General features: G+C 36.2%; 3 protein-coding genes and 1 long non-coding RNA gene across 13 annotated transcripts in view; 3 read left to right on the top strand and 1 right to left on the bottom strand.

Moving 5' to 3' along the window:
• Nucleotides 1–20,990, top strand: part of KLHL36 (kelch like family member 36) — a 63,439-nt gene extending 42,449 nt beyond the window's left edge. For 3 of the 7 annotated variants that reach the window (XM_074286325.1, XM_074286324.1, XM_074286323.1), the window contains 5 exons: nucleotides 2,267–2,348; nucleotides 6,880–6,996; nucleotides 11,904–12,977; nucleotides 15,716–15,873; nucleotides 20,160–20,990. In XM_074286325.1, the coding sequence (XP_074142426.1) occupies nucleotides 2,289–2,348; nucleotides 6,880–6,996; nucleotides 11,904–12,977; nucleotides 15,716–15,873; nucleotides 20,160–20,715 (1,965 nt within the window). In that variant the 5' untranslated portion in view covers nucleotides 2,267–2,288 and the 3' untranslated portion in view covers nucleotides 20,716–20,990. Of the gene's footprint in view, nucleotides 1–249; nucleotides 339–2,266; nucleotides 2,349–6,879; nucleotides 6,997–11,903; nucleotides 12,978–15,715; nucleotides 15,874–20,159 lie in introns of those variants that run through there. The other 4 variants (XM_074286328.1, XM_074286327.1, XM_074286326.1 and 1 more) reach the window with 3 other exon arrangements.
• An 8,912-nt stretch (nucleotides 20,991–29,902) lies between these two features.
• LOC141552634 (uncharacterized) lies at nucleotides 29,903–56,622 on the bottom strand. The gene is made up of 3 exons (XM_074284707.1): nucleotides 55,680–56,622; nucleotides 47,594–47,689; nucleotides 29,903–30,723 (listed from the first exon to the last, which is right to left on the bottom strand). Exon 1 carries the CDS (start codon nucleotides 56,620–56,622, stop codon nucleotides 55,927–55,929), a length of 696 nt encoding a protein of 231 aa, XP_074140808.1. The 3' UTR covers nucleotides 29,903–30,723; nucleotides 47,594–47,689; nucleotides 55,680–55,926.
• USP10 (ubiquitin specific peptidase 10) lies at nucleotides 56,268–129,459 on the top strand. Of its 4 annotated transcripts, XM_074286320.1 has the most exons (16): nucleotides 56,268–56,641; nucleotides 93,397–93,465; nucleotides 94,660–94,720; nucleotides 94,947–94,961; nucleotides 97,213–97,311; nucleotides 99,810–100,841; nucleotides 113,205–113,296; nucleotides 113,829–113,938; nucleotides 114,281–114,336; nucleotides 114,625–114,728; nucleotides 115,512–115,611; nucleotides 116,992–117,166; nucleotides 120,048–120,213; nucleotides 124,620–124,764; nucleotides 126,623–126,688; nucleotides 128,401–129,459. In XM_074286320.1, exons 1-16 carry the CDS (start codon nucleotides 56,621–56,623, stop codon nucleotides 128,586–128,588), a joined length of 2,499 nt encoding a protein of 832 aa, XP_074142421.1. In that variant the 5' UTR covers nucleotides 56,268–56,620; the 3' UTR covers nucleotides 128,589–129,459. The 4 variants fall into 4 exon arrangements, with proteins under 4 accessions (XP_074142421.1, XP_074142420.1, XP_074142422.1 ...); XM_074286319.1 differs by lacking the exon at nucleotides 94,947–94,961 and having other exon boundaries at nucleotides 97,195–97,311; XM_074286321.1 differs by lacking the exon at nucleotides 97,213–97,311.
• Nucleotides 58,762–77,425, top strand: LOC141554434 (uncharacterized). Its single transcript, XR_012485871.1, has 3 exons — nucleotides 58,762–64,113; nucleotides 64,750–66,527; nucleotides 67,470–77,425. It is a non-coding gene; the product is annotated as an uncharacterized LOC141554434 (long non-coding RNA).
• Nucleotides 129,460–144,179: the final 14,720 nt, after the last annotated feature.

Here is a 144,179-nt window from a genome sequence, read left to right as displayed (position 1 = left end):
TCTCACTCGCATCCCTTGTCCCAGCCGCCCCCCTCGCAAAGCATGGACGCCTCCCCCGCCCCAATTCCCTTTGCTGTCTGAGGTCCTGCTTGGACCCAGAATCTTTGTCCCTGCCTTTCAGCTGGCTGATACCCCTCCCTCCCCCTCCATCCTCTCTTACCTCTGCCTGGGTTGGCACGTCTGGAGCCCAGCCCCCTACGAGAATGTAAATCTTAGTGATCCAATTGTGTGTTTTGGGGTTAAAGTAAATCCCCCCAAATCTGTTCTGTGGGCGCCTTTTCTTCTACGTTCCATTGTGTCTCGTCCTCGGACTAGACTGCAGGCTACTCGAGAGCAGGGTGAGTGTTTTATCCAAACTTTGTCTCTCCCCCAGCCTGTACGCAGTAGCTGTTTTCATGAATGTTTAGGATCTTGGAAGGAACCTCGCTTGGTTGCTTTGGGTGGGTGGGTGGGTGGGTGTGGGTAAGTGGGTATTTTTTGGCAGAGACAAGGCTTTGGATTTGGCTGTGTGGGTGTATGTGGGGGAGGCAGAGAGAGAACTGCCAGTCCATAGTCAGAAACCGCCCCCCTCTCTTCCTCCCTCCCCCTCCCGTTACCCAGAATTGCCAGGGTAGCCCCTGAAGAAGCGATCAAGTAGCTCGGAGGAGGGCACGGAGCTTAAACGCTAGATTCCTGCACTTAGATCATAGAATTTCGGGGTAGAATTTTGGCCATCTTTTTCATTCTCCGATTTTGTAGAGCATGAACTTGGGATAGAGAGAGAGCAAGTCTTTGGCCCTGGGGAGTCACCCCGTAGTTAGCAGAGTCTGAATTTGAACTCACGTCCTCTGGATCTACAGCCATTGTCTTTTTCACTCTCCTGCGGTGGGACCTGGAGTAAAACCTTCGGGTAAAAACCTACTTGTATTTTCTTTCCTCTGGATTTACTCCGTCCAGGAAATTGAATCTTAAAGACCCTGCCGCCTTTTCCCTCCTGTTCCAAGTGTTGAGCCCATGCCCAGGTCACCCCATGCTTCCTTGCCTTGCCATCTGGATGGATCGTTCTTACTCTTCCATGGGGTGATAACCTGGACCCTTCTCCAAGTTAACATGTATTCAGGCAATTTTGCCCTCAAATAATCTGCAGCTGGGGTCAGGTAGGAGGGCCAGCTCTGTGTGTTCTCCAACTCACCTTCCCCCTGCCCACTACACTTAGGTTCCCTGTGCCTTCCCTATTTTTTCTTCCCCCCCAAACCTAACAACAGCTATCTGCCCAGTGGACTGCTGGAGATGGCAGAAACCCCAGAGATTATCAGATCTACCCGGCTCACTTTACACTTGAGGAGACTGCAGCCCATAGGGTTCAAGTGACTTCCCTAAAATTACCACTCTGGCAGAACAAGGAATTGTGACCCAGCTTAATTCAATAAACATTTGCCATTGAACTCCCCACCCCCACCCCAATGGGCAAGGTACCCCTAGAAGGCAAGAATTTTATCTTTGTACCCTGTATAGTAGCATTGTGCCTTGCATACAGTCAGCACTTAATCATTGTTGAATTTAAGTTTCCTAAACACGTCGTCCTGCCTGCACCTTGAAATTTGAGCAAAGCCATACTTTTTCTTTGAAAGCAATCCAAAGCAGCAAGCCTAGGATCACACAGCTAAGAAGTGTCTGAGCTGGATTTGAACGTGGCTTGATCCAGAGCTACTACTTTATCTACTATCCCACCTAACTGCCCCTAAAGCCACCATTTTCTAAGAAATTTTCTGAAATGTGTTTAACCATTCAATAGTATGTATGTTTTCATATGTATATATGCATGCATACAAATATAGTCATGGATATGCATATGTGTGTGTGTGTGTGTGTGTATACATGTATACGTACACACAATTTCTTCAGATGTCTGCATTGGTCTTCCTTTTAGAGGTTCTGATTCAGCCAAAGGCCAGAGCTTCATGTGTCAGTGTTTATAAATTATATTCAGAGCCAACAGGTCATGAAAGATATGGTGATGATTTACAAATGGGTTTGCTGGAAAATAGAAGATAGAGGGTATTCATTCATTGACAACATGTGACTCTTCACAATAATCAATTTAAAAGAAAGCCGATAATGGAGTGGATTAGATTCCATCTCTGTCTTAAGATCTAGTCTCCCTATTCTTTCCAGGACTTCCCATCCTCTTGGATCCAGTGACTGTAGGTCTGTGCCAGTTCTAAATGAATCTAGTAAATGACAATAATATTATATGCTCAGTGATTTTTTTTTTTAATCATTGTAGGAATACTACCAATCCTTTTATAATGGAGGGGGCCAGACAGACAAGAGTATCTCGTCCCTACAAGATCAGCGAATCTTCAAAGGTATGTGTTTGTGAATTATATGCTTCTAGATTCTTAGAGCCCCTTTTCTCTTTTTGCACCTGGACTTGTGTTATAGGATCAAAAAGTCAGCTGTGGCTCACAGACCATCTTATCTAAGCCTCTCATTTTATAAATGAGAAAATTAAGGGCTGGGGAAATCAGTGACTTAATGATTTGTCCAAGATCACAATAGACTATGAAAATTATATGTATTTTCTGACTGAAACTATTGTCAGATGTTGACATTTTTAACATTAATTGAATAAGTTCAAAACATGAATTTATCAAAGGCAAGATTTCAATCCCTGTCTTCAGAATTTATTCTGCTCAATTATGCTGATTTCATTGGCGTAGGGAGCTCTTGATCTGGCAACTTCTTCCAGAAGTTGGAAGCAAATTTGCTACTCATCCATACAGCCTTTAGAGAATTAGCTGAGATTGATTTGTCCTTGATCACATGGCTAATATGTATCAGAGGCAAGATCTGAATCCAGCTCTTCCTGGTCAGACATTTAAATCTTGTGCTTTATTGTTTCCTTTGTTGAGTATACAACATGCACAGGTCCCTAGGACCTGATTTTAGATTATTCATCTTTAAAGTGGTTACTGTAAGTGTTTTCATATCAAGCTTGGCAGAATGGAAGAAGAATAATCATAGAATGTTGAGAGAGACATCTGAGGTCATCTAAACTTACCCCTTCATTTTATACAGAGGAATCTGATGCCCAGATATGGAAAGCTCAGGGTCATAAAGCAGAGCAAAGGCTAACAATCAAACAATAAGCATTTATTAACCACCTGGTATATACTAAGAACAGTGCTTGGCAATCAGGATACAAAGACAAAAATAAATCAGTCAAGCCCTCAAGGACATTACTGTAAATGGAGAAGATAATATGTATATACTAAATACACAACAGTAATTGTACATGTATATTTTTAAGCAGATATAAAATATACAGAAGATGCCTTTCCCTAATAGCAAGAACACAATAAAGCAGTTTACCAAGCTGAGTTTGCAACAACATTAACCAAAAAATGGGACACAACTGAAATGATTCAATAAAAATAACATTGAAAAATCAGTGGCCAGTGGCTCACCTTCTCTTCAGCCAGTCAGGGCAAATAACATTTTTTCAAGTAAAACCTGACTCACTGGTCTTAGTAAAAATGGGGGGGTATTTCCAAAACCAAAAATCTGAATTTATTTCTCATCATATCAGAAAGAAATGATGGGAGCAACGTCAGATTGAAAGTGTGGGTTTCTTTTTGGAAGGGGAAGGAAATTGGGGTTAAATGACTTGCCCATAGTCACTTAGGAAAGGAAGGGGACAGGGGATTTCTCCAGCTCTCTTTCTTCTCTTTTCTTTAACTATCCATGTTCCTCTCACTCCACAACAAAATTCGGTCTCTGAGGCTCCAGAGCTTTTTGAGCATGTAAATTGAGAGCATCCTTTGGTTAGCTTGATGACAATCGGGGTGACTTCTTAGGCAACATGGGACTTAGCTATCCAGGAAGACTAGTACATACCCAGAAATGCTTCTTTGCCAGAATCTACTTAACATTTTTTCTTTTAAAAATTTTTATTAATATGTTTTACTATTCCTTATGTTTCCCCACTATGTTTTCTCCCTTTCTTTTAGAAAGTGAGCCCTTATAACAACAACAAAAACTAGGAGAAAAAATACTTCAGTAAAACTAACCACTTTATCTAAAAGATTTTTATGTCACATGCATTGATGGGGCAGCGAGATCATGCCATGGATGGAATACTGGTCCTGGAATCAGGAGGATCTGAGATTAATTCTGGACCCAGTAATTTACTAGCTATATGACTGTTCCCATCATTGCTTTCTGACACAGTGAGAAATGAATTCAGATTTTCAGTTTTAGAAGTACCCCCAATTTTTCACTAAGACCAGTGAATAAAGTTTTATTTGAAGAAATGTTATTTGCCCTTGCTGGTTGATAAAGGCGAGCCACTGGCTACTGATGTTTGGTTATTATTGAGTCATTTCGGTTGTGTCTCATTTTTTGTGGCCCCCATTTGGGCTTTTTTTTGTGGCAAAGATACAGACTATCTACGGAATAGTTTGTCATTTCCTTCTCCAGCTCATTTTATAGATAAGGAAACTGAGGCAGACAGGGTTAAATGACTTGTTCAGGGTCATACAGCTAGGAAGCATCTGTTTTAGCCCTACTCTACAGCTCAGAATTCCTAAGCTCAAGTCAGCCGCCAGCTTCAGACTCCTCAGTCGCAGGGCCTTCAGGCCCACACCACCAGGCCCAGCTCACCAAAAGACTTTTACAAAGTCTGTTGAGTTTGGATTTAAGGAGACTTGGTGTCAAATAGTAGCTCAGTTCTTTACTACCTGTAAAGGAAAATTATTGGATGTCTCTGAGACTGTTCCTCATTCATAAAAACATGGAGTTTGACTGGATTCCCTCCAATTTCCTTCAAATCAGACTTTGTTAAAAATACCACTTTGTAAGACTCATTCAATAGCATTTTAAATTACTGTTTAAAACAAATTATAGAAGATTATAAAGGATTGATTAGTCATTTAAAGGTACTTTGGCTCATTTAACTTACAATATTTCCATTTTAAAATTCTGGGAATAATTTTTCTTTAAGGAAGAACATCTGATACTATAACATATTTAATATGTATAAGACTGCTTGCCATCTAAGGTAGGGGGTGCAGGGAGGGAAGGGAACAGAAGTGAGTGCAAGGGATAATGTTGTAAAAAATTATCCATACATATGTTCTGCCAATAAAAAGTTATGATAAAATAAAAAAAGAGAAGGAAAAAAAAAGGAAGGAAGAACATCTAAATTAAAAGGTTATGCCACAAAAGAAAAAAAAAAAAAAAAAAAAAAAAAAAAGAAGGTTCTGTGATTTGGTCAACTATAGGGAACTATCATTGTGGCAAATTATTCCCTCCACTAAGCAGCTAGAGACCTGTCACTTGGCAGAGTAAACTGGATAGTGTGTTAAATGCTTTATGATTATCTCATCAGATCCTTACAGCAATACTATGAGGTAAATGCTAGTATTACTATTGCTATTGTTATGTGACATATTACATAGCAATGTATTATTACCATTACTATTACTATCCCCATCTTACAGATGACAAAATTGACACAAACAGGGTTAGTTAAGTGACTTTCCCAGAGTCACACAGCCAATAAGTATCTGGGCCAGATCCTGGGTATATAAAAGTTTACTTACCAAAGACTGGAATTTAAAGAGTCTTGGGGGAGCAAGAGAGTTCTCTCATTCCTGTCACTCAGGGACACAAGAAGGAGCAGAGCCCCAGGAAACCATCTGATTTTAGCATTGAGTTAGGTCCGCTATTTTCCTTGAACTCTGGGAACCTCCCTGGCTCACTATCAGCTCCACTCAACATAAATGTGGGGTCAGTGGAAGACTATTTTTGGTCCCTGATTCGAAGATCGAAACTTGGCAAGGTCTCCCAGAAACAATAGCTGTGCCAGCTTGGCTTTGAGCAGCACCCGGGAAGTAAATGGAACAGCCAGCCAGCCTTGCCAGAAGGGCCATCCCTGGGCATTCTGGTTCATGGGATCATAAGATTTAGAGCTTCAGGGGACTATCTAATGCATGGATCAGCAGGACTACTCTGGGCCAGATCTGACTTTCCACCTGCTTTTGTGTAGCCCAAAGACAAAATTGGTTTTTACATTTTTAAGTAAAATTCTATTGGCATAAAAAAATTAGTTTGCCAAACCCTAATCTAGTGCAGATGAAGTTCATCTGTGTAGGCAAAGTGACTTATCCAAAGTAAAACAGGTAGTAAGGCTCAGAGCCATTATTTGAAGTTAGTTCTTACAACTTCATGCTTTCCTTTTTCCTTTCTCCCTTTCCTCCTTCCTTCCTTTCTTTTTTTCCCCTTCCTTCCTTCCTTTTTTCCCTTTTCCCCTCCCTCCCCTCCTTCCTTCCTTCCCTCTTTCCTTCTTTCCCTCTCTCTTTCATTTTTCCCCTCCTGCCTTTCTTTTTTTCCCTTTCTTTCTTCCTCCCACTCTCCCTCCTTCCTTCCTTCTTTTTTTCCTTTCTTCCCTCCTTCTTTCTTTCTATCTTTCCTTCCCTCCTTCCTTTCTGCATATTTCTTCCTTCCTCAAGTCCTCTCTCTTTCCCTTCCTCCCTCTTAGTCTCCCTTCCTTCTTTCCTTTCTCTTTCCTTCCTTCCTCCTGTCCTTCTTTTTTCTTTCTTTCTTTCTTTTCGAACCAAATATAATATCTAAGTTTTCTCCAATTACGCAAAAAACAATTTTTTTACATTTGTCATTTAAAATGAGAAATTCCAAATTTTCTCCCTTCCTCCCTCCTCTTGTTGAGAAAGCAAACAACTTAATATAGGTCATATATGTGTAGTCATTTAGCTTGCTTTCCATAGCACACTGATTCCATCTTAAATGTCATTTCATATTTATCTACACATTAGAAGATCTAATATCTTATTAAGCAGAAAATTATTTCAAAATTAAACTCATTCTGCTTGGCCCAAGGGGATAGAATTTGGAGCATTGGATGAAAGTTGCGAAGAAACATGTAGGCTCAATGGAAGGAGAAGCTTCCTGAGGCCAATGAGAGCTGGGCAGAAGTGGAACGAACTGTCTCAGGAGGTAGTATTTCCCCTCCTCTTCCTCCCTTCCTTTCTTTCTTTCTTCCCCTCACAAAGAACTCCCAGCAAGGTCTGGGGACCTACTCAACAGATGTGACCTAGTAGAAATCCTATTAGACAGCTGTTGAGTTCCCAGCTTTGAAAGTTTTCATTGTGACTGTCTTCAAATTCAGCCCATTTCTGTTTTTTATGGTCTGAACAGCACAGGAGCTTGAAGATTGTTTCTAATTTTTAAGTTTCTAAAGGGCAAAGTCTGTAAGTCCTATATCTCTGGTGCCCTCAGAGTAGATAGCTGTGGACCTCTTCCATGATGAGCAGTGGGTAAATCACTTTTTCAGTTTCCTCATCTATAAAATGAAGGGGGTATTCATAATAGCCACAGATCCTTTCCATCTCCAAAATGAGGAACCTGAGGATAGAGAGACTCAAGAGTTACCTCTTAGCCAGCTCATTCACTTGCTTTCCATAGCATTTCTTTGTCTGGTGTCTGAAATCTCACAGCCCTGCACCGGATATCCCTCACTACTGTGGAACAAATCAGGAGTTTACTTTTCTCCTCATGTGTCCGGGCCGTCCAGGTCAGGTTGACCTCCTAGGCCACAGCTTTAGCCAGCTTGTTTATCTTCAGTCACCAATGACTCATAGCCAGCCTGTGGCAGGAGAGCTTTCCCGAGCCCAGTCAGGACCCTCCCCGGCTTTGTCTGAAGCTGGAATGTTGGATTTTGTTTCAGATGTTAAGAATTGCACGTTTAGATAAACAAGCCCTGAGTCACGGAAATAGTCATGGAAGAAGGGAAGGTTAAATGAAATCAACTTTTTAAATAAAGTGTTTTCAAACAGGGAGAGAAATTGTGCTATTAATGCCACGAGGAGGCAGCAGCTGCTTCAGACAGAGTGGACAGATGTGGGTCTGGCAGAGATCTGCTCTCACTTTTTAATTGCCTCCTATCAAAGGGGCTGAATGCTTAGAGAAAATACACACAAAGCTTTGGACTCAGTCATTAAAGGATCAAGAAAATCAGATTTTTTTTCATTTTCTGATTGGCAGAAAATACAAGGAAGAAAAACAGGGAGATCACGCTTGTTTTTTGTTCTCTGGACATGTTAGGAATGTGGCAGGACCACACTCCCTCTCATCTCCCGTTTTTATTGCTTTAGTTCCATCACAAGTGAAGGTGAGAAGCTGAGAGTGAGCAGCTTTTGTTGCAAGGAAACTGGCATGTAAAACCCAGGCCTTTCTTTATCCCAGAAAAGATCAGATCACTGGGCTTATTATAGAGCATCAGGGAGATTTGACTACAGCGTGGCCTTGGAGTCTGGGAGATCCTGGGGCAACAACATGACTCAGTGGACAGAGCATCAGCCCTGAAGCCAGGAGGACTTGAGTTCAAATACAGCCTGATGCTAACTAGCCATGTGAGCCTGGAAATCACTTAATTCTGATTGCCTCCCCCCCCAAATCCCAGCCGGACGGTTCCCAGCTGAATCAGATGAGATCATCTATGAAAGCACTTTGTACATTCAAAGTACTCTTTAACGTTCTAGTCCTCAGCTGGGTGATCCTGGGCAAGTGATAGGACGTTCAGTTTAATAAGGGTATTAAACCAGGGACTCCCTAGCTTCCTTCTAGCTCTTTGTCTCTGATCTTTTGATCGTAATGACAATAATAGCCAGCATTTGTAGAGTTCTTTAAGCCTACATTTCTTAATTCATTCAATCCTCACAGCAACCTTCTGAGCTAAGCGCCATATAGTTAACTGGATTGCTTACTATCTAGGGGATAGGGGGAGAAAAATTTGGAACACAAAGTTCTATAAAAGTGAATGTTGAAAACTATCTTTTCATGTATTTGGAAAAATAAAATATCATTAAAAAAATCTTTGCCAGTAAAAATAATAATAGTAAATAAATAACATCTCTCTTGAGCCTACTTTGAATTAAGTTCTTTTTTTTTTTTTTTTTTTTTTTTGGCTGAGGCAATTGGGGTTAAATGACTTGCCCAGGGTCACACAGCCAGGAAGACTTAACTGTCTGAGGCCAGATTTGAACTCAGGTGCTCCTGACTTTAGAGCCTCGCTTCCCCATGGGCTATATTCTTTACAAAGATTATTTCATTTGCTCCTTACAGCAACCCTGGGAGGGAGGTGCTATTATTATCCCCATTTTCCAGATAAGGAAACCGAAGCTGATAGTACTTAAATTGATTTGTCCAAGGTCATACAATTGGTAAGTGTCACAGATAGAATTTGAACTTGTCTTGCTGTATCTATGTCTCCATGCTACCTAGGATGCCTCAGCTGTTAAGAATTTTGTGACCTACTAGGAAAGCTCATGAGACTGGAAATCACGTATCTTGGATTTGAATCCTGACTGTGAGCAAGTCACTGAGTCACTGAAAACCTCAAGTTTTCTTTTCTGGAAAAGGGCTAAACATACATGTGCTAAGTAACTCATCTCAGGATGTTTTAAGGGTGAGGTTTTGTAAACCTTATAAAGATATATACAAATCGAAACAATTTTTTTTAAGATTATGGTTTTGTAGCCTCTTGTTGTAGAGGGAAAAAGAGATGGATTGGGAACCACAAGACCTGAGTTCATAGACTCTGATACATACTGAAGGTAATGGGCTAGCTTATTTTACTTTTGAGAGCCTCAGTTGTCTCATCTGAAACATGGGAACAACGTATGTGCTGTTTACTTTGCAGATAAGCACTTTATAAATCTAAAAGCCCCTGTCAAAATGTGACTTCTTGTTTTTGTTAAGATGTTATCATGATTTATTCTTCAGAACACTAGCCTGTAATAACACTGGCTTGCCCTGGCAGAGCAGTGCCAGTTCCAAAGAAATGTACATGTCAGTTCACGTTTATCTCAGTCAATTTGATCTTCACAATAACCCTGTGAGATAGAAAGCACAAATATGTTTTATCTCCATTTTACAGGTGAGAAAAGTAAGGCTCATAGTTGTTAGCAAGTGGTGGGGGGCCAGGGCACCTTCAGTTTAATAGTTCAGCAAGTAGGGCACTATACTAGGCTTCAGAAATAAACATTTGAAAAATAAATAATTCCTCCCTTTAAGTAGCTCAGATTCTACTGAGAAGATCCCACATGAACACAGGTAAGGGTAAACAAAGTACTTCAGAAAGTAGGAATTACAAAGGACCAAGAGGAGGGAGGAGAGCAGGAAAGGCCTCATCAAAGAGACAGCACCACATCCAGTTCTTCTGAGGGTGGGGATAGGGAGTGGCCTTTTAAATTATATTCCACATTTGTTTTCAACCATTAAACCATCAACCATTAAAATTAAAACTGTGGTTCTCAGAGTGTGGACTAGTGTCACCTGGGTTCCTGAGAGCCTTTTGTGGTTCCAGGAGTTATAAATTATTGTCATTGAAACACTAAGACATTTTTATTTCATAATAGAGTAAATATGGGTTTTTCCCCCCCATTCTCCACTCTTTTAATTTGTTAAAGAAATTTTTTTGAAAAGTAGGTTGGAGATAGAGTAAGTATTGGTAAATATAATCCATATAAGCAAAAATTCTTTAAGGCAGGGCTTTTTAAACTTTTTCCACTCACTACCCCATTTTACTTGAGACATTTTTACAGGACTCCAGGTATATAAAATATATATATATATGTATATATATATATATATATATATACATATATATATATAATATCTATATGTAAATAGGTATAAAAGTCAAATATTTACTGACAATATATCATAATTTCATCTCCCCTACATTCTGTTGAGACCTTATTTGGGATCATGAACCAGTTTAAAAATCTGGGCTTTAAGGTATCTTCAAAAACTTATAATATTGATATAATAATACAATAATTTGTTAAATATCCTAAGACCAAAAAAATTTGAGAACTTCTGAATTACAGTATGTAGACAGGAATTCAAGTTTGCCTGCAGGATTCCTTTGGAGGAGGATATATAATGCAATGTATAGAGTGACCTCAAGAAGATTCACCTTCCTGAATTAAAATCTGGCTTCAGATATTAATAACTGTATGACCGTGCCTAGTCACTTAACCCTATTTGCTTCAGTTTCCTCATCTGCAAAATAAGCTAGAGAAGGAAATGGCAAATTATTCTAGTATCTTTGCCAAGAAAACCCCAAATGGGGTCATAAAGAGTCAAACACAAATGAAAACGATTAAATAGCAACAAAAATTACCTTGGTAAGGATGATTAGAATTTCTAGAAAAAAAAAAAAAAAAAAAAAAAAAAAAAAAAAAAAAAAAAAAAAGATTTCTAGGCCCAAGTCTGCTTAGTTTGTGCATAGCTCTTCTATACACATTAGCTCCATCCAACAGCCAAATACCTTTATCACTAAATACTGAGTATTATTTTTATGTAGCACTATCTTTTGGGGAGCATAAAAAAAACGTCTTCCCCACTTTCTGTAAACTTATATCAGAAGTGAGCTGCAAGATTGAAGCATTTTTTCCACTTTATTCTTTCTAATGGTTTTTTTCCCCTTTTCATCTGTTTCCTCTTATAACTGTGATTAATATAGAAATATGTTTTACATGATAGCACATGTATAAACTATATCAAACTGCCTTTCATCTTTGGAAGAGTGGAGGAAGGGAGAAAAATTGGAAACTCAACATCTTATAAAAACGAATGCTAAAAACTAAAGGAAAAAAATAAAATACTATTTTAAAAAAAGGAAAGAAAGGAGTTACAAAGGCCATGGAGTTAGGATTTTCCATCTAAGTTTCCCAGTGCATCATTCTCTCTCTCTCTCTGGTCCCAAGTAGGGAGGAGAGCTCTGATGTGATCTTTTTATTTCAGGTGAAGGATTTTCCATTTAAGTTTCCCAGTGCATCATTCTACCCTTCTTCCCTGGCCCCAACTAGGGAGGTGATGTGATCTTTTCATTTCAGGTGTACAGATGGGTTGACCATCCCAACATGGTGCTCCAGAGGCTCAATGAGCAGAGACACCGAGGCCTTTTCTGTGACATTGTCCTGGTGGCGGACGAGCAGAGGGTCCCTGCGCATCGGAACCTCCTGGCTGTCTGCAGTGACTATTTCAACTCTATGTTCACCATCGGCATGCGAGAGGCCTACCAGAAGGAGGTGGAACTGGTGGGAGCCTCCTACATCGGCCTGCGAGCCGTCATTGACTTTCTCTATGGCAGCGAGCTTTCTCTGGACGGTGGCAACATTGACTATGTCCTGGAGACGGCTCATCTCCTGCAGATCTGGAAGGTGGTTGATTTCTGCTGTGAGTACCTGGAAAATGAGGTGAGCGAGGAGAACTATCTCTACTTGCAAGAACTAGCATCCATCTACAGTCTGAAACGCCTGGACTCTTACATCGACTCCTTCATCCTGCGGAACTTTGGGACGCTCTCCTTCACCCCTGACTTTCTGCAGAACGTCTCCCTGCAGAAACTCTGCCAGTACCTGGGGAGCAGCTTGGTGCAGCGGGAATGTGAGCATGACTTGCTGCAGGCAGCACTCCAGTGGCTGACCCAGTACCCGGAGCGAGAGGCAGATGCCTTCCAGGTGCTAGAAAACATCCATTTCCCGCTGATCCCCAAAAGTGACCTCCTGCACCGTGTCAAGCCCGCTGTGTGCTCACTGCTGCCCAAAGAGGCAAACTGTGAAGGCTTCATCGAGGAGGCCGTCGCCTACCACAACAACATCGCTGCCCAGCCGGTGCTGCAAAACAAGCGCACTTCTCTCCGTACCAACGAGGAGCGGCTGCTGTTTGTCGGCGGGGAGGTGTCTGAGCGCTGCCTGGAGCTCAGTGACGACACCTGCTTTCTGGATGCCAAAAATGAGCAGTGGGTCATGGAGACGCCCCTGCCAGCCAGGAGGAGCCATCACTGTGTGGCTGTCCTGGGAGGCTTCATTTTCATAGCGGGGGGCAGCTTCTCCAGGGACAATGGAGGGGATGCCGCTTCAAATCTTCTCTATAGGTATGATCCCCGCTGGAACCAGTGGATAAAGGTGAGCCTAAAGCCAGATTTGCCTCCTTTTTATTTTCATTGCTTTCCTTTTGTTTTTGTTGTGTCCTCATTTTCAGTCGGTGCCCCCTTTGGGGCTTTCTTAGCAAAGATCCTGAAGCAGTGAGTCATTTCTTTCTTTGACAGACAAGGAAACTGAGGTCAACAGGATTAAAAAGACTTGCCCAAATCACTTCTTTTCCTAGACTTTTATTTTCTCTCATTTTTTTCCCTTTTTGATCTAATTCTTCTTGTGCAGCAGATAATTGTATAAATACGTACCATGTTTAACATATATTGGATTACTTGCCATCTAGAATGGGGGAGGAAGGGGGAGAGAAATTGCAACACAAGGTTTTGCAAGGGTAAATGGTAAAAAATTATCCTTGTATATATTTTAAAAATAAAAAGTTTCAATGAAAAAGAAAGTAAAAAAAATAATTTCATATGATATATCCTAAATATATGTTAAATAAATAAGATATACTTATATAAAAAGGAAAGAAAATGGCAAACCAGTCCACTATCTTTGTCAAGAAAATCCTAGATGGGGTCATGAGGAGTCCAGCACAACTGAAAATGATTGCACAACAAATAACAGCACCTACTTCTATGTGTTGTAAAAATCAAGTAAGATAAGCAGGCACTGTTATTGCTATTATTATTACCTTCTACTTATGGTGCCTCTATTTTGCATATGCATAGTTATTTGTACATTGCCTCCCCAACTAAAATATGAGCTTCTTGAGGATAATGAGTATGTTTTTGCCTTTCTTTATAAATCCCGAATTGAGCATAGTACCAGGCACATAGTAAGCACTTATTAAATGCTTGCTAATGGATAATCTCTACCCTTTTGCAATTCTCCCTTTTTAGATGGTATGTCCTATGCATGTACATGTGTATTGGTTCTTTTTCCCCTGGAGATTTTACCCTTTTGAATATTGTCTTAATCTTCCTTTTTGGAGAAGGAAGATAGGAAAAATCATTTGACTAACTTTTAAACTAATCCTCCTGAATTTAAGCCTTTAAAATAGTCCCCTTGTGAGTCTAGAGTCTAGCTCCAACGATTCCTGGAGCCTCATTTCTGGAAATTGCTACCACAAGACAACTAGTAACCTCATGAGCCTCATTTTTGACTGACTACTAGCAAAAGCTCTGGACTTGGATTCTCAAGAAGTGGGTTTGAATCCTGAGTCTTATCCTTCCTAGCCATGTACTTCTGAGGAAACTGATTTTTGGTAAACAATGTAGGTACATGAGGTGGGCATGAGGACCAGTAATAATGATTCCCCTTGTTATCACACAGTAAGGTTACAAAGCACTTTCTTCAGGAACACTTTTTTGAGACGGGGAAAGAAGGCAGGATACAAAGACTGTTATACTCATTTTGCAGATGATGAAACTGTTCCCCAAAGTTGGAGTGACTTACAAAGTTGGGTCACATGAATAGACAAGCAAGGAACTGAGAATCACACCCAAGTCTCCTCTGCCACCAGAACTAACCCACTTTGTATTCCACCGTGTTACTTTATAAGCACACACTTAAAAAGTCACCTTGCTTCTCCTTCAGCACACATGGCAAAGAGTGTTTGGAAAACCAAGGGGAGGAGCCACTAGGCAATACAGTGGATAGAGTGCTGACCCTGGAGTCAGGAAGCCCTCAGTTCAAATTTGGTCTCAATCACTCCTTTAACTATTTGATTCTAAGCAAGACATCCAGCTTCTTAGTGCCCTGGCTGTTACTCCATCTGTAAAATAGGATAATAATGGCACCTACTTCCCAGGGTTATTGAGATGATGATCTCATGAAAATGAGATGAAATGAGATCATATTTATAAACACTTTGCAAACATATATATATACTAGTTTGTAACATGCCCTCCTGGCAGTTACAATTACTAGTCTACCCTATGCCCAACAGAGTACCTTTGACCACTGACCTTTGCAGTGTCAACTCTGGCTCGCCGCCTCTGAGGTCTTCAAAGGTCTCTGGCCATGATTTCTTAAATCTATAGTTTAATAACCGGTAGTGCACTCAAGAACAGCCACGTGTAATCTTAAAAGCCTTTATTATACCTACTCACATAATGCCCTGACTTGTTAGCTCCCTAGTGAACACCTGGTCTGAAGACCCACGTGTTCACTACCAAACTCCTTACCTCTCTCGGCTATCCATCAGCTTGGCTCGGCTACCCCAGACTAGGGATCCAGGTTAAAGAGAGCGACTGCTGTCTGCAGAGGGCTTATAAAGGGCCTGTGAGGTCACACACACAGCCAACCAGTGAGAGAGCCATCACCCATTACGAAGCTATCTCAATATGGCCAGGATCCTACCCACAGGGAAGTCCTATATCCACAGAGAATACTTCTGGGCCACTCAATCTCCTGTTGCACTGTGCCCGCCCATTTAAAGGACCCTTACACTAGTTGTTACTGTTATTATTATCATCATTAGGGCATCTAATGACTCAGTAGACAGAGTGAAGAGTCAGGAAATCTCATCTTCCTGAACTCAAATATGGCTTCAGACCCATATTAACTCTGTGATCCTGAGCATGTCACCCAAAAGACAAAACAACAGTAATAATTATGGGATAGTTGGAAAGTTTGCAAATCTTAATTTGCTACATAAATACACTTGTTACTGTTACTTCTCTTTACTGCTGCAGGATATCCCGAGGGGTTGAATCTCATCTGGGGTTCAGATGTTTGAGCGAGTTACTGTTGCTTTTTTGTAGGTGGCCTCCATGAATCAGCGCCGAGTGGATTTCTACCTGGCCTCCATCTCAGACATGCTGGTAGCTGTCGGTGGAAGAAATGAAAATGGGGCACTTTCTTCCGTGGAGGCATATAGTCCAAAAAATGATTCCTGGTCTTATGTAGCAGGTTTGCCAAGGTAGCTATATTCCCAATGTTAGACTTCAGTGGGAACTTTTAGAAAGGCAGCATTGCCTGTCTAAGACTAAGGGTGCTAGATTGGAAACAGGAAGGTTCAAATTTATCTTTTCATGGTTTTTAGAGGGTGATCATCTTAAGCTGGCTGAGCTCCAGCTTCTTCATCTGTAAAACCAGGAAAATTATATTCTCATGGCTAGTTCTTGAGTTATTGTGATATTTATATGTGAAATAATCTATTTGAAAACCTTTGAAAATCTGAAAATGCTTTGTAAGTGTCAGTTTTCCCTTTTTTTGCACTGGATTTCCCATTTCATTGGTAAAATAAATTCTCAATGAGGGAACCTCCTTTACCAATTAATTCTTGGATCAAATAAGATAATGTTTAAGGTTCTTTACCAACCTTAATTCTCCTCATAAATATTAGCTCTTGCTGTTGAATTAACTGGGGCACTGAGAGGATAAATTACTTGGAATCAGTCAATATGTGTTGGCAGTGGGGCTTGAATTCAGATCTTCCTGACCTTGAAATTAGTTTTCAATTTATTCTGCCCTCCTGCTTCTCTTCTATCATATAAAGTTCTTGTCCCTATAGTCCCTTGGATTATCTCTTGGGGGAAAAAAAAAAAAGAGTGGTGGTTTTTTTTGTTTTTTTTTTTTAGTTTTCCAGGGAAATTTAGTTCAGGACATCCGAAGGATATCTCTTTTTAATAGAAAAATGGAGGGGCACCTCCCCTATTGTTGATGTGGACTTCTGAATGGTCTTTATTTCATTATAAAATAATCAATAAAATCGAGCTTCATCTTGAAGCCTTTGCTGATCCCCAGTGATCCATCCATGTGTTAACCACTTTGATGTATTTTTTAAACTCCTTTTATTTATCTTTAAAAAAGAAAAAGAAAAAACCCAATGGTCAGCAAAGTGAGGTACCATGTTTGTTTATGAGACAGGTGTGTCTTAGAGCCATTTTGACCCTTCAGCCCACTCATTTTGCAGCTTCAAGGCAGGGGAAGACTGCCAGGAGATGTGAGGTAAGATGTGGAGAATGATCAGCCCACACCACAGAGAGCCCTGCCTACATCTCCTATGTCATTTGGCATTGAGACTGAGAGGTTCTGATTTGACCTTTCCCCTTTTCTTTCTTTTCTTCCAAGTAATCAAAGTTGTGTGGACTTGAGGAATCAGTTAATGTTTCTGAAGTTTATTTTCCATTTCTGCAATAATAGGAAGAGTGGTATAGATTTAAAGCTGAAAAGGATCTCCAAGGTGATCTTGTCTTTGACCCTCTTAATTTCTAATTGAGGAAACTAATGCTGAGGTAAACTGTCACCTAATTCTAAGGCCTCCTTCTCAGTATTTTCCTCCGTTCTCCAGGATCAAACAGTTGATTTGATTTTACAATTACTTATACAACTTGATCCTTTGTACTTCTCTAGTCTTATGTATTACCCTGTGGTCTGGCCATAGCAGCCTGCTGGCTGTTCTTCAGCATGATGCTTCAACTTCTGTTTCTCTGCCTTTGCCCTGCCTGTCCCTTGTGCCCTCTCTCCAATCTCCACTTCCTTGATTCTCCATCTTCCTTCAAGATTTATCTCAAATGCTATTTGTTCTCCAGTTTCTAAAGAACCCTTCCCACTCTCTCTAGCCTCTCTGTATGAATCTTATACATGTTGTCTATCCCTTTCAAATGTAAGCTCCTTGAGAGCGTGCACTGTTTTTGCTTTTTATTTGTCTAGCTGGGTATTAAGCACATAAGAAGTGCTTAATAAATACTTGCTGATTTATTAATTCATTGCCTAAGGTCACACATGATGACAGTAGCAGAGGTGAAATTCAAACCTAAGTCCACTAACTCCAAATCATTTATTCATTCTGTTATACACACTGCTCTCCATAATACCTGCCCTTAGCACTTAGCTCATCATGCTTTTGAGAGAATCAAATGAGATAATATTTATAAATACTTAACATGATAGTTGCTTAATAAATATTTGTGGACTTCTGAATGGTCTTTATCATAAGTGCTTAATAAATACTTGTTCCTTCTTATCCTCACCCCTATTGCCCCATTGCATAGGGATTTTGTGAGGATCAAATAATATCATGTATGTGCAAGCAGGCAATTTTAAAGTTACAAAGTTCGTTAAAAATATAAGTGACTATTGTGAAGGACATCTGGTACAGTAATCTTTCTTATTGTTATATAAGAAATGTTTTGGTTTAGGGTGATGCTTTGATTTTATTAAATGAATGAATGAAAAAATATATGTGACAATGACAGGAACGGCGATTATCATACCCCAAGAAAATACAAACTTTCTGGCCTGCCTTTTCCCCAGCTCCCAAATCTCAGCTCTATTGTCTCCGACTGGAAGCAATATACAAGAGACAATGTTCCATTTTTAAATGGCCAGATTAATTTAGGATAAGTAACAATCAGTTCATAAAGGATGAATGAATGAGTAGTAAAATGAAAGAAAAACCATTTATTAAGCACTAATTCTGTGCCTAGCACTGTTTTAATTACTGGGATACAAATACAAAAGTCTAACCAGTTCCTGCCCTCAAGGAGTTTACATTCTAATAGAGAGAGATGGCACATTTAAGAGTGTGGTAGCCTGGATACCCGTGATAATTCCTTAGGAAGGGCTTCCATCTGCTTGCTATCATTGGAGTTTCACAAAATCCCACACGTGGTGACGAGGAACGTCCCTCTCCACTTACAGGTGAAGAAATTGACATTCACAGAGCTGAAGGTGATTTGTCCAAAGTGACATAACCCTTAAGTAACAGAACTGACCCGGCAATCTGTTCTTTCTTCTACATCCTTTTGGCAGCTTCTCCACCAGAAAAATAAAGAAATAAAAGCACCATTCATTCCTTCTCCAATGATCCCACATGACATAAGAAGCTCAAATTGGTATTAAACATATAGGACAAGTGGTTGTTTTTAGATCATTTGACCTTTGAACTTCTTGATGGATTAAATAATTATTGAGTAGCTGCTGTGTTCACAGCACCCTTCTAGTCTCTGGGTTCATATAAAGATGCCGTGCATTCTTACTTCACTATCTCTGACTGTGGTGCCATCATTTGCTATTTCCTGTAATTGTTACCTAATAGTGGCAGCTGGGAGCTAGATGGTTCAGTGGGTAGAGCACTGGACCTGGAATCAGGAAAACTTTGGTTTAAATGTGGCCTCAAACATTGACCATGTAACCCTGGGCAAGTCCCTTAACTTTGTTTAAATCTGCTGAAGAAGGAAATGGCAAATCACTCCAATGGCTTTGCAGAAAAAACCCTATGGACAATAAGGTCATGAAAAGTCGGACCTAAGAAAATGACTCAACAACAACATTTGTTACCATGGTGTTATCTTTGACATTCTTCTCATTTCCAAACAGTTATCAAGTCCTGTCAGTTCTGTCTTCACAGAATGTATCCATCCTCTTGATTTTATAATTGCCACCACTACTTGTATAGACTCTCAATACCCTCACTTAGAATGAATGATAGAAATACCCACTAGTTCATAGACTATTGGTAAATACTAATAACCGGTAATAACTCTTAGCAATAGTGACTGACTTTATTTATAATGATTTAGGATTTACAAAGCATTTCACATCATCCTTATATTTTATATTATTTTTATTAGATCCTCATAATAACCCATGGAGGTAGATAATGCAGTTCTTATCTTTAAGCAAAAAGGAACTGAGCACAGAGTGTGGTAAGTAGAATAAGTTACAGAGTAGAGAGTGACATAATGGATTAGAGTTGGGCTTTGGGCTCAGATTTTGCTAAAAATCCTGCTATTTCCCATCTGCATGGACCTGGTGAAGTTACTCTGAGTCTTAATTCCCTCATCTATAAATTGGACTAAATTATTTCCAAGGTCCAATTTAGCTTTAAATTTCCTGACTTGTAGGGTGACTAGGTAGAACAGTGCATACAGCACCAGCCCTGAAGTCAAGAGGACCTGAATTCAAATGTGGTCTCAGACACTTAAACACTTCCCAGCTGTGAGACCCTGGGCAAGTCACTTATCCCCAGTTGCTTTAGCAAAAAACAAAAAAGAATGAATTTCCTGACTTGCTCATAGTCACTCCGATAGGTGAAAGGGACAGGATAACTGATAACTGAACATGAGAAGAAAGCATCAAAGATAACTTCAAGGTAACTAATGTAGAGATGGTAAATGATGGCCACCAAATTCTAAGTCTGGTGTGTTTTCCATTATAACCAGAAAGAAGGTATTGATCTTGGCTTCTCCCTGTTTCTAGGTTCACCTACGGTCACGCTGGTACCATTTATAAGGACTTTGTGTATATCTCTGGAGGACACGATTACCAGATCGGTCCTTATCGGAAAAATCTCCTCTGCTATGACCACCGCACGGATGTATGGGAAGAGAAGAGGCCCATGATCACGGCCCGTGGCTGGCACAGCATGTGTAGCTTGGAGGAGAGCATCTACTCTATCGGAGGCAGCGATGACAATATTGAATCCATGGAGCGCTTTGACATCCTGAGTGTGGAATCTTACAGTCCCCAGTGCAATCAGTGGACACGAGTGTCTCCATTGCTTCAGGCCAACAGTGAGTCTGGTGTGGCTGTGTGGGAAGGAAAGATATATATCCTAGGAGGCTATAGCTGGGAAAACACCACCTTCTCCAAAACGGTTCAGGTTTATGACCGTGAAAAGAACAAGTGGTTCAAAGGGACCGACCTCCCGAAAGCCATTGCTGGAGTATCTGCCTGTGTTTGCGCCCTGAAGCCCAGACCAGAAGATAAAAAAAAAAAACCCAAAACTAAAAGGCATCAGGATCGAGGACGATGACTCACCTGGGATAACCCTGCTCTTTATCCAATCATCTTCAAGAATATTTTCTTTAATGGCAAACATTATTTTTTTTTTCCTGGCACTTTGGGGACGGAAGCACAGATGCTGAGGCATCGGGAACTCGGGCAGAATCCTCTGGCACAGTTTAGTGACTCACAAGAAAGAAAAGTGCTATAACAGTTTTAAGCTAGAAATGCATATTCAGTAACATTTAGTTACAATTGATTACTTTTACGTTTCTGGATATTCTACAACAATAACAATTTCTAAAAGATCTCTGTAATGTAGCTTGTTATTTTACAGAATAGGAGCGGTAAGATCATAGATCTGGAATCCCCATTTTACCAATGAGAAAGAGGTCACAACTCCCCATTTTCACATAGCAGCTTAGTGGCCGACCCGACACTACCACTTAGGTCTGCTCTCTTTTGACCAGAATTTGTTTCTTTCTAGAGGAATTGCCCTAGAGTGAAACTTTACAGACAACAAAAGCGTTGGGGTACCATTGTTGTCAGTGATCCTACCACACTATGCCTTATAGGTTTTTAATGCAGTTAGGATAGTATCAAAAGTGTCAAGCGACCAGTATGTATTAGTAATCACAACTTTCTAACGCCATCACCTCAGACTCTGAAGTGATAATAGGTAGTTTTGAAAAGCAAGCAAACAAACAAAAAAATCCAAACAGGTGTGGTGAATAGATGAAGCCCTTTATATTTTCATGCATCAATTTCATCCCTCAGACTCCTTAAATTTCTTAGGTTTCTAATGTATTAAGTTAACATAACCTACATTCCTTTCTCTGAAAACTGATTGAAAGCAATGTTATTTTTTTCACACATAAACTGCTCTTGAAGGACAGACCAGAGATCCTGATATAAATTGCTAATGAATACTCAGCACCTCCTATAGGGAAGTGTAACTGGGCTGTGTCAGTTACTGGCTCTCACATCTTTGATCTTCATAACCATGAACCGATCATGTAGTCCTCTGGGCCCTCAGTTATTACATCTTTTAAATGAGGCGATTCGGCTAGATGATCTCCAAAGACCCCTCTAGCTACAATAAATCGAGGATTCCATATAAACTACTATGAAATGTTTAGCACATGCTTTCATGATCCATCCCTCCCTGGGTCAAAATTCATTATGTAGAGGTTAGTATAAAGTATCAAAGAATATTTGGATAACTTTTAAATCTGTCTGGAATCGGGTCAGCTAGGTGGCACAGTGGATAGAGCACCAGTCCTAAAGTCGGGAGGTCCTGAGTTCAAATCTGGCCTTAGATACTTGATGAAAAAAAAAGAAAGATAATTATTGATATTAAAACCCAGTAACAAAAGTAACTTGAGTGAAAGTCATGATGAAAAAAAGGTAATTATTGATATCAAAACACAGTAACAAAAGGCTTGAGTGACAATATAGCATAGTGGATATAGCAAAGTGGCTTGGAGGCAGGAAAATTTGGGTTCAAATCAAATCAGATCAGAAACATCGTGTGACTGGGCAGATCATAGAACTGAATAATGCCTCCAGTTGTTCTCTAAGCGTATAAATTTGACAAAGAAAATATAGAGCTTCCCATGAAATCACAAATCTGATTTTTTTTTTTTAAGAGAGAATGAAAAATTTTAAAAATGTGTTTCCTTCTATGATTTTCTGTTAGTTCCCTCCTTAGCCCTAGGAAAATACAAATTGGGGCTTGTGCTGAAACACATTTTTCAGGCCTCTGTTGAGTCCAATGGCACTGACAGAGCCTGGTACTCAATGGTAGCCTACACTGTCTGATTCTGCTGCCCTCTACTGGTAATTGTGATTAAACAAGTTTTTAAAATAGAAATGTCCTTCCTGTGAAGAGGCCTGATGGTGCTAACCTGGACTTCTAGACTACGTCAAAGTGGATCAGAGTTCTCCTGATCTTCCTCAGCAGAACAGTTATGTCGAGCACAGTGCCTGGTCTATTATAAGTGCTGTGGAAATGCTCGTCCCCTCTACTTCCCTTCCCTTCTATTCAATATTTCATCTTCAGTCACGATCAAGTACATACCATTGCTGCAGTTTTGTTGTAAAGGTTCCAGGGTGGGGAGAAAGGCCGTGATCTCAGGGTTTATAAATGATTATGGAAGCTGGGAGCTAAAGTTCTACTCCCAGTGTGAGCAGTGACAGCTATCCTTTAAAATACATGAAGGTTAAGACAGATAGACAGCAATTTCCAGATGACCCTAGAATAACTAGGTATATTATTTATAATAAAGGTGATATGCATTAGTTAGCACTGGATTCTGAACTCTCGATTTGGGGCTATTGGGACTTTGGTCTAAGATCTTGCTGCATCTCCCTTGACAGTATTAAGACTCTTATTTGTTTTGGGCTTTTGATTTTTTAAAGTTTTCTTCTATAAATCACTTGGATTGAATTTTTCCTTTAAAATACAAATTCAAAAATTACTTATGCAGCATTTCTGAAAACTGTAGCTCTGTATTAGCTAGAACAGGGTTTCTTAAACTTTTCTTCCTCACAACCGTTTTCACCCAAGAAATGTTTACGTGACCTTAGGTCACATAACCCTAGATTACACATATACCCTAGGTATATAGGTCTCTAAAATATGTATACAAATAAAACATTTACTGATAAATCATAATTTCATAACCCCCACATTCAGTAGAGGATAGTTTTAAGAAGCTGGGAAACGGCTTCAAATATATATTGGATATGGAGACTAGGTAGCATATATGCCTATGAGAAATCTCAGCCACTTCATGTTATCAGATACTCCCCACCAGACTTATCTCTTTGGAAATTGGCATCTCTAAGCAAATACAGTATTTTTCCATCACATTTTTGAAAAGTCAACTTAACACTACTTTGAAAACAAATGAGTCCTTTATAGATTTTTTAAATGATTATGTTTTATCTTATTTTATTTTCAAAAGGCCCTAGAATGTAACTCGGTGTCAGATATGCATTCAAAGTCCTTATTTATTAGGACAGGATAATATAAGTTTGAACATATTTGGGGTCAATAAATTGATATATAAAAGATTTGATTTATAATCCTCAGGGTGGGGTCTTCCTCCTCTAATGAAGATTGGACTCCATGACTTATATAGTCTTAGAGAATTGCCTGAGGCTTAAATCAATTTTGGTATATTGTGGGGAAAGCCTGGAGAGCTTTCCTGTCTTCAAGCTTTTTTTAATTACTCCATTTCATCAGTGTAAAAGGACTTTGCTACCAACAAAGTTGTTCTGAAAGCAATCATAGTATTTACAACTGGAAGGACCTTAGAGATCATTTAATCCCAAAATATTAGCTGCTATTTTGATTGCTCCACAAAGCAAAGAACCCAGTGTTGTCTGGCTCAAAAGCCATACCGAATATTCAGAATTTAGGGTGAGCCATGGGGGTTATTTTATAACCCCCAACCAAAGAGTTGATTCCAGTGCTTGAACCCTTTATGAACCTAAACAAATTTTAAAAAATAAAAATAAACAAGCATAGAAAGCAACCTTGATTCTAACATTTGGCAGGAACCCAAATCTCACAGTTGTATATTCAATTTTACAAGTTGGGACTGAGAAGTATTCTCAAGGGACAGATTTCAATTCAATTTAATTCAAGACTCATTGCAAACTCACAACTTTCTCAAAAATAAAATTTGTGAGCAGCATTACTTATGAGAACTGGGGTTAGCATGCTTGTCAAAGGAGGAAGTGTAATTACTGAGAAGCAATGCAACCTGGTTGTAGGAGCATTGTATATGACAGAAAACACCTTTGAATGTCAATTTATGCTTTGCTACATAACTACCCATGTGACTCTGGGCAACCGCTGAATACCGATGAGCATCTATTTCTTCCACGCCAAGATGGACCAAGGAGTGGAAGATTATGCCATGGACAACAACTCTTAGGATCTCTTTCATTTCTAGATCCTATGATCAGGCTAGGATGATATCTCAATGACAGTTAAAAGCTTTCTGAGAAATGACCCTTCCAAACCTGTAGGATATACTGTGGTCTTGATAGGAAGGTATGTGTATGTATATATATATATATACAGGCTTTCATTTTTCATTGTGACCATCAGTAGTGCAGGGTTTAGCCAAAACATGCTAGAGCTGCACCTTAAAAACCCTTTGCTATTCTACCTTCTCAACTCTTATTATTAGCACATGGATTTGAGCTTTGAGACACGGGCACAGCTATTAGATGCAGTGATTGGCTATTTAATAAATCTCACTAAGTTGGATCATGATGTCCATGGATAAGAGATGGTAAGAGTTGTGTTTTGTTTTTTGGTTCTTTTTGCTGGGTTGCAGGTTATCCATACAGAACACCAGCAGAAATTCCTGTGTTGTAGGAAATACTCATAATTACAAAAGTAGCTGAGATGCTGAGGCACAAATTCTGCATCTGCCCAGCAGGTTTTAGAATTTTTGAAACGTTTTTATACTTTTGTATAACATATCTTTTGCTAATACTTGCCTCTAGATTGCCTGCTGAGTTCTCCCCTGGAATGCTGCTCAGCAGTGAGGACCCTTTGATCCCTGCCTGGAGCCCATTGTCTACTGTTTGTTCCATGGCTCTAATTACTGTGGTGTGATGCAGCCTGCCCATGATATCAGATGGGGCAAAGTGCATGATTACCTGGCAATTCTGTTTTGTAGTGCCACTTACTTATAAGGCCATTGATGATTTGCTAAGAGGACTTTTTATATTACCGTAAGATATTATGTCAAAAAATGTGTTTCTTTAAATTATTTCCTCAGTATCTCCCAGCTTGAGTGCCTTGCACACCTTGGGCACCCAGTAAATATTCCTGGCTTAATTGATTGACACATCACATTTCTCATGTGTTTGCCTCTTTATGCAGGTAATGACTTTTTGTGAATGGGCATAGTCCTACACTTCTACATACATACTTTTTTTCTGGTCTCAATAATGTGAAAATAAAAGATAAATCTGGCTTGCACTTCACAAACTCATTGTCTGCATCTTTAAGTTTGAAAAAAAAGTTCATTTCTTCTTTGTTCTTTCTAGGGTTAGAATGGAGGACTTGAGGTAATTGCCACTAGGAAGGGCTGTCTTTTTTTTTTTTTTTAATGTATGTAATGTATTACATATCTTTGTATATGTAATACATTACATATGTACATACATATCTTTGTAAATTTGCAAGAACATAAAGTCTAAGGGTGGAGAGGAAGAGGGCCCTGCTCAGGATGGTCCAACTTGCTCTGTCATAGAATGAACAACAGAAAGCGACATCTTGGATCTTTGAAAGTTATTAGGAACTTAGATTCTAATTTCTGTTATATCACTCACTTCCCTAACATTTTCTAGGATATTGATTGGTTAGGTAACTGGAGTAATGTTGGCCCTAAGTAACAAATCTGGTAGAGAGAGGAGGAAGGAGAGGAGAGAAGGCTGTGATTTTAAAAATTTGTGGTTGTATTTGTACTTTTTTTTTTTTTTTCATTTAAAAACACTTGGAACTTCTCTGCATTTTCTTTTTTTTTGTTTGTTTGGATTAATTCCTGCATGTTGCTATATTTTCTTTATAGTTAATCATATAAGTATTAAATTCTTGAAACACATTAAAATCACTTGCCTGTTAGAACATGATTTTTTAAAAAACAGTATCCTTGTTTTCTGTGATGATTGTCATAATCTTTCATCCTGTTTGATGGAATATTTAAAAAGAAATACTTGTGATGAGGTCTAGAATGGAATTAGATTTTAATTGAGGTCTAGTGGCAGGTTCGGGGTACAGGGAGTCAAACAGAGCTCCCTTACAGCCCCTTCGGATTCGGGGCAAGAATACAGAGTTAAATGAGGTCTAGTGGTGGCACAGAGTCCCCTGTAAAGGAATTTACAGACCCGAAAACCTAGATTGATAAAGGAGGTTTATTATGGGGTTTGGAAGTAAAGTTAAAGTCTAGTTAGTAAAAGGTGAAAGTAGAGATTAAAAAGGCACCAGAAATATGATTCCAGTAGACAGAGATCCTTGGCATGCCAGGGATAAGGCTGCCATGTTAGAAACCTCTGCAAAGAGAGAGCTCCAGTTTGCCTCTTTTATAATGAGAGATTTAGCTAAAGGGGCCTGTGGGTGGTGTCCCAAGCTGGCTCAGATCTGGGTGGGGGTTGGGAGAGCCCTGATCTATTGGAATTCAAAAGGGTGCTTTTGACAGGATTTGTGAATCAAAGGTCCTAGCTTCTTGAATTGATAATACATCTGCTAGGAGAGGCTGGGAATCAGAAAGGAATAAATCCATCTGAAAGGATTAGTTTCTTAAAGGGAGCACAATCCACATCACTTGAATGTTTAATCAGATATATTTTCAGTATTATCTGAATGACATTGATAAAAATCTCTTATAGAGGGTAGGATTGGCCATTTTGGTGGGCCAACATTTGATCTTTTTGCTTCCTCCTTTATTCTTGAAAGAGGTGGAGTTGAATCTTTCTCAGGTCTTGCCTATCTCCTCCCGGAGGGCTGGTTTAGGATAGGTCAAGAGCCAACAACCTTCTAAAGATGTAAAAAACATTTTTAGCTCTCCAAGTCATACAAAATAGCAGTGGATTTGACTGCTGAGCTGTAGTTTGCTCATCCTTAGTTTTAGTAGGTGAATTTTCTTAGTTCAAACTCTCATCTCTCCAATTGGCTGAGGAGCAATTTAATAGCCTTCAGGCCTTTCGCCAGTTATATTCTGGAGTTTATTATCAGAAGAAAAGTTATCAACACAATTACAATAGCTCGAGGCCCCAGTTAGGAACATTCCTAACATTCACTGAAAGGTTTGGTTCTCTGTCATAATTGAAATTATGCATTTCTATTACCTGACTTCCTCTATAGCCCTTTTCTCAGCATGGGCTAAGTAAGTATACAATAAAAGCTTTCATGCTCACCCCAGGTTTCTTTATATTTGAAGCATAATAAAGATATACGGAAGGCTTAGATAAAAGAAGGGAAAAGAGTATTTAACTGTACTTGCTACTGGACAAGCACAGGGAAGAAAAAAAGGGGAAAGAATCAAACTTAATGAACTTTTCATTAGTTCCTGAAGAGGCAATTAAAGCCTTCCCTTAAGGCCAATTTCTGGATTCCAAAGTTGTCTGCAGAAACCCTTTATTTCCCACCCCACCCCCCTCTCTCTCTCGGTATCTCTGGCTATCTCTCTCCCTCCCTCTCTTTGTCTCTCCCTCTCTCTATGTCTCTGTCTGTCTCTCTGTCTCTCTCTGTCTCCCTCTCTCTGTCTCTCTCTCTCTCTGACTCTGTCTCTCTCTCTGTCTCTGTCTCTCTCTGTCTCTGTCTCTCTCTCTCTGTCTCTCTCTCTCTCTCTCTGTCTCTCTCTGTCTCTCTGTCTCTCTCTCTCTCTCTCTCTCTCTCTCTCTCTCTCTCTCTCTCTCTCTCTGTCTCTCTCTGACTCTGTCTCTCTCTCTGTCTCTCTCTCTCTCTCTCTCTCTCTCTCTCTCTCTCTCTCTCTCTCTCTCTCTCTCTGACTCTGTCTCTCTCTCTGTCTCTCTCTCTCTCTCCTTCCTCTTTCTTCTTCTGGCCCTCTTATCTTTCTCCCTCCTTTTTTCTCCCTCAGTTGCACTGCCCCATTCTACTATTGAGTCTCTAGCTCAGTTATTTAAACCTCCTCCCTCCTCCCTCCGGGTCACTACCGCTCAGGCTCAGGCTCCTAGGTGTGCCTCAATTCTGCCTTCCAGGTCAAAGATCATGATAATCTCAATCTCTTTCAGGATGAAAGAAAATGTTTGTTCCTTTGAACAACAAATCCCAGAATGGCATTCAATTCTCAACCTCCCATTATGTTGCTGTTCTATGTTCTGTTACAGTGGGACAGAGCTTCCGAATTTGTTTGCATATACATGTGTTTCTAATTCATTTTTCCTGTTAGAAATTTCACTCAAAATCTTGATTGCAGTTCTAGTGGTATGAGCCTCAAAAATGAAAGTGTGTGCTTAGATGCTTAGACAAAAGTCGTTAGATTTAAGAAGAAAAGAATTCAGCATCTAACACTGCTTATGATCTCTGATTTCTTAGGATGGTGGAGTGAAAACAGTACCAGATTTGGAGTCAGAATTAAAAATCTGACTGCCATTTTTAGCTGTGTTACCCTCAACAAGACATTTACTTCTCTGTTGATTTTTCTCTCCATAAAAGGGAGATGCACTCCTTAAAAGATTAAACACTGTGAAGGGGAAGAGTATTTATACTACCAGTTTTCTGGGCATATTTACAAGTTGTTGTAAAGGGGAAAACCCTGAGAGTGTTCTGCAATTGGAATTAGTTTTATTGTCATCAACTTTAAAACACTCTCCAGAACTTGGTTGTCTCATAATGTTTGATACAGTTCCCTTTTATTGTCCTGATTTAGTTTCCCTAAATTGTCCTGCCTAGGTTTCCCTTAATTGTTCTACTTCAGTTCCTAATTATTCTGCTCAATCCTGCAACACCACCACTCCCTCCTAATCATCATGCTCCAGATAAGGACAAAGACCTTCTATTTTAGACATCATGACCCCAACCTCTTCCCAACTTATCAGATTGTCAGTGCCTCCCCTCACCCTATCAGAACTGGATTGAAAGTCTGCTCTCAGTGCTCTGCTTCTGCCCCTGCCTCGGTCTACCCCCTCAGACTTCAGAGCCATGTGCCTTTATGCTTCATGGGAAGCACACATTAGCTGCTGGATACTTTGGACATCAGCTCTGGGGACAGCACGCCCCCAGCACAATCTCTCCCTTTCAAATAAATTATTAAAAACTCTCTAATCTCTATCTTGCCTCAGTTTCTCTGGCATTACAATTTTCGATTAATACTTTTCTTACCCCATTTATTCTCATTGATATATAATATTTTAATGCTTCAGTGAATTGTGAAGTCATCAATGTAGGTAGTCCACTCTAGGAGCAGAAATGATAATCCTTCCATGATGTGGTACACTGAGCCTGAAAAATTCATCAGCTTACAACCCATCTAGTTCAGAGTCTCTATTAACCAACCTGTCCTGGTTCTCAGTTGACATTGCTACTATCTCCTATGGTTGTGCTTTGAGCACTATGGATAAATCAATTATCATGACTGCTTGCATTCTATGATTACATAGCACCTTGCATTATCTAATTTGAGCCCCATGATGAATACCAGCATTGAATTGGAATCAGAGAAACTGAGTTTGAATTTCAAGTACTCTTTTTATATCTTTAAGTAAATCATCTCTCCTGGGCTTTACCTCCCTCATCTGTAGGCGGAGTAATGACCTCACTCATATTTTCTGGCTTTTGCTTGTCCTTTTCTTCTTTAAGAGGACCAGTGACAACACTGGTGATGTTTTGACTTGAACGGGAATGGGATTTAAGTGAAACAGAGTTGGGAAAAGTTGTCAGCCTCACACTCTCTTCCTAAGTCATGACGTCCAGTGGCAGTTCCAAATAAGCTGGCTAGTCATGGCCCATGGATGACTTTGGTGTCTTTGATGTCTGACCCAACTCAAAGTGCTTCAGAACATCTGCTTCAGCTACCTTTGATCATTAGAACTAATTGTTGCTTAAGGTAACATGCCCCCAACTCACCAGTATTAGTTGCCTTCAACCTGGTTTGGGCCACCTGTCTCCTTTCCAGCCCTGAGTATATGATCAATATCATTGTCACCATTTTGCCAATAATGAAGCTAAATTTGTAGAAGTGATTTGTCATCCAGGGAGTCTAGGAGAACTGGGTGTCATGCCATGGGAAGCAGGGAAGAAAGTGACCCTAGATTAAGCTTAGTGGGCAAGCCTGGGATGCCCCAGAATCAAGCCAGGTAAAGAAGAACTTAAGCTGCACCTTAATTCAGGCCCTTTTTACCTTTCACACAACCTCCCAATCAGTCTTCTTTGAATTCAGCCTCTCTTCTCTTTAATAAATCTTCCACTCTATGATAGTATTAGTCCAAAAGCTCAGGCGTGTCCATGATACTCCCCTGCTCAAGAAAGTTCAGTGGCTCCCTATTGCTTCTAGAAAAAAAAAAAAAAAAAAAAAAAAAAAAAAGATAAATTTCTTTAACTTGTACTTCAGGTCCTTATGAATCTGATACTCTTTCACTCCAAATTCTAATAAAAAAGGCTGCCCTCCAAATTCTGCCTCCATGGCTTTGCACAAGTTATCTTTCATGTCTGTAGTCTTCTCCTTCCTCATCTCTGTATCATGCTATGGAAAGCTACTTCAGGGCTTAGTTTAAGTACCATTTCCTAAATGAAGCCTTTCCTGGTTCTGTTAGTTGTTGAAATTGGTTTGCATTTATTTTATATACATATTCTGTATTGATTTATCTATGTAGATATTGTTTTCAGGTAGTAGAATGTAAGCTCTTTGGGGGCAAGAACTTCCATTTTTATCTTTGCATTCATCAACTAAGTTGGATTGAGGTAGGTAATATAAGCATATTTTTTCCAGTTTTCTTTTTTTTTTAATTAATTTTATAATTATAATTTTTGACAGTACATATGCATGAGTAATTTTTTTTTAAACAACATTATCCCTTGCATTCATTTTTCCAAATTTTCCCCTCCCTCCCTCTACTCCCTCCCCTAGATGACAGGCAATCCCATACATTTTACATGTGTTACAGTATAACCTAGATACAATATATGTGTGTAAATCCAATTTTCTTGTTGCACGTTAAGAATTGGATTCCGAAGGTATAACTATCCTGGGTATCAAGACAGTAGTGCAAACAGTTTACATTCAATTCCCAGTGTTCTTTCTCTGGGTGTAGCTGTTTCTGTCCATCAGTTATCAACTGGAAGTGAATCGGATCTTCTCTATGTTGAAGATATCCACTTCCATCAGAATATATCTTCATACAGTATTGTTGTTGAAGTGTACAGCGGTTCTGCTCATTTCACTCAGCATCAGTTCATGCAAGTTTCTCCAAGCTTCTCTGTATTCCTCCTGCTGGTCATTTCTTACAGATCAATAATATTCCATAGCATTCATATACCATAATTTACCCAACCATTCTCCAATTGATGGATATCCATTCATTTTCCAATTTCTAGCCACTACAAAAAGAGCTGCCACAAACTTTTGGCACACACAGGTCCCTTTCCCTTCTTTAGTATTTCTTTGAGATATAAGCCCAATAGCAGCAATGCTGGATCAAAGGGAATGCACAGTTCGATAACTTTTTGGGCATGGTTCCAAATTGCTCTGTAGAATGGCTGGGTTCTTTCACAACTCCACCAGTTTTCTAAATGAGGAAACTGAGGTTCAAAAAAGGGAAGTTACTTTTCCAAGGTCTATCCCATTGGCAAAAATACAAGATTTTCTTTGTCACCATGATGCTGAGTTCCCCATCAGTGGGAGCTAACAAAGCATAAATTTATCATTTGGAAGGAAGAATATTGTAAAGTTGATTCATTCATCACTGAATGGGACCAATTGATCTCTTGAGATACCTTCCTTATTGAGAAAAATGGAGGCATTTGCTTAAAGCCAGAGCTTATCTGTGATGCATGTAAGACTAGAACCAAGGTATTTTGAACTTCTCCAAAATAAAAACCAGTAGCAATTTATCTAGAATTCGTACATAAAAAAGTTGTATATTCCCTTTGACCCAGCAGTGTTTCTATTGGACTTATCTCCCAAAGAGATCTTAAAAGAGGGAAAGGGACCCACAAGTGCACAAATGTTTGTGGCAGCCTTTTCTGTAGTGGCCAGAAACTGGAAACTACGTGGATGCCCATCAGTTGGAGAAGGGCTGAATAAATTGTGGTATATGAATATTATGGAATATTCTTGTTCTGTAAGAAACAATCAGCAGGATGATTTCATAGAGGCCTGGAGAGACTTACATGAACTGATGCTGCATGAAATGAGCAGGACCAGGAGATCATTGTATACTTCAACAACAATACTATATGATGATCAATTCTGATGGACATGGTTCTTTTCAACAATGAGATGATTCAGGATAGTTCTAATGATCTTGTGATGAAGAGAGCATCTACGCCCAGAGAGAGGTTTGTGAGACCTGGGTGTGGATCACAACATAGCATGTTCATTTCTTTTGTTGTGGTTTGTTTGAACTTTATTTTTTCTTATTTTTCCCCTTTTTGATCTAATTTTTCTTGTGCAGCAAAATAATTATATAGATATGCATGCATATATTGGATTTAACACATTTTTACCATGTTTAACATATATTGGATTACTTGCCATCTAGGGAAGGGAGTGGGGGAAAGGAGGGGTGAATTGGAGCACAAGGTTTTGCAAGGGTCAATGGTGAAAAATTATTCTTGCATATGTTTTTAAAATAAAAAGCTTTAATAAAAAAATTGTATATTTTAGCATTCTGCATAGATGTTGACATCAGTAAGATCCATTAAGGAAAATTGCATAGCTAATAGAGCATGCAGAGATCTAAAGTAATATGATACCATTATAACATAGTCTCGAGGCACAAAGTATGTGTCTGCTAAAGATAATTTTCATGGCTGATGGGAGTCCCAGTTCTTACTGCTAAGAGCCAATAGGAAGATCTCCGAGTGGTTATTTTCTTATCTCCTGTGTTCAGTGTGGTCAGGATTAGGAGCAACAGGTGTGTGGGGAGTGTGTGTGTGTGTGAGCTAAAGCTGCTCTTGGGTCAGTTCTAATTAGCCAGAAGGTGACCAAAGTTCATATTACTTCCAGACCAAAGCATGTCCCAGCTGCTCAAAATCTGGCAATGGTTTCTGGTCCAAGTTGGCTCTGTGTATTGGCAGTGTGCAATGTAGCTGCCTAGGGAGGGGCAGAACCACCTGCCCAGAAGTATTGCTCCATCCCTCCGGTACTTCCATGTTGTCAAAAATTACCAACTTTTAAGTCATTCTTATGGATGCACTTTTCATTCCTTCCATTCATTCAAGAAATCCAAGATCCCAAAATGTTAGCGCTTGAAAGGGTCTTCATTACAAAAAGATCAGAGCTAGGAAAAACCTAAAAAATAATCTAGGCCAATTTCATTCTACCAATGAGGTCAAGAGAAACAATGTGATTGACCCAATGCCATAGAGATGAAGCTTATAGAGAATTTTTTTCCCCCTGAGGCAATTGGGGTTAACTGACTTGCTCAGGGTTACACAACTAGGAAGTGTTAAGTGTCTGAGACCACATTTGAACTCAAGTCCTCCTGACTTCAGGGCTGGTGCTCTATTCACTGCACCACCTAGCTGCCCCTAGAGAACTTATTAATCACCAATGTATGCAGAATATAGTGCTAAGTCCTTGGAATGATATTGATTTTATATAAAGCAAAGTCCCTGCTTTCATGGAGTCTCCAGGCTTTTAAGAAAGTGTAATACAAATCCAGAGATATGGATATATCTAACAGCATACTATTATGTGATATGCAATAGCACGTTATCAGTCAATTACAAAAAACAGTGATATGTGAGGTCTAAGCAGGAAGTTCATTACTGATCAGAGGAATCAAGGAAATATTCCTGGAAGAGAAAGTAGGGTATAGTAGACAAAATGCTGGACCTAAAAACAAGAAAACTAATAGTAGCTGGTGATTATATAGTACTTTAAGGCTTGCAAGGTGCTCTCTAGATGTTAGTCAACAAGAATTTACTAAGCACCTACTGTATACTAAGCAGTGGGGAGACACAGAAAGGAAAGAGATCATTTCTGCTCTCAAGGATCTCAGAAATAGGAGGAAACAATAACTCTGTACAAATTGGCTTTATACAGGATCAATTGGAGATAATCAATAGAGGGAAAGCTCCAACATTGAGGGGAAATGAAAAAGGTATCTTGTAGAAGGTAAGATTTTAGCTGGGATTTGAAGGAAGCCAGGAAGCAGAGGTGAAGGGGGAGAGCATTCCAAGCATGGGAAAGCGCCAGTGAAAATGTCTGGAATTGGGGCAGCTAGTTAGTTAGTGGATAGAGCACCAACCCTGAAGCCAGGAGGACCTGAGTTCAAATTTGACCTTGGACACTTAACATTTCCTAGCTGTGTGACTCTGGGAAAGTCACTTAATCCCAATTGCCTCAACAACAACAACAACAACAACAACAAAAAAAAAAAAAAAAAAAAAAAAAGGAAAGAAAAGAAAATGTCTGGAATCAGGAGATTTTCTTTGAAAAGAACAACAGGACTAGTGTCTGGACCTCTGAGTGTGTGTATGTGTGTAGGGGGTAGTGGTGGCAGAGAATAACTTGTAGTAAGAAGATTGGAAAAGTAGGAGGCAGCTTATGAAGGGCTTGGAACCAAAAAGAGATTTCATATTTGATTTTGGAAGTGACAGGGGATTTATACCAGGCTCAGACCTGAGCTTTAGCAAGATCAATTTGATAAGGGAATAGAAAATGGATTGAAGCGGGGAGAGATTTGAGGCAAGGAGACCAACCAGTAAGCTATGGCCACAGTCCTATTATGGATTGATGAGGGCTTGTACCAGGGTGCTTTCCATGTCAGAGGAGAGGAGAAATGTATGTGACCCCAGGTCACATAGCTGGTAAGTATTTGAATTCAGGAAAAAGTCTAGGCCTGTTGCTCTATCCGCTGTGGCACCACCTAGCTGCCCTCAATATAAACACTATATTTATTATTATTATTATAGCTTTTTAATAGACAAAACATATGCATGGGTAATTTTTCAACATTATCCCTTGCACTCACTTCTGTTTCAACTTTTCCCCTCCTTCCCCCCAATCCCTCCCCTAGATAGCAGGCAATCTCATACATGTTAAACATGTTAAATAAAAACTATTATTATTAATTCCATTCAGTGTTTTTGAGAAGAGCCTTAGATTATTTCAAAAGGCTTGAGTACTACTAGCCCTAGATTGGCCTTTCACTTGATGTGATCTTCTGGCAAAATTATTTTCCTTGTTGGGGGCTGAATTTTTTCTAGGTCTGGTTAATGTCTAAGATCCTTTCTACCCCTAACATGGTATGATTTTACTCTTCTATTTGTGGTGTTTCAGAACCCAGCTTTTTTATTTATTTATTTTTATATTTTTATTTTCCCCAGTTACATGTAAAAAAACCAAATTTTTCGCTTATCATGTACATTCTTTTTTTTTTTTTTTTTTTTTTAAATTTCCATATGAACATGTTGGGAGAGAAATATCAGTACAAAAGCGAAAAAAAATGATAAAAAAGTGAATATAGCATGTGTTAATTTACATTCAGTCTCCATAATTCTCTCTCTGGATATGGATGGTATTTTCCATCCAAAGTTTATTAGGGTTGCCTTGGGTCACTGAACTGCTGAGGAGTGCCTAGTCTATCAATGTTAGATCCCAGCTTTTTAAATTATGGGTCACAACTCCATATAGGGTCTTGTAATTGAAGGTGGGAGGTGCACAATTATGGTTTCTTATCAGTAAAGTTTTGATTTGTATATCTATTTTATATACCTATACCTGGGTTCATGTAAAAATATCTTGTGAGAGTCAACAATAGAAAAAATGTAAGAAGCCCTGTTATCTAAGTTATCTAAGGATAACTGCATGTTTGTTAAACATTACCCAAAGATCCCAATGAATCACTCCTGCTCATCTCCATGTGATTGAGGAAAATCAGAAAATTTTACTCTTTTATGCCAATCTAAGGATAAGGGTATCATAACATCACTGAAGATAATGTTTCATTTGGAGTTAGAGGAGCTGATTTCAAATCCCAGATATGCCCTCATTACTTGGATAACTTAGGTGGATCACTGACTCTAGTTTAGTTTAGGTGAGTCATTGCTCTGATTTACTATCTTTCCTCTTAGGTTGTTAAGTCCCCCAGGAGGATTGTGATGAGAGAGCCATGGCCTGCCTACCTCTGGGGTCTTATCAGATTATCCTCCTGCCCTTCCTCTTTCTAACTAGGACCAGCATTTCTGGGTTGTTACTGAAATCTTCTGGAGAGAAGGTGATATTAATCTTATACAAAGTAAAGACCCTGCTTTCCTGGAGTCTCCAGGCTTTGAAGAAAGTATAACACAAATCCAGAGATACGGATATATCTAAATAACATATCATTATGTGATATGTAATGGCCCATTATTAGTCAGTTAAAAAATAACAGTGATATGTAAGATCTAAGCAGGAAGATCATTACTGATCAGAAGAATCAAGGAAAGATTCCTGGAAGAGAAAGTAGAGTGGAGTAGACAAAATGTCAGGCCTAAAGATAAGAATACTAAAAAGTAGCTGGTGATTATATAGTACAGTAAAGCTTCAAAGGTGTTCTCCAGATGTTAGTCAACAATAATTTATTAAGCACCTACTGCTTAGTAGAGAAAGTCTGAAGGTGATTGTGACAACCTTCTAGGAGGTGTTGGAGGCAAGGGAAGTTGAGAGCCTTTGATGTGGTCAGTATTTTGTTTTTTCCATCTTTCTCATTCCTGTGAATGTCCACTAAATTTAAACTTTTTGAGGGCAGGCACTGACTTTTGCTTCTTTTTGTATCCCTAGTGCTTAACACAATGCCTGGCATACAATAGGTAATAGTAATAAATAAGTAGTAGGTAATAGTAATAAATCTTTTTTGATTGATTTTATTAATTTTAACCAGCATGTTTGGGAAATACAGCATTCTGACTAATCAACTGTTCTGGCTAGGAATTAACAAACAGCATACTATATAGAAAGATCATCTGTTTTCTAAAAAGCAGGTGTCAGAAATAATAATAGTTTACATTTGTATTAAGGGAGCTAGGTGACGAGTTAGAGCATAGAGCACTAGCCTGGTGTTAGGTAGACTTATACTCCTGAGTTCAAATCTGACCTCAGACACTTTTTTACTTACTAGCTGTGTGACTCTGGGCAAATCATTTAATTCTGTTTGCTGCAATTTCCTCATCTGTAAAATGAGCCAGAGAAGGAAATGGAAAACCACTCCAGTGTCTTTGCCAAGAAAATCCCAAATGGGATCATGAGTCAGATATAACTGGAAATAATGGAATAAAAACAACTGGAGCTCTTTACAAGTATAGAATATTTTGGTGATCCTTCCATGTATTTAAAATTAGAAAACATCTCGGAAGCCATCTACTCCAACCCTCTCATTTCACAGGTATGAAAACTCAGATTGAGAGAAGGGGAGAGAATGGCTTACTATCACATTGGGATTCAATGACTGAAGTAGAATTTGAACCTGGGTCCTCAGTGTCCAAATCCAAATTCCTTTCCCCACAGAACAATACTGTCTTATTTTTATACCCATTACCTTATTGGAACCTCACAGCAATGCTAGGAGACACATAATCCCCCGGAGAAATTGATTTCCCAAAGGTAATCTCTAATATGTGGCAAAATCAGGCCTTAAGCCTAGTTTTCTGGTCTGGAGTTGAGCGTGCCTCCTATTACTGAATACTGAAAGAGAAGGGTTGGAGAATGAAAGGGAACAGCATTCACTAAGTACCTACTATTTGCCAGGCATTGTGGTAAGTGATTTTGCTGATATTGCCTCATTTGAGATAATATTTGGGACACTAGAAACAAAACCTAAAATACCACTGATGAAGAGAGCTCCTGGTGGGAAAGCCTTCCTACCAATTCAGCACCTTTTCTACCTCTTAAAAGCATTTCATTTGATCCTCACAACAACTCTGGGAAATAGATATCTATTATTATTCCCATTATGGCCCAGAAAACTGAGACAAATAGAGTTTAATGACTTGCTCAGCATCACCCAGCTATTATTATTCCCATTCTACAGATGAAAAACTGAGGCAAGTAGAGGTTAAGCAACTTGCCCACCATCACACAGCTGTTATTATTCCCATTTTACAGATGGGGGAACTGAAGCAAATAGAGGTTAAGTGACTTTTTAAACATCATATAGCTATTATTATCCCCACTTCACAGATGAGAAAACTGAGGCAAGTAGAGAGTGAGTTGCTTAGCATTACACAGCTGTTATTATTCCCATTTCACAGATGGGGGAACTGAGGCAAATAGAAGTTAAGTAACTTGCATTAGATCACACAGCTAATATGTGACAGAGAAAGGGGTTGGACTCAGATCTTCTCAGTGCCAGTACCGTAATGAAGATAATTTAATGTTTTTCAGGATTCAGGCTCATCATCATCAAGAATAGGGGTTTCCATTTTGCCATCTGTGGAGTTGGAGATTGAAGCAAATCTGGATGGACCCTAGGAAGTCAATCCCCAGCTCCAGCTTGCTTCCTGGCTTTCTGTTGCTTTCTCATAACGGTCGTGTGCGGGATGCTATTTGAGCTCTCCGGTTGCTTAAGATTCTGCATAAAGGGCCTTTTAGTCTGCTGTGATCATGCAGACAGCTGATGCTAATTCCCTCCCTAAAAACTTCCTCTGTTCTGTGTCTGCACAGCTTGGCAGCTGGGAGCAAACATCGAGAAGCTGCTGCTGTTGCCGGGCGTCTTGTTGTCATGGTGATGTTTGTTTTACTGGATTTCATTGAAGAGTCATCGATCTTAAAGCTGAAAAGTGACTCTAGCCTTCTTCTGGGCCAGCCAACCCTTTGCCTTAAGCCATCCATTATTTTGGGGGGGTGAGTAGAGCAGGCTGACTTGTTTTGTATTCTTCCTCTTATACTTGCGATGTATATGATGCCACACAAGTCACTTCCTTCTTTTTTGAGCCTCGGTTTCCTCATCTGTAAGATGGGAATGATAAGACAGCATCTGCCACATAAGATTCTTATAAGGCTCAAATGAGACAAATGATGCATGGAAAGCAGTTGATCCATTCTACAGCTATCGAGGAATCATTGAGTGGCAGCACACCTGCCTTTGTATCAGAAAATTGAGGTTTAAGTTTTGTTTCTGACACAGGCTGGCTGTTTAACTTCCCTAAATCTACAGTGAACAGGTTCAGGAGTGTGAATTTCCATTCCTATTTCCTTATTCTGATGCAATCAGAGGAGGCCCCCCCCCCAAGTATCTTGTTTTTTTTAATTGTAAGTTTGGTCTGGGATTCTGCCCCCCCTGAAGCTGTTATTGCTAGTGAAGACATAGTGTTTCCCCTTGCCTGATAGGAAATTTGCTGAGATTTATTTGACATGAAAGATATGGAACTGTTTAACTCATTTATCAGCCATACTAACAAAAGGCAAGTGATTAGTTTTATTTAATTATAAAGCAAACACAGCATAATAATCACTCCTCAAATGGTAGTTATGTAGCATGTTACACTCCAGTTAATAGCAATCTGTGTCACAAGTTAATAAGTATTAGTGTGCCTACTGTGTGCTGGAAGATTGTATCAAACCCATGGGGTTATGCCTAAAAAGTCAGGTGGAATCAGGGGAGTTCTAGGAAATAGAAAGTCAGGAGAGTCTTCCATCCAGCTTCCAAGGGGAAGCCCCTTGTTAATGGGATGGTAAGGGAAAAGGTTTCTGTTTTAGCCCTTTCCTGAGTCTTCTTTCCCCACCCTCATTTGTCTGGATGAAGACTTCTAGCTTGAAAAGACCCAGATGATGTTAGATTTCCAATTCTCCCATCAGTATCCTAGCAGCATCGTTTAGAGTAGCCAATGGGCAATGTCTGTTGTGGAAGCAGAGGAGAGATTGGATGCAGATTCATGGAGATATGAGGAGCTTGGGGAAAAAAAAAATAAAAAAACTATACCAAGTCTGAGTGGGAGAAAAGGCAACTGCAGACCACAAATCATCAGCATGCTAGTGATAATTGAAGTTCTGGGAGCTGATTAGATCACCAACTGAAGCAGTATAGAGCAATCCAAGTTCAAATTTGGCCTCAGGTATCTGGACAAGTTATTTACCTTCTGTCTGCTTTGTTGTGTTCATCTGTAAAATGAGAATTAAAACAGCATCTACTTCTCACAGTTATTGTGAGTGCCAAATTGGACAATATCTGTAAAGCATCTTAAAGTTATTCATAAACATTAGCTATTAGTTTATATGTTAATAAAAAAGCTTCATTAGTCCTCATATCTATGTACAAAGATATAAACATTCCCTTTCCCTGTCCAAACCCTGAGAAGTTAATATCAGAAAGAAGATACTGATGTGTTTTTTTTAAGCATGTATTTTGAATTTTTCAAAAGAATTTCACTGTATTCTTTCCTACTACAAGTCTTAATGAGTGTGAAACAAAAAGTCTTTTGTGGTGTTCTAGAAATCCTTCCAGTATTACTAGAGCTTGAGGGAAACTTAGAAGTTATCCAATTCAATACTTCCATTTTACAAAGCTAGAAACTGAGTCCCAAAAAGAGATTTCTGACTTTCAAAGTCACATACCTATATGCTGGCAAAGTTGGAACAAGAAATCAGGTCTCTTGATTCCTCGTCCAGCAAGGAAACTAAGACTTAGAGAAAAGAAGCAATCAATCAGAATACTGGAGTTGGAAGAAGCATGAATCCTTCCATTCCAGAGTGATTGTAAAACTTGAAGATCTCCAGGGACAGGAAGCTCATTACCTTATTAGGCATCCCTTTTCATTATTGGATAGATCTGATAATTAGGAAAATTTTCCCTTTTATTGAGCCAAAATTCCTCTCTGGAATTTTTACTGATTAGTCAAGCCGATATTTCTTTGGCTAATACTTTTGCTTTTGTATTTAGTAGGTAAAATGACACCTATTTTCTTTGGTGCTTTTCTTGTGAAGAGGTATGCAACTTTTTACTGTTTAATTCACAGAGAATTATAAATATATATAATTATATTATATATAAATTATATATAATAAATAAATATATATATAATATAATATAAATTATAAATATAAATAATCTCCCCCTTTCTTTTGATTTAGAACATAGGACAGTCATGACCTTGAAACATAAATCCATCAATATGGGAAGTATTACAGATAATTACATAAATTACATAAGCACATAGTAACATAGTAACGTAACACATGCTAGAAGTATATAACATAATCATAAATTGAAAATTTATAAATGTCCATAAGTCCATTGTCCAATAGTCTCATCTTGTGTGAGGAAGTCCAATGATTCCTGCTGGTTTTTAAGTTCTTTAACAGTCTTTTTATTATCCATGCTCTTTCGGTGTAAGATGTTTCTTAGATCTTCTCCTTTATTTTGAGGTCTTTCTCTTTTTCTGTCTCTCTCTGGTGGACAAGGCGAATATGACTCGTTGGCACCCATCTGATTCCTTCTCCTGCTGAAGAAATACAAGCAAACCCTCTCTCCCAGGCAGTTAACCTATCTAATTTCCTTCTATTTACCACTTTCTAAATCTCTTCTCATCATCTGACAATTACATTGGAGTTGTTCGCACTGGGCACAGCCCTGTTGGTTTAAAAGGCCTGTATTCTCCCCAAGTGTAATCCATTTTTGCAATCTGATTGCCTTTTGACTGACTTATCAGGTAATCCCTTTCTGCCATGTGATTGCTTCTCTGCTGATTGATTAAATCAGAGTCCTGGCCTTCTAAAGGCTCTTTAGGTGTAACATCAGCTGCCATCATGCCCCAAGTCTTTTTTGCCTGGGGCCCTGGACCTGGGCCCCTCATCCCGTTTCCCTGAATTAGTTTACACTCTGATGCCCAATGGAGTCCTCTGTTGCATTTTGGACATGGGGTTTTAGGTCTTCTTTCACCCTGTCTTCTCACTGTATCTCCATACCTACACTGAGCTCTTAGATGCCCAATTTTTCCACATTGAAAACATCGCCGAGTTTCTCTAGAAGTCCCTTGCCAGGAGGGACCCTGCCTTTCCACATTCATCATTGTCCTGGTGTAAAAAGCATTTGTTCCCACTGTAGCACAGCGTCTTATGATCTCCTCTAAAGGAGCATCTTTGTCTAATCCCCATATAATTCTTTTGCAAATCTCATTGGCATTTTCCTTAGCCAGATGTCTGGTCATTATTTCTGTAGCTGAATTTTCTCCAATAGTTCTTTTGACAGCAGTTTGCAAACGTCCCACAAAATCTGCAAAAGGTTCATTGGGACCTTGCTGTATTTTAGTGAAAGCCTCTCCATGATCTTTCTGTCCAGGAAGGACACCCCAAGCTTTTATTGCAGCCTTAGCAATTTGTTCATATATTGTCATGGTATAATGAATCTGTTCCGAATTCTCTCCATACTGACCTTCACCAGCTAAGTGCTCAAAAGTGAATTGTGTGTTAACTCCTATTTCCAAATTGCATCTGACTTGAATTTTACATAATTCATGAAATTCCGCAAGCCATAATAAATTTTCTCCAGGTTCCAGACATGTCCTTGCTATGGATTTCCAATCATTCGGGGTTAGGACTTCATAAGACAAACCATCTAGTAACATTTTGACATAAGCTGATGTAGCCCCATAAAGGGTACAACCTTTTTTCAAATCCTTAATTTTATTCAAATCTAAAGGTGCATATCTTCTCCTTTTTTTACCTACAGAATCAATCTCTTCAATCACAGGATATGCATGTATAAAATCACTTATATCCTGTCCTTCTCTCTTAGCTTTAACCAATGCTTTTTCTAATCTTGTCATAGGCTTAGGCTGCTTCACAGGCAATTCTGTTTGTATTTCTGCCTCTTCCCCTCTTTCTTCCTCCATCTCTGAAGGTGGGGTTGATGTGGGCCTGTCAATAATCTGTTCTCTAGGCAGGGTTGAAGCTTCTTCAAGAGAATCATACCATAATTCCTCATTTAAATCCTCTTGCTCTAGGGAAAGATCTTGATCTTTCCTTTTTTCCTCACACTTCCTCCTCTGTTCATTTTTAGAACTTTTCCTTCTCCTACAACTTGCTTGATAGTTTAAGGCTAATTGAACTATGTTGTAGATATAAAATACTTCTGCAGAAATTGAACGAGGCCCATTTTTTGCTTGAAATTCTTTCATTTCATATCCCACTAGCTTCCATTTATCTACATCTATCTTTTCTTCCTCTAAGAACCAAGGGGATGTGCGTCTTAATGCAGCCAAGAGTTTAGCAATCTGTACCCAGGTTACAAGTAAACTCTGCTCCTCAATTATCTTGATTATACTCTCTATAGTACCACTCCTGAATGGGGGTGGAGCTGAGGTTTCTTCTGGGGCTGGGGATGAGTCGGCTGAGGTCCAGGGATTGAATATAGCTAACATCTGCCCCATTTCAGCTATAAGAGATTCCTGGTTTAGCCCTTAACAAGTTAAGTTCCTTATTTATCTATTAGCACGCTCACTTAATCTTTAACAAAGTTTCCTCGTTACTCACGGTTCTGGGTCAGAGAGACTGAGATCTAGATCGGAAGCTTTTCCACTGGAATCAGGACCGTGTCTGTCCCTGTTCGGGCGCCAAAATGCGAAGGTCTGGTCTAGCTCTTCTTGTCAGGATAAGCAAATGTCCTTGCCCCACGTTGGGCGCCAATTGTAACGAGCTGTCGTCTCCAGAAGCTGCTGGATCGCTCTCTGGGAAGAGATCTGCTGTGTCTTCTACTCAAATCTCTCCGACAGATTCTTCTTCCTGTAATGAACCGTTGTCTCCAGGCAGTTGCTGTTAACTCTTGTCCAAAGAAGTGACTTCCCTTCCTGCAGAGAGCCCCGTCAGGCCTGATGTAATACAGAGAGTCCTCTTTCTCTGAGAGTCCTCTTCTTTTATTCTCCCAGAGAATGGGCGTGGGATAATGCAAGGGCTTCTGGGAAGAACCACCCCAGCCAATGAGCTTGCCCCCTCTTATCAAGTCAACCTGAGTTCTCACCTTGTAATTGTCCAGAAAACCTGAATTCTCACCTTGTCACCCTCCAGACAACCTGAGTTCTCACTTAGTAATCCTAACAATGATTCCTGCTGAAATAGAATTGATTCTGCTAATTTCACCCTTGAAGTTACTTTACAAACACTTGCATGTGAAGATCTGCTAAGTGGAACAATGGCTAGAGGAACAGCTCCAGAGTTAGGACTGGACCTAAGTTCAAATCCATTCTCACACACTTACTTTTTGTGTAACTCTGGGTAAGTCATTTAACTTCAATTGCCTCAAAACAAACAGAAAAAAATACCCAAATATATGGATGTTGGATATTCCCTCCAACTGATATTCTCTCTACAGATTTCAACTTTTGCATGACTTTTCATCCAGATTCTTGTCCACATCCTCTCCTAAGTCTTCAACATGGGTACTATCTGATGTTTTGAGGTCTTCCAATCCCTTAGCACTGTATGGATGCCAATTGAGTTACTACCGTTCAAAATTCAGCCTGTATTTTAGTTTGCTGCCATATTCACCATCTCTCCACTTCTACAGCTTCTATCAGTTCCTATTCCTGATGATCTTTGAGAGGAGATTTTAAAATTCAGCATATATTTTAATTTGCCATACACTGTGTTTTAATGACACATTATGTCACATTTGTCCATCTTCTTATTTCAGCTGAACTCTCATCTCTTCCCTCTAATCTGGATGAGCTATCCAATCTTATAGATTAAACATCTTTAAATCTAATTTATGCAATTAATTTAGGACCTCTTTGTTTTCTTGTCAAATTCTCTAATACCCATTCCTCCCCCCCAAAAAAAAAGCCATAGTAAACAATCAGTTCTTAAGAAACTGTCTTGCTTCATAACCTTGGAGGTTTTTATAGGTTTTCTCTCTCCCTTATCCCCACAGCCCAGCAGTTAACAAGTATAGTCAATTCCATCTTCCTAAAATCTCTTATATTTTCTGTCTTCCTTCAAGTCAACATTATCTTTTCCTGGACTATTTTAAGACTCACCCAATTGCTTTCTGTCTCTTGCTTTTCTACACAACTGCCAAATTGATATTCCTAAAACATTGTTCTGATCATATTGTGTACCTACTCAAAAATCTTCAGCCTTCAGTTGTTCTGTTACCTCTAAAATAATATGCAGAAATTTTGACCTATTATTTAAAGCAGTGTTCTCTAATTTTTTTCTCCATATGTTTATACTATTAGAAATTATTGAAGATCTGTCCAAAGAGGTTATGTTTATGTGGCTTATACCTATTATCATATTAGAAATAAAAACTAATTTTGAATTTGTAAAACCTCTAAAAGTTTCAGAATTCTCTGGACTACACTTTGAAAACCACTAATTTAATTCACTCTGCAATCTGACTCCCAACTACTTTTCCTCCCTTGTTTTATATTCTTTCTCTTCACTATACTCCATTCTATTCCAATTGGCTTGCTGGCTATTCCTATCCACATTTTCTCTCTCATTTCCATACCTTTACATAAGAGGTTTTACATATCTGGAATATATTCTTTTCTCACTTCTTGCATTAAAGACCCTAACTTTTTTCAGCTTACATACCATATTTTTCCCAATCCCTTTTCTGATCCTTCAGGGAGCCTTTCCCAATCCTTCTTGATTCTAGTACTTTCTCTTTATTACTTATTTTTAATTTATACCGTCTTTAGCTTGTTTTACATAGTTGTTTGCATATTGTCTCCCCATTAGACTGTGAGCATCATGAGAGGAGGGATTGTGTTTTTGCTTTTCTTTATATCTAGTGCTTAGAATAGTGCCTGGCACATGATAGACACTTGATAAATGTTTATTGACTGATCCTTTCTAGATATTGATGGTTACTCTTTGTGTCTCCTTGTCTTTATCTCAGTGCCTCTCTCTTTGTTTGTCTCTGCCTCCCCCTCTTTTTCACTTCTTCCCTCTCATCTTCCCTCCTTTCCTCCCTCCATCTCTCTCTCTGTTTCTTTCTGTCTCTGTCTCTATCTGTTTTTGTTTCTCTGTGTGTGTCTGTCTCTCTCTGTCTTTTTTAATAGATGTGTTGTGAATCCACCTATGGGTATATATACTTTGCTTGTACATATTTTATTCCTCTAATAGAATGTAAGCTTCCTAAGGACAGGAAAAGTCTCATTTTTATCTGTGTCCTCAGAGCCTACCACATAATACCTTTCATGGAAAAGACTGTCAAAAAAAGTTTGTTGAATTTAACCTAATTGAATACAGTAAAAAGAATAATTCAGATTTATTAAAAATTAATATTAATTCAGATAGTGCTTTAATATTTACAACTTACTATAAAACATCTTGATTTCTTTTGACATTTCATCTCCTAAACTACCCCATTAGTTAGTTGTCTCTCTAACCTTGGTTTTCCCTCATTACAGAGCTCCCTCTACACTTTCTGCACTGCTGTTATAGACAAGCAAGGAATAGAAATTGCTATTGAATTTTGGTGTCCCATATCACAGGAACATAGTATTTATCCTTAACTTCTTGGCTCATGTGCCATATCTGGTTTTTTTTTTTTTTTTTTTTCAATAATAGCTTTTTATTTTCAAAATATATACAAAGATAATTTTCAACATTCACCCTTACAAAACCTTTTTTCCAATTTTTTTTCTTCCTCCCTTCTCCTTTCCCCCCTTCCCTAAATGGCCAGTAAGCCTATGTATGTGAAACATATGCAATTCTTCCATACATAATTCCATATTTATCATGCTGCACAAGAAAAAAAAAATCAGGTCAAAAAGGAAAAAAATAAGCAAGCAAACAATAATTTTAAAAAGGTGAAAATATTATGTTCTGATCCACATTCACTACCCACAGTCCTTTCTGGTTTTAGATGGCTCTTTTCATCACAAATCTTTTGGAACTGGCCTGAATCACCTCATTGTTGAAAAGAGACATATCCATCATAATTATCACATAATCTTGTTACTGTGTACAATGTTTTCTTGGTTGTTCTCACTTCACTTAGCATCAGTTCATGTAAGTCTCTCTAGACCTTTCTGAAAGCATCCTGCTGATCATTTCTTATAGAACAATAATATTCCATAACATTCATATATCATAACTTATTCAGCCATTCTCTAATTGATGGACATCCAATTAATTGCCAGTTCCTTGCTGCTACAAAAAAGACTGCTGCAACATTTTTGCATACCACATTTGGCTTTAAAAACTTTACCCATTTAAAAAAAAACAAAACAAACCCAACCTTTCCACCCAATTGTTCTTCAGTTTCCTTACCTGATTCTGATAGCCACTTTCTTAATTAACTAAAAGACTGAGCTTCCAGTTATACCTTCTACATCACAGGAGTTAGGGACTTGTTATCCTTATGATCTAAAAAAAAAAAAAAACATAGCTTTCACTATATGGACCTTTGTCAGCAAGGTAATACCATAGATTTCACCAAATGGCTAATGGTGTCCATGGCACAGAAAAACCTTAAGAACATATATGTCTATACATACTGCCTTTCTGCCTTTTATGCAGGTACACAGTATTTTATTCAGCCCTTTCTACCTATCCCTGCCCCTAAGTCCAGTTAGAAGTTTAGTTCTAAATGATAATTGCAAGGATTATCTTTTCTTTCATCTCAGTATCTTCCTCAACGCCTCATCACAGTGGGCAGATGATCCTGGATTTCTAAAGGTTGTGCCAGTGCTTTGACAGGATGGTCTAACCAGGGTTTCTTAAGCCTTTTCCACTTGTTACTCCTTTTCATCTAAAATTTTTTTTTTACACAACCCCGGGCATACAGGTACATAAGATAGGAATACAAATCAAATATTTACTAATAATAAATTATAGTTTTGTGATCCTGTGTGGAGTTATGACTGATAGTTTAAGAAGCTTTGGCCTAAGCCATGAGGGTTTCAAGGACAGATCCAGAGACAGCCACTGTCTGGTGTTTAAGGAGCAGACTGGTTATGTTAAAAGGCTCATCACTAGACTGATGGTGAAGTGATAAATGTTTCCTGCCATGGAAACTCTGGTGGCAGACCAGAGGAATTGTAATCTCTTTCAGTGCAGAGAATGAGAACTCAAAAAATCCTTGATGTATTGAAGTATTTTCCCCTAGTACCTCTCATGTAAGAGGCCAATAAATGTTGAATTCTACTTGTAAATTCTCTACTCATCTGGTCATGTCCTTGTTTATGCTTTTGTTCTATCCAGTTATAGATTGAACAGCTCTTAGATGCCTATAAGAAATGACCAGCAGGATGAATACAGAGAGGCTTGGAGAGACTTACATCAACTGAGGCTGAGTGAAATGAGCAGAACCAGGAGATCAATATACACTTCAACAACGATACTATATGAGGATGTATTCTGATGGAAATGGATATCTTCAACATAGAGAAGAACTAATCCAATTCCAATTGATCAATGATGGACAGAATCAGCTACACCCAGAGAAGGAACACTGGGAACTGAGTGTAAACTGTTAGCATTTTTTGTTTTTCTCCCTAGGTTATTTTTACCTTCCCAATCCAATTCTTCCTTTGCAACAACAACAACAAAATTTGGTTCTGCACATATATATTGTACCTAGGATATACTATAACATATTTAATATGTATGGGAATGTCTGCCATCTAGGGGAGGGGGTGGTGGGAAGGAGGGGAAAAATTCGGAACAGAAGGGAGTACAAGGGATAATGTAAAAAATTATCTATGCATATTGCATATGTACTGTCAAAAATGTTATAATTATAAAATTAATAAAAAAAAATTAAAAAAAAAAGAGGTGATCCCTTTCTGTTATATACTTCCATCAGTTTTCTCCATCATGGTCAATGGCACCATCATTCCTCCAATTCAAATTTGGAGATGTCATTTTTTTTTTTAACTTTTCTTTTTTTACCTTCTACATAGGAGCTATGACAAACACCTAATGATTCTTTATTCAGAAATGTCTATTGGATATGTCTGTTTCTAATAAAATCTTCTAGTTTTTACCCTGGCACTCCACTCTGGTTACTGGTAAGAGTTTAGTGCTTATTTGGCCCAGATCCACCATGCAGTTTCCTGGCCATCTTCCTGCCAAGGTGCCTCAAGACCTTGCCCCAACTTTCCATGTGAGGTTAAACTCTGAGAATAAGAATCAGATCAATACTAGCATCCCTGGAATGGTCATCTCAATTGTCCTATGACTAAATCATTAACTAATCTGTGACTTCCTAGAACAATATAGCTCCCATCTCCTACATGTGCTCTTTTCTCCTTAGAATATAAACTCCTTAAGAGCAAGGAGTGTCTTATTTTTTGTACTTGCATTCCTAGCACTTAGCAAAGGGATGGACACATAGTAAAAAGTAAATGCTTTTAAAAGTTTTAAATTTTATTTCATTCGTGTATTTAGCCAACCATTCCTTTTTAAAAAAATTTATGCCTTTTAATAATTTTTCCTAACTTTTCTTAAGTGTTTGATATTACTGACCATTTCCACAGCTCATCAGTATAATCCCCTGTTATTTAATAAGCAATTGTTATTGATAAAAAGTTAGCCAATAAGCATTTAATAAATGCCTACTATGTTCTTAGGGCAGTTAAGTGGCACAGTGCAAAATGCCAGGCCTGAAGACATGAAGATCTGAGTTCAAATCTGGCCTCAGATACTGTGAGACCCTGGACAAGTCACTTGTTTCCCTCAGTTTCTTTATCTGCCAAATGAGCTGGAGAAAGAAATGGCAAATTACTCCAGTGTCTTTGCCAAGAAAACTCTTAAGTATAGGGCAGGACTGAAAAAAAAAAAATAATAATGACTGAACAACAAATATAAACTGAACTATGTCCAGGATACTGTGCAAAGTATTAGGGATACAAAGAAAGGCAAACAGTCCCTGCACTTGAGAAGTTCACAATCTAATATGTAAACAATTATATTATAGACAAGCAATCTACAAGATAAATAGGAAATCACCATTTCATGCATGGATTGGTGCACGTCTTCTTCCTGGTGTTACTGTATCCAATTCTGTTGCTTCGTTTATCTTTCCCCCAAAGAAACATGCAATCATTATTTAATAGTGCTCAGTAGAATAGACAGAATCACCTCTTGAGATTTCATTTAGGTAGGTAAAATGTAATACCCCAAAGCAACACTTACCTAGATTCTAATCTTTTTAGAAGACACTGTTGTTCCTTTAAGAATATCAAATGCTCAGATTTTAATATTTCCAAATGGTGTCACTTTTCTTTTGTTGAACTGAGAGCTTTAAAGCTTATTAGCTTCAAATTTTCATTTAAGAAATTTTAAAAATTATTTCTTCAATGACCAGTTATTTAGTTTTCTCCTTCTCAATGCTCTCTCCCCCTCCAAAAAAAAAAAAAAAATCTAGAAAATGGTTAAAAAGCAAAACAATAACAAAAGCTCCTTGTAACAAATACTTGGTCAAATAAAATAAATTCTCATATTGATATTGTCCAAAAAATGTGTGTCTCATTCTGAATATTTAGCATATCATATCTGTGTCTGGAAGTGGGTACAGAAGATCATGTCTCCCTTAGAATAAAGTGATCACCTGAAATCTCATCACCATGCTGATTGACTCAGTTTTTGATGCTTAATCCCATCAATGCCTTTTCCCTCTAATAGGAAGACTGAAGATTGGAACAATAAATTCCTTCCAAAGTCTTATTTTATAGAGGGTTCCGAACTTTCAGAACTTTAGAGGTAACTTTCTACTTTCCATTAAAAACTTAATTTGGTTTCAACTGCATAGAACATAAAACCACTATGAAAGATATTCTCTGGTCCCACTCCCACCCCCCTTTTTTAGCTTCCTTTTGTGTGTTATTTTCACCCATTAAACTGTAAGCTCCTTGGTGGCAGAGACTGTCTTTGTCTTATTTATATCCCCAATGCTTAGAACAGAGCTTTGCTCATAGTAAGCACTTAGTAAATCTTAATTGAATTACTGGAAACAAATGGATGATCTTTGCATCAGTCAGAGTTGTGAAGTCTTTAGAAAGTGTCCATTTACTTAGAGAGACTTACCTGAATTGATGCTAAGTGAAATAAGCAGAATCAGGAGATCATTATATATAGCAACAATAAGATTATAAGATGATCAGTTCTGATGAATGATTCAAACCAGTCTCAATTGTTCAGTAAAGAAGAAAATCAGTTACACCTAGAGAGAACTATGGGAAATGAGTATGGACCACAACATAGCATTTCCATCTTTCTGTTATCCTGTGCTTGCATTTTTGTTTTCCTTCTCAGATTTTTTTCTTTCTTTCTAGACTCGATTTTTCTTGTGTAGCAAGCTAACTGTATAAATATGTATACATATATTGGATTTAACACATATTTTAACAAATTTAACATGTATTAGACTACCTGCCATCTAGGGAGAGAGGGTGGGGGGAAGAAGGAAAAAAGTTGGAACAGAAGGTTTTGCAAGAGTCAATATTGAAAAATTACCCATGCATATGTTTTGTAAATAAAAAGCTATAATAATAAAAAAAATTGTCCATTTTTACAATGTCATTGTTATGGTATAAATTGTTCTGATTCTTCTCATGCCACTCTATATTGGTTCATACAAAACTTTTCAGATTTCTTTGAAAATTACTTCTATCATTTCTTACAGCCCAATAGCATTTCAAGACATTCATGTGCCATAATTTGTTTATGTATTTTTCAATTGATGGGAATCTCCTTAATTTCCAGTTTTTTACTACTACAAATATCTTTGTACACATTGGATATTTTTCTCTTTCTTTGAACCCTTTGGCTCATGGGGTTGTAGTGGATCACTCACAGGGTATGCGCAATTTAGTAACTTTATTATCTTAAGTGAGATAATATTTGTAAAGTACTTTGTAAACCCTTAAGACTTATGAACATGGGGCAGCTTGTTGGTGTAGTGGATAGAGCACCAGTCCTAAAATCAGGAGGATCTGAGTTCAAATATGGTCTCCAGTACTTAACTAGCTGTGTGACCTTGGGCAAATCACTTAACCCCAACTGCCTCAGAAACCAAAAAAAAAAAAAAAAAGTGATGGTCATAATTTCAAATTCCTTTCCAGAAAGGTTTTTGCCAATTTGCAAATCACATCAATGTGTTTATTTTCTTACATCCCCTCTAACATTTGTCATTTTCTTTTTTGGGAAATTTTGCCAATCTGATGGATAAGAGATGGACCCTCGGAATTGCTTTAATTTGATAGGGGGCAGCTAGATGGTATTCTCACTAGGTGAGTCCAAATTGGCCTCAGACATTTCCTAGCTATCTGACCACTGGCAAATCATTTAACCTTTCTCCCTCAGTTTCTTCAAATGTGAAATGGGATTAATAATAATATTCACTTCTCAGCATTGTTATGAGGATCAAATGAGATAACATTTATAGAACGACTCTGAGTGTACAGTGCCTAGCAAATAGTAAGTGCTTAATAAATACTTCCTTTCTTTGTTTCTTTTTTTTTTTTTAATATTACATTCTAATTTATAATGGGGCAGGTATATGGCACAATGGATAAAATGCCAGGGCATGAAATCAGTAGGACTTCTTTTTCTAAATTCTAATTTGGCTTCATATTGTACATATTGAATATTTTTCTCTTTCTTTGAACTCTTTGGCTCTTGGGGTAGGAGTGGATCACTTATAGGGTATGCACAATTTAGCAACTTTATTATCTCAAGTGGGATAGTATAAATAAAAAGGTGCAAGAGTCTATGTTGAAAAATTACCCATGCATATGTTTTGTAAATAAAAAGCTATAATAATAAAAAAAATTGTCCATTTTTACAATGTTATTGTTATGGTACTTTATTATCTCAAGTGAGATAATATTTGTAAAATACTTTGTATACTCTTAAGAATTATGTTGCTTATTAGCTATAAGTTGTAAGTGACTAGTTGGGCAAATAACTTCTCTCTGCTTGGCATCAGTTTCCTTATCTGTACAATGGGTTGGAAAAGGAAATGGCAAACTATTCCAGCACCTTTGCCAAGAAAACCCCATGTGGGGTCACCAAGAGTTGGACACAACTAAACATTTTTAGTGCTTTGGAGCATATTTCCATAAAATGGAAATGCTAACTTGGACATCTTCGTTTGAAAATTGCTCATATATATCCTTTGACCATCAATTGGGGAATTTAGTTCAATAATATATTTTTTATCCTATTAGTTTCAAACTTCTAGAATACAAGAATCATAACCCAGAAAGAGTTCTGGATCATCTAACCCAATTTGCTAATTTTCTAGATGAGGAAACTGAGGCCTAATGAGAGATTTAGTGAAAATAATGGAACTCTGAGAATCAGAGGAATTTCAGGGTGACTTTTGAGATCTTGGAATTATTATTATTACTTATTTATTTATTTTTTCTAAGGCTGGGGTTAAGTGACTTGCCCAGGGTCACACAGCTAGGAAGTGTTAAGTGTCTGAGATCAGATTTGAACTCGGGTCCTGAATTCAGGGCTGGTGCTCTATCCACTGTGCCATCTAGCTGCCCCGATCTTGGAATTATTTTGCTCCCTCAAATTCATTTTATAATAGGACTTTCCAGCAAGTGATATCCCCAAATACTTGCTATTAAGTAGCCATCATCATCAATGTCTAGGAATAATCAAGAGATTCTCCATTGCTACTGACTCAACTCTGTGTGACCTGGGGAACATGATTTAATTTCTGCCTTTATTTTTATATATCTAGATGGGCACCTTTATTAGTTGCTCATTTGCCTATATGGAAAGCATACTGTGATCCAAAGAATAAAGGATTCTAGGTCATCATACCAAATTATTACTTACTTAATAATATGATTTTTAAAAACTAAAGGAGAAAAAAATTAAGAAACAAATACTAGGTAAAAGTTTCTTGTTGTTAAGTCATTTTTCAATTGTGTCTGATTCTTTCCTGACCCCTTTGGGATTTTCTTGGCAAAGATATGGAGTGTTTGCCATTTCTTTCTCCAGCTCATTTTATAGATGAGGAAACTGAGGCCAATAGGTTTAAGTGACTTTCCCAAGGTCACATAGCTGTCAGAGGCCAGATTTGAATTGGGGATGAGTCAGGGAGACTCTAAGGCTCGGGTTCTGTCCACTTCAACACTTAGATAAAAACCTTCAGTCAATTAAGGATACTTCCTTGTTTTCTTTAAATAGCACACTGATGTCAAAGAGATGATTGATGATAGAAGCAACATATAATAAACAATAATAATATTAATAAAAATTAGTAAAAAGTAATAGTAAAATTAGTAAAAAATAAACAATAGTAATAATAGTAAACAAAATAAGCAGGAAAAGTTTGGGTGACTCACTAATAAGAAATTGTAACATAACTGCTTTTATATAAATTATAATTTCCAACACATATAAACTTAAAAAAAAACTCTACTCTTCAATATACATGCTTATGCTTATTTGATCTTCACAACATCTCTGATATAGGTAGAAAAGGTATTATTGCCATTTTATAGATGAAAACACGGGCCTGGAGAGATTGAGGACTTTGTACTGGGTCCATCAGCAAATCAATGGCAGACAGAACTAGACATCTGGTATTTAGCACATTTCTCTAGGTAGTTCCCCCCTCCCCCAAAGGAATATAAAGTGCCAAGTCAGTCCCGTTAAAAGAATTTTAAGTGCTTACTATGTGCCTTGTGTTGCCAAGGCATTTCCTGCCATCTCTGAAAGTCTTCCTCTCCAGTTTAAGAGAACAAGGTACAATTTTTAATTCAGACAATATAATTTCTCCCAACTTTCTTCCTTTAAAAAACCCCAGTGAGAAGCACGCACACACCCACTAAACATATCTGCTCAAAGTTCCTTCATGTAATTTTGAGCTGGGAAAGGGACATTGACAGTCATGCAATCCAGTCCTTTCATTTTATAGAGGAAATTGGCCTATGGAGATATTAATAGGTCCTAGGAAGTGCCAGGTACATAGCAAAATAATTATTTCTCTCTTTTTAAAATTTTATAATTATAACTTTTTTTTTTGACAGTACACACGCCTGGGTGATTTTTTACACCATCATCCCTTGCACTCACTTCTGACTTTTCCCCTCCCTCCCTCCGACCCCTCCCCTAGAACAGGCAGCCCCTTGTTATAGCATGTCCTAGGGACAGTATATGTGTGCAGAACCGGTTTTTTTTTTTTTTTTTTTTGGTTGCACAGGAAGAATTGGATTCAGAAGGTAAAAGTAACCTGGGAAGAAAAACAAAAATAGCAGAAGATTAATGCTCGGTCAATCCGTCGCTATGTCTATCCGTTCTAAGGTCACACAGCGGCCAGGCAGGAGTGGCAGGACTCCAGCCCAACCCAATCCGAATCCCACTCTCTCGGCCGCCCCTCTACACTCACAGCGGTGCCCGGGACTCCTAAGAGTGGCAGAATAAAGGCGCGCGGATCGGCCTTCCCCGGCGCTAGCCCATCGGCCCCTTCCCCCTTTCAGTCTGAGTCCCCACTACTCGGGATCTTTTTTTCCTGGGCCAGGACTTTCCCCTTTGACTTCTCGGCCTTTTCCTGCCCTTTGGGAGTTTGGGCACCGGCCCCCACGTTCGTTGCCCCGTTTCCCGCCCCCACGCCCGTGCGCCCCGGCGGCCCACGCTCAGTTTCGGCCGCGTCCGAGTTGCGCTGGCTCGCTGGGGAGCCTTTCGGGAGGGACGACTGCTAGTTCCCTTTTTGGAGGCGGCAGAAGCTCTGAGGGGAGAAGTGGGACTGGGGGAGGCGAGGCGTTCGGGCCGCGCTGCGGGACTAACTCCTCCAGCCGCGCTGGGCGGCCACAGGTGGCTCCGACCGAGCACGTGGGGCCGCCCTGAGGAGGCCGGCGATTTACCGGGCGGGTCACTTTATCGATCTGATTCAGTCTCTGTATTGGGCCGGGGAAGGAGCTGGGGCGCAGGGAGGCGCGGCCCGGAGGAGAGTCGCACCCAGGCGCGGGACCGCAAAGTGCTGCGCTCCGGGAACAGACTGCTTCCTCTTCTCCTTCCGGCGCGGGGCTGGGGACCGAGCGGGCCCGCAGTCCGCAACGCCCGACACTCGCCAAAGGGTAGCTCTGACGGCAACCTTTCTTCCTCACAGAGTGCGGGGCAAACCCGGGAGCGCGCTCCCCGCCCCTCGCCCCCCGCCCCCCGCCGGCGCGCTTGCGCACCGGCTCTCCTCTCCCCCGCCTCGCCGATGCGCAGGCGCGGCGGCTCATGCGAGTGTGCCTGCATGAGAGCGAGAGGAGAAGATGGCGGCGGCGGGGGAAGCGGCGTGAGGAGCCCGGGCGGCGAGCGGGGTCTCCCTGAGGCGGGGGCGACATGGCCCTCCGCGGCCCCCAGGTGATTCAGGGCGCCCGCCGGGCCGGGGGCGGAGGGCGGGCGGCGGCGGGGGCGGACCGGGGGCCGGGGGCGCGGGCCCGGCCAGGAAGGCGGGCGGCGTGTGAGGAGCGTGTGAGGGAGCGGGCGGACGGAGCGAGCCGCAGCCGGGCCGCGGGGAGACAGACGGACCCGGGGGTGGGGGGCGCGTCCTTTTACCCCCCGAAGGAGGCCCGGCCTAGGCCCCGCGGACTCTGACCCGCCGCCGCAGGCCCGGACCCCCGGTCTCGGGCCGGCCACGCTCCGGGCGGCCCAGCCGGCCGAGGGGGAGGAGGGACGAGGGAGGAGCCCCCGGAGCCGGGTCGAGGGGGGGGTCGGGGAGGAGGAGGGGGCCGGGAGGACGGCGGGGAAGTCTGGTGCGTCCTCCGGGAAATGGCATTCCTCCCCCCTTGGTGACCGGGAGCTGGGCAAGAGAGAGAGGGGGGGGAGGGGAGGGTCTCATCCCACCCCCTACCCGGACCCCTGTGCACGTTTATCTTTTGGGGCACCCGGAGGATGCATGAAAGCCCTGGAGATTGGGGCGACCCGGGGATCCATCTCCCTGGGAGCAGCCGCCGCCGCCAGACCAGCCTAGGGAAGGGAGGGGGCGTGGAGAGCGTCTGGGATCTGGCCTGGGGGCTGCGGATTATTCTCGAGACGGGAGCCCTCCAGCTATGGGGGCACGGCTCCCCGGGGGGCTGCTCCCCCCACTTTTTCTTTGCTAATTTTTGTAAACTAAGTTTATATTTTTGCGTCTCCTTTAAGGGCACTATTAGAAGTCCCCAGCACTAATTGAATTGTGAGTGACATCCTTTAGGCAAATGCTCCCCGACCCGAGTTTACAGGTTGAGGACCCTCACTGAAAGAATGCACAGGTCCTGCAGTGCCACTTGGGCGTCAGTGTTCCTCTTTTGCCCCCAGCCCCCCTTATTAAGCTTATTCGTGACTTCTGGGCCGCCCTTAATAACCAGCTGTTGACTGAGTAATGGGAGAGAGCCCACTGTATTTGTTGTGGGGAAGGGGGCTTCAAATCTTTAGACGGGTGACCTTAGAGGAGTCCCTGACGCCTTGTTTTCTCAACTGGGCTTTGCACCGAATGATCTTTGGTCCCTTCCAACTCATTCTATGAATAAACCTACCTGTAACAGTACTTTGCTAAGTTTTAGAAGCTTAATTACATAGTTAAGTGATACAATGAAAAATAAATAGTGGAAAGACTAAAATGTTATTTATTCTTCCTGATAAGTTTAGAAGGCTGTTTTGTCGTAAAAGAAAAGTGTTAACTTGAGGGTTTGTATTTTAGAAAATTAAAATTACACTGGATAACAAAAAGTATGGAGTAGGTATTACTTTTGGAGCTGATTTACACCGATTTATTGACATTCATCCTTGAAGAAATTGCAGTTTCTATAAAGGTTTAATTTAATTTTATATGAAATATTAAAGCCAATTATGGTGGAATAATTTTTATTAATAAAATGACCTCTTTTTCTAAAAAAAAAAAAAAAGTTTGAAGTTAACCCAGAATGTTTATATGTTTTTCTTTTATAATAATGTTAGTACCTGTTGGCAGTAATGAAGTATGTAGTATGAAATTGGAAAACATCTTTCGATTGTTATAGCAAGTAGCACTTCTAGGATTCCTTGAAATTGGTGGCATAGTCTCTTTCAATAAGTCCTTTTTGCTTTCATTTAAATTAAGTATACATTTGTTTTCTCTACAATTTTTACAAAAATATTAGTTTATTCTTCCCAATGAATGTTCTCTTATAGGGTACTATTAGTATATTTCACATTTTTGTTAGCCTAGCATAATGGGAAAGTGTTACAAGGTATAGATTGGTCCTGACTATATTCTGTGCTAAGCATAATTAGGATCATAGTTTTAGAATTGGAATGTATCTTAGAGGTTATCTCCCATTTACAGGCCCAAAGAGTTTGTGGCTTGTTTTAAGATTAACCCAAGGAGTAAACCGAGGCCTTCTATTCCAAGTACAGCTTTTTTTTTTTTTTTTTTTTTTTTAATACTACATCAGTAAGTTTGTGCTGATTAATTATTTTTGTCATTTCACTTGAATATACTATCTCATCTTTGGTACTATAATTATATCATTTACAAAGGAAACATTTGCTAAAATATTTACAAAATTTTGCTTTAAGAATAGTTGAATCAAAGAATATTAAGCTTTTAGAAAATTCAGTAAAAAGAAATGTTTAGTATATTCCTAATAATCTTACTTTTTTAATGTTAACCAAAATTTTACTAGATAACCTGTTTTGTTAAGAGAAAGCTACTTATTAAGCAGTAATTTAAACACTTAAGACCTGAATTCAGGATTCTGTCAAAAGTAACTACCATTTGCAAATCAAAGTGTGTGGGTGTTTTTTTTTCTTCTTAAGGATCTAATAAATAATAATCTAATAAATTAATAGGGGCTTAATATTAAGTTATTCGGAGATTAAAAAACAAATATTCTATTTATACTTCACCTTTTAAGACTAACACGGTCATAATTAATGATAAAAGTACATAAGGATTGTCTTATTATCATTGCCTATGATCTTTACACACAAATTTATAAAAGCATCACAGTCCCTGCCCTTAAGAAACTTTCATTCTAATTGGAGAAAACCAACATTAATAAGGTTTTGGGACAGAAGTGAGCTTTCTTGAGTAGATTGGAGACATGGTAAATAGGGTCATAGGTAATTGATTGACATATCTTTATCACAGATGGTAGTCTTGATTTGATTATTATTCTCAGAGTTACAGGTGGAAAGCTGTGAGTAGAGGTGGAAGGGCAAGTCATAATATGAAGATATCCAGAGAACACCATGTTAAGGCCTGGGGAGGGTTAAATATGGAAAATTCCTACCAACCTGGAACCTGTGACTCCAGGTTGAGGCATTAGAGTTCTGTTTCAATGTGAGGCTGAGGCAGAAGATGGAACCAGGGGATATGGCATGAAGATGGCTAGAGAGCTGGTTGAATTTAAACCTGTGCTTTGTTAATAGGAAAGTGTTTACCTGAGCTGAGGTCCAAACTACAAAATGAATTCTAATATGTAATTTTAAAACACTTTAAATTTACTTCTGGATACTGATATGAAGGTGCACAAAATGATTAGCTTCAACAGTTGAAAATGTAAATTAACCAATAATTTAAAATATTGGGGTTTTTGCTCTCTATTCTGACATAAGTTGGGAAAGCTTCCCTCCCCTCTCTTCCCATCCCCCCAGTTGTATATTTGTACAGTGTGAAGATTTTATAAATCATAGGGACTAAACTTGTGATTGGTCAGTATCTTCTCTACTTCTAAAATCAGTTTCCTAATGTGTTAAAAGGTTAAATGACTGTCAGTTGGGGGTGATTTGTAGATCACTACAGTCAAACATTAGTTAGTCTTTGATTTATGATGGCAACTGTCTATTGATATATTCTTTATATGTATCACTCATAAACCTTAGTTGGTTTCTCAGACAAAATGAACAGTTCAAGTAAAATTGCCATGTTTTTAGTATATGTTTTCTTTTAATGTTGAACAGATAATTTAGTCATATTCTTAAAAAAGACAGATAATAAATTTATGAAGTTGGCCACTTTTATTGCTTTAAAATTAGTTTTTCTGAAGTTTGACAATAAACTGAATCTTTATTATAAGTATAATTTTTGTGTCTACCGTATGAGATCCCTTCTTTAAGTAATTGAAACACCTTGGAATGGGGTCCAGCATTAACCTACCTCTATTCTAAATTCTACTTTGCTGCATGTAATCTTATAGTGGGTTTCCTAGGTACTTCTTTGAATTTGATGTAGTTTTGGACATTTTTTACTTAAAATTATTGAATTTTAAATGTTTCATATGAAGGACCTCAGAAGGATTTAGAGGAATATTGATTAGTTCACTTAGTCAAGAAGTGCTTACTACATGCCAAGCAGTGTTGAGAATACAAGTACAAAAAAGGAGACAATTGCTATTCTCAAGGAGTTTACTTTTGAATGGGGAGACAAGTACATAGAAATATTATACAGATATAAAGTCGATAAATACAATTATGTGCAGAGTAATTTGGGAGGGTGGGAAACTAGACATTGCTTGAGTTTACTCTTAAAAGATGGAGACTGTGTAGCTGAGGTAAAGAGAGGCGATGCATTTCAGCTGTATTGGATGGCCAGCTCAGTCATGAAGATAGAGATCCCCTATGAGGAACAGAATGAAGGCCACTTTGGCTAGTTAGATCACAGAGTGTGAGAAGAGAAGGCTGGATGCCAGATTAGGCTGGAAAGATAGGTTGGGGCCAGGTTATGTAGAACTTTAAAAGCTACAGAGAGGAGTTTATATTTCATCTTAAAGACATTATGAAGCCATTTGAATTGATTAAACAGAATTCAAATGATGAAGGGCCTTGAGTCCAAAGAAAAAAAGACTTGAGATATGCTAGTTCTTTTCAGGTATTTGAAATGCTGTCATAGAAGGAGGGATTTGGATTTGTTTTATTTGGACACGGAGGGCAGAACCAGGAGCAAAGAGTAGGAATTTAAAGGCAAATTTAGTGTTGATTTTAGGAATTATTTCCTAAATGGCTTTAATTAAAGCCATCCAAAAATAAAATTGTTTGCCTCAGAAGGTAGTGGATTTATCCTAGAGGTTTTCAAGTAGAGACTGCATGACCATTTATCACCAGTAGTGTAGTGAAGATTCCTTTTGGACTAGACTACTGCTAAATCCTTTTTACTCTGTAAATTCTCTGATTTATAGTTGAGGAAAGTTGTCAGTTGTCTTTGGATTTGATTCATTATTCAGTTGTATGTGGTGAGGATTTTGTCATGCATGAGCTTTTATAGTTGATGTTAAATATTTTGCCAAATTATTTCTTACATTAGCATTAATGAATTGAAAAGGAACCAGGGAGATTTTAGTTATAAGTTTAACTTTGTTACATTTTTGTTGGCTATCGTATATGCAACATTCTGTTTTGTGAAAAACAGATAAATCTATAATAGAATTTGCTGGCCCTGGACCATTGGATTACAGTCTTTTGTCACTTTAGTGCTACTTCAGCAGTGTAGATGTTAGTTTCCAAAGAATTACATATGCTTGTATAGCAGTTTTCCTTTTTATTGGGACTTGTGTGAACATACACATGGAGTGGATGGATCATTACTAAATAGTATATGAAGCACAACATAGGAATGGAGAACTTTATAAACTTCTGGAAGGAATTTTTTTCATGTGGTAATAATGTTATAAAGATTACTAGAAAAGTAAGTTAGGGAACACAAATATATATTTTTGTATCATATGCATATAGCATATATCCCCTTTTAGGACTTATAGGTTGTAGCATTGGGGTGCCTTTGACACTCAATGAATGTTATAGTAAGATCTTGTATTCTTTATACCTTACAATCAGTATGATTTTAAAGATGTGGTTTATGGACTGTCTTTTGTGATAGTCTTGCCTTTTTATTACCTCACGAAGGGTACCCTCAGTATATATAGATAATTCTTTATAAGACTTTTGTGTAGCTGGGATGGGAAAGATTTATGAGCTAATAGTTGATATTTTCTTGTTTGTGCTTTTTTTTTGAGGTTATAATTTCCCATGATTTAGATATTCTCTCCTTTTTAAAGAAGGGTACAATCCATCCTTGCGGAATTGATCCCTCATAATGTATTTTGAACACTCTCAAAACTCCATTGTATCCATCTTGAACTTCTGTGTTTTAATCTGAATCAGAAAGGGATTTCATATAGTCAAGCCATTTTAATGCTGTAGGCATGACATTATGGTGTTTACCTCAAGCCTGAAACACTGAAGAACTTTCTAACCATCGTTAAAAACAAATGGGTGAAAAAATGTATCAAACTCATATAGAAATGGGGCACAATAATCCTGAACCTAAGATACTTATGGGCCTTTTGTGTTTTAAGATGTTTTTATTTATGTTGTATTTTTATTTGTCAAATATTTCTTAATTATATTTTAATTTGATTAATGATGTACTTAAGTGTTCTGAGAACATTGTGGGCATGTCTTGAGAAGTGGTGGCAGATTCAAATAGAAATGGACTATTAAACTGTACATAAGTATCTCTGAAGGCCACATGTTGACTTAGAAAAATCACACATATTTTTACACACAACATACAAATATATATACATATATACATTTTTTTTTTCTTAACACATTAAAATGAGGTAGGAATTAATAGGGTTTGACTCTTGGGATCTAGAGCAAATTTTCTTAAAATGTAAGTCACATAGCTGAATGTGAGGGTCACAAAATTATGATTTATTGTAGTAAATGTTTGATTTGTATACCTGTTTTATGTACTTATATAGCCAGGGTCACATAAAATTTCTTTGGTGAAAAGGGGTCATGAATGGAAAAAATTTAAGAAGTCCTGGTCTAGAGAAGGCTATTCATTTGGATGGGTTGATAACCTGTAGGGCATGATCTTAGTATAGTATACATATGTTAGACAGATAGTACAGGTAGACTATGAGCTGAATTCAGAATTAGATAGGAATTAGATAGGAGGACAGAGTGAGTTGGGAAAAGAACCTTTGGCAAAAGACCTAAAGCTTTCCCCTGAAACAAAGATCCATCTTTTCAACACTGGTATTTTTCTAGTGATATTGTATGGCAATAATTCATGTAATATAAGTCTCAAAAGGGGTTATCTAAAAGGTAATCAATGAAGCAATCATTTAGCATTTATTAAATTGCTAGTGTGGGCTAGGCATTGCCCTAAGAGCTGGTGGCATGAAGAAAGGTAAAAGCCAGTCCAGTCCATATTCTTTTTTTTTTTTCCCCTGAGGCTGGAGTTAAGTGACTTGCCCAGGGTCACACAGCTAGGAAATGTTAAGTTTCTGAGACCAGATTTGAACTCTGGTCCTCCTGAATTCAGGACTGGTGCTCTACCCATTGCACCACCTAGCTGCCCCTGGTCCAGTCCATATTCTAAAGGAACTTATTGATTAATGGGGGAAGATGACATACAAATAACTGTGTACAAACAAAATAGATACAGGTTTACTTGGAAGTGATCTAAGAGGGAAGTAGTTAAAATTAAGATCTGCTTGCTTCTGGGAATTGAAGGAAACTAGGAAAATTAGGAAGTAGAAGGGAGGAGAGAGTTTTGGGCAAAGTGGACAACCTGTTAAAGTGCAGATTCAGGAGTAGAGTGTTTCTATGCAAGGAACTATAAGAATCACAGGGCATGTGAAGAGAAGTAAGGTGGAAACAGACTGAAAAGGTATGATGAAGTTTAAGAAGCCAAACAGAAGATTTTGTTTGTTTTTGGAGGTAATAGAAAGTTGTGCAATCCCTCTTTCCTTCCCAGACAAGGCAATATGGTCTGACCTACAGATTAAGAAGATCAGTTTGGCAGATGAATGGAGGCTGGACTATAGTGAGGAGCCAGCCATCAGGCTGTTGAAATAGTTCAGGTATGAACTAGTAGTATCAGTAGAGAAGGGGACCTATGCAAAATATGTTATGAAGTTAGATTGACAAGATTTGACAACTGATTGGTTTTGGTGGGGATGGAATGAGACAGTGAGGAGGTGAGAATGACATCTAGGTTTTTAGTCTAGTTTTTAAGTAGGACGATGATAGTACTCTGGACAGTAATAGGAAAAAAGAAGAGAGAGTTTGGGGAGAAAGACAATAAGTTCTGTTTTGGATATTTTATGTATACAGCTCATCCAATTTGAAATACATGATAGACAGTTAGATAGGTGAGACTAGAGATCAGATCTGAACAACTAGATTTGAGAGTCATCTGCATAGATGATGAAACTTTGGGAACATGAAGTAAAATATTTAGTACATAAAGAGAAGAGGGCCCCATTCAGCCCTGAGGAATGCCCACTACTAGTGAGTGTGATTTAGATGAAGATTCAGCAAAAGATCCAGAGAAGTAGTGATCAGATAGGATAGAGGGAAAACCAAAAGGGAGAACTGTGAAGGAAATCTAAGAAGAGATTTTTTTCAGAGGTATAGATGGTTGATAATGTCACAGGCTACAGAGAGGTGAAGTAGGAGCCATAATAAAAGTCTTTTTTTTTTTTTTTTTTTTTAAGAGATCATGATAACTCTGAAGAGAGAAGAGAATGGTGAATGTAAATCAACTAAAACAATTACAGAAAAAGTGGTGTAAAGCACATAGCCCATGACATTTCCCCAAATTAGGTTAAAATATAATTGGGAAATATTTAGCAAAATAAATAAAAATACAGAATATGGTGTTAATATGTGGTTTTCTAAGTCAGTCAGTATGTCAGCCCTCAGTTCCTCCTGTGTATAGTTTATGACCTTTCTATTTGAATTTGCCACTTTTGGTGTAAAGAATATCATCAGGTCACAGTTTTGTGTGTGTGTGTGTGTGTGTGTGTGTGTGTGTGTGTACACACAAACACAAGATTATAAAAATAATGGGTCAGTCAGCTGAGAAAACAGGCCTGTTTATTCCTTTGACATCTATGAGATGGGAAGAGATAGTGGAAAAAATCCCTATCATATTGAATGGACCCACTTGCTTGTATTGGAGGACATGGATGAATATGGATGAGCATTGGATTGTGTTATATATTGTTGGTGGAGATACTGAGAGTGGAACATTTAGATGAAGAAAGGAATGGTACTATATGTAATAGCCCACAATTACACAAGGAGTACCAAAACTCTTAGTGTAGTTTTAAACTCTGACCAATATTGGAGCTATTCAATTCAAAAGCTGTTTAGCTCTAATAACATGTTTAAGTAGCCCCAATGTTGATTTAGAGCTGCAATAAAACTTTTGGGACACCATATGTAATAGCATGTTTTATATAGTATTTTTATTTTTTTAATTGAGATGTAGAGAGAGTGAGTTATACAGTTTGTGAGCTGTGTCCTTTGTGCTACTTTCTCAAAAATCACCCAGCCTCCATAGATGAGTATGGTTACTCGAGGGATATGAATGGGTAAAGTATTTCCACGCTTTTCTCTTGGGACCAGTTCAGTTCATTCAGTCCAGTAAAAATGGAGTCCCCAGGATTGCAGCTCCTGGGAAATAGGTGGGCAACCAGTTCTTCAAATGTAAACTGTACTTAACACTTCCTGGCTGTGTGACCCTGGGCAAGTCACTTAATCCCAGCCTCAGTTGGGGGGGGGGGGAAGAAATGTAAACTGTAGGAGTTATTTACTCTGCCCTCTAGATGTACAAAGTGACTTAAGCTACTTGGGGTACAGAGAAATTATGAGTAGCAAAATTGATGTAACCTCAGAGATGATCACTTTCTTGGTGTTGAGCTTTTCCTGGGAATGTGAAGATAGTGGAGTCAAATCCAAGGAATAAAATTACCTGGATGAATGGTTTGGGAGTTTTTCTTCTGTGTTTTTTTCTAATTTTTATATGAATATTCCTGGGGCTCTCTATTTTTTGGTGGTTACTGCTACTGATTTCATTTCAGGTTTTCTTCAGCCTAGTCTGTGTCTAGTTCTTCTATGCCAGCCTTATGTCACCTACTTCCCTAGGGTTACGGCATGTCAACAACCATTTAGTACTTATGCTTGGCATAGTACTGTCTACTGTCAAAGAAAGGCAGAAAGTTTGTATGTCATTGATTACATGATAATCAATATATAAATAAGAAAAGAGAGGAATGGAACAAGCATTATTTAAATACATACTAGATAGTATGTGCTATCTAAACACTTTATAACTATTAATCTTATTTGATCTACATAACAATGCTGGGAAGTATAGCCTAATATTTTTGTAAGAACATTTGAAGAAACTGAGGTAGACAAGTTGAATTTCTTACCCAGGATCACACAGCTAATGATTGTGTGAGACCATATTATTATTTTTTAAATAGTATTTTATTTTCTTTTTTTTTTTTTTTTTTTTTTTTAATTTTATTTTATAATTATAACATTTTTTGACAGTACATATGCATGGGTAATTTTTTACAACATTATCCCTTGCACTTACTTCTATTCAGATTTTTTCCCTTCCTCCCCCAACCCCCTCCCCCAGATGGCAAGCAGTCTTATATATGTTAAATATATTACAGTATAATTTAGATACAATATATGTGTGTAGAACTGAATTTTTTGTTGCACAGGAAGAATTGGATTCAGAAGGTAAAAATAACAGTTTACATTCATTTCCCATTGTTCCTTTTCTGGATGTAGCTGGTTCTTTCCATCATTAATCAATTGGAATTGGATTAGCTCTTCTCTATGTTGAAGAAATCCACTTCCATCAGCATACATCCTCGTACAGTATCATTGTTGAAGTGTATAATGATCTTCTGGTTCTGCTCGTTTCACTCAGCATCAGTTGATGTAAGTCTCTCCAAGCCTCTCTATATTTCTCCTGTTGGTCATTTCTTATAGAACAATAATATTCCATAACATTCATATACCATAGTTTACCCAACCATTCTCCAATTGATGGACATCCATTCATCTTCCAGCTTCTAGCCACTATGAAAAGGGCTGCCACAAACATTTTGGCACAAACAGGACCCTTTCCCTTCTCTAGTAGTTCCTTGGGGTATAAGCCCAGTAGTAGTATGGCTGGGTCAAAGGGTATGCACATTTTGATAACTTTTTGGGCATAATTCCAGATTGCTCTCCAGAATGGTTGGATTCTTTCACAACTCCACCAACAATGCATCAGTGTCCCAGTTTTCCCACAGCCCCTCCAACATTCATCGTTATTTGTTCCTGTCATCTTAGCCAATCTGACAGGTGTGTAATGATACCTCAGAGTTGTCTTAATTTGCATTTCTCTGATCAATAGTGATTTGAGTATTTTATTTTCTAAATACTTGCAAAGATAGTTTTAGGCATTCACCTTTGTAAAACCTTATGTTTGAAATTTTTCTCTCCCTTCCCTTAATCCGCAAGCAGTCTGGTATGTTAGATATGTACAGTTCTTCTAAACATATTTACATATTCATATTGCTGAACAAGAAAAATCAGATCAAAGGAGAAAAAATGAGAAAAGAAAAAATAACAGAAAAGGTGAAAATGCTATGTTTTAATCTACATTCAGTCTCCATAGTTCTCTATCTGGATGCAGATGGCTCTTCCTATCTCAATTCTATTAGAATTGCCTCATTTTTTAAAAAGATCCAAGACCATCCATAATTGATTGTCATAGTCTTGTTGCTATGTGTAATATTCTCTTGGTTCTGCTCGCTTCACTAAGCATCAGTTCTTGTTAATCGTTCCAGGCTTTTCTAAAATCATCCTGTTCATCATGTCTTATAGAATAGCATTCCATTCATATCTGTAATTTATTCAACCATTGCCCAGCTGATGGGCATTCACTCAATTTCCAATTTCTTGCCACTACAAAATATGCTGCTACAAACATTTTTGCATATGTGGGTCTTTTTCCTTTATTAATATTTTCTTTGGGATATAGACCTACAAAGATACTGCTGGATCAAAGGATATGCACAATTTTATAGCCCTTTGGGCACGAACTGAATTATTCTCAAAGCCAAGCCTATGCCACATAACTAGGTATATACTGAACAATATTCTGAGAGGGAAAGGCATTCACACCTGTTGTAATCTGGAAAGGCCTCCTGGAATAGGTGAAATTTGAGTGCAGTCTTGAAGTCAAAGAAAGTAAGAGGCTGAGATGAAGGGGCAGAGTATTTCAGGCATGTGGAACAGTTTATATAAAGACACAATATCTGAGGGACTACAAGTAGGCCAATTGTAGAATGTAGAGGAGAAAAAGTTGTAAGTTGATTGGAAAAATAAGAAGGGCTAGCTTAGAAAGAGTTTAAAATACCAACAAAGAAGTCTGTTCTATCCTGGAGGTAATGGGAGCCCCTGGAGCTTATTAGGTATAGGAATAAGAGTGGTATAAGGTCAGACCTATGAAAGACCTTTTGAAAGTTCATTTTGGCAGCTGAGTGGAGGGAAGATTAAAGAGGATAAAGACTTCAGTCGGGTAGAATCAGTGAGGTGAGAGGTGAGAAGAACCTGAACTAGGGTGGTTGTATTATGAAGAGAGGGGAACTTGTGTGAAAAATGTTGTAATAATAGAAGTGATAAAGATTTGATGATAGATTGTATATTGAGTGAAGTAACAATGAAGAATTAACGATAACACTAAGATTTTGAGCATGAGTGACTAGGATGATTGGTGGTACTTTTAACATTTTTTAAAGAATAGGTTTTGGGGGATAGTTAATGATTGAGTTCCATTTTAGCCAGGTTGAGTTTGAGATACCTACAGGACATTCAGTTCTAGATGCCCCAAAATAGGTTGCTTTGTGATATGGGAGTGGGATGTAGAAGAGAGATTAGGACTAGATTTATAGATCTGAAAATTATCTATAGAAGTGATAATTAAACCAGTGGAAGTTAATGAGATCAACCAGTGACTTTATAGAGGGAGAAGACAAAAGGGCCCAAAACAGATGAGGCAGCAAAGGATAGAGAACCAAGAGAAAGCAGTGTCATGAAAACTGACTGAGGAGAAAGTATCCAAAAAAGAGGTGATCAGCAGTTAGGTTTGAGTAATTTTATTTCAGTTTTCTACTTACCTCTCAAGTAGAGTGCCCAACTGGTCTCTACATTTATTTGGCTCTGTTCTTCCTTGACCAGTGGTAGCTGATTCTGGTGTGCCCTTGCTTAGTTAAGGAGCAAGTATTGCTTTGCTTCTTATATTATGTGGAGACAAATGGATTGACGTAATGTCTCATAGGTTAGCATTGCATTAAAAAAAAATAATATATGCATGTTAATGACAATTATGTTCTCCAAGTCATAATGCTCCAAAAAGGCCAATTTTAACTTACTCTCATAAGTTCATGAAGTAGGAGTGAATGAAAATTAAGATATAATTCTTTTCCCCACCCAACTTCATGGAATCACTGAAATCTATATATTTGAAGACACCTTGGGGGGGGTTATAGATCTGTGAATCCCAAAGATAAGAATCCCTCAGCACTTCTGAGATTAAAAAAAAAACAAAAATAGGCAGGAGGTGATACAATTAGCAAAAAAAATCATTTAGTGATAAAACTGAGATACAAGTGGGGTTTTGTGTACTACCTTTCCTAAAGTAAAAGAAAAAAAAGGATTTAATAAGAAAAATGACTATTATGATAATATTAACATTTTGGGAGCATATTTTGAGAAGAAAATTCAACCATATAGCTAACTTAGATGTTATCTAATCAGCTGTGGGGTCCTGCCAATTCTACCTTTGTAACATGTCTTACACCACTTGTTTTCTCTTTTGACACTGCTATACCTTTGTTCGGACCCTCATCACTCATCACCCCATGCTTGTATTGCCATAGTATATTGGCTTTCTTCCCACATGGCCCCCACTGGAGTCCATTTTACACTAAGCAGGCAATGTGGTCTTCCTAAAAAGTATAGGTCTTCCCATAATATCCCTATTCCTCCTTTAGTAAACTCTCCATATTTTCAGGACCAGGATTGTCTATTTGGGCTTCAAAGCTTTTCATAAGCTGGTCCCCTTCTTTCTACTTTTTCAGTCTTTTCCATGTCCTGGCCTCCTTGCTTTCTATGTCCTATAGGGCTCTGGCCAGGACATTGTCATTGGTCATGGCCCACATTTGAAACTCCTGCCTTATTCCTGCCTCTTAACTTTCTTCAGGTTTCCAAGTCTCATTTTTCTACAGAAAATCTCTTTGGTTGGCTGTTACACATTTTAAAGAGCCATGTTTTTTCTTCATTCTTCTCTGCACTGCACTCCTTACTTTCACAGATATTCTTACAATTACACTTTTTCCATCTTCATCCCTCTTCTCCTTTTCATTCCCTGTGTGTTGTAGTTCCCTTATTTCTAGTAAGCTCTTTGATGGTTAAGACTATCTTTCTGCTTATTTGCATTCTAAGTATTTAGGACTTTATCTGACACCTGGTAAGCACTTAAGAAATGCCTGTTTACCATTTCAGACTAATTTCAACTTCTGCCTCCTCCCTACCCCTCCTTTTTTTGGGGGGGGGTAGTGTTGTAGCTTTCATTTTGCATCATCTTATTGACCTACAGTGTAGCCTTATTTGTACAGCTTTTTCACACATACATCTGTTCTTAAGTGAAATAAACCTTTAATAAAACCTTTAATAAAACTTTCAAGTTGTCAATGCTGTGCATTATATAGCTTGTTTTAGTTTTTTTTTGTATAAAACTATAGTATTATCTTTTGCACTACTTAAATAGCATATTTTTATTTTCACTTTGTCCATTTAAAATTTGTCCAGATATGAGTTAGAGAGTTTTTCAATGACTTTTCATTTCTAAAAGTTTCAAGTAGTTATTACTTTCTTTAAAGAAATAGTAGGTAGAGAGAATTCTTTTAGAAAACATCTTAATTGATGTCTCTCCACTTACTCCTTACTGCTGCTGTGATTTCCATTTCCAGTATCTACTCTGTAATTTGCCAGTATCAACTCTGTTATCTATCAATTCAGCTACACACTGCCCTCTACTTCAGAATTTTGCCTTGTCCAAGATTTGTCCCATTCCATCCCTGGACTACTCCCATATACTGCCTCTTTTCCAATTCATGCTTTAATGGAATTGGAGGAACTCAAGATACTGAGCTGACTTGGGTCTGCCACAAATTTTTTATTGATTCTCAATTTAAACTTCACTGAAATAAGGCTGTTCCTTTACTCTGCCATAGATTATTTATCCCACTCTCCACAGAGGCTATTCTCTATATCTAATTTTTCTTTAACCTTTTTCTTTGGTTTTCTCAGCTCAGGACTTAGGTCTAATACTGAAAAAATAGAGGATGTTTGCCTTTAGATCTTATTTGTCTTAATTTTTCAAAATCCATTGACTTGGTTTACTCACTCTCTCCTGTACTTCTCTATGATAATCATTTGCTAAGTCCAACTCTTCTACATATGTCTTTGCCTTTAACAAGATTCCCCACTTAATAATCTTCTCTTTCATATTCACTTTCTGGTGAATAGCCATACTGTTTTCTTCTATATTTATTATCGTTCATTTCTTTCAGTCTTGTTCAACTCTTCCTCACCCCATTTGAGGTTTTCTTGGAAAAATATTGCAGTGCCTTTCCACTCTCTTCTCCAGCTCATTTTACAGATGGGAAAACTAGGATAAATAGGGTGAAGTGACTATTTAGTCACATAACTAGTGTCTCATATTAGATTTAAATTCATGAAGATGAGCCTTCCCGATTTCAAGGCCAGCACTGTCTCATCTAGCTGTTCCCTTTTCTATATTGTCTAAAAGCAAATAATTCCGAGTCTTCATCATTACTACAAAAGTTTCACTAGTCAGTAATATCCTTCAAGCTGTTGCCTGAAACCCCTCTTCCCTTTCTCAGCCATATTCATTTAAAAAGCTGTCTAATTGCCTATTGCCTCTGCTTCATTAACTTCTTTTTTATTAAGATATGTTTTTGTCCATTAGCAAAAATTCAGTACTTCTTTCTCCCTATCCTTCTTCCACCAAGATTAAGAATGAAAGGAAGATTAGAAACATGTATAATTAAGCAAAACAAATTTCCGCACTATGTCCAGAAATACATGTTTTATTCTTTACTCAGTCGTTCATTTTTCTATCAGGAGGTAGGGGTAGCATGTTCATTATAAGTTCCTAAAGTTTTGGTCTTTATCGTGCTGCCTACTTTACTCTACCTCAGTTCATATAAGTCATTCCAGGTTTCTCCGAAACTATTCCCTTTATAAATTTTTTTTTACAGGTATCCCCGTACCCTATTATCAAATCCTGTCCCACATCCTTATTAGCTATTTCATCTTTGGCAAGTTATTAAATCCTTGCTTTATCCTGTAAAATGAGGATAACATCTTTCCCAATGTTTTTATGAGGATCAAATGAGAGATACTATTTGCAAAGCACCTACTATAGAGCCTGGTTCACAGTTGGTACTACATAAATGCCAACTATTATTTTTATAAACCCCCTTCCAGAAAGTTGTAAATGTTTTTGTATGTCCTTAGTTATGAGTTTGTTTTAGACTAAGTCTCTATTTTGAGACTTTGTCTACCTCCTAATTCTTCCTTCTCTCCTTTCTCTACTATTTCCATAAGATCTAGGAATAATACCACAAATACGCAAAGAAAACAGCCACAAGATCAGTGCAGATCTTCTCTCCTAAAATATACAGAGCGTGGACTTAAAATCAGATGTGAAATTAGTAGACTGAAAGAATAGGCAATCAAAAATAAGTTCAATAAGAAGATGGAGACAGGGGTGTTTAAGGCAAAAACTTGGGAGAGAACTCTAAAGCTATAAAGAAAGCATCAAAGAAAAATACAGCTTGAGTCCAGATTCAACCAGAATTTCTGAAAGAGATAAAGTAGTTTGAATTAAAATTTTTTTAGCCAACAAAATAAGAACACACACACACACACCAAAAAAAAAAAAAAAAAAAAAAAAAAGAGCTGTGGAAGAAAGTGAAATGTACCCAAAATCTTTATGTGTATATGTGTATATGCTTTCCTCCTTTGACCAATTCATATGAGAGAGGTTTATAAGTTGCATGTGCTCTATGGTATCTTCCTTGTTTGCATAGATGTCTTTTTGCCTACCTCAATTGTGTGAAACAGTTTTCTCTAAACTTTTTTTTCCTTTCCTCCACTCCCAGTGAAGCTTTAGCATCATCAAGACATTATGACTACTCCTAGGCTTTGTCTAATCAGAACACTCTATGATCCCTGATGATGATAGTCATGAGGAGATACATGTATCATCTCATTTTAATTACATAGCTTGTCCTTGTTCATTCTCTTACAATCATTCATTTGTGTTTATCTTTTGTATGTTCTTAATTTCCTTGTGTTTGAACTTGAGAATTTTTATACAACTGGTGTTTTTATCAAGAGTACTTGGAAGTACTTTCATTAAAGATCATCTTGCCTGCTATAGGATTACATTCCCTTTTTTGGTGTAATTTCTTTTTGGCTCGAAGCCATATCTTTTACTTTCTGGAATATCATATATTCTCTGCTGCTTTATGATGGTAGCTGTTAAGTCTGACAATACTCCTGATTATTTGAATTCTTCTAGTCGCTTGTAGTATTTTTCCTTTGACCTGGAAACTGAATTTTTATTACATTGTTACTACAAAGGTTTCATTTTAAGGTTTCTTCCAGATGGTGATTTTTCTCTACTATCTATCCAAGGGTGTGATAACCTTATCTGACTGTTCTGCCCAAAGGAATGTAAATTTTGATCTGTAAAACCTCTTAAGATATCCTTTCTTAAGGGAAATCCATTAAATCTAAATCACTGGGGCCAACAATCATTCTTGTTGTATAATAATTGTATATTACCTCAGTCAAACTTAAGATCTCCCCTGCATCCAGGACAAGGTAGCTTCTGAGAAAGTGAGGCTGGTAACTTTGCACACAGGTGTAATGACTGAGAAACTGAGCAAAACAGCGATTAGAGAACAATTTAATAATTTATTAAATGGAGAGATTTACTGGGACCAAATGGATCCATGGTTTGGTTCCAGGGCTGAAGAATCCAGCAGTGAATGTCCCATACAAGATTTTTTTATAGGGTAACTAGAACAATGACATAATGGGGGAAGTACCTAGGATGAGGATGATATAATGGAGGCAGGCATAAAGGAGGGAGGTACTGGAGAGGCTCCTGATATTCTAATGATGTCTAAAATGGATAAAGACCTTTATCCCATCAAACATTGCGGGAATGATTATAGCCTAAGGTCTAAGATATAAGACATTTATCCTAACAGTAAGAGGGAAAGGTTAACCTGAGGCAGAGTAACTGAATAGGACAATTGGGGAAACTGGGTCAGGACATTAAAAGAGGACTGTGGCTCTGGGCTTTCTTCACTTAAATTCAGTTCACTTGCATGTCATAGACTCACCTCCTGATGTCATGGTCTTTGAGAAATAGACAGCAGCAGCAATATACCAATATCAGCTCCTCCTAGATGTGGGTATAGTCCAGAATTCTTACTGGGCTGGACTCCCTTTCTCCCTTTTCTCTCTCCTCTTCTTCCCTTCTTGTCTTTCTCTTTCCTTCCTTCTTTACTCCCTCCTTCTTCTCTCCTTCTTTCCTCCCTCCCTCTTTCCTCCCTCCCTCTTTCCTCTCTCTTTTCCTCCCTCCCTCTTTCCTCTCTCTTTTCCTCCCTTTCTCTCTCCCTCCCTCCATTCTTTCTTCCCTTCCTTCCTTCCTTCCTTCCTCTCTGCCTCCCTCCCTTATTTATTTTATATTTTATTTATTTATTTTTATATTATCTTATTGATTATATCTAAGGTTTGTCATCTGAACCAATTATTTTATTTAAAATTTAAAAATTGATATCTTTTGATTTTACATCATTTTCATTTTTCAGCATCTCATTTCTCATGGTTTTCTGGGTAAAGGAAAAGTAAAGATTCTCCTAAGGAAGGAGAGAAAAAAATGCTTAGGAAAACTAACCAAATCACCTGGGTCTGACTGTTGGTGAGCAGTTTTCCACACCCACAGTTTCTCACCTCTGCAGAAAAAGGCAGGAACAGTTTATATCTCTTATTGTATCTGTATTTGGTTAGTATAATTATAAAGCTGAATCCATGCCTTTTTATGAATCATAAATCTAGAGCTGAAAGATTCTTAGCCTTAGATCCATGGGAACTTCAGGAGGTCTCTGAACTTGAATTGGGGGGAAATAACTATTGTATTTCAATATAATTGATTTCCTTTGCCATCTCAGATGCTTATTTTATACATTAAAAATATTATGAAAAGTAGGTCGATATGCCTTACCAGAATGCTATGAGGTCCACAAAGAAAAAAAGATCTAGTTCAATACCATCATTTTACAAATGAAGACATTAAGGGCCTCAAATGAAGTGACATTAGTTACTCTGGCATTGGAACCTGATCTTTTCACTGTAAAATGCCATATTCATTCTACTCCAACTATTATTGCTGCATTTATATTTACCTGTAACTCTCAGAAAAGGGCTTTGTTAAAAAAATGCTTAATAAATATTTACTAAATGTTGAATTCATAGCCATTAAAGTGTTATAGGTGAAAGAATATTAAGATATTGCTCTGATATTTAGAGGAAAAATTATTTTTTTTTAACATGCAGCTTGATTAACACTGATGTTCCTAGTATTTTTTGAAAAGTTACAGAAATCTCCTATAGTAGATATGAAAGTTGGAGAAGGGAGAATAAAGTTACCTCAAGAAAATGGAAATACTCTTTCTATTCCTGTCTGATTTTTGCATTTTTGGGGAAGGGAGAGAGGCTGGGTCTGAAGTGAAAGAGAACATTGGGCTCATTTTAATAGCTAATTTGGCAAGGGAGCTTTAACCTGTTTACTTGTCCTTTGGCATCTGGGTTTTTCTTCCACCATTGTCATTTTAATATACTGCAAGCACAGTGTAGTTCTAGAACTCCCAAACTCAAGCATTTCACTAGCTGCAGCCTCTGGTTTGAATAAAGTATGTGCCACTGCTACTTGGTGATTTTTGCATTCTTAAATTGCTTCAAGATATTCCCCAGTATTGTTTTTTATGCTCTTGCATATAGTAGGTACTTAATGTTTGTTTTTAGATAATTACAGTTATGAGTTTGATATTATTGCAAAAAGTATTATGATAAATTGGGAATGACCTGCTTTTAGAACTTTTTAAAGAAAATGTTGGACAAACACTAATTACATGGCAACATTAGCATCTTTTCAATGTGTAGTGAAGTCTTCTTTTAACTATTTTTATTTAAACATTTACCTTGCTCCAGGAAAAATTACCTAGAAAAACTTAGCTGTCAAAGAGAGACTTGCTTTTCAAAAAAATTGTAGATAAACTTTTTTCAGTGCTTCTTACCCTCATCTCATATTTAAATTGAATTCTTTCTGGTGTGTTATTTGTTACCGAGTTAGTAAAACTAATTAGAGAGTGATTGCTCTTGATGGAAATAGAAAGTTTTAAGGTTTTCAGAATGTTCTATGTACATTATCTCATTTGATCCTTATAACAGCTCTGTGAAAGTTTTTAATCACTCTTAATTACCTGGGAAGCTGAGGTTTCAAGGTTAGGTGACTTTTCACTAAGTTCCCAATGTAAGTAAGATTAGAACTTTTTTTTTTTTTTTTTTTTAAAGGACGTGTTCCTGATTCCAGTTTCAGCTTTATATACCACCTTACAGCTTAGTAATTTTTCCTTTTGTAAAAGATAGGAAGGTATTTATGATTATAAGCTTTTTTTTTTTTTTTTTTTTTTTTTCTGAGGCAATTGGGGTTAAGTGACTTGCCCAGGATTACAGCCAGGAAATGTTAAGTGTCTGAGGTCACATTTGAACTCAGGTCCTCCTGACTTCAGGGCTGGTCCTCTTTATCCACTGCACCACCTAGCTGCCCCTAATATAAATTTCTTTTAATTGGAATTTTTTTCCTTAAAACTTTAAAGTTGTCTTTTATAAAAGTATAATTGTGTTTTCTTTGCAATGTGTAGCACTTTATCAAAATCTCTTTGTGTTTTATTTTATTTTTAATATTGGTCATTCCTTTATAGTGTAATAATATTTTGTCATTTTACCACAATTCAGATATTTCTCATTTGTGGGGCACACAGTTTTGTTCTCTCTTCGATCCACACTCCTCCCCCATTACAATTAGTGATGCAAGTAAATAGTAGTTTCATAACATACTTGGGTTATAAATCCTTTTGTGGGATTTCTTAGTCAAAGGGTATGAAGCATTTTAAAACTTTTAAATTGAATTTTTAAACCAAATTTTTTTTATTGCCAGTTCGTTTGAAGTGATAATCTAAAAATTTTAATTATCCTCATTTGTAAGTATGATTATTATAAAATGTTGATAGTTTGCTTATCTTTTAAAAGCTGTTCATTTTCTTTGTTATTTATTAAAATAGCTTTTAATTTTGTTGTAGGAATTTCTTAATGATTTTTGGATGTCATACTTGTATGCAAAGATTTTTCCCATGTTACATTTTAAAGAAATTCTAGCTGTAAAATATGTGCAATCTTTTTGATTTTATAAAAGTGAAATAATCCATTCATGTTATAAGTGAAATGTCTTTTACAATATAATTGTGGTAGAGAAAATAATTTTCTTCAGAATTTTAATATTTAATTCATTTTGAATTTCTTGTTGGATATGTTTTGTAAGATACCGGTATAGACCATTTTCCCATCAGCCTCCTTTCTGATTTTCCCAGAAATTCTTGTTTGAATAAATGTGTCCTTTCCCTAGTACTTTATATTCTTGGGGTTATTGAAGACTAAACTACTACAATCATTTCTTTTTAGGTGTTTCTTATATAACCTCTTTTGCTAATCAACATTTCTGTTTTTTAATCTTTAATAGATTTTTTTGGACAAGTTTTTGATAATTGTTGCAATGTAATTTGAATTATACTAATGCCAGATCCTTTTCTTTTGTACTTTCTCTTCCCTATATTCTTGACCTATCCAGGCAATTCTGTTATTTCATCTTGATTTTCTGAAAAGCTCCCCTTCAGTTATCTGATAAGTTAGTAAGTTTGTATATTTAATTGAGTAATATTTTCATTCTTACTGTATTGCTGCATTCTTGTCATTATCATTGAACATCTCTATTTGCTATATTGCTGCACTCTTTCATTATATTGAACATCTCTATTTGCTTTGCTCCTTTATATTTTTGTAAAAATTGCTTTGGAATTAACAGCTATATAAATTCTCTGGCTTGATATGTTGATACCTAGACATACTCACTGGAAGACTTTTTTGGTCATTAATTTTTTTTTTATATCTATTCTTTCTGATTTTTGTTGGTAATTACAGAAAGCCTAATGATTTGTAGAAATTTTTTGGGGGGGGTATCTCCAACTTTATTGAAGCTATTAGTTACCTTGATTCTTTTGATTGTTTCTTTATCAGTCTTTATTCATTGCTTTTTCCTTTTCACTGTCTTAATGCAATAAATTGCAGTCATCATTATTTAACATAATAGAAATACTACTGTCTGCTTGACTTTTGATCTTATTTGGATAATTTTTAGTATTTTTCTATTACAAATAATGCAAGTTCTTGGTTTGAGATAATTTAAAATTATATTATGCAAAGGTATTTTTTGGTATGCTTTTAATTTAAATGAATGCTATATTTCATAAACTTTTTAGCTTTTTATGCATTTGTTAATCATAGGTATTTTTTTTTTTTGCATGTTTTCCTGAGGAATAATTTTTTTGGTACATTATATTTTGCCATTATTTTCTTCAATAGTTTTGCATCAAGATTTGTTAGTAATCTTGATTGATAGTTTTATTTGCTTCATTCCTTTTTGGCTTAGGAATTGCAAAGAATTTGGTACAGTATGTTATTTTTATATGTTATATATGTATATATTTAGAGGTGACAGGAATCTCATGGATCACTTAGATCAAAGCTGCTTAAATTGTGGGTCATAACTCCATATTGTGTAACTGAATGTTGGGGTCTTGAAATATTTAAATATCTGTATCCTTGGGAATACCTAAAAATTTCTTGAGTAAAAATGGGTCACAAGTGGAAAAAATTTAAGAAGCCCTGACTTAAACCAAAACCAAGTACTTAATTTTTCTTGAGAGGAGGGTTATAACTTGCCTAAGGTCTCAGAGAGATCTTGTCAGTTTTGACAAAAACTGAAATTTAAATCTAGGTTTTTTGGCACCAAATTTAGTGTTTTTTTCTATGGTTCCAGATTGAGTTTTAGGATTACTCATTTGTTAATTTTTTGATAGAATGTATAAATATCTCTATCTTCTTAAATACACATTTTATATACACAATTGGTATGTACCATGTGTACAATACACATTACAAATACATAAAGACATTTTTTCTCTGGAGTAGTTCACTTATGATTTACTTAATATCTCTTTGTAAAATTGGGTTAATTAGATTTTGTATGATTAGTTCTGGTACTTTATTTTTGTGAATATTCATTTTGTTTGTTTTTAGTTTTGTTGCCATCAGTTTTGATTCTATTAATTTTCATTCTTCTAAAAAATTAACCAATTTGTTCAGTATTTGGAACTTGATAGCTTTTAGAATGTCATTCATCTTATCTTTGCATCAATTTTAAAAGTTCCTTCTTGTACTTGCTTAGAAATTTAGAATTTTTTTTTCTTTTTTTTTTTTTTTTTTTAATTGTCCATGTAATTCAGGAGCCACCTTTCTTTTGAAGAAATATATATTTTTTATATATTCAAAAATACACACACTTTTTTTCCCTTCCTTTGGATTTCTTTGGAATTTTGATTAGTTCTTGAGGTAGTATTACTCTTTCTATGATTTGATCCTTGATCTGTCTTTATAGGTGTTAGTTTTTAGATTATTTAGCTCTTTTCAAATTTCATTTGAATTATATTTTTTATTGCATTATATTCAATAAAGTATATTTAACATTTCTGCTTTTGAAGTTTTTTTCTTTCTTTGAAATGTGATGTTTTTGTGTAAGTTCCAGAAGAATTTGAGAAATACATGTGTTCTACATGACTTTTAGAGGTTATCCTCTCTGTTTAGAGGTCTTTTGTAACAAAATAATACCATTAAGCAAGAAAACTAGAATTAATAATACAATGACCTTAATTTGAAAGAACATGCAATCTTCATAACAACCTGCCATCTTCATTATTCAAAAAATTTTTAAAAAGTAACACCAATTATTTTCTTTCCCTTTGGTTAAATGCTTATTGAGTGACTGAACCATAAGCAGTGACCAGTGAGCAAGAACTCAGCTTTCTTTTCATTTCTGTGAGTACTACAAGTTGAGACACATGAGTATGTTGCGGTCTTCATCACAGATATTTACTATCTTTACCTCCAAAACCACCCTTCTTCCAAATTTCCTTGTTACTGTCAAGGACACCAGTCAGTCATCCTGCTTCACAGTTTCATCTCACTTATTTTCATTACAGTTATTATTTTCATTCAGTTGCCCAATCTTGTTTCTCTTTCACATTTCTCATATCTGTTATTATTATTTAGCCTTGTTCATACCCTATCACCTCTCAAATAGATTATTGCAATGGCTTTCTAATCAGTTTTTTTTTTGCCTCAAGTTCCCTTCCCTTCTCCTTCTCTCCCCCTCTCCCCCAATACTGGCCATACTCCACACAGCTGATAGTAATTTTCCTAAAAATAGGTCTGACCATATTCAGTAAACTCTAATGACCTCCTTTTATAGTTCAACTATTATTTCTGTATCTCATTCTTTTAAAATATCTCTAAGATTTGTAATCTAATCGTTTGGTAATACATTGTCTTTTAATAAATATTTGTATGTAGATATGTGTATATGTGTTGAGGGCTCATGGTCTTCAAGAATTTTTTACTGATTGAGTAATAATGATCAAAAAATTAAGAGACTATTGCTTTAGATGGTGATAATGTCATTTTCCATTTATATAAGATTATTGGTCATGGATTACACTTTTTATTTATCTTATTTATTATCTTATTTTCATGTTCATATATGAAACATACATATAACACTGAATTAGGTACAAGTGGTATTGCTATCTCCATTTTATAAAGGAGAAAATTGAGAAAAGAGAAAATATGTATACACATTTATACAGTTATCTTGTTGTGCAAGAAAAATCAGATCAAGAAGGAAGAAAAGGAAAAATTAAGAAAACAAAATGCAAGCAAATAACAATAGAGAAAGTGAGAATGCTATGTTGTGGTCCACACTCAGTTCCCACAGTTCTCTCTCTGGATGTACATGGCTTTCTTCATCGCTGCACAAGTAGAACTGGTTTGAATCATTTCAGTATTGAAGAGAGCCACATCCATCAGAATGGATTATCCTAGATCTTTCTGCAGGTTTTTCACAAGTTGAGCAGCCCCTTGTCATTGTTCCCTCTTTCCTTACTTCCCATTGCACTGTACTCTTTTGCTTTTCTTTTAACTTTATTACCATCTCTGAGATCTTTGTTGAATCATTTTCCATTTCCTCTGCCTGCTTAATGTATGTTTCTACAAGACTGAAATTTCTTCTTTTCTACATTTTTCTCTTAGTGTTTTCATAAACTCAGGTCATTTGTGAATTCTCTTCAAATAATTATAACGAATCGCCTCTACTTCAGGCTTTCTCAGTGCATTCTCTTCATATTCAATACGTCTGTCTAATATATAATGAATATAAACATTTAACTTTTAAGTCCTTCATGATTTTTCCTTCCTATTTATCTTCTTATACCTCTCTTGAATGTTGTATTTGAAAGTTAAATTTTCTAGTCACCTCTGGTTTTTTAATTTTTTTTTTAACCACAAAATGCTTGAAAGTCTTCTATTTCATTGAAGATTTATTTCCCATGAGAGATTATACTCAGTTTTGTTGGGTAAGGTAATTCTTGATTGTAATCCTAACTCCTTCCCCATGGAATATCATACTACAAGCCCTTTAATGTAGAAGCTATTAAAACTTGTATTAACTTGACTGTGGCTCTACTTCAGCCTTTACAAACATCCAGTCTGGGCAGGAGATCTGAGGATGGGGGTGCGTGTGGAAGGAGTTGTCCTTCCTAGCTCCTTTCGGCCTGCGCACTTTCCCCTTCCTAGAACCCTCATTTAGATATCCACCCTTCAATACTTAAATTGTTTTTTTCTGGCAATATTTTCTCCTTGACCTGAGAGCTCTAGAATTTTTTCTATTCCAAAGAGATTTTGTTTATGATCTTTTTCCAAAGATGATTGGTGGTTACTTTAAATTTTTTATTTTACCTTCTGCTTCTGGAAAATCAGGGCAGCTTTCTTTGATAATTTCTTGAAAGATGCTGTTAGAAGCCGGGGTTTTTGATTGTGATTTTCAGTTCAATTTTAAAATTATATCTCGTGGATCAATTTTCCAGGTTAGTTTTTTTTTTTCCTCCACCACTTTGTTTTCTAATTTTTCATTCTTTAGGTTTTGTTTGATGGTTGCTTGATTTCTCACAAAGTCATTAATTTCCATTTGCTCAATTCTAATTATGTAATTATTCATTGAACTTTTGTACTTCCATTTTTATATGACTAGTTTTATCTTTTTTGTATCATAGACTCCTTTGGCAATTTGGTGAAGCCTCTTGATCCCTTCTTAGAATGTTTCTAAATATATAAAAAGAAATAAGATTATAAAGAAAACTAACTATTTTGAAATGGAATTATCAGGATAATTTTAAATAAATGTTCAGGGATCCTACCCAGATTAAGAAACCTATTTCAAATAAAGTTGTTTTTTTCTCTTTTGATGAGGCCTTTGATGTTAGGTGTGGTTAGTGGAAGAATTGATAAAAATTAATCTTAGAGGCAGGCAAAGGAGATGGCTCTGTTAGAGGTCTGTTTAGCGACATGGTCTCATTTTCTGAGGAGGTCATCTAATTATGTGAGACTCCACCCTCTGCAGTCTCCAGCAGTCTCCCTTTGCCATGTCCTGTCAGAAATTCCAGTCCTGTCCCTATGGTTAAATTTTCCCTATATAATCTACTTATGGGCCAATCCATAACCAGTCTGCTATAGAACTCCACGTCATGGTTACTTTCCCTCATGCCACATGGTGTCTCCCCTAACTCCACTATGCTTTCCAACACTACTCCTCCTTACAGTTAACTAATTCTTTTAGGATGTTATGTCCCTTTCAGGATTTAGCTGCCAGGGCATGCTCCAATCTCATGAGGTGCTCCCTTTCTACTGGGTAATTGTGAGTTCCACTGAGGAACTTATCTTTCATATGCTTCTTCATATTTAACTCTTCTTCATATTTAACCATTCCGGGAATCTACTATATGCCCTAATTTTGTTTGTTATCTCTTCCCTATATAAATCTACCTTTTGCCAAAGAGAATGGTCATTGTGAATTCTTCACATGACTGAACCCCAACTTTTGATGCCTACCATCATCTGCTTCCACATCACTGACATCATTTTGCTAAGAAACTATATCACTTTCATATACTAGGAATTCTCTTACTCCTGATTAATTCTATTCTCTCATTTGGGGATTTCTGTATTCTTAGTGTTCCACTTCCTTCACCTTTGCATATCCATTCATTTCCCAAATCTAGTTAATTCTATATTCACCACATCTTTTTTTTTGCCCCATTTCATAAGAATAGGGCTAACCTTACTTTTAGCCTCTATTGTGGTACTAAAGTGACAACAACCTCCTAATTGATCTTCCTGCCTTTAGCCTACTCCCTCTTCAATCTATCATGTAATATTCTTCCTCTTTACCTCTGTCTCTTGGATTTTTTAGTTCGATTCAAGGCTAAATGTGTGTTCAGCCTCTTCCATATAGGAAGCATTATCTGATCCATTTGTTCTCCTTCGTTCTATCTTCATTTTCTTTTTATCTCACATATATTTTGTATTAACTTATCTTTGCACGTATTGTTTTCCTTTAGAAAGAATGCAGTCTCTGGCTTGATAAATGTTGGAGGGGATATGGAAAGACTGGGACACTGATACATTGTTGGAATTGTGAACAGATCCAATCATTCTAGAGAGCAATTTGAAATTATGCCCCAAAAGTTATCAAACTATGTATACCCTTTGATCCAGCAGTGTTTCTACTGAGATTATATCTCAAAGAGATTTTAAAGAAGGGAAAGGGTGCAAAACGTGTGCAAAAATGTTTGTGGCAGCCCTTTTTGTAATGGCAAGAAACTGGAAACTGAATGGATGCCCAGCAATTTGAGGATTTTTCTAGTGGTATTGTATTGTATTACTCATGTAATAGTACAATTTCAAAAGGGGTTATCTAAAAAGTAATCAATGAAGCAATCATTTAGCATTTATTAAATTGCTACTGTGTTCTAGGCATTGCCCTTTTTGGGGGTGGGATGGAGGTATTTTTGTTTTTGTTTCTCTTGTATCCCTTACACCTGGTGATAGCAACCATCACGTTTTATGCATCCATTTGTTTAGGATCATAGATTTAGGACTGAAAAGGTCTTTAGAAATCATTTTTATTCTTGGGAGTAGTTCTTTGTTCCACTTTCCAACTCCCCTTCTCATTTAACAAGTAACATATACTTTTACAGTTTGCTAAATACAGGGGATGTAATGAAAAAAAACCACTGTCCTCATGGTGTTCAAATTCTAATAGAAAAGTCACTATGAGTTCAAATCCTGCTTCAGACACTTATAGATTGGGTGACTGACAGCAAGTTACTTAGCTTCTCTGGGCCTCAGTATCTTTATCTGTATTGGTTAGGAGAAATCATTTCTTTTTAGGAATTTTAGGAAAATTAATTTTGTAGCTGAAAAGAGGATAGATTGAAATGGAATGTGTTGTCTCCAGAAGCTGCCGATTGCTCTCTGGGAGGAGATCTGCTGTGTCAACTCAAATCTCTCGGACAAATTCTTCTTCCTGTAGAGAACCATTCTCTCCAGACAGTTGCTGTTAACTCTCGTCCAGAGAAGTGATTTCCCTTCCTGCAGAGGGCTGTCTCAAGTCTGATCTAGAGCAGAGACTGACTCTCTCCAGAGCTGCCCTCTTTATCCTCCCAGAGAATGGGCGTGGGATAATGCCAGGGCTTCTGGGAAGAATTACTTGAACCAATGAACTTGCTCCTCCTAAGCATGCAAGCTCTTCCCCAGGAAAGGCCGGAACTAGAGAATCTCATTCTCTCATTAGCACTTAGTAAGAACCTAACAGGAATGAGACTTTAAGATAGGGAAACTAATTAGAAGGCTTTTGCAATAGACCAAGTAGTCTTTGTATCACTTCTTCTGACTTCCCTGTGAGCACTTGCATTCTCCATTAAATAGTCTTTTAGACAAAGAAACGTTTTAACCACACGACCAGCTCATTGGAATTGTGTTTTCTACAGCTTAAAAAAAAACTTCAATATCTGGTATCTTAACTTGTCCTGTGATCTTCAGATTCTTCCTGTAACGATTCACATGGAAGCAGTTGGATTTTCTGGCATGGCTCTGGTAGGCTCTCCAGGTTTCATAGGTATACAACAGTGAGCACAGCAGCTCTGTAGACTTTCAGTTTGGTAGGTTAGCCTCTTCCCACATTTTCCTTTGGTGCCTCCTAAATGCTGGGCTTGGTCTGGTAATGCATGCATCAACTTTGTTTTCTATGTGTACATCTCTGGCAAATACACTGCCAAGGCAAGTGAAGTTATCCACAGGATTCACAATTTATTTATTTACTGTAACGAATGGTTCCACATAATGATGGTGTGGTGAAGAATCTGTTGTTATCAGGTGAAGAAGATGTTGTCAGGCTGCAGAGAATCAATTCGTACTCTGTTGCATCTGAGCCTCAGAGAATACATTGAATTATGTAATCATCTATGAACAAAAGTCATGCACCAGCACTCCCTCCACTTTAGTTTTGGCTTTTAGCCATTTCAGTAGTTGACCTTGATGCCGTTTTTTAATTCGATGAAGGCTTCTGACAACATCACTGAAAACAACATGCTAAAAGAGCATGAGAGTAAGCACAGTCCTGCTTCACTCCATTGGTGACTGGGAAAACTAAAGAGGTGTTCATTATCCAGAACCTGGGTGAGCATGTTGTCATGAAACTGAAGTACAATACTGATGAACTTGTCCAGGAATCAGATTTTTCTCTGATCTTCCACAAGCCCATCAGGACTGACAGTATCAAAGGCTTTGGACAGAGCTACAAATGTTGTGTACAGACCTCTGTTCTGTTCCTGGTATTTCTCTTGGAGTTATTAGGTAGCATACACTATATTGATCACCGTTCCTTGGTCCTTTATGAAGCCACACAGGCTTTCAGGTAAATGAACATCTTCCAGGTGAAAGGTCAGCCTTTTAAGGAGTATTGTGGCAAGAATCTTGCTGGCTGTGACTAAGAAAGCCCCACCTCCTTACCCTCGGTATTGTCCATCCTCTGTTGTCACAAAAAGGTAACATTTCTTTTTCATTTTTTAGAGATGGACAGTGGAGCATCCTTGAACTCCTGGGGGATAACCACCTCTTGCCATATATTGTGGAAAATTTCAGTCACATTTTATCTGAGCAGTGGACCCCCTAACTTGTAAATCTCAGTTGGAATAGAATTAGCACCAGGCACTTTGCCACATAAGAGGAGCCAAATAGCATTCAAAATATCTTTTTCACTTGGAAGTTTGACTAGAGTGGAATTGACTTCAGCCTGAGGTGTATGGCCAGTGGCTTCAGCATTGATTTTTTTTTTTTTTTTTTTCTCCTGAGGCTGGGGTTAAGTGACTTACCCAGGGTCACGCAGCTAGGACATGTTAAGTGTCTGAGACCAGATTTAAACTCAGGTCCTCCTGAATTCAGGGCTGGTGCTCTATCCACTGTGCCACCTAGCTGCCTCCAGCATTGATTGTTGACAATCTGTTGAGGGCACTGTGGAAGTGTTCAGTCCATCTCTCCAGGATCATGTCTTTATTATGAATCATTGTAGTTCCATCAGTGCGGAGTTTGAGATGCACCATAGATCTGTGTCCATAAATAGCCTTCAGGGCATCATAAAAGTGCTTTGAATTGTTACTATCAATGTAAAACTGAATTTATCTGCCTTCTTACTCAACCAAAAATTCTGCATCTCTTCAATGCTTGCTTGTACTTTACTTTTAAAAGAATTATTGTTATTTTTATTTTTTCCAATTATATGTAAAGATAGTTTTCAACATTTTTAACATAAGAATTTGAGTTCCATATTTTTCCCCTCCTTCCCGTTCATCTTCTCTCTCCAACATAGCAAATAATGTAATATAGATTACATTTGTCATGTGAAAGAAGAAACAGAACAAAAGGGGAAAGCCACAAAAAAAACCAAACCAAAACAAAAAAAAAAACCCCCAAAAGTAAAAAATAGTGTGATCTACTTCAGTCTCCATAATTCTTTCTCTGGATGTAGCTAGCATTTTCCATCCTAAGTCTATTGGGATTGCCTTGCATCACAGCATTGTTGAGAAGAGTCAAGTCCATCACAGTTATACATCATCTTGTTACTGTGCATAATGTTCTTCTGGTTCTGCTCCCTTAACGCAGTATCAGTTTATATAAGTCATTCCAAGCTTTTCTGAAATCACCCTCCTCCTCATTTCTTATAGAACAATAATATTGCATTACATTCATATAACATAAACTTATTCAGCCATTCGCCAATTTCTGAGCATCTAATTTTCAGTTCCTTACCACTATAAGAAGGGTTGCCACAAACATTTTTGCACGTGCGGGTCCTTTTCCTTCTTTTATAATCTCTTTGGGGATACATATCCAGTATTGAGACAGCTGGATTATAGGATATTCACAGTTTTATAGCCCTTTGGGCATAGTTCCAAATTGCCTAGAGTACATTCTAATGGAAGGAGACAACATGCAAAAGAAATTGTATGTATAAGATATATATTGTATAAATGGAATGTAATTTCAGAGGAAAAGAATAGCAATGGAGTGAGGGAGATGGTCCAGGAAAAACTTTCTGCAGAATATGGGATTTAGACTGAGTCTTTTGAAGTAAGGTGAAGAGGAAGAGATGAGCATAGGAGATTATCGGTGAAAGAGTATAGAATCAGGAAGTGGAATGCAGTGAGGACCCAACTGAAGTTATGTAACATTAATTATAGACCTAATGAACATGATTTCATAATTTTCTGCAGCTTAGTTCAACAGCATGTAAATAGGAACAGAATTAGTGGATTGTGGAGGTTTAAAAAAGTCATGATCACCAATAGGGCAGGAGTTCCAAAGATTTAGAATTGAGCTAATTCATAAAATGTTAAGATTGGAAAGTGTAACTAGTGAGGGATGATAGCCTAGAAAAGAAAGGGGAGGGTTAGAAGTGATAGTGGGGCTTTAAGGAACGATGGGATATTAAAAGATAATACTTGTGAGTGATGGCAAGATCAAGAGTATGAGCTTCTATCGTGTAGCTGAGGTGGAATAAAGTAATCTCAGGTGGAATAATCTGTTATAGGAATTGAGCAGATTGGGGAAATTAGAAGGTAGGACACTTGAGGCAGTATCAGTATGAATGTTGAAATCCTTTATTATTTAGGACAGGAATTATGGTGCAGGGACTGAGCCAGCCACTAGACTAATTGAGAAAAGATAGAGAAATATGCAGCAGTACTCTGGTCTGATAATCCTAAAGTGAAAACCAAGGTTTGAGAAAAAGATATTTCTTTATTAGCATTTGCAACAATGTCAAAGTGTATATCTTAAAAGGAATGATATGCAGTTATCTAAAGAGAGTTATTTTGTATTTCAATTTTCAGATATAAGGATCTGTTTGTGTCCTTTGTGTTTTAAATATTTTTTGTTTTTAAAGTTGAGACTTTAGTCATCTAGGATTGAACTCAACCCTTTAATATAGACAAGAATTTTAAAAATTATGATTAGGTATGATTGTTTTATTTATTTAGTTTTTATTAAAGTTATGATTAGTCATAATTATATTAATTATTAATTAATTATGTAAATTAGTTATAAGAATGATTAGTTACCAATTATTTATTAAACATCTATTCTACTTCAGCCCTGAGAATTATAAAAAGTACAAAAATTTAAAAATTCCCTCTTGAAAGGAATTTGCATTCTTATTGGGAAGACAAAAATATGTTGCATGTATAAAGTAGTCCCCCCCCCCCCCCCAGGCTGGGGTTAAGTGACTTGCCCAGGGTCACACAGCTAGGAAGTGTTGAGTGTCTGAGATCAGATTTGAACTCTGGTCCTCGTAAATTCAAGGCTGGTGCTCTATCCATTGCGCCACCTAGCTGCCCCCATGTATAAAGTTAATATCTAAATATATGCAAAGTAGTTAAATACAAGATAGTTTGGAAGTTAGGAATTAGGGGGAATTGAGAAAGGCTTTGTGTAGAAAAATCATACTTGATTTTCTTCTTAAGAGAAAGATAGGGACTCTGAAACTAAAGTAAGGAGGGATAAAGTATTCCAAGAATATGGAACTGAAAGCTCAAAAGCTCTATGTTGGGAGGGGAAATGTCTTGTGAGAGAAATCCATCCCAAATCCATCCATTTTGGTTGGATGAACCATAGAGGGCTAGAGAGGAATTATTCTCACTGAAACTGTAAATTCTGTTTTATCCTAGAGTGAATAGGAAATCACTGGAATAAATCTAACTTTTAAAAAGCTGAATTGTTGTCCTAAAAGAGACTTCTACTTACATTTGTCAAATAAAATTTGCAAACATTTGTTTTTAGTTTATGAAATAAAAACAAGCATTTCCATGACAGAATAAAAAAGATGATTGTACATGAAACTCCAAATTTGTTATTCTTTTTCAATATATAATAGTTATAGAGTCACTTTCTCTTTTTCCTCACACATCCTCTGTTATCCTCCCCTTCCCCTTTCTCCCATGAAGATAATGTATTCTTCACAGGTTCTTTGTAGTTAATTTACATGTTACTCAGTTTTAAAACAATATTGCTGTTAACTGTTAACAGCATTCTTTTCCTTCAGTTCATTTTGTTTTTCATTATTTTGTGCAAGTGTATTCATGTTTTTTGAAAATCACAAAGTTTATCACTTTTTTTATGGCATAGTAACATGATCATATGCTACAGTTCAGCCATTTGCCAATTAAATATCTCCTCAATTTTTAGTTCTTTGCCATTACAAAGAATTCTTAAGTATTTTAGAACACATATAGATTGTTTTCCTTTTCCCCTAATCATTTTTACTTATAGACTTAGTAATGATAAAGGAGTTGCTAAGAGTATAGGCAATTTAATAACTCTTTGGGCACAATTCTAGGTTGCTGTCCAAATTGATGGGATCAGTTCATAGTTCTTCCAACATTAGTGTCTCAATTTTTGCACATCTCCAACATTCCCCCTTCAATCATTTTAATCCTATTAAAATAAAGTATAAAATACCTGCTAAGTATACCTGCCAAAACAAACATAGGAACTATCTGAACATAATTATAAAAAGCTTTTTATACAAATAAAATTAGATTTAAATAATTGGAAAAGCATTGTTTATGGATAGACAGGGCCAGTATGATAAAAATGACAATTTTACCTACAGTGGTGTATATATATTCAATGTCATCCCAATTAAATTACCCAAAAATTATTTTACTGAATTAGGGGAAAAAAATAAGAATTCATTCACAAGAACAAGAAGTTAAAAATATCAAAGGAACTAATAAAAAATGTAAAGGAAAGAGTTTTAGCTGTACCACAATTATGAAAATTATCTGGTACTGGCTACAAAATAGAAAGGAAGATCACTGGAGAAGCGTAGACATATAATTTACAAAAGCAAATGAATCATAGTAACCTTGTTTTTGACCAGCCTAAAGATTTAAGTTTTGGGGGAAAGAATTCCTTAAAAATTTCTGTAGATGTCTATCTACCCAGGTTACTTATACCTTCGGAAGCTAATAATTAATGTGCAACAAGAAAATGGTATTTACACTCATATATCGTATCTAGGTTATATTGTAACACATGTAAAATGTATGGGATTACCTGTCATGGGGGGGGAGGGGATAATTTGGAAAAATGAATAAAAAAAATTTCTGTAGAAACTGTAAAATATTTTGGGAGATATTGGATACAGACCAATATCTTATACATTTTACCAAAATTTTGTTAATTTCTTAAAGTGGTAGTTTCATTTCTCAGTTAAATAATGCAATTGCTTAAGAATTCTTCAAAGGATGAAATGTTTTTATGTTGGAATCTGTTTTGTTTAAAAATGACCTTGAGCCCACAATTATCTTCATAATACATTATGGCCAAAATCAAAAGTTAATTTTAGACAGCAGATTCCAATATATGAAATATAGATGAATTGCTCAAATTATTTGCAGAATGAACTTTGTATCTCACTATCAATTTATATAATGAAATTAGAGAGATATTTTTATGAGAGAAAGATATTTGCCTCCAAAGATAATGGTAAAGAATCAAGAAAATTGGTTGGATTTTTAATCAGAAATGCTGGCCTCTTATGTGACTATGGACAAGTCACTAAGATTTAAATAGTATGTTTTCATATATATAAAATTAGGGAATTGGACAGATTCCTATGATAATTTTGTCTATAGTAAGCTTTTAAAAGTTTAAATAAAATAATCTAAAAAAAGTTTTCTAATTCAAATATTCTATAGTAAAAATATTACATTGAGTTTTTGTTTGTTTGTTTGTTTGGTTTGTTGTTGTTGTTTTAAGTGAACCTGTTTTCTAAATTAATCTGCCCTTAAGTCAGAATCAGATTTTTATCATATTGTGAGTTCCATTTGTTCTGGTACAATGTGAATGAATGAATGAATGAATGAATAGAACATTTATTAAGTTCTTATGATCAGAGCACTAACTGCTGGGGACACAAGTAGAAAAGATAGTCCTTGCTCTCCGGGAGCTTACATGCTAATTAGAGAGACAAGTTTTAGAAGATTTTGGCTGTAAGTTACATTGTAAAGTTGTGCCATTCTTAAGATAAAGTGAATTTTAAAGTGAATTCTATTGTATTTCCTTTAATGTCATTTCCATTGATCAAAATAGTATCAGTTTCTGATGTTAATGCCAAAGACTTTGATGACAAGAACCTTGTTTTCTAAAAAGATCTTTAGCAGCTGTGTCTGAAACATTTGTCAGACTGCACCTCCACCTCCACATGGTTTGCTTCCCAGGATGGTGGCTAAAGGCACTGGACTGGAATCAGTGATGATTAAAAATGTCTTGGGTTTAAAATCTTTTTTTTTGTTTTTTTGTTTTGTTTTGTTTTGAGGCTGGGGTTAAGTGACTTGCCCAGGGTCACACAGCTAGGAAGTGCTAAGTGTCTGAGACCAGATTTGAACTCCGTCCTCCTGAATTCAGGACTGGTACTCTCCACTGCGCCACCTAGCTGCCCCCTTGGGTTTAGAATCTTTAGATTAGTGGTGATTATTTCACTTGCTTGACACCCATATATCTATATCTATCTATCTATATGATATTGGCACCTTTAGGGTGCCTTGCTACTTAAGTTAAATTGACTTGCCTTGATTGGCGGTTGACCCAACTTAAGTAGCCAACTAATAATAATAATTTTGATTTCTTAAAGTTCTTTAAAGTTCCTGGGTTTATCTCTTGGAAGGAACACTGGAATAGCAATCAGAAGGCCTGGTATCTGTAATCCTAGTTTTTTTTTTTTTGTGTTATCTTGAGTAAGATGTTTAGTTAATTTCAAGGGATTAAATTTCCTCATCTTGTTTCATGAAAAAGCTTTCCTAGATCAATACCTTTATGATTCTGTGAGAAGTTTAAAAAAAATTTTGTTCCTTTTTGATCTAAAAACTAAAAAAAAAAATGCTGCTGCTTAAAGATTAATTTCTTGAGTTTTCACTGTTATCATATTGACAACTTCCTGCATTATTTGATAGAGAAAACTGGAGGCAAAAGTGAGCAGAGAATCAGAAATTGAAAGTTGGAGATAGGTTTAGTGAATTTAGAAAATACCTTTAGTGAATTTCTTGTATAAAATTTTATATCTTCAAAATTGTTATTAGTAGACCTCAGTTTTGGAGCATTTTTCATTTAATTTGTTAATTATTATTATTAATGTTTTATAGGTTGGGAGAATTTAGCAGCTTAGTGACTTTTAAGAGATTAGGATCTTTCAGAGCTTTCCATTATTTAGCCTGCTGAAAAGGATCTCATGAATTCTTGTTACCAGTGAACATTTAATGAATTGTTCTTATATCTCATGATTTTACTAATATTTTAAACTTGTACATTTTATGTGATCAATATGTTTCTTTCCTCCTCAGTATGTTTTTGGAGATTTTACTCCTGATGAGTTCAATCAGTTTTTTGTGACTCCTCGTTCTTCTGTTGAGGTAAGATCTTTGTTTTGTTTATTAGTCGTAGATTAATGATTTGGCTTTCAGTTTTTACTTTTTTGTTTAAAAGTGTTAGAAAATATTTTAGCTTATTTTTTTAAACATGGAAATTGATTGAAATTTGGACAAAAAAGGAGAATTGGGAAATAATGAAGAATAATGTGCATCATATAGTCTATTCATGGAACTTATACATTACAAACATCTATGTTAGGAATAGTCTGAGCATAGATTTTTTAGGGGGCGGGGTTTGCTTAATTTGGCTTTTAGAAAACGAATGTGTTGTATTATTTAGTGGTGTGATTTTTTTCCCCTCCCCTTCATTTGTTAGCTGTTCTCCCCCCCCCCCCTTTTTTTTTTTTCAAAGAAATTTAATTTGGTTAATGAGTTGTTTTTGAGTCAAAACAGCAGGTTTGGATGTTGTTTCCTCACATTTGTGTGTGCAGAATCACATAGAGACAGACATAGACATACATATTGTTTTCTACTTTAAGAAAAAAGAAGGAAATCCTAGACAAACCAGTATCAAGGATTTAGTCAAAAATTAATGCCTGGATATCAGGATACATTCAATTTAGTCCAGATTCTTAACAAAGTCTTCTACAACTATGGGGATGTTCTATAATCTACAGTTTTCTACAGTTATGGAGATCATGGTAATGACCCAGAGAAATTTCAGAAGTTTGAGTCAAGTAAAATTAAATTAGCTTATATGAAGCAGCACCTAAAATAAAGTATATTTATAAATGGTCAGTTAACTATTGATTATAATCATACAGAACATTAATTCTCCAAGGATTTTGATGGGTTAAGGTTTTAATTCACATACTTAAATTTATACCTATAATTGTCTTAACATCTAGATAACCATGAGCATAAAAGTTTTTAAATGGGAAGGATAAGTCCATTTTTTATGTAGGAACACTTTTTGAAACTGAGGTTTTCATAATTTAGGATGATTAGAAAATAAATATAAAATAATGAAGTTAGACAAAAATATTCTTAATTTAAAAATTTATAAACTAATCACCAGTATAAATATGCCTCAGCGCCACCCTCACTCCCCCCAAAAGAAAAGAAAACAAAAAGATAGTGGGAAGCAGTTCAGGTTTTCTACTTGTGATAAAATAACTATGATATAATGAAGTGTTGAAATTTCTTGAATTAAAAAAAAATTTCACATGTCTGCAGCTTCCACCATATAATGAAGCAATTTTGTGTGACACTGAAGCCCCAGAGGAACTACATGATGGTAAGTTAATTCCTAACTTTTTAATTTTTTAACTCAAAGTTTTCCTTCTTGGTTTTATACTGTGGACTTGTATAGCCTATGCTTTTATTTGGCAGGTTGTTTCAGAAATATTTGTTTAATATTTTATTTTTGTTCTGCACCTTATTACTGTTTATTCCATTTTAAAAACAACGTTTGCTTTAGAAAAAGGCATGTAGTGGTTAATTCTTTCTTTTTCCCTCAACAGTTCTCAGTGTCACAGGTATGTATCATCTTTCTTTGCCACCTTTCCTCTTCCTCCAAGGTTTGCCACAGGGTTTCTTGCATTGATGGTGATGTCGCCAGGTGCAGGGGCTTGCTAATCTTGGAGCATGTATGTGTTCATATTGCTGGTGAGTGGTAGCTTGGGTTGGCTGTCCTCATAGATTAAAATCGTTCTGAGCCTGTTATTGCCATGTTGGGAATTTTGGTGCCTTGTTGGCCTGCCAGTTTGTTACTGTCTTGTCATTGAGTGTGGGTCTTTTGTTTCTGTTCCTGAACTGATTTTTGTAGACCTTGTTTATTGAGATAGGAACACCTTTGTTGTCTTTAGTACACCATTTTATTACAGTATGGAGTAAGCGGTATAGGCTTGATGTCCCTTTTGAAACTAGTGGAGATTCTAAAATCTCGAGTTTTTTATAGTTTTAGATCACTTTTAACTTTTCTATTGACATTAAAAAAAACTGTCAACAGGAATTTCCTTGAAAATTTAAGGAGCTTACACTCATATGGCTTTCTCAGAATTAAGGGATGTTAAATGTTTGCTATCCAACTAAGAATTGTATGCACTCTTAAAAGTCAGTTCAGATTCTTGGGCTGGAACAAAATATGAAAATGAGTCCATCTTTAAAAGTCATTCAAGCTTGTAAAAAGCAAGTTGCCAGGTGACAGAAAAAGGAAAAGTTAATTTTATTATCCACTTGTGGGAAGTTCTAGGAAGTCAAAGCTATAAAAAACATTCTATTCATTGATAATTAAGAAAATAAAACAGTGCTTAGAGACATTAAATTGATAAAATATTGACACTGATTAAACTGTTCAACTTGTATATCTTCATTCCCTTACCCTGTGTTGGGGGCATTAATCAAAACACCTATTAGTTAAAAGAGAAAGCTCTCCTGATAAAAAACAAACAGTCATATTTTCAAAGGAATACAGATAAGCCCAAACTGACCTTTTATTGAGATCTTTTCACCCTTTTAAAAGAACCTATAGTATTCTATAGTAAGCCAGGTTTATTGGCTATCTACTCTAGTAATGTGCTTTATCCAGTAAAGGTCTGTTGTCAGTGGACCCAAGGAAATGATACATTTATAGAGTATTTTTAGTATGTGTATAAGTTTTAGTAGCTTAAATGTATTAAAAAGCTTCACTAACCTTAAAATGTACTAAGATTTAACAGGAATACCCTGTAATTTCTGGCGCTGAATGTATTGTACAGCTTGAAATTGGTATGTTCTAGAGTAGTACAGTTCTTTTTCTAAAATATTAAAGCAGGGGCAGCTAGGTGGCGCAGTGGATAGAGCACCAGCCCTGAATTCAGGAGGTCCAGAGTTCAAATCTGGTCTCAGACACTTAACACTTCCTAGTTGTGTGACTCTGGGCAAGTCACTTAACCCCAGCCCGGGGTGGGGGTGGGGAGTATATTAAAGCAACTTTTGGTTAGATTTTCTAGTATTTTGAAAGGACTCTTTTTGTTTTTGTTTTTGAAAGGAAAAAACTCTGTTTTGAAACCCTATTTAAAATTTGTTCTTATAAATTGGTTACATTTAACCAATTTTACCAGAGGAAAAAAAGCCATTCTCAATAAAAATTATTTTATAAGAAGTTAGTACTAGATAAATTTTCAGAGTCGACTTCACTAAAGCTTAAATGTTTTTGTTAATAATTGAGATGTCTTTTCCTATTTTCTAGAAAACTGACTGCCTAACTATCTTGTTTGCTCATTTAAGTTTTACCCAAAAAGTGGGTTTCTAGAAAGATTTTTCTTGGCCTTTCCTTTCATACCAGTTTATTGGATTGATAAATCGGGCTTTGTTTTACCTTTTCTTGCTCTTCAGTGTGCATGAGTTTGTTCATTGTGATAGAAAAAATGATGAGCAATTCAAGCTAACTAGGCAGGACAGGTGTGTCTTGTGCCCTTCTAATGTTAATCATCTAAACACTGTTAGTGCTTAGTCAGTATTTAATGATGCACCAGCGTATTGAAATGGTCACAGAGTTCCATTAATGTCAGACCACATTGTACATCTGTATTTACTACACAATAGTCACTTTTAAAATTGAGAATACACATGCTAAAGGAGCTATTTCTGCCTCTTATGAATAATCCAACTCCTGCTCAAGCTGCATGACAGCGCATACTAATTCTTAATAGACATTCGCAGCATACACCATAACGCATTGACAGGATACATTATAACCATTCCAAAGAGTATCTTGTCAATGTGTAGTATTCTTCATACCTTCAGGTACATCCATTTCAGTCCATGCAACATTGCATCCTCGAAACATCACGGAATGGGTTGAAACAAAGATGCGTGGAAGCAAAGTGGACTGTCAACTTATAGGTACAATAATCAATAGTTGATTTCATGAAATGGTCTTTCCTCTAGTATCCATTTTTTTTTTTTTTTAAAGAAACTAGATACATAAATGATGAACACTAGCAGTGAAATCAGTGACTGATTTATTTAAACTTTGTGTAGGCATTATGAATATTATTTTGGGACATTAGTGAGTGGTCAGATGTTTCCGCATTTCTTGTCTTAAAACAAATTACATATCGGTGCAAAATTAAGTATTAAAAGTGAAATGGGGCATACATTTTAAGGCAATTTGTAGGTTTAAGTAATAGGTGATGTTTGCTGAGTATAAGGAATTTATTATAAGTTTATAAAGCATATTTGTGGAAAAGGGGCCTGTCATGCTATGGTCTATGGGTTATGGAAGGGTTAGACACAACTGAACGACTGACCAACAAAAAAAATTACAGCAAAGACATAATTTTTTGTTTTGGTATCATCGTCCATAAGGAAATGGCCTTGTCTTTTCATGAAATTGATCCAAATTAAATCATTGATTTGAGAGCTGTATGTTTATAAAGTGTTTAAAAGTGTGTTTACATGTGTGTATATGCATAAATACATATACACATATCTACATACCCACACATGTGTATATATATATGCACAATATAGAGACTATACTCATGTCAGTTTTCCAGTCTATAAAAAGAGGGTTGGATTTAGGGTACTTTGGTGTTACATTTTAACACTGTTTAATATGTAATATGATAATGTCAGTATTGATAGCAGTTAAAATAAAGAAGACTGCCTCAAGAATCTACTTACATTACCCATTTTCCCCATCCTGTTCCACATTCATGCCTGAGTAGGTATCTTAAAACAAATGTCCTTAACCTTTATTAGGCCTCTTTGGCAGTATGATGAAACATACAAACCTCTAATTTTCAATAGATAAAATGAGATTACAAAGGAAACCAACTATACTTAAAGATACTTTTTTTTTTTCTCTTATCCAAGTTTATTGACTCCCCCAGAATTGATGATTGATAGACCCCCTTGGAGGTCCATGGACTCCACGGGAAGAACTACCCTTAGAGGCTAGAAGGAATCTCACAGTGGCTCACACTATACCTGGGTTAAGGGAGAGAATTGGTTGTGTATTTTTAAAAATTATTTGCTGAGTTTGATGGAGGTATTAAAATAAAGAATATAACAGTGAATTGTGTCAGCTGTGAGAATTTGTATATTTTATTTGCTTAAGTTGGGCACTCAAAATATAATTTCAAATTAATCACCTAGTGCATTTTTAAATCTAAGCTTTTATGTCTCCCATGGAAGTTTATATTAGCAAAAGGGGAATAAAATGTTGACGTTTCTAAAGTAGAGAACTTTTACATGCCACCTGGATGAGGATATCACAGTGTTAAGTATAATTGGATAGGTGTAAACTGAATTATGGTCCTTTGCATCATTATGTTTTTAAAATTAAGGCATTTGAGTAGTTTAATTTTTGTATATGCTACTGTGATAATTAATGAAATAGGTTTTATTATTTCAAATTTAGTTTATTTCAAGGAAAGGAAAAGGAGGGGAGGAAATAAGTTTCTTGTTCATTTAGTGAGCTGAGTTAGATATAAGAGTTAAAAGGAAGGGTATTTAGCATAAAAGCTCACTTGACAAATCTTGTAAATTTTAACAGGTCTAAATTGTCCATGTGTATATAAATGATAATCACTTGGCATAAAGGCTGAGTGACTCAAATAAAGCTCTTCTCAGAATAATTTTGCTTGATGCTTTGTAGAGGTCAGTTCCACACTGAGGAATTTAGTGAGATATTAGGGCTTTGAATCTTCTCCAATTCATATTCTATCAAAAATATGCCTTTTAAAATTTATGGATTTTTATTTTTTTTTTTTAAAGGATTTTGGTCTGAACCGGTGAAAAAAATAAAATATTTTCAATTTGTAAAAGCTTTTGTAGTGTCTTAAATTAAAATTTTTTGGGGGCACAGAGTCTATAAAATATTTATATAGAAAGTGTTGATTGTGGTAAGTATGGATTTTGTTTTGTTTCTCTTAGTGGTGATTTCAATTTCACCAAGTTATTGACATAAATATTTTTTAAAATTGCCCAATTCACATTTACTACTTTATAGATAAGGGCATTGAAAATATGAATTTATTTGAAGCTACATATTAAGGGAAACATCAGGATACCATTTGGATTATCTGAGTGGAAATTCATTTTGATTTAGGGTTTGTTTTTAAAATGCAAATTTGTAATAGCCTAGTAATTGAGAATAAAATACAAGATTATGTTTTTCATGATAGCAAAGCACTTTAGAATTGATTTTGTTTAGTTATAAAAGACACTTTCTTGCAGTAATAATGAATTCATAGATTTTTATCAAATTAGGGGGAAAAGCATAATATAAATGTTCAAAAAATAGGAAAAAAAAGAATAATATGAAGGATAACTAAATGTGATTTTTCATTAAAGATTGAACTTAATAGGGCATTATTATCTCTTCTTTTAAACAGGGGAAGAGTATCAGCGAATTGAGTTTGGTGTTACTGAAGTTATTGAACAAGATGAATCTTTACTGAATAACACTGACTACAGTATTTCAAGCACACTGAATCCTCAGGCCCCAGAATTTATTCTTGGTTGCACAACTTCCAAAAAGAACCATGATGACATACACAGTGAAACCAACTACAACTCCATCGACTGCCAGTTTGCAAGCCCTGTGCTTGCTTTGGATAATGGTTCTAATGCTGAAGCTGAAAATACAGAAAATGAAGGCCTTCCTGGAGGCCTTGGACAAAGGGAACGTAAAAAAAAGAAAAAAAGGCCACCTGGATATTACAGTTATTTGAAAGATGGCAATGACCATATCCCTACAGAAGCCCTTGTTAATGGTCATACAAATTCATCAGTACTGAACAATATAAGCACAGAGGAAACAGAATTTATGAGAAATATGCCACCGTCAGCTATATCAAGGACTTGTAATAGCCCTGAAAATTCTGTGGACTTCATCAGTGACACTGTGACTGATGATTCTTTTCCTAGAGCACTAGACAATATCAGGACTGCAGGGCAGCCTGAGGTATGCCATGTTACTAATTGTGAACAGTCTTGCATCCCTTCGGAGGCTGGCAGGGGTAGCCCATTAAGGACAGCAGTTGCACAGCCTTATACTGGTACTACTGAAAATCTTGGAGTTTCTAATGGACAAACACTTGAATCCTCTGTCGAGGGCCCAGCTGCCAATGGGGTAGAATTATACACTGTGGAAAGTGCTGACTCAGATCCAGCTAAGCATGAAAATGCTTCACCTACTGCTGAAGTCCCAACCCCTGTGACAGGATCAGTTTCTGTTAATCAGCCTGCTAAATCTTGGGCTAGCCTTTTTCACAATTCTAAGCCCTCTGCTTCCACACCTGTGGCTTATGTTGAAACTAAATATTCCCCTCCTGCCACATCTGCTCTGGTCCCTGAAAAACAGGTTGAAGTCAAAGAAGGGCTTGTTCCAGTTTCAGAGGATCCTGTAGCCATAAAGATTGCAGGTATAGTTAACAAAGATTACAACTGAGAGTGAAGACATGAACAATTGTAATTAACCTTTGAATAAGGATTTTAACTTTAAAAAAAAAAACACATTTTAAGAATGAGATTGAAGGGCCAAAATTATGTTACTGAAATTCTGAAGCATTGCAATTTTAAATCATCTGCCTATTTTATGGGAACTTATGAGGAATACTTACCTATTACATGATAAAAATGAAATAATATATACTAAGTACAAAGAATAATCACACTTCAACGTTAAGTGTTTAAAGTCTTATAGAGAAAACATATTTTCAGTTTTTGATCTTGTTCTATTACTCAGCAGTTTGAAGTGGCTTTATTACTTTAGGCTATAAGGGTTATTATATGCATACAGTGCAAACTATCATTTTAGTTTGTTCCCAGATGTTTGGGTTTTTTTTTTTTTTTTTTTTTTTTTTTTTTTTTACAAAAGTTTCACAATGCAAATAGTTGGCTTTTTGAAAAGGAACTCTTTTATAATGCCTATATACAAGCACTTGAAATTTGTTTTCAGAATTTTAACAAACTAGAGATTAAATTTGGACAGGAAAAATTTGGAAAATTTTTGTCCCAAGTTTACTTTAAAAATGCTACTACACAAAAATTCAGAGCTTAGGTTTCATGTGTTTACAGTAATGAGTTAACTTGCAAGGCTCTTTTTTTGTTTAAAAATTCAGAATTGACTGTGGTTTGAGGGCATGTATGCACAAAAAAAAAAAAAAAAGGAAAGATAAATTCTTTTTTAAAATTCCATTATGTCCAGAATTGAGACTGCCTCTGTGAAAGAAATATGTATTTGATGCAGCATTGTAATATTAAGTGATTGGGGGAGGGAGCAGCTAAATGCTACAATAGATAGGGCAGTGGCTCTGAAGTCAGGAGAACCTGAGTTCACTTGTTGCTTCTAACCTTAACTAATATGTGACCCTGAGCAAACCACTTAATCCTTAATCGAGCCTCCCTTCTATTTCCTCTCTCCCTTCCCCCTCATTGAATTATTGTGCATTGATGCAAATTTCTTTTGATCCAGAATTTCAGAATTTAGATTGTTACAGCAGAGTAACAAATGAAAGCATCAAAAATTTTCTTTTTTTTTAAAAAGGAAATTCTTGTAACAGTTGGTTGAAACAAGTTTTTATAAAAAGAAAAATCAGTAGGAATTAAAAAAAAATCTTTTAGGACATTTCACCTTATATATAAAAGCTACTTGATTGCTTTCTTCCCCCCCCCCCCCCCCCAGGCTGGGGTTAAGTGACTTGCCCAGGGTCACACAGCTAGGAAGTGTTAAGTGTCCGAGATCACATTTGAACTCGGGTCCTCCTGAATTCAAGGCTGGTGCTCTATCCACTGCGCCACCTACCTGCCCCTTGATTGCTTTCTTTTTGGCATTTTAGAATTGTTTAAAAAAAAAAGATCCCTCATTTTCAGTCAATTAATTCTTACTTTAGTGTATTTTATTTTAAAAAAGCAAAAGCTGCAAATCATCCCTTCTTTTTGGTGTGTATTGGTTGCAATTTATATTGATGTGAAGTTGAGCTTTTTCACTGCCAAATCAGTAGTGGAATTATACTTCTAATTTAGCATCATATCAGTCATTACATATGAAGCAAAAAAAAAAAAAAAAAAAAAGCTTGCTTTTTTGCCTTTGTAAAATTTAGGAGAGTAGTGTTTTCAAAATGGCATTTTTAGAATCAAATATTGTAAAAGTCCTTAAAAACCAGGAAAGACGTTCTGATGCCAAAGTAAAAATTTTTACTTATAGCAGAATTGTGGATCCTGGGGAAAAACCTATTCTCAACCATATTTTATTTTCTTTACTTCTAAAAAATTAGTTTTGTCACTTTTACAGATGTTGTTTTCCATAATTTGGTGCCTTTGAAGTGAAATAAACTTATTTTTCTCCTTTGCATATTTAGATTAGGAACCATTCTTTTTTTTTTTTTTTTTTTCCTTTTTCTTTTTCTGAGGCTGGGGTTAAGTGACTTGCCCAGGGTCACATAGCTAGGAAGTGTTAAGTGTCTGAGATCACATTTGAACTCAGGTCCCCCTGAATTCAAGGCTGGTGCTCTATCCACTGCGCCACCTAGCTGCCCCCCCCCCCCCATTCCATTTTTAATGTTTTATATTTGGTCTCACGTTCTTACGTGACCTCCAAAGTTAAAGGAACTGGGTTTAATTCTGGCTCTGCTACTTTCATTAACTTTCAGATTCTTGGTCATTCCTTTGGCTTCAGTTTCCTTCTCTAAAATGAATGAGGTTTTAGTTAGATGAGTTCTCAGATCCTTTCTATATAAAAATCTGACTATAATCCTATGATTCTTACTACCTATGTTGACTATTCATGGTCAAAAATATCATCAGATATTCCCAGCAAAATTGAATTGAGATTTGGTATATATTTAATTTCTTTTCCTATCCTTCCCATAACAGTTAATTGACTTTGTTTCTTAGGTTTTGCCTAGGCCAGTATTAGAATTTTTCAATGTTTGGATACACATCAGCAATTAAAGAAAACAATCCTTGAAGCATGATGCATGTATAGGGGATGTTAGCTTGAAATTTAAAATTAAAATTAAATTTAAACTATTCATTTAATTTATGCCAATTCAGAGTTGACTATATTAAGATAATTAAGAAGTAGACTGTATCCTATTTTGGAATGAGTCCACTAAGAGTTGATGTGAGAAGAAATACATTGGAAGACCTATGTAAATCTTTGGACCTGTACCTCTTACACTTTTTCCAAGAGAAATTCTAATTAACTTATATGATAAAATTAGATTACTCTTGTGAATTAATTCTATTACATACTTCTTGAGAAGGTACATACTTATGTGAGTACATAACATGCTTTGATCTTTCTATCAGACATTAAAAATACCTGGTAACAATTTGCAGAAATTTATTCTGCTTTATTCAAAATAATGCAAATTATGGAAGTCATATAACAAGAAAATTCTAGAGTGGTTTGAAAATACAATTCCTTTTCACATAGATCCCTGGCTTTTTCTTAATGTACCAATTATTAGAAATATTTTAGTTGAGTTGGTGGCAATTTTCCAAATTTTCTCTCAACTTTGTTAAGTTAATTAAGTTAATTCTCTCTAGTGACATGAAAAGCATGAATTATTTCATTAAAATTTCCCATTTTGTTATTTAAAATATTATGCACTTCAGTTTTTATTTTGGAGAGTATTTTTAAGTTATTTTACGTAAAGGTCATGACATCAAAAATTTGTATTAAAATAATATATTAAATTCTAGTTATTAAAAAAAGTTGAACTTTGTTGTAATGAGATTTGACCTGTATCAGATTATTAAGATGACTACATCACTTACAATGTAATTTTATGTTTATTATTGTATATGTGTAGTTTGAAATCAATGGGAAACTTTTTATGGGCAATCCTTTTTCTAGATTTTCCCACAAGCCACTATACCTGATTGCTTCTCCCAGTAATCCAGTAAGCATACTTCTGATATTATTTGGTGTGTATTGAGGAAGGAGTAGCTTAATTTTAAAATTGCCAGAGGCCAAAAAAAAAAAGGCAGAATAAAAAATACTATTTGAAAAAGAATTGTGCAAAGTACCTTGAAGCCAACTGTAATTAGTTTTTCATGGTTTTTTCCTTACCAAATAGTGCTTCCACCTTTTGTTCATTCTTCCCAAGTCCTTCCTTAACGCTATGTCTACTTACTGACGCTTCTTTTATAGCAGTCTGCATTGAAGTAGTACTGAAAAAGAAAGTTTTTAGAAACCAAAACATCAAGTTTCCTCCTTTATCTCAAGGAAGATGTGAGCCAGTAAGAGAAGTGGGGAAAGGGAGAGAAGGATAGATCTTCAGAGGGTAATCTCTTGTACTTTCTCAGAGGAAATGGGAATCCGCAGCTGAATAGGGGTTTAATGTAGAGAAACCAGATAAACTTAATAGCTTATCCCCAGTCAATCATTTTGAATCCCTAATATCTCAATATAAAGTAAATCATATATTTAAAATATGCATGTTATTTAGATTATTGATTATTCCCATTTGCATAAATAATGAAGAGTTTGCTGTACTTTTGATATATTTACTAGTTAGAATTTGACCTTTTTATTATATTTCTCAAAATTTTTTTTTTCTCTAAAGTTTTGCTTTAGTTGTGGCCATGTAGACAAACTTTTGGGGGGATGGGGAGATCACATCGTCTCATAGCTGTTCATTCTTATAAAATATCTTAACCTTTTTAAGGATATTCTTTTGTAATTTGCATTCATTATTCGTTCAGGATTATTTAAGAAAAATTGTCATTTACTGTGTAGCTTACAGGAAACAAATGTAATTTGGTAAATGTTTAAATAAAATAGAACAAAATTGATAGGAATGCAGTTCTAGCTCTGCTTCTCTCCTTATTTAACTAGTCATGACTCCTAGACAAGTCATTTCTCTGGATTACAGATAAGGGTCTCCCAAGTTTTCTTTTGGTGTTTAAAAAAATTAATGATTCTGTTTGTTCAGTGAAGAAATATAACTGATGATTTAGTTTTGTTACTCTTTATCATTTATATGTGAGGTGAGGTACTGACACTACATCATTAACTAAAGCCCATTTGGCTGTCTTGGAGACCAGAATAAAGCTCATAGTGCTAGAATGTCAGTTAGGAGGAACTTTATAGTCTGTTCAGTCTGGTTCAGACTAGAGACTTTTTTACCTAAAAGTAAGAAAATGAAGTCCTAGAGAAGTAAATTCATAAAACAGTACCTTTTCATGAAATGGTCCCTTTGATCCTCCATCTTTATTTGTATTATTGGAGTCATCCCCTACTTACACTTTAGCTATTCTTGTCCTTGAATAGTCCATAGTCTGTCTTGTAAAACCTACCACAGTAAAGTAAAACACATTTTACCAAAAAAGTAAAACACAAGACTGTGTTGAATGTTGGTGTAACTTTCAAAAGCCTATATTTCCTTAGAAGCAAGCAATTTCCTTGTTTAAAAATGAATAAGATAGTTCAGATTCATTTTAAGTCTTCAATTTGAATAGGTTATTTAGAGTGAAGTATATATTATATTGCCAGAATACTTCAGTGGTTTTTAGAAAAATCACGTGTAGCTATGAGATTATGGTAATTCAAGACATTACCAAAATACTGTGTTCTTTTGCTGAAAATTACCAAAAAGATAATTATGGTGTGTATCTCTATTCTGTAGGAACTAAAGTTCAACTGTCCTACTCTTAAGACATAAGGTATTTCTGTAGCCAATGGGTAGTAGTAAATTTTGGTCACTTTGCTGTCCTTCACCAGATCAGGTGACCAAGATAGCGTGTTCCACCAAATGGGTGTTATTGAGGAAAAGAAAGAGACTTGGAGCATATTCTGGACAGTTAGGAAGATCACAGAAAAGCAGGTCAAGAACATCTGAATGTCGGTTACGTGTCAATTAATGAGTCTTATGAATCAGTGAAAATTCTGCACCTGAAGTTTTCATGGATTTTAAATGGTAATATGACCTTTAAATCCTAATTTTAATGGGAAATCCAATTTTAATGCATAAAATATGCATACTAGCAAAATGTTACCTTTTGTGTAAGAAAATCTACAATGCTTGAGAAGTGTTACTGATTTTATTACAACTAATTAATATATGTAGAAATTTAATGTATGTCAGCTGTGTATGGTGTACATTAAAAATAAGCTATCAAGTGACTGAATTTTTTTATGCTCCAGCAGATTTCATAAAGTTGAACTCTTTATCCACTGATTATAGTGAGTCAGCACTTAAGTTCCTGATTATTGAGTTCTCATTTTCTTTGCTTATGGTAGTATAAAATAATCCTTTTAATTATAGCTTATTTTGAAATCTTTTGCAGCTAGGTAGTAATGCACACAAAAAGGATGGATAGATGTGGGACTTCATCTACATAGAATTGTTGATTGTAATGTGGGTTGCCAAAGAAGGATTGGAATATAAGAATACTACTTCTCAAATGAAACAGAATAGAAACTCCAATAGTCAACTTTTAATTGTATTAGTCAGATAGATGTAGAGATCATGTGGCATAGCTTAAAGTTTATAGTTGACTTAGGGGGATACGAAGGAATATTTTGCTATTTCAAATGTATTCCCTACGTAACTCAGATCGACATCTCACAGAAATGAACATATGGTAGTTTTTGAAGGGAATTGAGGTTGGGGAAGAATGTATTAATTTTTAGAAATAAATGATTGTTTCATCTTTGAAGAAGAACATGCTTCAGAGCTTGACTTGATTTTGACAAGCTTGGGTTCTGAAACCTTGTTTAGGTTAGTTCATCTCTCTGAGCTACAATTTCCTCATTTTACAGATGGGGACAGTAATACTTGAATTACCTGCTTTCCAAGGTTGTTAAAAAAGCATTTTATAAACTGTCAAGTACTATGCAAATGTGAACTCTATCAGATCATCATGCCAGAAATCTCAGTCATATAGTAAGCCCTATCACTGTTTATTGTCTCATTCCTAATTTTTTCCTCCATCATTAAGAGTGCTATTAACCAAGTAGTCACTTGTCAGGTGACAATGAAGGGAACTTTTCTCCTTGAGAGCTGCTCTTTTCAAATTTATAAGGTTTATAAGCCTTTTCTAACATTAGACCTATGATTCTTTTTAAAAATTTTCTTCTTTTCTTCCTCCTGTTTACTTGCCTAGGTATTTAATATATTGTCTCCTATTCTTGTCTGATTTTCCTTTTCATTCTAATGCCAGTGTTTCTCAGTCCCCATCTCTGCCTTCTCATGTTTTTCCTACCTGATTGTTAAATGGACTGACTTCCTAGCCATTGCTATCTTCTGCTTCTGATTGTATGTTCAGAATCTTTATGTCTTTCACTGAACTGCAAGTTTAATACAATATAGTAAGCTTTATTTAAGCAGAAGTACCAATAATACTGTGAACTTTAAGCAAATTTTCCTTAATTTTACTATTGTAATTCTTAGTAATTGGCTATTTTTAGTGGTAACATGAGAACATTTAATTCTTTTGTGCAGTAATATTCTTTGGCCACAAGATGGAAGAAGACATTCATTTGTGAATAGTGTAAAATACTAATCCATAGCATGTTTATTTTGTGGCCTTTGTAATTATTTCACCAAGAAAATGTCTAATAAATGGGCATCTTAAGTATAATTTGACCATAGTATCTTCTAAATGGTCTTAGCTTTTTAAAATGTTAAATTAGTAACTTTTTGTTACTAATCTTTACTTTTTGTTGAAATGGAAATTATATGGATCCATAAGAAGGTTATAAAAATTTAAAGCTTAATTTTAAAGAATTAAAGTTGATATTTTTCCTCAGATATTTCATAAGTAGACATCGTATAAACTTGGAAATTGATGATGAGCTCTTTTAGAGAATTATTTTAAGTTTACTTCTGTGATAATTTAACAATCTGTGATATTTGCCTTTGCCATATAAAAATTATGAGATAAGTGTGATGATTAGGTGGATATGTTATGATTTTATCATTGCAGATACCCCTTCTACCAATTCCCTCCCACTCTCTGACTCTATATTTATCTAGTATAGTGGAGACTTTCCTTTATGTCTCTTGAGATTATGTAGTTACCAGCAGAGCAACTGATTTGTTTCTTAATTTATAATTAGTCTATCCTTTTTTCATATCATACATTTCTTTGATTACATTGTAAATGAAAATGTCAACTGTGTTCTCTTATATTTAAATTTACCTTAAAGAAATTGTTGCCCTTCCTTTCACATAAGTGAATGTTTATTATTTGATTGCTTACTTTGAAGAAATAAGGAAAAATTTAAAGGTTCATATAATTTGAAATAGAAACATTCCATTGAAAGATAAGTGAGGTATAAAGAGCTTTCGAATATATGAGTGGTTGTGTATCTTATTTTAAGACAAAGTTCAAACAAATGCTATAAATAAGTCAGTCAGTTGAGAATTTTTAATCTCTATAAGGGTAGATATGTCCTATGTATTTGTATTTCAGAGGACATAGTGCAATGAAGGACACTTTGGCAGAATATTTTAAAATTAAATTAGTGTTTTAAAGTTAATTAGGGACAATGTTTTGGTTAACTTACATTTCTGTTAACTTCTTACAAAATCCTCCCCAACATTTCTGAGATAGTATTAATCTGATTTTTAAAGTGAAGAAATTTGGGGAGGGGAAGTGATTTGCCCAGGGTTGCACAGTCACTGAATTGCAGGAATCTCCAAAGCCCATGCACTTTCCTGTTTATCATGGTAGCTTCTATAAATAATGGACAACCCTTATTTGAATACTATAACTTAAAAAGTAGGAAGATGGTTGTAACAGTGATCATATTTCTGTAGCTCTTTATATTTTATAAAATACGTTCTTAACAAAGATCTTACAATGTAAGTGTTATTCTGATTTTATAAATAATTGAGGTTTAAGAGAGTTTCAGTGACTTACCCAGGGTCACATAGGTAATAATTGTTGTACCTGGGACTTTAGGTCAGATCTGCCATCTCGACATTCAGTTCTCTTTACACTGATCCATGTGGTATTTACATGAAGTAATTTTTCTCTTTTAGAAGATTCTGGAAAATATGGAAAAATTTGAAGAATGTATTAGTCTCCTGCAAAAAAAAACTATAATAAATAAACCCAGTATTTTAAACTCTGTCTTGGAAAGAATATTGGATTTGGAGTTCAGCTATCTGAGTTTGAATCCTTCTCTCAGTATCTGTGTGACTTGAAATGTCTCTTGATTTTTATATTTCATCTAGATGACTTTTGAAATTCTTTTTTTGTTATCACAAATTTATGATTTGGTGATCTTTTTATGTCAGATTATAAATTGGCACCATCTTGAAATGGACATGTATTTGCAGTTAATAAAATAAACCACAAGGGGATGCCAAAGACTTGATTTTAATGTTGTAGAGCCATTGAATTTACATTTTGCCAGAACTGATAATCATAATCTAAACAGAATGCCTCCCAAATTGACATTTTACTGCATTTAAATATTTTGTGAAGAATTGGTGAACTTGCAGTTAATTTTTTAATACCTTATTTTAACTAGAAATTGTCTTTGCCTTTGGAATTTTTCATATGTACATTGCAATTTTATATTTCTGGAGACTTATTTATTTGAAATAACTAATTCTGGATATTATCTGTGTATAGGAGACTACTGATAAGATTTCAGTTTTATTGTCATACATCACCTCTTGTGATGAAAATATAACAATCTCTTCATATGCAGAAAAATTGCATGAAAGAAAATGTTTATGGAATAATTTTTTAATGCTTCCTGTTTTTTGAAGGTTGGGTTCAAACTTGAAGAAACAGCAGAAGGGACTTGAGTGATAGAACCAAGGCTCTTGAGGAGATAGAGGAAAGGAAGGCACCTCTTCTTGTCTGAAACTCTAGAGGAAGAGGAAGTTGAGAGTATCAGATATTCTCAACCTCACATAAGGGCAGTATAGAAGATAATTTCTGGATTGGTTTCTGTTAAAAATTGTGTTCTTAAGAGGTCAATAAAACAATAACCACATGAATTATTTATTTTAAAAAGTAAAATGTCATTAACAGGCACTAAGATGACAGTTTTGTCACTTGTAAGTATAGTATATGTTCTAGACTCCAGTGAGAATTTAAAGGAATTGAATTAGGGCAAAGATAATTTCTTTGCAATTGGACTTAGCCAATTGGAGAGCGAGTTTTATTGAATGTGTTTCATTGCTAAATTGCTTTTCTGAGAATGGGACATGTAATTGTTTGTAGCAGAACATTTTCACCATGCATCTAAAACATATTTAGTTAATAGGAGTTTCAGATAAATTCAGTTTCCATTTACAAAATGCCAGTGTTGTTAGATTCTGGGAAAGATAGAAATAAAAGCCTGTCTTCCTTCATGGGACTCTGTCTAAGGATTGGACTTAAAGTAAAATCTATGGTGTGTAAGTGATTATACAAAAGGGCACATCTATAATGAGAGGGAAACCACTGCTTTCTGAGGCCGTCCTTCTTACCTCTGCAATTTCTAACATTGTTTCTAGTCTGCCCTGTAAGCCAGATGCAGCATATATGTGACAGCCCTTCAGGTACTTGTAGACAGCTGTCATATTCCTTTTCAGTCTTCCCTTCTACAAGTTATACATCCCTAGTTTCTAAAACTAATCCTCACGTGAGATTATCTTAAAGCCTTTTGCCATCCTGGGTACCCATCTCTGGACATTTTCTAACTTTATCTCTTTCTTTCCTAAAATGTGGTAACAAACAAGAACTGTACATAATATTACAGATGTGGTCTGTCTAGGCCTGAGTACAGTAAGAAATATCATGTCCCTAATTCTGGACATAATGCTTCTATGATTGCATGAGCTTTATTGTTTGCCATGTCACATTGTTGAGACACTGAATTTTCAGACCACTAACACTTTCTTCAGATCTTTTGTAGACAAATGTTATCTAACCATGCCTACCCTGTCTTATATATTTGAAGTTTGTTTTTATAGCTGTGGTAACTGAAAAACTATGCCTATTAAATGTCTTAATCAATTCCACTCAGTGTTTATTTGAAATATACAAATTACTGTCTGAAGTCTAAAGAAGGAAAGAAAATTTCCAGGGAATGAGGACTCAAGAGAGTACTAAGATAAAAACTCCCAGTTGTAAAATAACAAGTGAACAGTGCTTCATTCACAGTTAGGTAGAAGTGGCAAATGTTAGAAACACATCACCTATCCATTTACTCCATTTTTTGGATACTATCTTATGTGACATTACTTTGTTAGATTCATAGACTTAGCAACCAGAGGGAAATTTGTATAAACAGTTTCATTATAGGGAAACTGTTCCTTTATGTTTCCAGCAAAATATGAAAATCTATGTAAAATATGGTATAAATGGAAAGGTTATTGGGCTAGAATCAGAGAACTCAAATGCATGATTTAACCTCTTCCACTTATTAGCTGTCATATAGAAAAATTTCTTAAACATACTAATATTTGCTTTGCCTACTTTATAGCATTGAGAAGTGAGAAAATATATGTGGAAAAATGTAAAGCATTATATTAGTAATGGGAATTCTAAAACTTGTCATCTGGAATTTTAAATTTGTATATTTGTTTATACTTAGGGTAGAGGGAATCAAGGAAGATGTATAATTAATCAATATTTCTTGTATTTAAAAAGCTACAAATTTTCAAGGAAATTGCTTAATAAAAAACAGTAAAATTATGTTTATTTTTCTACTTTGCAAAGTAGCTTTTTGATTGGCCTTATATTTGCATCCTAAGTTCAAAACACCATTATTCTAGGCACCCTTTTGAGACTTAGGTTAAAGGTTGTGGATAATAGAACTAACATCTCTAGGTCTGTCACTCCACACATTCTGAGTTGAGGAACAAGGAAAAGTTGCTACATCAGATTCAAAATCTTGTATGATGAGATCTGAGAGCCTGTTATTTCTAAATTGCAGACTGCCTTATATGCATGATTTGTCTCTAGGAAAAAAATTGATAGCTATGTTAAAAATGTTTACATTTAGACTTTTCTAAATCAGTTTTTTTAAAAGGGAGGCAACATGGTTAGTAGCGTTGATCTTTGGGATCTAACTTTGATTTGAATTAAAGCTATTGGTATGATCTTGGGCAAATTAGTTAATTTTTCTGGGCTTAAATTTTTTTAGGAAGTTCTACTAGAGGTTTTTTAAGATCCCTTATAGTTAGTCTTGTGACCTGGGATTTTGAGAGGAAACAATAAGTGCTTGACAGTTTTGTTTTTAGCAATTTTGACGCTTACTCTTTGAATATCTGAAATCTTGTTATGCATGTTACTGGGATATAGACCAGAGGTGTCAAACATGCAGCCTCAAGTTGGGGTGAAACCTTTAAAATGTACTTGAGATACTGTTAACAAAATAAATAAAAATATAACAGAACACAGATAACTTTAATACTTGGTTTTCTAAGTCAGTATGCTATCTATAGGGCTCCTTATGTGTAGTTTAGTGATCCTCATTTCTATTTGAGTTTGAAACCATTGATGTTAGCAGATAACTAAGCATTAATTTTTTTTTTTTTTTAAAAAGATGCCTTTCACTAGGAAAATAAAATTAAATCAGTACGGTATAAAGTTACAAAGATTATGAAGGTAGGTAATCTAATTCTCCTTTAGATTAACTCCAATCTTATTTTTATCAAAAAGACTTATTTTAAAAACTTATAGAGAAAAATAAATGCAACTTAACTAATATTTTCCTTTTCATGTATATATTTTTTAAAGGTAGGACTTGTTGGAAAATGGAATGAAAGAATTGCTTTACATGATATTTGTTTATTAAATGTGTGTTATCTTTAAATCTACAGAATTACTAGAAAATGTAACGCTAATACATAAACCAGTATCTTTGCAACCTCGGGGGCTGATCAATAAAGGAAACTGGTGCTACATCAATGCTGTATCCTTTTCCAAAGTTTACTTACCTTTTTTTTTTCCCCAAGCCATCTTTCTATTCAGTTTAATACAGGTGCTCTTAACTTGAGGTTTGTGAACTTATTTTTTTTTTTAAAAGGTTTTAACTATTTTCATGTAATTTGATTTCTTTTAGCTTGTAAATGTTAATAAATCAAGACTTATGAGTTGAACTAAAATTTTCAGGTTTTCCCCTGAGAGCCAACTCAAAGTTGATAACCATTTATCATTGTTAGGTGTACCATATTGAAGTAGAATTAAAACTTGTTTTTTGATCAGCTGGGATTTGTATATACAAATATATATATACACTTTGTATATACAAATTTGTTTTCATAATAAACTCCTACATGGACTTGAATGTGAAAGGGAAAGAAGTACATGATTGGTTCATTCTTGTGTGCTTAAACATGATTTTCTTGTTTTACTGAAGTTTTAAGTGATTGAGTATTTGAATTTGTTTTAGGGAAACACCATTTCTTGTATTTCCTTTATCCTTCCTTAATGTTCTTATTTAGACTCTGCAGGCATTGGTTGCTTGTCCCCCAATGTATCATTTAATGAAGTTCATTCCATTGTATTCCAAAGTGCAGCGACCATGCACATCAACACCCATGATTGACAGTTTGTAAGTACCATAGTTAGGAGTGTTCATTGCTGTGGGGCCTGTCTTTTACCCTATCTTTTGAGTATTGTTATGACTGTTACATGAGTTTATGGATTAATTTTCACGAATGTGATCAAAGGTTAAGTCTTTAAAACCATTATGGGGAGGAAAAAAAAAAAACATGTTCAAAAATAGCTATCAAGAAGATGGTTGTGAAAAATTGGTAGTTGAGGAAGACCCTATTCTTTTGGTTTGGGTCTTTTAGTTAATATGGTTGTAAATATCATTTAATATGCTATTCTGTGATCCAAAAAAAAAAAAATTCCACTGCTATTTTTCACATCCTTTTCATTTTACTTCTAGTGTTCGACTAATGAATGAGTTCACCAATATGCCAATACCTCCGAAAGCCAAACAAGGTAAGTTGAATGGTTAAATAGTGCTCTTACTACTATACAAAGTGAACAATAGAGATGTATAAGATTAAATTAGCTTAGTTTATACTTCTTATTAAGCACAATATCCTCATTTTATTGAAAATATTTCATTATAGATTTGATAATCTGAGTACATATCAATTAGCCAGTAACTATTAAATAATTGTTATATGTCTTATTTAGAAATAGTCATTTCTTTTGTTATATCTTCTTTCTCCCATTTCTGAATATGCTTTTATTTTTATATCTTGTGTCTTTTTTCTCTTTTAGCTCTTGGTGACAAGATAGTAAGGGATATCCGCCCTGGAGCTGCCTTTGAACCCACTTATATATATAGACTACTGACAGTTATCAAGTCGAGCCTCTCTGAAAAGGTTGGAGATTCTTCTATAATAAGTAATATTATAACTTAATATTATAGCACATAACATTAAGTTGTGGCAACTAGATGCCTCCACAGTTAGCATTTAGTTATACAGACCTGAGTTCAAATCTGGCATGTGACTTAGTGGCTGTGTGACAGTGGGCAAGTCAGCTGTATGGTCATTTTATACTTGAGGGAAGAGACTTAGAGAAGTTACATGCTCACAGTCCTTTAGCCAGTGTCAAAGGTGGGATTTGAGCCCAGGTCCAATACTTTTTTCATTAAGGCACATTGCTTTATAGATATTTTGATCTCAACTGGAGCTCATTATCACCATTCACCATGATCCTTTTTATACCCCTTTTATTCCTTCTATATTCTTACAGTGGGTCAGTAGGAAGGGTGATGGAATTGGAGTCCTACTATGTTCAAATTTTAGCTCTTCTTGTTTACTTGTATGATTTCAGGCCACATTTAACTTTTCTGTTGTCTCATTTGCCTAAAAATAAATAAATAAATAAAATAAAAGAAGTTGGATCAGATGACTTCTGAGGTCCCTTCCAGCTATAACTTTATCATTAGAATCCCTGGTAAAAGGTCTGCATAATTCCCTCATACTCTGTTGAGATGAGAACTAAGTTCTCAAAGGGATAATTAAAATCTAAAGATAGAAAGAGCATCTTGTTTCCCCAAAAGAGACATCAAAAATGAGGGGTGGGCAAGTCAGGTAAATAGTTTTGCTTGAATTACTTGCAAATATTTAAGAATGATAAATCTTGGTTTTTCTTTTAAGGGTCGACAAGAAGATGCTGAAGAATATCTAGGATTTATTCTAAATGGACTTCATGAGGAAATGTTGAACTTAAAGAAACTTCTTTTACCAAATAATGAAAGTAGGCTATCTCAATTGCTTTATTTGACACAAAATTGTGTTGAAAAAGTTCCTAAGAACATAAATGTTTAATGGCTGTTTTTCCTACTATTATTCCTTTCCATTTAAAAAAAAGAAAAGTTTCTCTTTCTCCCTCTATCCCCAGGCGACTGGGGTTAAATGACTTGCCCAGAATCATACTACTAGTAAATGTTAAATGTCTGAGGCCAGATTTGAACTCAGGTCCTCCTGACTTTAGCGCTTGTGTTCTATCTACTACACCAACTAAATGTCCTAACAGTAGTTTTTAAATGTCTGGCGATACTAGCTATGGGTATACTTGTAGAAAATACTTATACAATATTCAAAATTTAATTAAAATGTTTTCTTTTTTCTTTTCATTTTTTTTAAATTAAAGCTTTTTATTTTCAAAACATAAGTATGGATAATTTTTCAACATTGATCCTTGCAAATTCTTGTTTTCCAGATTTCCCTCTCTTCCTCCACCCTCTCCCCTAGATAGATGGCAAGTAATCCAACATGTGTTAAATGTTAAAAATATATATGTTAAATCCAATATATGTATATATGTATTTATATAATTATAGTTTTGCATAAGAAAAATCAGATCAAAAAGGGAAAAAATGAGAAAGAAAACAAAATACAAGCAAACAGCAGCAAAAAAGAGTGAAAATTCTATGTTGTGATCCCACACTCAGTTCCCACAGTCCTTTCTCTGGGTGTAGATGGCTCTCTTAATCACAAGATCATTGGAACTGGCTCGAATCATCTCATTATTGGAGTCACATCTATCAGGGTTCATCTTCCTATATAGTCTTGTTGCCTGGTTCTGCTCATTTTACTTAGCATCAGTTCATGAAAATCTTTCCAGGCCTCTGTGAAATCTTCCTGCTGATCGTTTCTTATGGAACAATAATATTCCATAATTTATTGAGCCATTCTCCAACTAATGGGCATACACTAAGTTTCCAGTAGGAATGCAATTTCTCAAGAAGCATAAAGATACTGTCTTCATTATGAAAAACTTGGAAGTTCTTGCTATTTGTAAGGTGTTAATGTTAGGTAAAATCTGAACACCATTTTGCACTGATACTTTCCAAAAGTATCCAAAGCTTTTTGTAAGAGTATTTGTACTTTTAAATTGAATTTTAAGTTGAATTTTGAGGTTTTCCCATCATAGTACAAATTCCCAATGACTTTTTTTTCTTATTATAGCATATATCTGAATTAAAAATGTGTATACTCTTAAGTAGACTCAAGAAGTAACATCAGCTATATTTTTCATTTTGATTAAGTAGTTTGTATATTGACTAAATATTTAAAAATATATTTTTGCTAATATTTTTTATAAATAAAAATGTAAGCTATATTTCCCTTTCAGAATTTTCAGTTTCCAATGGACCTGAAACACACTCTGTACCTGAAGATGAACAGGAACAAGGAGAAGGTAGTGAAGATGAATGGGAACAAGTTGGTCCCCGGAACAAAACATCAGTCACTCGGCAAGCTGACTTTATTCAGACTCCAATTACTGGCATCTTTGGGGGACACATAAGGTGCGTCACTTTTTAAAAAGATTTACCATTTATGTATAATTATTTTGGTACTTCGCCAACTTGATGTTATTTGGCTCCAGTATACTCTTATTACTCTTCAGAATTGCAAGTTTGAAAGGGACCTCAATGGTCTGGCTTTCTGCAGCACTTCTTCCACTTCAGCATACCTTTAATTCTGGGAAGATATTTTTGTACAGTGACAGACATTTGCCTCTGGAGCTTTCATCCATTGTTCCTGTTTCTCTCCCTAGGCAAAACTGAACAGGTCTAGTTCCTATTTCAAAATGTCATGTTTTCCCCATTTTTTGGTAGCCAGTCCTCCTAAGATAAGAATAACTCAAGGCCTTCTACTCTCCTCGTTGCTCCCTCTCTTCTGAATATTGTCCATCTTATCAATGTCCTCTGTAAATTGTGTTATGTAGGACAGAACACCAAGTTCTGGATGTGACCTGATCAGGAAGAGTGGGACAGCCATGCCTTTTCAGCATCTCTGCCCCTTTAATGTGGCTTTGTGGACTCCCAAGAAGCTTGCTGTCCAGATCTTCATCAGACAGACACATTTCAGGCATCTGTGTCCAAACTATCCCCCTTTAAGAGTAAGATGTGTATTCTTTTGAGCCCCAGATTGATATTTTTCTCCATCAACTTTAATTTCATTAGGTGACTGTCATCTGAAAATGAGCCATTTGGTCTACCCAGCAGAGCAGGTAGACCAGTGGACTTGGCAGTTTGGAAGTTCTGAGTCTGTGCTCTTTCTCAGACCTTAGTGTACTACTCTGCACCACACACTTTTTCAGACTCAACCCATCAATAAAATCTTCCAAGAGGCTTGATTGGGATGGTTAGGAACTGGCGATATATGTGATGCCATTTGTAAATTTTAAAATTACAGACCATTGGTAGAAATATTAACTTAACAAAGGCTTGCACATGGCTCCCTGGAGCACGCCAGTGGGGTCCTCTTAAAATCAAGTTGTACCTCTTTAGCCCCTCTAGGATTTTGAATTAGAGTTTAGCTAAACACTCTCATGGTACAGTTTATAACCACTCCCAGAATTGTAACCTATTCAAAAAGTAGTAGATTTGTAATGTAAACACCTTTGTTACTTATTAGTTGTGGGACCATGGCAAGACACTTTGTTTTCCTTAGTTTCTTTATCTAGAATTTAAGTTTGAATCAGATTATCTTTACAGCCTTTTCTAGCTCAGAATGCTGTGATCCAATTCTAGGAACCAAAACAAAAATCAGTAATGCCAGTGTGCTTTGGTAGAAAATGCAAAATCAAAGCTATTGCTAAGTAGTCAGGTCTAAGAGACCACCCATTGCTTATTTTGCACACAATGGAATAGAGCTAGAATATTCTATGAAAATTTCAAATGAACAAAACCTTTAAATATAAAAACAAATCAAAGAAAATAATTAACCTAATTTTTTTATCATATTTGTTTTATGAAGGGAGAGATTTGTGCTTAAAATCCTACTCTCTCGTCACCCAGCAGACCACGGAAACAGCATTATATGTTGAACAACTAAACTGTTTTCTTTTCTGAGGCAAGATGAGAGAGCAAGAAATCAAGTTAACTATTGGCATATTTATCTTTTTTCTTTTATGTCATATTAGCCCATTTTATGGGTAGAGGGGGTACCTCAAAGTTGTTTTAATTAGCATTTCTTTAATCAGTAATGATTTAAAGCATTTTTCTTATAACTATTGATAGCTTTGATTTTGTCTTCTGAATATTGCCTGTTCTTATCCTTTGACTATTTTTCAAATGGAAAATGACTTTATTTTTATAAATTTGGCTCAGTTCTCAATATATTTGAGAAATGAAGCCTTTGTCAACTTGCTGTAAAATTTTCCCCCACTTTTCTTACTTTCTTTATAATTTTGTCTGCATTGGCTTCCCCCCCCCAAAAAAAAAGTTTAAATTTATTGTAATCAAAATAATCCATTTTACTTCTCATGAACTTCTGTGCCACTTGTTTGGTCTTTCCTTATCTGTACATAGGAAATATTTCTGTTCTTCTCTAAAATTTACTTATAATATTACTCCTTTTGCCTAAGTCCTGTATCTATTTTGACCTTATTTTGGTATACAGTGTAAGATGTTGGTCTGTGTCTAGCTCTGCCAAATTCTAATTTTTTCAGGAGTTTTTGTCAAAAAGTGAGTTCTCCCAAAAGATTGGATCTTTTGTCTATCAAACATTGGGTCACTTATTAGTGTATTGTGTGCCTAAACTGTTCCACTAACCAGCCATTCTATTTCTTAGCCAGTACCAGATTGTTTTCATGATTACCACTCTGAAATCCAATGTTGTTAGGCTGCTTTCTTTCACTTTTTTTTTCTAACTGAGTCCCTTGATGGTCTTGACTCTCTACTTCCAGATGGATTTTTTTTTTAAGCTCTATAAAGTAATTCTTTGGTAGTGTGATGTAATGCTGAATAAGTAATGTAATCTTATATTGGCTCAACCTATTTACAAGCAACATGGCTCTTGTTAAGATCTGTCTTTATTTGTATGAAGAGTGTTTTGTAATTGTGTTTGTATAATTCCTGGGTATGTCTTGAAAGGTAGACTTCTAAGTATTTTATACCGAGTGCAAGAAATTCACTTTCTTTCAGAACATCTTGACAAAGTAGAATTTAACTGAAAAGAGTTGCAAACTGGTGATGGAATATATTGAAAGTGTTGTAGGGGAGTCATATGAGTTGTATAACGTTCAACTTGGAGGAAATGATTTGCTCTGTTTCAGATTATCTTTGTTATCTGGCCTTTTGAAATAGATTAAATTTTATCTTCCTTTTACCCAATGATTAGCTTCAAGAAGTAATGGCAAAACTTAGAGTTTCTTTAATCTTTGTTTTTCTATTTTTTTAGATCTGTGGTTTACCAGCAGAGTTCAAAGGAATCTGCTACTTTGCAACCATTTTTTACTTTGCAATTGGATATCCAGTCTGAGAAGATACACACAGTCCAGGATGCATTGGAAAGTCTGGTGGCAAGAGAGTCTGTCCAAGGATATACCACAAAAACCAAGCAAGAGGTATTTCCTCAGAGACAACAGACTGTGAGGGAGAGAACCCTGGGTTAGCCAGGGGAAGATGGCAGAGCAAGAATTTGATCCAAAGTTCCCAGATACATTGTTCTCTTCACTACACTAGATTATTCAAAGCAGCTCTGTTGGTATTAAAATTTATTTTTATTTTATTTTTTTGGTATTGGAATTTAAAAATCAGGTCTTCAGGAGAAGGAATGTGGAAAAATTATTCTGTCCAAGACATGTTTAATTTTATTTTTCTTCCCTAAATTAACAATGATTTGTCAGTTGTGTAATTATTATATTATTAATTTAGCCTAAACTAAGACAATTGAACCCAATAGATTTTGGTTTCCTTATATTTGCTATAATGCCAGTTTCCTTAATGTGAATTGAAAATGTATTCAGTTTTAAACTCTCAGCATATAATGGTCCCATGGTATTTTGTGACATTGGCTAAATTCACTCTAAATTCAATCAACAAGTATTTACTAAGCTTCTGCCACATGCCAACCATTATGGTATGTCCTAGAGGTACAAATACAAAAGATGAATTAATTCTTACTCAAGAAGTTTACATTCTGTCAGATAAAAATATATAATTATTACAGATTTAAGATTAGCAGAACAAATATAGGATGGTTCCTGAGGGTGTTAGAGTTAGGAGGGATCAATAAAAACTTCAGGTAGAAAAATAATATTGCTTGAGTTGTATCTTGAAGGAATAAAAGGATTCTAAGATTATGGGTAAGGAAGGAGGGCCTTTCTGGCTTTGAGAATGACCAGGGTCAGGGTAGAGGCATAGAGATGGAGATGGAACAGAGAATATCAGCATGTGTGGCTTAACCAGAGAACACAAGGAGGAGCCTAATATATAATAAAACTAGAAAGACAGATGTTGGCAAGATTGTAAGAGGCATTTATAGCCAAACGGAAGAGTTTATACTTTATTCTAGAGGCAATAGGGAGAATTTTCTCTTTTATAAAAGGACAGGATTGCGCTAGATGATCTTTAAGATTCCTTTCCATTTTGAGTTTTTAAAAAGTTCTTTGAACCTTTTATAAAGACTGATGTTTCCATGATTAGGGCTTTCTAATTTGGAATAAGTAGGATTAATTGGTTGGCTGGACTTTTTTTTTTTTTTCCCTGAGGCTGGGGTTAAGTGACTTGCCCAGGGTCACACAGCTAGGACTTGTTAAGTGTCTGAGACCACATTTGAACTTGGGTCCTCCTGAATTCAGGGCTGGTGCTCTATCCACTGTGCCATCTAGCTGCTCCTGCTGGACTTTTAAATTAAGCTTCTGAGGATGACATAAAATTTAAAGTTATAACCACAATTTAAGAGAAAAAAACTACTTTAAGATATGAAAAATGGGAATCAAGGAAAAAAGATTTATAATTTAATTTGTACTGCTGAACAAAAATAAGATGCTGCTTTTTACAGTGGTTTCTAGATGATATGGCCTATATAATTAATTGCTTATGCAATAACTGCTTTAAATAGCTCTTTATTTTTAATATCTGAAAAATAAAATTTTAAAATTCTTAGCTGGCATTTGAGATTCAAAGCCATCTTTCTGGTCTTATTTCACACTATTTGTTCCATGAATGCATATGTTCTAGCCAAAGTGAACTATTTAGTTAGCTGTTATATAGTATTGTCTTTTGATCTCCTTTCTGTGTTTTAATGTTTTCTTGAATTTTGTGTATTCAAAAGGTAGGGAGATCTGAGTTCAAATCTATCTTTAGGTACTTAGTAGCTTTGTGACCTTGGACAACTCACTTAACTACTCTCCATATTTGCTTCTGTTTCCCTATAAGTTCTCCTATAAAATAGAGATTATAATAGCACCTACTTTCCAGAATTTTTGTGGGAATTGAATGAGATAATACATTCAAAGCACTTTGCAAATCTTAAAATGCTATATCAATGCTAGTATCGTCATTATTGTCCTTGTTATTCCTACAGACCTTGCCCAGATTATTATCTCTGTCAAATAAAATCTCTTTTTTTGAAATAACTCAAATATAACTTTTTACACTAAGGTATTCTAGATGTTCCCAGCGGAAACTGGTAGGGTAGGGTGATGTATGCACATGCATATATGTCTGTATATTTGTGAAAGTATATGTATGTAGGCACACATGCCTACATACACATACAATATGCTCTCTATATTGTTATGCCTTTATATACACATTATATACATGCATGAAACATATACATGTTTATATGAAATGATTTTATCCCTAGTCAATTTTTTCTATACCACTTTGTTTCTTCCTCATACTATTTGTTACTGCATCATATTCTTCATTAGTAGATTATAAGGTCCTTTATGGTATCTTTTTTGTCTCTAGTGCCTAGAGTGGGGTCAAATACAAATGGTTCCTTGTAGCCCAATTCACATACTGACTTAGAAAATCACAGAGAACATTATTTGTTAAGTATTTTCCCATTTACATTCCCATTACTAGTTATATACTCAGTCTAGCTGAGAACTGAATAGATAATATACTTTACACTCTAAAATAGTAATTTCTTAAAGTGAGAATCTGAAACCCATTGTAGAATTAGAACTGTATCCGAAAACACCATTTTCATTTTAGTTACAGACTTTAACTTGAAATTTATATTTTTGTTGAATTGTTTTTCTGTCATGTTTGACTCTTTGTTACCTTTTTGGGGGTTTTCTTGTAAAAGATAAGAGTAGTTTGCCATTTCCTATCCGTTTCATTTGACAGATGAGGAAACTGAGACAAATAAGAGTTAAGTAACTTCAGGGTCACACAGCTACTAAATGTCTGAGACCAGATTTCAACTCAGAAGAATCTTCCTGATTCCAGGCCTGGGACTCATATCAATACACTGCACTACCCATCTACCCTCTGAAATTCATGAGACTCAGTAAAAACATGAAAAAGAGTTTAACATATAATTTGATTTATAGAATAAAAGAAATTTCTGTAAAAACGAATTTGCTTCCAAGATATGGGATAGACATTGAAACCAGTTATCAGTTATCAGAGGATATAACTGACGTGATACTTGATGATCATAGAGTCACTTTTTCACTAACTTGTAAAAATAAATATTTTCCATTAGTCAACATGTCTTTGTTAAGCACTTCTTATGTGTAAGACAGCATGCCTCTGAAGAACACAAAAGCTCAGTCTCGAGTCTCCCATTATAGGGGTAGGTATTAGCTGTGTACAGAAGTTAATTAGCAAGAAAGATAACTGGGGATAGATGTTAAATGAATGGCCTTTTCCTCTTAGCACTTAATATCTTTAAAGGATTTTGTTTAGAGTTTTGCATTGTGGTTATATGACTGTTTCTGTTATTTAGATAGTACCATCTAAAATTTTTAGTGAAGTTTTGATCAAAATAAAATAAGAAAGAAGTAAAATTTGAATTAGTAGGTATATCGAAATATAACTGGAATGTAACAGCAGGTGTATCTTAGAGAGAAATGTGATACCCAATCAAGTACAGAAGTAGCATGAATTGTTAGACTTAGAAGGTCTGGGCCAAGTGGACCTCAGACCAGTCATTCTAGCTCTCAATTTACAGAGAAGTGATTCCCCCAAGTAACCACATGCAGCTGGTGGCCGAGCTGTGACTCCATCCATCACACTATCCTGCTTCATTCTCCTCTCCCTCCATTCACCTTTTGTTCATATTAACTAGAATAGTTGTTTATGAGGAGTAACATGCAGAAATGTGTACAAGAGTGGTTTTAAGAGTTGAGTCCTGCCCATGATGTGACCCCAGACATATTCCCAGCAGAACCCCAGCATCCTCAAGTGTTAGGGCAGATGACAGGAGCCTGCTGGCAGCTTCCAGGCCAAAGAAGTCACAGGTTCAATAAAGAGAAGAGAGATGGGAGAGAGAGAAAGATTCACACACCTTTTTTCTGTGGAAACTCTCCCGCACAAGTTCAGCCATGTACTGCTCTTTTGGCTCTACCAGAAATCAGGGTCCAAATCATTTGTGGCGTGTGGATTTCTAGAAAAGCATAAGAGTGTGAAACTAGTGTCAGAGCACATGGGTATCATTTGAGAACTTGCCCTGCTCTGTTGGAGCTTTGTGTTTACCCCAGCTTGGCTGTAGCATGATGAATTCTTCAGCCATAGTCATGTTGGAAGATTGTCAGGTCATGGGAGTGTTAAGAAGTAGTCAGCTTCTTAATATAACAAAGAGAATCAGTCAGTCACTCACTCTCTGTAATTCCTTTTGGTTTCAGTTTTCAGTTCCTTTCCTTCTCTCAAACTCATTCATTGCCCATGTCTACTGAAGCCAGGAGAGATCATTTCCCACCTCATTTCAGAAGAGGTGGGTCAGTTAGCAAGTAGGTTGTCTTGTGCTTTCAGACAAGCATGACATATTCATGTGCCCTCTGTTTCATAGGTTGAGATTAGTCGGAGAGTGACCCTGGAAAAGCTCCCCCCTGTTCTTGTTCTACACCTCAAACGGTTTGTGTATGAGAAGACTGGTGGATGTCAAAAACTTATTAAAAATATCGAGTATCCTGTGGACTTGGAGATTAGCAGAGGTAATATTCAATATGGGAAACAGGTTTTTTAGTTTTTTTAAAATATGCTCCTTTAAAGATAATATTGATTTAAGACCTTTCAGGTATTAAACATGGAAAAAAGTTGTATTTTTTAAAAATCCTGTTAGATTTTCACAGAAACATTCTGATTGAATGTTATATATTTTTGAGTACTGGATATTGTCTAGAGGAAGATTGGTGGGTATAAGTTTTATCAAAGAGGAATATTTTTAACTTCATAAACCATAATCTATTTTTATTTTATTTTATTTTTTGCTTTGAAAAAGTGGAGGATTGGATTAGGGAAATGTCTAGTTATTATTTATCATTATACTATATTGATTTTTTAAATTGTGCTTTCTCAGGTAAAAAACTGAGAACTTTATATTAATCTTATTTTACTGATTTTATTCTGGTGGCAATTAATATTGGAAAAGTTGTAAATATATTTTTAACTTTGTGTATTATTGTCATTCATTGTTTAGATTTTGTTTTTATGTTATTATGGCCATTAAACATGGAATTTAATAATTTTTAACTTCTGATACTATCCCTTTTTGATTATTCTACATCTAACTGGCCTCTGCTGAACTTCTCTTTTGATGGCTTATGATTAGGATTACTCTGGTTTTTTAAATCTCTGCCAGTAGTTTTAATTTGTCCCTACCAAGCTTCCATTTTGGGTGTGCCATCTGAAAGAACCAGACTATCCAAGTTCAGTCTCATTACTGAAGAGTTAATCATGCTTGTTTATAAAGCCAGCCTGTTAGACTGAAACCCCTTTACACTTTGTCAGTGAAGGGGAAAGTAAAACACATGTGGTTTGAAATATACTAAACTAAATCCACTTTGAAGTAAAGTTGCATGACAGAGGTAAAGATAATGAGGTATTCTGGCAAGGCAATTGCTCAGTGAGCCTTGGGGCTCTTTCATATATAGCTATAGTGACGAATCTAGGGATTTTTAGTCCGTTAACCAATTAGAAGAAAAACATAGACATGATCTTATCTCTAAGAATCCCCATCAGAACACAATTATAGAAATAGCAGAAAGCTTTAGTACATTACTTTTTACATGATGTCCAGCAGTAAGTAAATCTGATTGACATCTTAGATTTAGTATTGCTTTTACTGGGGTCTGAGTAGACTCAGAGTAGGTTTGCTTTGTGACATGAAGAAAATTTCTGAAGTAACTTTTCTTTTGGCAGTCTGAATGGCTGTTCTTGAGGAGGCAGATCTATGGTTTTGTTTTGTTTTCCTCTCAAGGACTTATTAATTCATTCTGTTGCACATTTCTTAATGTTTTAGTTAACTGGTAACAATTTTTAAAAAGTTGAATTATTAAGTTAAGTATTAAGCAGAAGTACTTTGGTCATGGCCCAATTGTTAAACCACTTGAAAAATATTACAGTTGTGCTTCTTTTATGAAGCACAACATAGCATTTCCACTCCCTGTTTTTGTCCGCCTGCATTTTTGATTTCTTTCTCAGGTTATTTTTACCTTATTTCTAAGTCTAATTTTTCTTGTGCATTAAAATAGCTGTATGGTTATGTATACATATATTGGATTTAACATATACTTTAACATATTTAACATGTATGGGTTTACCTGCCATCTGGGGGAGGGGGAAAAGTTGGAACAGAAGGTTTTGCAAGGATCAGTGCTGAAAAATTACCCATGCATATATCTGGTAAATAAAAAGCTATAATAAAAAAAGAGAGAAATTTTTTTTTACAGTTTTTTGGGTGGTCTCCAGTTTTTTCTTTTTTATATTGAATTCTTGATGACTTTCTAATTGTTGTAGTCAATGTTCAGAAATCTACCAGTGCCTTAGAATTGCTGGCATTTTGTTTTTCAGAGCTGCTTTCTCCAGGTGTAAAAAATAAAAATTTTAAAGGTCACAGAAACTACCGACTTTTTGCAGGTATGTAAGTATGTGTAGTGTATTCAACAATAAAGTTTTTTATAGTTATATTGTTAAGGAATCACTAAGTTGAATATACTTCACCTGGAAAACCTAGGCTTTCATAATTTGATAATGAGTTTTTGCCCTGAACCAGGTCCAAAAGAGGATTTATCTCAAAATTAGAATTTTTTGTGACCATTTGGCCATATGAGACAGTAATTACAGTTGCAGGTTTTTATGGGGTGATGGACTGCTATAGAGAGGACTTTGCAGGTGACAAATGCTTACATGTAGGATGGATGGATAGATATAATGTGGTCTATGATATGAATACTCTTTACCTTCAGGGAGCTTACATTCTAGTAAAGGAAAATAAAACAGATGCTAGAAAGCAACGGGTGGGGTCACATGGGACGTGGTGAAGGAAGTAATGTGAAGATCTGGAACTGAAAAAGGGGAAAGCTCACCTCTCAGAGCTGGGGACCCAGAATGGAAGGATAGTAATTAGGAAGCACAGCATGATGTGGGGAATGAAAGATTTTTGTAATAGACATTAGTTAGTGGAGGAATGAGCAAAATTGACCTTAAAATTGTAGTTGCCATTACCACACCTGATGCCGTGATAAAGCAAAAACAGTGCCAAAAAAAACCCACAGTTCTTAAACTGAACTTGGTGTGTGTATATTTTTTACAGAGATGAATCTGAATTTGAACATGCTTTCCTAGCACAGAGGAATGAGCGGTATTCACCTGTCTTTAGGCCAACTTAGACTTTTAAACAGGGATTCGTGCAAGCATTTCAGGTGGCCTTTTCTGAGAGTTTATTTGGATTTTACTGTATTATCCATATTCTTGCCTAATCCCTTTTCTGACCAATTATTATTTGTGAAAGCACTGCCTAGCACTCATGTCTATAGTTTGAGGCATAGGACAAAGTAGGTGAAAGTGTGCCATAAATACAAACATGACAACTGTCTGAGCACTGTGCTTTATATTGTTTGGCTTATTGTTACAGGTTTGATTTAAACTAATAGTTATTGGCAATGTAGTTGTAGATGAAATCTGGTTAGGATGAAGATTTGTATTCCTAAAATAATATATCTGCTAAATAGATTAAATGAGAGTTCTGTGTATCCTATTATCAATAGTGTTACAGACAAACATTTTATATCACTGTTTTTTTCCTTTGATTTTATGTTTGAAGATAAAAATGTCTATTTAATTAAATATTCTGATTTAGAACTGGGAGAGAGATTAGAAGTTATCTAGGCTAATGCCTTCATTGTCCAAATGAACAAACATGTAGAGATGTTATATGGCTATATAACAAAAGCTGAGATTTGATCCCTGGTCTTCAAAACTCCCAATCCAGCCTTCTTTCTATTCTAATTAGTATTTTGTGGTAATTGTTTTGTTTTGTTTTGTTTTGTTTCAATTTTGAGGAGGGGGAAGAGATTTCCTCTTATAAATGTATCAGAAGTATTAAGTTGTAGACATTTTCATTAAGGTGTCTTGTTTTGAGTCAGAAAATTCTTGTACAGAAATTTTTATTTTGACTACTACTTTTGCACAAATCTATATATAAAGGATTTGTAAATTGAGAAATTTTTCTTGAAGAAAGAAATGCTATAGCTTAACAGTCTTTCTGGGTTTTTTTTTTTTTTTTTTTTTTTTTTTTTTTTTTTTTTTTTTTTTTTGTTTGTTTGTTTGTTTGTTTGTTTTTTTTACAGTGGTCTATCATCATGGAAACAGTGCAACTGGTGGTCATTATACTACAGATGTCTTCCAAATTGGTCTAAATGGCTGGTTGCGTATTGATGACCAGGCAGTCAAAGTGATAAACCAGTATCAGGTGGTGAAGCCTTCTGCTGAACGCACAGCCTACCTCCTGTACTATCGCCGAGTTGACCTGCTCTAAAACTTTTCTCTGTGCTGTGTGTGCAAGATACCTGCTTTCTAGAATACCAACTCTTACTAACTTTTTTTCCTCTCTCTAATGGCTCTATTGAGTGAAACTTTATTTCTCCTTTGCAACTATGGGATAGAATGGAAAAGAAATTAACTCCCTTGGAGTTTGTGCACAGCATAGTTTATGTTGATTTTTTAACTTCCAAATCAAAATCATTTGGTTGAAAGACTGTTGCTTGATTTAAAAAATACAAAAGCCCCTTTATTTCTGAATAATGCTGATTTCCTGTGGTGATAAAGGGGGATTTGCATCTAATTCCCAGTTTAATTGCCTAGTAGAAGAAATCCTGCACCAGCAACAAAACTTGTGAATTTCTGTGAGAATGAATTTTATCTTTCCTTGTAAAAGTGAAAAACTTTTTAAAATACCTTCTCCTCCCTACCCCCTTTAGTTTTTGATAAAGGATAAAAATATGAGCCAGTCCTTAGAGGAGAAAGAGTTCTTACTTTGAAAGAAAATGTACAGAAAGAACAAAAAATAAAGTTGCTGGTTCTAAATAGGAAAAGAATTTTTAATAATTATGCGATGGGAAACTGCTGAAGTATACATTGCAGATCAAATATTTGGAGTTAAGATGTTAGCTAAATAGATGGGTGATTATAACTTTATTGGTATTAAAGATTTCAAACTGCATTTATGCTTCTGTGTACACAAGATTTAAAAATGGGCAAAATAATGAAAGTTGATATTTCTTTGTCTGCTTTGTTTAATTTTGCTGTCTGCTCTTCTCTAATGTTGAGTTTCTAATTGTACACAGTTTAGTGATATCTAGAAACATAAAGTTGTCACCCATCAATAAAAATCACAAAGTTGGTTTAAAGAGGTGCGTGTTTCTTTGAATATAAGCGCCTTACCTCAATATTCATTTTGAGAATTGTGTATCTTGGTGTTAAAATGAACACTGCACCTAGTCTAATAATAACTCATTTCATTAATGCTTTGAAGTTTATGGGGTACTATAATACTTTAAAAAATAGGCAGGGCAAGAATTCTTCCCATTTTACAGATGGAAAAATTAAGACCAAGACATTAAGTGACTTTCCTAAGATCACACGTTAATTAAATGGTAGATCTCGTTTCTTGTTTATAAAAGCCTGACTAGAACTCAAACAAGTACTTTTCACTACAGCCATAGTGATTTGGGTAAATGAAGGCACAAGAGAGTATTTATAAAATGTACTTTTTAAAAATGTAAATTTAAATCTAAATTATTTATTTAAAATAAATCTTAAAGAACTTCTTTAGCCTAGAGTGCCATAGGTGGGATTAAATCCTGAGTTGTCACCATCAAATAGTTTGAGAACAAAAGAAGCAAAGGAGTAAAGAGGAAAGGGGAGCATAATAATTATGTATCATTATTACATGGTAATGTAATGTAATCATTACATGAACATCCCCATTGCCCAGTAGCTGTCAGCATCTTCAGCTTCTCATACTGATATAGACTTTAGTTATTTGTTAGACCATGGTCCTGAATTTTTTTAAAAGGCCTGTGAAAACCTCTTGTGATGACCTGCAAACATTTTCAAGTGTAATCTGAATTAAAATGTAATTGGGAAATATGTAGCGAAAAACAAATCTAAAATCTCAATGTTATGTTTTAAAACTTAAGTCAATATGTGACCCACAGAGATCAAATTAGTGGCCTCTACTTCTATTGGAGTTTGATACCTGGCCTAGCAGTTCTGTTTTCCTCATTGGAAAAAAATATGTGAGGAAATACAATTCAGATTCAACACTGGTAGCCAATTTGGGTTTTCTTTCCTGAATTATAAATTATGCGTCATTCAGTTCCTTAAAACTTAAGGATTATATGGTTCTTAAAAGTCAAATTACTTTTAAGGAAAGTAGCTTTGCCAAAGATTATGTAAAACATAATATTGAAGTATCTTATTAAAACACAAATTCAGTCATAATATGGGCTAAATCTGTTTCTTGTGGTTGTTGTGGTATAGAGTATATCTTATCTTGTGTAATCTAAATGTAGCTTTTGTCCCTAAGTCTCAGTATTATGAAGAATTGTTTGGTTTTCTTTATCTTTCTCCTTTCTGAGCTTTCATTCATGCCATTATCTTACCAGGATTCCTTAATTTCAGCTAATTATCAAGCAATTGTTAGTGAATCAACCATTATTTTATGTACCTGTGTAGATGTACATTTGCACATAGCTAGGTGCCTAACCTGTGGGAAACAGATCTAGGACTAGGCCTTATCAAATACATTTAAGCATAAAAATTGTTTCCTAAGGTATTGATCTTGCCCCCAAAAGTCATTTTAATTTTAAAACTTCAAATATCACTTTCTGTGAGGAAGAAATGTTGGGAATTTAGAATAATAAATAAGTTCAAGTGTTATCGAATTCTAATTAATGTATTGTTGCCATCTCTAGGTGTATCTAGGCATTAGTTTAGCCATTTAGTAGTCAATAGATTAACTTTTCTCTCTTAGTTTCCTGAATAAAAAGGCTCTTCATACAAGAGAAATAAGGCTGGTATTAATTGGATTTTTGAAATTATTTCCTTCCCACCAGTAATCTGGATTGCATTTATTTTTTGTTTGAAATGTTGATTCAGGATTTTTTAAAGTCATAAAGTTCATTCAATTAGTAGAAGCAGTAAAATGATTGATAATCATAAACTTAACTTTAAACATATTACATATTTTTTAGAATTGGATATGCTTTTCTGGTCATCCTGATAATGAAATGAGTTTTTATTCCCTATGTGTTCAACTGCTAACAAGCCAACAGAGCTTAGAAATATCTTGAATGGGTAGCTTAGAATTAAGAATTATCCACAGATAATTGCCAAAATAGATAATTGGCCAACATGATTTAAGAATTGATTGCCTAATGAATTGTTATACCAGAGGTCCGCAAATCCAAGAGACACTTTCAAGGGATCTTCAAGGTTAAAACTTCTTACTAATATTAATGTCTTGATAGAACTCACAGAAGCAAAAGTTCTTTGGGAGTCTTCAATTTTTAAATGTATAAAAAAATCCTGAGACCAAAAAGTTTGAGTATTACCAGTTCATACATTCCAACATTGATAGCATTTCAGCCTTGTAGCTAGTACATCTAAAAGACTTCCAAAATCCCAGAAGTGAATTGTTATCCTAGTGTAGACCTTTTTGTATTGATCATTTCCTTGTTTTGCACTCAGAATGTGAGATTGCATTCCCATGACAATAAATTACATTCTCATCTTTTATGAATTCAGAGGGATGCAATGTATGTGACAGAATTGTTATTTTTTTTATATATATATATATATATAAAATTCTTACTGAAAAGAAAGTGTTTTAGTGCATTTTGCACATTTTACAATATAGTTCTACTCTGTAATAAAAGTCTGATGAAGTATCTACATTGAAATGATTATCAAGTCACAAAAAGCAGACAAAATGATTTATTTCTTTTCCAGAAAAGGGCTTAGATGGTTTGTTTTTAAAAGGGGGGAAGGGGGAGAAAGGCTAATCTCTACACTTGTGCACAGGAGGTACTCTTTTCTCTCTATCTGCCATATTTAATGAAATCAAATGCTTTGTTGTTTCCTCGGAGGCAGGGACACTGTCTTTTTTGTTCTGTATGAGCTGTTGACTGTTTTATGACAATACATGGATACTAGTGAATATGAATATGTATTTGTATTTTCATTGATTTAAGAAAAAGCCTGTGTGCCTAGTAAAGAAGGCTGTTCAAAAGTAAATTATTTAATAGTTAATTAGAACTTTCAAATCAGTCTAATTATTCATTGTGTAATAGCTGAAGGAAACTTTGCCATCATTAAAACCTCAATGAAACAAGTATGTAACTCCTATAAGTCTCTCTTTACTTGACATCAGCTCAGCTCAACCACTTGAAAAGAGAAAAATTCACTTGCTGGCTTGGTTTCATTTGGTTTGACTTACTTGATATTGGCTGCGAATAAGTTTGCCCATTGGATTTTTCTCTATTGAATCAATTTAATAAAAGAATGGATTTTGGAGGAGAGTGTGTAGTTTACTTCCATATCTATTAGTAAATTAGTGAATTATGCTGCTTTGGGTAGATTTGTTATCAACTTGATAAATTTTTAACATTTTTTGGGGGTGGTTAATATATGATTATCAGTAAATAACATCAGAAGAGGGTTAAAAAATGCAGCAGTTTATTTTTGAAGATAAGGGTAGAAACAGATAATTTGCTATCACAAATGGTAGTTAGAGATCTGGTTCAAATGCCACATTTTACTAATGAAATTGGGGCCCAAAAAATGAAAAATAGAGATTATACACTTATTTAGTCCCATGTCTCACACAACATTGGGAGTTAATAATATACTCTTTACCCCCAACAGAGGTTCAAAGATGAACATACCAAGGCTACACAGTAGCAGATTTATCTAGGTCCCTTGATTTTCAGTCCATTGTTTTTTATGGTTTTCGCGGGGCAGACTAGTGTAACATAGTGGAAAGAGGCCGTAGATCTAAAACCAAATCCAAATTTTGTTACTAATTATACCTGTGATTCTGGGCAAGTCACTTCTATGGTCCCCAATTTCCTCCTTTTTATAGTAGATGACTACCCTTTTCTTTGATGCTGAGTTCACTATGAAGATAGAAATGCCAGTTGAAATTATTTTGAGAACACAGACTATTTGTTCTTCATTGAAAAATACATAAGATAATGGATCTGAATGACAGTGACATTGCTTTAGTATTTTCATTTTAAAAATTATCTTTAGCAGGAATTTAATAATTTTGTAATTTATTTTGTGACATTTAGAACAAATTAATTTGATTAATAGAATAGTACTATAAACGTTTTATTTGTAGAGATTTCAAAATATCGCTATCTTTTGGACATAAGGAACTAAATTGTTTTTTGGAAAAATTTTGACACCATCACTGCAATATTTTTTTAAATTAATATCCTGTAAAGTAATATATGAAACCTCTACCTATCCTCTCAATGAAACTTAAACTGTGGTAAGTACTTAATTTTGTATGGAATATGAATTTTGAATTTGCATTTTAATTTGCATTTGAGATCCAAGATTGTTTATATTCCTGTTTTAACCAATTCCTCTTTTTGTATGCTGTGATCATGGTTCGGGATAACGAGGTGCGGCGTAAGTGCTTATTTGCTAAATATGCTATTTTGTCAGAATAGTCTTTTACAGCTGAAAATGTCCATGCAATCAACTCCCAAGTTATATTTTAAGTCATTGTATTTACATTAAAAATAATTTAAGCTACATTGGCTGCTGGGCTGTTTAATTTGTGTGTGTGTGTATATATATTATTCACATATATATATATATATATATATATATATATATATATATATATATATATATATATATATAATTTTTTTTTTCCATATATGGTTTACTAAAGTTTATCAACTTTTATCACACTGACCCAGTGAGATAAGTAGTTTGTAATGTTTCCCCTATTTTATTAATGAGGAAAATAAAGTTTACAAAAGTGGTGAGGCAGGAAAGAATGCCAGGTTTGGAGTTAGACCAACAGAATTAAAAATCCTGATCTGCCACCTAGTACCTTTGTGACCTCAAATCATTGCCCTTCTTGGTCTTCACTTTAATCAAGTATAAATGAGTTGGATCACATGATCTCAGGCCCTTTCCAGCTTCATATTTATGTCCTTTTGATTCTGTGAGGTCACTTAACCATGTCCAGTTCTCCTACAATGTGAGTGGTGTAGATGATTCTCTTGAGTTCTTAATCTATGATATGACTTGCCTAATAAGTAGACTTGAGATTTAAATCAGGATATGATGAAATTGAAAAGCATCCTTGCAGCAGCATATTGACTTAGAAAACATGTTGTGTTGTATTTTTATTTTGTTTTATTTTCCAATCTCATCTTAACATGATTCAGGCCAAAATGGGGGTGGTTGGGGGTTATTTGCTGCTGGGATTTGACATTAGTGGACTACAATTAGTGTCTTGGGTTCCTTCCACTATTTATGAGACTTGTGATTATAAAGTTAATTATAAGTAATTATATTTTCCCTTTGGGGCCCTTTGCAAATTTAAAAGATGTCTTATCTTATTTTCTATGGTTAATTTTTTTATATGCTGCTGGAACTCTTGTCTTCCCAGAAATCAGCTGGAGTTAGGCTAATCAAAAGTCTTTATTCTTGAGCTCGCCTTCAGGGGATTAGATCTAGTAATCTCTACACCACCTTTCTCTCTCACCACCGCCAGGAGAATGCCTCAATTTCCTCCTCCTAATCCACCCACACACATCACTTCCTTCTCTTTGTCTCACCAATCAAATCAGCACAGAATAGCTGGGCAGGGTCAACCTTCAATCATGTTAATAGAGAACCGTCCAATTGGCAATTAGTTTTGTGCTCCATTATCCAAGTGCATTTGCTCAGTTCTAGCCCTTTACATCTCCCACTTTCTTTTGTTTTAGAACACAGGTGGTCACAGCATCCCTGACCTTTCAGGGAGATGAAAACCTCAAAAAGGAGGTGATCATGCACCCTCTGACTTCTCAGGAGGGGAGATGAAAGCACTAAAAAGGAGATAATCACATCCTCCATGACATCTCAGGAAGGGAGATGAAAAGCACTAAAGGGAAGTGGGGATTGCTAGAGGGTTTCTGGATTGAAGGATCTTATTAGAGACAAGTGTGCACAAACCCATCAGCATGGGAGTCATTACACAAGTACATAGCAATAAGGCAGAGGCTATTAGTCATGACTCTCCCCACAGTCAGTGCAGGCTCAATGTGGTGTAACAAATATGAACAAGTAGGGATATAACAAGCAATATAAATCAACACAGTTTTGTAAAAGATTTCCAGAAGTCTTAGAAGGAGGGTATGTAAACATCAGTCACACATACGCCTTCTTCAGCCAAGAGATAGTCCAAAACCAATCTATTGTCCATTGCTTCAGGTGTTAGGGAATCCAATGATCCCCCAAGTTTTTGACGTCCTGCATCAGTCTTTTTGTGTGTTAGGGAATCCAATGATCCCTACAGGTTTTGAAGTCCTACAACAGTCTTATGATTCCTCAGAGAATCCAATGATTCCTGAGGACTTTCAAGTCCAACAATAGTCTTATCACATCTCAGAGAATCCAATGATTCCTGAGGGTTTTCAAGTCCAACAATTTTTGATGTCCATGAGTCAAATGCCATAACTGCTAGGGTCTTCCATTGGTGGGTACAGTCAGCAATGGAACCACCCAATGTTTCTTGGGTCTTCTTCATTTCAAGGGTCTGCTCCGTCTCTCTCTGATGGACAAGGCTAATACGGCTCGTTGGCACCCATCTGATTCCTTCTCCATCTGTAGAGTTACAAGCAAACCCTCTCCCCCAGGCAGTTAACCTATCTGGTCCCTTCCATTCACCACTTTCTGGGTCTCTCCACATTACCTGATGATTATCTAAAGACAGTGGAGCTGCTCGCACTGGACATTGCCCTTCCAGTGGGTTATAAAACCTGTCTGCCGGAGCCAGTGCATCTTTGTCAAAAATTTAAAAATTAATGGTATAGAGAACTAAATTTAGAAGTTCTCTAGGGTTACCCGTGGCTCCCCCTTTCTTTTGTTTTTGGAGGAGTGTCTTAATGTCTCTGTTTCTTCTCTCTACTATTGCCTGCCCTTGAGGATTAAAGGGTATGCCAGTGGTATGTAAAATCTTACACTGCAAAAAAAGTGTGCAAAATGTTTAGAAGTATATGCAGGCCCATTGTCTGTTTTTATTGCTTGTGGCACACCCATAATTGCAAATGCTTGTATAAGGAATTCAGTGACCACTCGGGCTGTCTCTTTTGCTGCTGGCATTGCAAATGTGAATCCTGAAAAGGTGTCTACCACGACATGGATAAAAGATAGACCACCAAAAGATTTATAATGGGTCACATCCATTTGCCAAATTTCATTAGGTTCTTCCCTGGAGGGAGTGTAGGAGCATGGAAAGGAAGGCAAGCTGGACGGGTTTTTACTATGCTCCTAGCTTCTTCTCCTGTTATTCCAAATTGTAAACGTAAAGCTCAGGCAGCCTGATGATATTTAGAATGAGATTCTTGTGCTTCTTGAAATAAAGGAGTATTGGCCAACATGGTTAGAAGTTTATCTGCCTTTGAATTACCATCAAAAATAGGACTTGGAAGTCCACTATGGGAGTGGACATGCAAAATATAAATCTTACCTGGATGCTTTGTCATTCACTCTTGAAGTTCCTTAAAGAGCTGATATATATTGGAGACTACAAATTTTATTTGGGCTGTGGCAATTCTTTGTACCACACCTACTGAGTCGGCCGAATCAGATATTGTATTTATATCTCCTGGATAATAAGCAAGAGCTAGAATGATTGCATACAATTCATTCTGCTGAGTGGACTGAAAAGGAGTTCTAATTACTCTCTTTATAGTTGTCACGAGAGTATACAGCACAAATATTATGTTTGGATGCATCTGTAAAGATAGTTGGTCCTTTAAGAGGAACTTTAGAAACCTTTTCTTCAAGAATCCATTGCCAATTATGTAACAGTCTGGTTATCTTTAATAGAGACCCGTGTGCAAAATTTAGAGCCATGGCTAATAAAATTTGCCATTCTGGGATGGTTTCACAGCACACATTAACTTGTGCATTAGTATAAAAGGTGTATATCTTGTCAGGTCTTATCCCAGATAATTGTACTGCTCGTTTAATGGCCTTTAATAAAATTCTAGCCACAAGCACTGGGTAAGGAATAAGCCTTTGTTCTGGTTGTGCTGGGAGGTTCACCCACTCTATCACACTGTCTCCTTGATGAAGGACTGCTGTGGGTGCCTCTTGTGTAGCAAAAACTGATATTTCCAAGGGGTTTTGAGTGACTCTTTCAACCACATTAGATAAAGCCAGTTCAACTTGTCTCAAAGCCTCTTGAGCTTCTTTTGTGAGCTGGCGTGGTGAGTTTAAAGCACTGTCTCCCCTTAAAATGTCATACAATGGTTGCAATTGACAGGTAGTCAAGCCTAGCATGGGATGCATCCATTGGATATCTCCTATTAATTTCTGGAAGTCATTTAAGGTGTTTAGCTTCTCTGTTCTTAAGGAGAGTTTTTGTACTGTAAGCACCTTAGAGTATACTTCATATCCTAAATATTGAAAAGGAGCATGTTTTTGAATCTTTTCTGAAGCTATTTGCAGTTTATAATTCCTTGGTGTTTCTATGGTTTTTTGTAGACATGCTTCTAACATTTGTTCCTCAGGTGCACATCCCAATATATCATCCATGTAAATGTAATAACATTACTTTTGGAAATGCTTTTCTTACTGGAGTAAGAGCAGCAGCAACATACATTTGACACATAGTGGGGCTGTTTTTCATTCCCTATGGCAAAACTGTCCATTTATATCTTTTATAAAGCTCAGCTAAGTTAACGCTGGGCACTGAAAAGGCAAATCTTTTCATATCCTCCTTATCTAGAGGGATAGAATAGAAACAATCCTTAATGTCTATAACCCACAGAGGTCATTCTCTAGGCAATTGAGGAGGAGATGGAAGTCCAGGCTGAAGAGTTCCCATAGTTTCCATCTGTTCATTTACCTTTCTTAAATCAGTCAACATCCTCCATTTTCCAGATTTCTTTCTTACAACAAATACTGGGGAATTCCAAGGACTTTGAGAAGGTTGTAAGTGCCCTCATCAAGTTGTTCCTGTACTATGTCTAGTAAGGCCTGAATTTTATTGCTACCTAAGGGCCACTGTTCTATCCACACTGGTGTATCAGTTTTCCATTGGATAGGAACAAGTGAAAGTGTTGGCAGGCCTTCAACAGCAGCCCTGCCTAAAAAACCGAAGTACTCGTTTTTAACCCTAATTGTTGTCAACTGTCTCTTCCCCATAGATTGATGGGGATTTTTTCAACTATAAAAGGAGTAAAAAACCCTGTTTCACATTCAAATATCCATCTTAAAAGGGTAGCACTAACTTCAGCTGCTATTGATCCTGCTACCCCAGACATGTAGGTGTCTGCCTTATTCTTTGGCCAGTGACTGGACCAGTTGGCTCCTCTAATGACTGTGCGATCTGCACCTGTGTCCACCAGTCCTTCTAATAGTATGCCATTTATATAGATGGTGAGCATAGGTCGGTCAGCTGTCACAGCTGCTGTCCAGTATATTCTTGGGTTTTGCTGCTTGGAGTCAGAACGTGGGTGACTGTCACCAGGTTGCTTATTAGGGGTTTGTATCAATAAACCTGGTGCTACTACTTCCCCTGGTTGATAATTCACACATTGTCTACCTGTGTCAGTGACTGGGATATTATCTACACATTTTCCAGTTTCCCATAGCAGTGTGTGAATGAACACTGTTTTGTAAGTACTCACACTACCTCACACTTCCTCCTCTGTTCATTTTTAAAACTTTTCCTTCTCCTATAACTTGCTCGATAGTTTAAGTCTAATTGAACTACGTTGTATATATAAAATACCTCTGGGGAAACTGAACAAGGCCCATTTTTTGTGTAAAATTCTTTCAGTTGAAGTTCCACTAGCTTCCAGTTATCTACATTTAGTTTTTCTTCCCCTAACCAAGGGGACATGCGTTTTAATGTGCTCAAGAGTTTATCAATCTATCCAGGTTACAAGTAAACTCTTCTCAATTATCTTAATTATATTCTTTATAGCGCCACTCCTGAGTGAGGCTGGAGCTGGGGTTGGAGCAGGATCGGCTGAGGTCGAGGGATTGTCTTTAGCTAACGTTAATCTGGCCCATTTCAGCTGTTAGAGATCGCTGGTTTAGCCCTTAACAAGGTAAGTTCCTTATTTGTCTGTTACAATACTCACCTAATCTCCTGTCACCGAAGGACTTCAGTGGAGGTAGGGTGCCTGGTCCACGTTGGACGCCAAATGCTGGAACTCTGTTTTCCCAGAAATCAGCCGGAGTCAGGATCACCAAAAGTCTTTATTCTTAGTCTCTTGAGCTCGCCTTCAGGGAATTAGATCTAGTAATCTCCACACCACCTTACTCTCTCTCCACCACCAGGAGAATGCCTCAATTTCCTCCTCCTAGTCCTCCCACACACGTCACTCCCCCCTCTTTGTCCCACCAATCAAGTCAGCACAGAACAGCTGGGGAGGGTCAACCTTCAAACAAGTTAATAGGGAACCGTCCAATTGGCAATTAGTTTCGTGCTCCATTATCCATGCGTATTTTGCTCAGTTCTAGCCCTTTATAATATGACACCTTTTAAATTACTCTTATTTGTTTCTAATATCCTTAATAACTGAGGATTTCCATTCACATGGATTTATATTAGTGGTTATGCTACCAACATTGTGGTGTAGTGTTTACATGTCAGACCTGTGTCCCTCTATTTGGACTTTTTTTTTTTTGAGAATTAAATGTTCGAAGAATTCATGCATATACTGCACAAATTATTCTCAAAAACAAACAAAAAAATTATTCTAGACTTTTAATGACCTTTAATGAGACGAATATGGTTCTCATATCTAAACCAGGGAGGATTAAAACTACAAAGTAAGAGAATGATATATCAATATCAGTGAATATTCAAACATTTTTAAAAGACTAGCAATTTGTCAAAAATCATAAAATATAGCATCTTTCAAAATACAAATTAAAGGCATATACGTTTTTTTTAAAGTAAAAACAAAAACAAACAATATGCAATAGAGAAATATCAGAAGCTTTCTCATTGAATACAGGGATAATAAAGCAAGGTTGTGTCCCCTCACCTCTATCTGATAGAACTTAAAAATATTAACAATAGCAATCTGGAAGGTATAAACATAAGCAAAGAGAAGTTAAACTTAGTAATTTAGTTAGAAAATAGAGTTGATGAAGAAACAAATGGTAATGTTTGGTGGTGTTGCAGACTACCAAATACAACTTTAAAAATCAACAATATTTCTTTTTTTTTTTTTTTTTCCCCCCTGAGGCTGGGGTTAAGTGACTTGCCCAGGGTCACACAGCTAGGAAGAGTTAAGTGTCTGAGACCAGATTTGAACTCGGGTCCTCCTGAATTCAAGGCTGGTGCTCTATCCACTGCGCCACCTAGCTGCCCCAACAATATTTCTATGTAATAAAATATGAGAGGCAATAATTAGAAAGGAAAGTTCCACTCAAAGATAACTATGTAATGAATAAAGCATTTGGAATTCATTTTTGCCAAAGCCCATTCAGTGCCTTTGTAGGTTCAATTGTAAACCACCCACCCTTTAAAGAAGTAATGAATAATTAGAGAAAGTGAATGTTCATGGATGGACCTTCCATACTTGAAACCTGTAATGGGCCAGAATTCTGGAGAAATATATTTGAAACAAGGATTTTTACAAGATGTTAACTCAGTGGAATTGATAAGACAATGGTTATCTAGTTTAGCACGTGATTCTCTAGTTCAGTATGATTGATTTAATCCTACAATAAGGTGTTAACTCAGTGGAATTAAGATGATTCTCTAGTTTACATGTACTTAATATAGATTTTAATAAAGATTTTTTTGCCACTTCAGCCACCTCAAGCTGGAGATAGAAAGCTAGCCAGGTCCCAGGTGAAGGAGACTCTCAGACTGTGAAGCAGTCTCATGGTGACTACTCTGCTGAAACAAGGCTGGTCCCAAGACCTCCAGAAAGCTAACCAGAACATTATAGAAATCTATCCCCAGCTTGAGGTGGCTGAAGTGGAGATGTTAAAAAAAAAAAAAAAAAAAAAAAAAAAAAAAAAAAAAAAAAAAACTTTTCATAGATGTGGTTTAGAGATTGTCAAATAGGAACAATTACCAAAGCTAAACTGGATTATTTTGAGGGCATAAATTTTTAGGGCTTTTTCCCTACTCAAATCAGTAGGTCTGATAAGAGAGTCCATTGGCAAAAACAATCTTTGCATTAAATAACTGATAAGAGTCTGATATACAAGATTTAGAGACATCTAACATATGTAAGACTCCAAATCTTCCTATTAATTAGTGGTCAAATAGAAAAATTAGTTCTTAGCTATTATCATGTGAAAGAATGCTTCACATAATTCATAAAGTAAATGTAAACCGAAACCCCTAAGTTTAATGTCCCATCAAATTGGCAAAGATGGTAAAAGTTAGAAAGAGTAAATATTGGATGGTTTATGGAAAGACAAATTTGTGGATGGAGCTAAGAACAAATAAAGTTGCCAAAAACAAGTCAAGGAGTTTCACAAGGGGCAGAACTATAAGAAAGAAGCTCTCAGGGCCAGAGCCGCAAGCCCACAGAAACCCACAATCCCACTCTCGGAGGAGGAGTCTGATTCATTCCAGCTTCCACCTTTGTGCTGGCTGGAGACATTGGGAAATCTCGAGGCTGAAACTGGTAGAGACAAAAGACTAGCAGCAGAGTTCTGGGAACCAAGGAGAGAGATTGGCCTCTAAGAAAGCTAACTGGGCCCCAGGAAAAGAGACGAGACTTTGAGGGAAAAAATAAAGAATCTGGACTTTAATTCCTTGCTGCATTCAGGGTGATTACACTGAACTGAAACTAAGGCTGCCTCCAGAAGCTCCCCAAGAAACCTGCTCTCAGAGAACATTTACACTTTAGAGAACATTTCATACATATCTAACTATGTCACAGTCCCTTCAAAAACAAAAGAAACTACAATTTGTGATAGTTGTTGCTCACTGAAGGGACCATTTGGGCAACAGCTCTTTTCTCTGTTCTTTCTTCTTTCCTTTCTCTTCCCTCTGCCCAGATAGTTCCCTTACCTGCCCATTCTCTGTTCAATGAAATGTAAATTTTGATCATTGAAACCTGCTAGATAGCTTGGGGATCTATCTTTAAATTTAAGGACTGCCTTAAAACCAAATTACTCTGGCTCTCATTGACCAACAATAGCTCCCAAGCTTAGCCCCATTGCCATTTTTTGGGTCCCGATTATCTCAGAGTGAGTGTGAATAGCAATTGTTTGTTTTGTTGAGAAACTCTGAGGGTCTTTCCCTTCCAGAATGATTTTTTTTGGGGGGGTAGGTTGAAAGTCATTCTTTGCCACATTTCTTAACTAGCCTTAATCCCTGAGTGGGCTATTGCCTCAGTCAAACTGCCATCTGGGAAAGACCTTAGCTTGAAAAGCCCAAGTCTTCCAATGCATTCAGGGCCATCTCCAGTTGTCCTGATCTATATCTGGCCACTGGGCACACATGGCTCTGGAAGGGAAAGTGAGGCAGGAGACTGCACAGCTTCCCCCCTGCCCCCACTTAAATCCTATTTACTTGTATATCATGACATCACCTCTCTATGTTGAAGTCTTCAAGAACAAAAGACAACACAGACAATAAGAAAGTCCCATGTACACCAAAGTATAGTGGCCTTTTTTGTAAAAGCAATTAAAAAAAAAAAAAAAAGTGAATGTCTATTGATTGGGGATTGTCTGAACAAACTGAGATATGCTCTGTAATGGAGTATCTAATGTGTTGTAAAAAATAAGGGTAATAATAAAGAGAAACATGGAAAAATGTAAATGAATTAGTAAGCAGAACCAGAAAAGGTATATATAATGTCTACAACAATATAAATAGAATAAAAAATATAAAATGACTGAAACTTGCAAGATGTAAGAAAACACTTTTTGCATAGGTCATTCATGTAAAATAGAATATTTTTATGTTTGTTAGTTTTGCTTGAATATTTTTCTTTTCTATTTTTATTCCTGATTTTTGATATTCTATGACATGATATAGAAATTCTATGATAAATTTTTATAACTTTTTGTTTTGAAAAGATTTTTCCTGAGAGGATAGAGTGTAATCAATCAATCATTAAGTATTTATTAAGTGCCTACTACATACTAGGTCCTTGGGGATATGAAGAAAAGAAATAATACCTGCCTTGGGGAAGTTTCTTTCTTTCAAGAGAAAAAACATGTTGATGTCCAAGTATATACAAAATAAATATAAATATGAGATTGGTTGAAGGAGTCAGGAAAAGCCTCATGTAGAAGATGAACCTAAGACTTTCTTTGAAAGATATTGAATTCTAAAAGGCCGAGAGCAGACAGGTGTATTGAGCAATGGTGGACAGTTTTGGGCAAAGGTGAAAGATTATGAGGAAAGCAAGAAGACTAGTTCGGTTGCATTGTAGACAGAGTGAAGGGGAGTAATGTAAATAAAGATAAGTTGGAGTCAATCTATGAATGGCTTTTAGTGCCAGGCTAAGGACTTTTTATTGAGCCATAGAACAAAGCCATTTGGAATCTGAATGATGAGTTCATCATAATGATGTGTTCAGATTCGTACTTCAAGAAAATCATCTTGGCAACTGTGAGTTGAGTGGGACATAGTGAGGCAGGGATCAGTTAGGAAGTGATTGCAGTGATCCCAGAGAAGAGGCCATACTCCGAACTAGAATGATAGTCATATTAGTAAGGAAATGGGGAGATGCTCAAGAAACGGTCTGGAAGTTCTGAAGATGACAATAGGTTGAATATGTGAATGGAGTGATTGAAGAGTGAGAATGACAATGCATATCTGCATAACTGACAGATATTGACACTCTAAAGAAATAGGGAAGTTTAGAAAAAGTGGATTTGGGGAACGTTT

The sequence above is a fragment of the Sminthopsis crassicaudata genome, chromosome 2 (genome assembly GCF_048593235.1).
Source record: "Sminthopsis crassicaudata isolate SCR6 chromosome 2, ASM4859323v1, whole genome shotgun sequence".
NCBI classification, from domain to species: Eukaryota; Metazoa; Chordata; class Mammalia; order Dasyuromorphia; family Dasyuridae; genus Sminthopsis; species Sminthopsis crassicaudata.
The sequence above is the reverse complement of the archived record's forward strand: the minus strand, read 5'-3'. Positions and strand labels throughout refer to the sequence as shown.

Excerpts from the sequence above, each read along its gene's own strand:
- USP10 (XM_074286319.1), top strand. The coding sequence starts at position 56,621 with ATGGCCCTCCGCGGCCCCCAG. Across the intron at positions 94,721-97,194 it reads CCCAGAGGAACTACATGATG|TATTCTTCATACCTTCAGGT; the intron begins GTAAGTTAATTC and ends GTCAATGTGTAG. Across the intron at positions 115,612-116,991 it reads TCTTTTACCAAATAATGAAA|AATTTTCAGTTTCCAATGGA; the intron begins GTAGGCTATCTC and ends TTTCCCTTTCAG.
- LOC141552634 (XM_074284707.1), bottom strand. The coding sequence starts at position 56,622 with ATGTCGCCCCCGCCTCAGGGAGACCCCGCTCGCCGCCCGGGCTCCTCA.